Source organism: Procambarus clarkii, chromosome 9, assembly GCF_040958095.1.
Source record: "Procambarus clarkii isolate CNS0578487 chromosome 9, FALCON_Pclarkii_2.0, whole genome shotgun sequence".
NCBI classification, from domain to species: Eukaryota; Metazoa; Arthropoda; class Malacostraca; order Decapoda; family Cambaridae; genus Procambarus; species Procambarus clarkii.
This window is the reverse complement of record NC_091158.1, coordinates 33,818,395-33,962,573: the sequence shown is the minus strand read 5'-3', so window position 1 is coordinate 33,962,573 and position 144,179 is coordinate 33,818,395. Positions and strand designations below refer to the sequence as shown.

The 144,179-nt window shown below is 40.6% G+C and overlaps 1 long non-coding RNA gene across 1 annotated transcript; it reads left to right on the top strand.

The window, feature by feature from the left end:
- Positions 1-26,718: 26,718 nt before the first annotated feature.
- Positions 26,719-111,597, top strand: LOC138362956 (uncharacterized). Its single transcript, XR_011227934.1, has 3 exons — positions 26,719-26,807; positions 108,913-109,042; positions 109,195-111,597. It is a non-coding gene; the product is annotated as an uncharacterized lncRNA (long non-coding RNA).
- Positions 111,598-144,179: the final 32,582 nt, after the last annotated feature.

The window sequence follows — 144,179 nt, the reverse complement described above, 5'->3', positions numbered from 1 at the left end:
TTCAGGCTTGTTCGCATTTGTGTTCCTCACGTGTACCCCAAAGAATGAGGTGATTTGGTGAAATGCTATGCCCAAGATTACCATCTGAGTTGCCGTCGGGGAAGTGGCTCAAATAGCCTCGGCTATCACTTCCTTTTGACGGCCGTGATGGTCAAGTGGATTAAGGCGCCCTGTAGTTACCAGTTGCGTTGCTCCTGGGAGTATGGGTTCGAGTCACTTCTGGGGTGTGAGTTTTCATTCGCATATAGTCCTGGGGACCATTCAGGCTTGTTTGCATTTGTGTTCCTCACGTGTGCCCCAAAGAATGAGGTGATTTGGTGAAATGCTATGCCCAAGATTACCATCTGAGTTGCCGTCGGGGAAGTGGCTCAAATAGCCTCGGCTATCACTTCCTTTTGACGGCCGTGATGGTCAAGTGGATTAAGGCGCCCTGTTGTTACCAGTTGCGTTGCTCCTGGGAGTATGGGTTCGAGTCACTTCTGGGGTGTGAGTTTTCATTCATATATCTATATATATATATATATATATATATATATATATATATATATATATATATATATATATATATATATATATATATATATATATATTTATATATATATATATATATATATATATATCGGGCCTTGCATAGTAGGCTGAGAAGTGCGTTCTGGCTACTAGGTACGACATATATATATATATATATATATATATATATATATATATATATATATATATATATATATATATATATATATATATATATATATATATATATATATATATATATATATATATTATTAAATATGACCGAAAAAGTAAGATTAATAATTCTAACACGAATTTTCTAAATCTTTCGTACATTTCTTTTCACTGTTGGAGGTAATTCAAAAATCAATTCTCCAAAATTCATTTTTATTTCTAGTCTGACGCGACACGAGCGCGTTTCGTTAAACTTATTACATTTTCAAAGACTTTAGTTTACAAATACACAACTGAATAGAACTTACACATCTCCGATTTTGTTTATATCTACATTTGAGTGAGGTGGATGGGGTGAGGTGGCATTAATAGGGTATTAATTTCATCAACACAAGACAGAACAAGAGGTGGCATTAATAGGGTATTAATTTCATCAACACAAGACAGAACACGAAACAATGGGTATTCAAATGGAAGTGATTGTAGAAAGCCTATTGGTCCATATTTCTTGATGCTTCTATATTGGAGCGGAGTCTTGAGGTGGGTAGAATATAGTTGTGCATTAATTGCCTGTTGATTGCTGGTGTTGACTTCTTAATGTGTAGTGCCTCGCAAACGTCAAGCCGCCTGCTATCGCTGTATCTATCGATGATTTCTGTGTTGTTTACTAGGATTTCTCTGGCGATGGTTTGATTGTGGGAAGAGATTATATGGTCCTTAATGGAGCCCTGTTGTTTATGCATCGTTAAACGCCTAGAAAGAGATGTTGTTGTCTTGCCTATATACTGGGTTTTTTGGAGCTTACAGTCCCCAAGTGGGCATTTGAAGGCATAGACGACGTTGGTCTCTTTTACAGCGTTCTGTTTTGTGTCTGGAGAGTTTCTCATGAGTAGGCTGGCCGTTTTTCTGGTTTTATAGTAAATCGTCAGTTGCATCCTCTGATTTTTGTCTGTAGGGATAACGTTTCTATTAACAATATCTTTCAGGACCCTTTCCTCTGTTTTATGAGCTGTGGAAAAGAAGTTCCTGTAAAATAGTCTAATAGGGGGTATAGGTGTTGTGTTAGTTGTCTCTTCAGAGGTTGCATGGCGTTTCACTTTCCTTCTTATGATGTCTTCAACGACACCATTGGGAAAGCCGTTCTTGACTAGGACCTGCCTTACCCTACAGAGTTCTTCGTCGACTTGCTTCCATTCTGAGCTGTGGCTTAGAGCACAGTCGACATATGCATTAACAACACTCCTCTTGTACCTGTCTGGGCAGTCGCAGTTGGCATTTAGGCACATTCCTATGTTCGTTTCCTTAGTGTAGACTGCAGTGTGGAAACCTCCGCTCTTTTCCAAGACTGTTACATCTAGAAAGGGCAGCTTCCCATCCTTTTCCATCTCGTAAGTGAAACGCAGCACGGAACTCTGCTCAAATGCCTCCTTCAGCTCCTGCTGATGTCTGACATCAGGTACCTGTGTAAAAATGTCGTCATCATACCTGCAGTATATGGCCGGTTTCAAGTTCATGTCGACTAAGACTTTTTGCTCGATGGTACCCATGTAGAAATTTGCAAACAGGCCACCTAGGGGAGAACCCATGGCGACCCCATCTACCTGCTTATACATGTGCCCATCCGAGCTCAAGAAGGGTGCCTTTTTAGTGACTTGGAGAGTGACTTGGTCCTCAGTGAGGTTAATTCCTGCAAGGTTCAGGAAGCCATCTCTTGTCGTGGAATTGCCATAGGTCCTCCATATAATGTTGTAAGTTTCTTGATAATCCTTGTTTTCTAATCCTGTTTCCTCTCCTAAATCTGGGCATAAACTGTCACGTTATGTCCAGACCGAGTGAGATGGCCCGGAAAGTAGAGTTGGAAATTCTGTTGGACGACATATTCGACCTCGAGACACAAAAGAAGGTCACTACCAAAGATACCTTACAAGCAGAACTTATTGCAGAAGGAGGAAAGAATCGAGGCAATTACAGAAGCACCATACTGTCCCCCGAGCTCAAAGCGGCAGCTAAAAGGCTTCGTGAGAACAAGGAGATAGTTGTCAGGAGAGGTGACAAGTCGCCAATATATGTCATTCTTAAAAAAGACGAATATCTGGCGAAAATGAACCTCATACTCTCTAACCAAACTAAGTTCCAAAGGGTAACGAAGGACACTACAGCCGAATTGAAAGCAAAGGTCAACAAACCGATCGAAACTGTGAACGCCAAAAAATCCGGACTCCACCTGCCAAAGATCATTGGGGAATATAAACCTGGATATGCGTATGGAAATGTCAAGACACACAAGCCTGGAAACCCACTTCGGCCAATCATTAGCCAGATACCCACACCCACGTACAGACTGGCGAACGACTCAACGGCCTGCTGACTCCTTATGTTCCTTGCGCCTTCAGCCTGAAGTCTCCAAAGGAATTTGTTGACTTACTGCGGGGCACACGGGCCACAAGGATAAGAACCTCGTTGGACGTAGAATCGCTGTTTACCAACGTACCTGTGGACGAGACAATCGGGATGATAGCCGACAGAGTGTATCATGATCCAGCCTGTACTCCTCTTGACATTCCCGAAAATATTCTAAGGAAACTACTCCAAGCTTGTACTAAAGAGGCACCCTTCTTGAGTCCGGATGGGCACATGTATAAGCAAGTAGATGGGGTCGCCATGGGTTCTCCCCTAGGTGTCCTGTTTGCAAACTTCTACATGGGTACCATCGAGCAAAAAGTCTTAGTCGACATGAACTTGAAACCGGCCATATACTGCAGGTATGTTGACGACATTTTTACACAGGCACCTGATGTCAGACATCTGCAGGAGCTGAAGGAGGCATTTGAGCAGAGTTTCGTGCTTCGTTTCACTTACGAGATGGAAAATGATGGGAAGCTGCCCTTTCTAGATGTAACAGTCATGGAAAAGAGCGGAGGTTTCCACACTGCAGTCTACACTAAGGAAACGAACATAGGAATGTGCCTAAATGCCAACTGCGACTGCCCAGACAGGTACAAGAGGAGTGTTGTTAATGCATATGTCGACCGTGCTCTAAGCCACAGCTCAGAATGGAAGCAAGTCAACGAAGAACTCTGTAGGGTAAGGCAGGTCCTAGTCAACAACGGCTTCTCCAATGGTTCGTCGAAGACATCATAAGAAGGAAAGTGAAACGCCATGCAACCTCTGAAGAGACAACTAACACAACACCTATACCCCCTATTAGACTATTTTACAGGAACTTCTTTTCCACAGCTCATAAAACAGAGGAAAGGGTCCTGAAAGATATTGGTAATAGAAACGTTATCCCTACAGACAAAAATCAGAGGATACAACTGACGATTTACTATAAAACACGAAAAACGGCCAGCCTACTCATGAGAAACTCTCCAGACACAAAGCAGAACGCTTTAAAAGAGACCAACGTCGTCTATGCCTTCAAATGCCCACTTGGGGACTGTAAGCTCCAAAAAACCCAGAATATAGGCAAGACAACAACATCTCTTTCTAGGCGTTTAACGATGAATAAACAACAGGGCTCCATTAAGGAACATATAATCTCTTCCCACAACCAAACCATCGCCAGAGAAATCCTAGTAAACAACACAGAAATCATCGATAGATACAGCGATAGCAGGCGGCTTGACGTTTGCGAGGCACTACACATTAAGAAGTCAACACCAGCAATCAACAGCCAATTAATGCACAACTATATTCTACCCACCTCAAGACTCCGCTCCAATATAGAAGCATCAAGAAATATGGACCAATAGGCTTTCTACAATCACTTCCATTTGAATACCCATTGTTTCGTGTTCTGTCTTGTGTTGATGAAATTAATACCCTATTAATGCCACCTCTTGTTCTGTCTTGTGTTGATGAAATTAATACCCTATTAATGCCACCTCACCCCATCCACCTCACTCAAATGTAGATATAAACAAAATCGGAGATGTGTAAGTTCTATTCAGTTGTGTATTTGTAAACTAAAGTCTTTGAAAATGTAATAAGTTTTACGAAACGCGCTCGTGTCGCGTCAGACTTGAAATAATAATGAATTTTGGAGAATTGATTTTTGAATTACCTCCAACAGTGAAAAGAAATGTACGAAAGATTGAGAAAATTCGTGATAGAATTATTAATCTTACTTTTTCGGTCATATTTAATAATATATGTCTACAGGAAAGACTGCTACCAAAATATACTAATATATATATATATATATATATATATATATATATATATATATATATATATATATATATATTTATATATATATATATAATATATATATATATATATATATATATCAAAAATCACTTCTCCAAAATTCATTTTTATTTCTAGTCTGACGCGACACGGGCGCGTTTCGTAAAACTTATTACATTTTCAAAGACTTCACAAATACACAACTGATTAGAACTTGCGTTTCCCTGATTTTATATCTACATTTGAGTGAGGTGGGAAGGGTGATGTGGCATTACATTTGAGTGAGGTGGGAAGGGTGATGTGGCATTAACACAAGACAGAACACTAGGGGATATTAATAGGGTATTAAAAGTATCAACACAAGACAGAACAGAAACAATGGGTATTGAATAGAAGTGTTTGTAGAAAGCCTATTGGTCCATATTTCTTGATGCTTCTATATTGGAGCGGAGTCTTGAGGTGGGTAGAATATAGTTGTGCAATAATTGGCTGTTGATTGCTGGTGTTGACTTCTTGATGTGTAGTGCCTCGCAAACGTCAAACCGCCTGCTATCGCTGTATCTATCGATGATTTCTGTGTTGTTTACTAGGATTTCTCTGGCGATGGTTTGGTTATGGGAAGAGATTATATGTTCCTTAATGGAGCCCTGTTGTTTATGCATCGTTAAACGCCTAGAAAGAGATGTTGTTGTCTTGCCTATATACTGGGTTTTTTGGAGCTTACAGTCCCCAAGTGGGCATTTGAAGGCATAGACGACGTTAGTCACTTTTAAAGCGTTCTGTTTTGTGTCTGGAGAGTTTCTCATGAGTAGACTGGCCGTTTTTCTGGTTTTATAGTAAATCGTCAGTTGTATCCTCTGATTTTTGTCTGTAGGGATAACGTTTCTATTAACAATATCTTTCAGGACCCTTTCCTCTGTTTTATGAGCTGTGGAAAAGAAGTTCCTGTAAAATAGTCTAATAGGGGGTATAGGTGTTGTGTTAGTTGTCTCTTCGGAGGTTGCATGGCTTTTCACTTTCCTTCTTATGATGTCTTCGATGAAACCATTGGAGAAGCCGTTATTGACTAGGACCTGCCTTACCCTACAGAGTTCTTCGTCGACTTGCTTCCATTCTGAGCTGTGGCTGAGAGCACGGTCGACGTATGCGTTAACAACACTCCTCTTGTACCTGTCAGGGCAGTCGCTGTTGGCATTTAGGCACATTCCTATGTTTGTTTCCTTTGTGTAGACTGCAGTGTGGAAACCTCCGCCCTTTTCCATGACTGTTACATCTAGAAAAGGCAGCTTCCCATCCTTTTCCGTCTCGTAAGTGAAACGCAGCACGGAACTCTGCTCAAATGCCTCCATCAGCTCCTGCAGATGTCTGACATCAGGTACCTGTGTAAAAATGTCGTCAACATACCTGCAGTATATGGCCGGTTTCAAGTTCATGTCGACTAAGACTTTTTGCTCGATGGTACCCATGTAGAAGTTTGCAAACAGGACACCTAGGGGAGAACCCATGGCGACCCCATCTACTTGCTTATACATGTGCCCATCCGGGCTCAAGAAGGGTGTCTTTTTAGTACAAGCTTGGAGTAGTTTCCTCAGAATACTTTCTGGCATGTCAAGAGGAGTACAGGCTGTACACTTCGGCCAATCATTAGCCAGATACCCACACCCACGTACAGACTGGCGAAGCGACTCAACGGCCTGCTGACTCCTTATGTTCCTTGCGCCTTCAGCCTGAAGTCTCCAAAGGAATTTGTGGACTTACTGCGGGGCGCACGGGCCACAGGGATAAGAGCCTCGTTGGACGTAGAATCGCTGTTTACCAACGAACCTGTGGACGAGACAATCGGAATGATAGCCGACAAAGTGTATCGTGATCCAGCCTGTACTCCTCTTGACATGCCAGAAAGTATTCTGAGGAAACTACTCCAAGCTTGTACTAAAGAGGCACCCTTCTTGAGCCCGGATGGGCACATGTATAAGCAAGTAGATGGGGTCGCCATGGGTTCTCCCCTAGGTGTCCTGTTTGCAAACTTCTACATGGGTACCATTGAGCAAAAAGTCTTAGTCGACATGAACTTGAAACCGGCCATATACTGCAGGTATGTTGACGACATTTTTACACAGGTACCTGATGTCAGACATCTGCAGGAGCTGAAGGAGGCATTTGAGCAGAGTTCCGTGCTGTGTTTCACTTACGAGATGGAAAAGGATGGGAAGCTGCCTTTTCTAGATGTAACAGTCATGGAAAAGGGCGGAGGTTTCCACACTGCAGTCTACACAAAGGAAACAAACATAGGAATGTGCCTAAATGCCAACAGCGACTGCCCTGACAGGTACAAGAGGAGTGTTGTTAACGCATACGTCGACCGTGCTCTCAGCCACAGCTCAGAATGGAAGCAAGTCGACGAAGAACTCTGTAGGGTAAGGCAGGTCCTAGTCAATAACGGCTTCTCCAATGGTTTCATCGAAGACATCATAAGAAGGAAAGTGAAAAGCCATCCAACCTCCGAAGAGACAACTAACACAACACCTATACCCCCTATTAGACTATTTTACAGGAACTTCTTTTCCACAGCTCATAAAACAGAGGAAAGGGTCCTGAAAGATATTGTTAATAGAAACGTTATCCCTACAGACAAAAATCAGAGGATACAACTGACGATTTACTATAAAACCAGAAAAACGGCCAGCCTACTCATGAGAAACTCTCCAGACACAAAACAGAACGCTTTAAAAGAGACTAACGTCGTCTATGCCTTCAAATGCCCACTTGGGGACTGTAAGCTCCAAAAAACCCAGTATATAGGCAAGACAACAACATCTCCTTCTAGGCGTTTAACGATGCATAAACAACAGGGCTCCATTAAGGAACATATAATCTCTTCCCATAACCAAACCATCGCCAGAGAAATCCTAGTAAACAACACAGAAATCATCGATAGATACAGCGATAGCAGGCGGCTTGACGTTTGCGAGGCACTACACATCAAGAAGTCAACACCAGCAATCAACAGCCAATTATTGCACAACTATATTCTACCCACCTCAAGACTCCGCTCCAATATAGAAGCATCAAGAAATATGGACCAATAGGCTTTCTACAAACACTTCTATTCAATACCCATTGTTTCTGTTCTGTCTTGTGTTGATACTTTTAATACCCTATTAATATCCCCTAGTGTTCTGTCTTGTGTTAATGCCACATCACCCTTCCCACCTCACTCAAATGTAATGCCACATCACCCTTCCCACCTCACTCAAATGTAGATATAAAATCAGGGAAACGCAAGTTCTAATCAGTTGTGTATTTGTGAAGTCTTTGAAAATGTAATAAGTTTTACGAAACGCGCCCGTGTCGCGTCAGACTAGAAATAAAAATGAATTTTGGAGAAGTGATTTTTGATTTACCTCCAACAGTGAAGCGTAATGTACGAAAGATTGAGAAAATTCGTGTTAGAATTATTAATCTTACTTTTTCGGTCATATTTAATAATATATGTCTACAGGAAAGACTGCTACCAAAATATATATATATATATATATATATATATATATATATATATATATATATATATATATATATATATATATATATATATATACATAAATAATTCATCAACAGGTATTTTCAAGAAAAAGAGCTGGTGGTGGGAGCGGGTGGTGTTGGCGGTGTGGGGGCTGGTGGCGGTGGTGTTGACGCAGAGCTACGCCGGCAACCTCATGGCTCTCCTGGCTGTCAGACACATCTCCCAGCCCTTCCAGTCCCTCCAGGACGTGCTGGAAGACCACTCTGTGATCCTGATTCTGATAAAGACTGCAGCAAAGACGGTTCTGATTACTGTAAATTAATTACTTATTTTTGTTTATTATTTACTAGCAGTACCCGACCACGTGTTGCTGTGATTCAGCAATACATGTGCGTTGCTGAGCCACAGCAACTTTACCTGTCCCCTTGTCCTCCCCACCATTCTCCATTCCCCCATCCCCTCGTCCCCACCCTCCCAACATCCCCTGTTCCCTCGTCCTTCCCCACCATTACCCCCTCCCTTGTCCCCTCGTCCTCCCCAACATCTCTCACTTCCGTCCAATCGTCCTCCCTACTCCACTATCCCCTCTTCTTTCCCACCATGCCCCACTCCCCTGACACTTTGTCCTTCCCACCATTCCTCATTACCCCATCCCCTCGTCCCCACCGTCCCAAACTCCCCCATCTCCTCGTCCCCACCGTCCCAAACTCCCCCATCTCCTCGTCCCCACCGTCCCAAACTCCCCCATCTCCTCGTCCTTCCCCACCAATACCCCCCCTTCCCTTGTCCCCTCGTTATTCCCCACCATTCCCCACTCCCTCGCCCGATGCCATCCCAAATAGTCTGAAGTTCCCATCAGAAAATTGGGAACATCAAGTGATCTGTTATTCCCCATTAATGAAAAATAAGAAAAACAGTTAAAAAAATAAATGAAATATGACAAAATTAAAAAAATAAACTACACTCACGAAATGAGCGGTATGGTAAACAACACAGCTAAACTCCAACACAATTCACACAAAATAATTAAATCAAAATGAAAATAAATAAAAATCAATGAAAATTCAATTTATCAGTGCAATCAGAAACATTGAAATTAAATTTTAACGTATTTAGTATAGCATGTATGTTGCTCTTACATGCAACAGATGGCGCTGTTTGTCAAGAAAATCATAGTTTTACCTGTCACAGGTGTGACATCTATACTTATACTTACGAAATGAACGGTATGGTAAACAACACAGCTCAATTCCAACACAATGTCACACAAAATAATTTAATAAAAAATAAAATAAATCAAAATCTATGAAAATAAAATCTATCAATGCAATCAGAAAATTTGACATACAATTCGTGATATATTTAGTATAGCGTGAATATTGCTATTATGTCCAACAGATGGCGCTGTTTTTCAAAAACGCATGTTTTTACCTGTCATAGGGGGTGGCATCTATATAATAGGAATACAAAAAGACGCACCTATTCGAATGCAACGATGTGTCAAAATTTCAAACCAATCGGTGAAGAACTTTTGGAGATTATAGCGTGTGTTGCTCTTACGTCCAACAGATGGTGCTGTTTTTCAAACAGAGCATGTTTGTTCTTGTCACAGGTCAACCCGTTCTCGCAAATTTAATAAGTCAATATTGACTTATTAGTTGCGTGCATAGGTGACATACTAAACATAATAGTTTCCCTTGAAAAGCTTCATAGAAAACACCGACCTTACCTAACCTACTTAGTATGTTAAAATAAGAATCTTATAACTTCGTAATTACAATTGTTACTTAACCTATTATAGGTATAGGTTAGGTAATAATTGTAATTACGAAGCAATAAGATGCTTATCTTAACATACTAAGTAGTTTAGGTAAGGTCGGTGTTTTCTATGAAGCTTTTCAAGGGAAACTATTATGTTAAGTATGTCACCTATGCACATATTTAATAAGTCAATATTGACTTATTAAATTTGCGGGAACGGGTTGCACAGGTGAGGCGTGTATATAGTAGATATATAAAAAGACGCGCCTATTCGAATGCAACATTGTGTCCAAATTTCAAAGCAGTCGGTAAAGAGGTTTCGAAGATTTCTCTCACATGAAAACACATTTTTTCAGAAAACCATGTTTGTTACCCTCCCAGACGTTACATCTATATAGTATATATATAAAAACCTGGCCGGATGCGAATTGAACATTGTGTGAAAATTTCAAAGCAATCGGTGAAGAACTTTCGGAGATTAACGATTTTGAACATATGAACATTTGCATTTTTATTTATATAGATAGATAGATAATTGAATATTATTTAACAGTTACAAAGCATACAAATTAGAATGTTCAAAATATTTATGTCTTGTATAAAAAGAAAATTCTAGTACAAGAAATATATTTGCTATTAAATAATTAAAAAGGATGACAAACATAAAGCCGGTAATTCAGTTTTCCAAATAAAGAAAACAGCCCTCCTTATTGCAAATTTAATCAATGGTTGCAATTGCATAACCTAACTAATACGCCTCATGTTCTCGTCACTTGTTCATGATCTATCACCAGTCGGTAACTATCCGCTGATAAAATGGACCGTACAAAATAATTTAAGCTCTGAGTTACATTGTAATCTTGATCTTTTTCCGTCGGAATAAGAACTTAAACATTGATCGAGATCTCCCTTATGGTGGCAGCAGTGGGATTCCAATAAAAGATGCTCTGCTCTGCTTAAGCAAAGTGTTAAATACTTGTTTGCCATAACTGCTTTGCCAATAATTGCATTTGCATAGCCTGTTACATTATTCATGTTAACAAAGTAATTGCTGAAGAAATATTCTCTTACATATATATTTTGTGTGTATTCAGACGTTTATAACATAATGTATTTGTCTTTTGTATAAGAAATAACATAAACTTTATAAATTTATATACAAATTGTATGCATTGATATTCAAGCATGTTTAAACAAAGTTATCTATCTCAAGTTAGTTAAAAGGTAATTTTAAATAACATCTCAGACATTATATTTGTTGTTTCGATCATTAATTTTATATTCTAAACAGTGCATTTAATCTTAATATTATTGATATTATTATTGCATAAGGAAATCACATTAATGTGATAATGCTAGGTTCACACATATTGTCATAGTGAATGGTCAGGGGTATACGATGAAGGATGGTTATGGTCGCAGAACTCAAAAGGGAACAGTGTGCCAGGGTCACATTCATACCCTACGACGATTTTTGGCACTAACAAACAGCTACACAGCTAAATATTTTCTAACCAATCTTTTGAAGAAAAAATACATATAGTAATGTACATCACTTTTGACTGAGTGAAAATTTACAAAAATTTGCTGCTGTCCATAATTTGCACGTACTGGCACAACATTGACGATTCTTCTGAAGCTTTAAACATTTCTCATACCGCAGTCTTTTATCAGAGCAAAGGTAAACTATTATTTCTTTATTTTTCATAGCACAAAGCTCCTTTCACTGTCGGCCACCCAAACATTAGACAATTACATCAATAATACAAGAGAGAGAGAGAGAGAGAGATGTCGCTGATGACAGGAAAATTAACAGAACAATTCTGTTATTCATATTTCGGCCGTAGCTGGGCAAAACACATAAAATCAATGCCGACACCACTCCGTCCATTGCCAATTAACCCCCCATTCACCATAATCGCAAACTCAACACCCGAATTCACATATGGCGCTTATATATTCAGAGTGAATATCATATTATTAGAAATATTGCAGAATAGTGAAAATAGAGAAGATGGGGTGGAAGGGGTGAAAGGGAGAGGGGATGTGAAGGGGGAGGGGATGTGAAGGGGGAGGGGATGTGAAGGGGGAGGGGGTGGGGGGCGAATGGAGAGGATGTGAAGGAACAGGGGGGGGAGGGAGAGGGATATAGGGGATTAGGACTAGCATGGAGAGATGGGTGAAGACGTTGTGAGGAAGGACAGGATATTCCAGGTACAACCGGATACCGCTCCCCCCCCCCCCCCTTAATAATATAAAGTACGATAGGGAAGAGGGGCTAAGTGGAGGCAGGGTGGATGGATGGACGAGGGGAAAGGTGGAGAAGAAGAAAGAGTGGCGAGAGGCAGTAGGGGTAGGGGGAAGAGAGGCTAGAGGTGATAATAACGTAATGACTTATTAGATTTTCAAAGACTTTAGTTTTCACACACACAACTATAACCTGCAAACACTAAAACAGATTTCTTACTATGCTATAATTCAAACGGCTTTTCATTTTATATACCTGCATTTGGGTGAGGTGATATGTTACAACAGTTTTGGATGAGGTGAAAACAAACTTTCAACACAAGATAGAACACGAAATATTGAGTAATATTAGATAAAGTTAGAGGAGAAGAATGGAAGTAAATGCAAAGGGCCTGTTGGCCCATATTTCTTGATGCTTCTTTATTGGTGCGGAGTCTTGAAGTGGGTAGAATATAGTTGTGCATTAATTGGCTGTTGATTGCTGGAGTTGACTTCTTAATGTGTAATGCTTCACATATATCAAGCCGCCTACTATCGTTGTAACTATCGATGATTTTCGTGTTTTTTGTTAAAACTTATCTGGTGATGGTCTGGTTGTGGGAAGAGATTATATGTTCCTTAATGGAGCCCTGTTGCTTATGCATCGTTAATCGCCTGGAAAGAGATGTTGTTGTCTTGCCTATATACTGAGTTCTTTGAGGCTTCCAGTCCCCAAGTGGGCATTTGAAGGCATAGACGAAATTGGTCTCTTTCAAAGCGTTCAGCTTTGTGTCTAGAGAGTTTCTCATGAGTTGGTTGGCAGTTTTCTTGGTTTTATAGTAAATCGTCAATTGTTTCTTCTGAGTTTTATCTGTAGGGATAACGTTTCTGTTAACAATATCTTTCAGGACCCTTTCCTCCGTTTTATGAGCTACAGAAAAGAAGTTCTTGTAAAATAGTCTAATAGGGGGTACAGGTGTTGTGTTAGTTGTCTCTTCAGAGGTTGCATGGCGTTTCACCTTCCTTCTTATGATGTCTTCAACGAAACCATTGAAGAAGTCGTTGTTGACTAGGACCTGCCTTACCCTACATAGTTCTTCATCGACTTGCTTCCATCCTGAACTGTGGCTGAGAGCACGGTCGACATAAGCGTTAACAACACTCCTCTTGTACCTGTCTGGGCAATCACTGTTAGCATTTAGGCACATTCCTATGTTTATTTCCTTAGTGTAGACTGCAGTGTGGATACCTCCGCTCCTTTCCATGACTGTTACATCTGGATAGGGCAGCTTCCCATCCTTCTCCATCACGTAAGTGAAACGCAACACGGAATTCCGCTCAAATGCCTCCTTCAGCTCCTGCAGATGTCTAACATCAGGTACCTGTGTAAAAATGTCGTCAACATACCTGCAGTATATGGCCGGTTTCAAGTTCATGTCGACTAAGACCTTTTGTTCAATGGTACCCACATGTATAAGCAAGTAGTTGGGGTCGCCATGGGTTCTTCCCTAGGTGTCCTATTTGCGAACTTCTACATGGGTACCATCGAACAAAACTGGCCATACTGCCAGAAGCAATGCAACTGATGTACAGGGTCCCTCAATCACTCGACCAACCCGACTGGACAAAAAAGGATGGTAGCTGAGGCTATTTCCATCCCCCCGCCGGCACTCGGTTTGTAATCTTGGGCATGGTATTTTATCAAATCACCTCATTCTTTGGGGCACATGTGAGGAACACAAATGCAAACAAGCCTGAACGGTGTTCAGGCATATATGCCGCTGAAAACTCACACCCCTGAAGTGACTTGAATACATACTGCCAGAAGCAATGCAACTGATGTACAGGATCCCTTAACCACTCGACCAACACGACAGGACAAAAGAGGATGGTAGCCGAGGCTCTTTCCCTCCCCCCGCCGACACTCGGTTGGTAATCTTGGGCATGGTATTTTTATCAAATCATCCCATTCTTGGGGCAAACGTGAGGAACAAAATGCAAACAAGCCTGAACAAGCCTTTTGTTCGGTCGTGTTGGTCGAGTGGTTAAGGGATCCTGTATACATAAGTATTGCTTTGAAAATTTGACAAAACGTTGCATTCGAATAGGCGCTTCTTTTTAAATATGTACTATAAACATGCCTCACCTGTAACAGGGAAAAACATGCCTTCTGAAAAATAGCGCCAACTGTTGGACGTAAGATCAACACACGCTGTAATCTCTAAAAGTTCACCGATTGCTTTGAAAATTTGACACAACGTTGCATTCGAATAGGCACGTCTTTTTATATAATTACTATATAGATGCCACCCCTGTGACAGACAAAAACATGCTTTTTTGAAAAACAGTGCCATCTGTTGCACATAATAGCAACATGCATGCTAAACTAAATATGTCACGAATTTCATTTCAATGTTTCCGATTGAATTGATAATCTTTATTTTTAAGTATTTCGATTTATTTGATTTTTATTGAATTATTTTGTGACATCGTGTTGGAATTGAGTTGTGTTGTTTACCATACCGTTCCTTTCGTAAATATAAGTATAGCTGCCACACCTGTGACAGGTAAAACTATGCTTCTCTTGAAAAACCGCACCCGCTGTTGCATGTAGGAGCAACACACATGCTATCTATACAAATAAAAATGGAAATGTTCGTATGTTCAAAATCGCTAATCTCCGAAAGTTCTTCATCGATTGCTTTGAAATTTTTACGCAACGTTCCGTTCGCATCTGAGCGAGTTGTCATATGCATACTAATAGATGCCACGTCTGTGACGGAAAAAACATGCTTTTTTGAGAAACTCTGTTCTTCATGTGTTTCTCATGTGAGGGAAATCTTCGAAACATCTTTACCGATTGCTTTGAAATTTAGACACAACGTTTCATTCGAATAGACAAATGTTTTTATATACCTTCTATATACATACCTCACCATTGACAAGAAAAAATATGTTTTTTTGGGAAAAGAGCGCCATCTGTTGGACGTAGGAGCATCACATGCTGTAATCTCCGAAAGTTCTTCTTTGATTACCTTGAAATTTTGACACATCGTTCCATTCGAATATGTGCATGTGCATGAATTGAGCTGTGTTGTTTACCACAGTGTTCATTTCGTGAGTATAGTTTATTTGTTTCTTTTATATTGTTTTTATTCCGTTTTTTAACTGTTTTTATTTTTCAGTGCAATTGGTGGTGAAATTGAGCTGTGTGGATTGATATACGTTTGAATTTAAATATTTCGTTAGTATTTTTTGGTTTTGTTTTGAAAGCAAGAAAATAAAAAACACGTTTATTTCACAGCTGCAAATGTGCAACAAACAGCTATGAATCCACCGGCTACAACGTTAAGTGCTTTCTTCACGTTATGTCAAATGACGCGTTTGCAAAAACACTGCTGTGTTCAAAAGTGCCTACGTATTACACGTGGAATGCCAGTAGAAAATCATTTAAACAACGTAAACAAGGAGAGCGAGTCGACGGACAACCTGGCATATTGAAATAAACTACGATAGGCAGACTTCCACTGTGCATCCCAATCAAGATGAATGCTTCTTTCTTCGCTTGCTGTTGGTAAATGTGCATGGATCAACGTCTTGCAGCAATTGAGATTTGTCAGCGGAGTAACATATGCCACTCTCCGTAGTGCATGTCAAGCTCTGAATTAATTGGAGAACGACCGACACTAGGATGTATGCATTAATGACGCGTCTAACACGTCACATCCAAATCAAATTCGTGCATTGTTTGCAGTCATATTGACCACCGGCTCTCCTTCATCTCCAACAGAGTTGTGGGAGAAATATAAATCATACATGCTGAAGATATTGTCCGTCGAATACGCTAGGAAAATTCAAATGCGAACATGGATTTCATAACAGAAATATACAACGAAGCGTTGATAATGATTGAAGATTTGTGCTTAGACATCGCGAACAAAGTCCTCAATCAATTGGAAATGCCATCACCGAATCGATCTGCTGCTGCTTCGTTCGATGTAGAATTGCGTCGTGAACAAAGTTACAACACAGGTGATCTGTTGTCGTATGTGCAATCAAATAGTCCTAGTCTAACGCTTGAGACAAAAGGTATTTACAATAAAATAATTCAAACAGACAATAACGAGCTTGGAGAAATCTTCTTAGATGCTCCAGAAAGAACTGGTAAAACCTTCATAATTAGATTGATTCTGGCAGCATTTCGATCCCAAAATGGCATAGCCTTAGCTTTTGCATCGTCCGGAATAGCTGCGACATTGCTACTATGTGGAAGAACTTCTACCTCGGCTTTGAAATTGCCATTGAACATGCAATTCATTGTAACTCCCACGTGCAACATTTCCAAAGCATCCAGCTCACGAACCTAACAATATTATTCGGTCTAACATTTCAAGCAAGGCAGGCACATACAAGTCCGTCGACACTGTTGAGGAAGAAGATGAATCTGTTAATTATGAAGCATAATTTTTTAATTCACTCGATCTCCAAGCTATAGCATCACACGTTCACTAATTGGAAATCGGCGTGCCAATGATCATGTTGCGAAATATCAACAAGCCAAAACTTTGCAACGCAACGCGGCTTGCAGTAAAAAATTAATCAGCAACTTTGTAGAAGCAACAATCTTGACAGGACCTTTCAAAGGTGAAGATGTCCTCATTGCTCACATTACTACGATTCCTACAGATATGCCATTTCAATTTAAGAGATTGTAATTTCCAACTCGTTTGGCGTTTGCAATCACCATCAACAAAGCTCAAGGCCAATCTTTAGAACTCTGCAGTTTATATCTAAACACGGATTACTTCTCACATGGACAATTATATGTTGCGTGTTCTAGAGTCGGCAAACCAGACAATCTCTATATCATCACAGACAATGGAACAACAAAAAATATTGTATACCAACAAACATTGTAAAATTTAACATATTAGAAAGGTGCACTTTCTCTTTTCTTTCTTTCCCACTTACCCAGACTGAGCCTCAGCAATGTGTGGCAGGTACTGCTAGTCTATATATATATATATATATATATATATATATATATATATATATATATATATATATATATATATATATATATATATATATGTATATATATATATATATATATATATATGTATATATATGTATATATATATATATATATATATATATATATATATATATGTATATATATATATATATATATATATATATATATATATATATATATATATGTATATATATATATATATATATATATATATATATATATATATATACATATATATATATATATATATATATATATATATATATATATATATATATATATGTATACATATATATATATATATATATATATGTATATATATATATATATATATATATATATATATATATATATATATATGTATATATATATATATATATATATATATATATATATATATATATATGTATATATATATATATATATATATATATATATATATATATATATGTATATATATATATATATATATATATATATATATACATATATATATATATATATATATATATATATATATATATATATATATATATATATGTATACATATATATATATATATATATATATATGTATATATATATATATATATATATATATATATATATATATATATGTATATATATATATATATATATATATATATATATACATATATATATATATATATATATATATATATATATATATATATATATATATATATATATAACAGACGTGTGACAGGGTATGCTATATCCGGTTGAGGGACGATAATGTGCGCATTCATTCCAACAACGGAGTCAGGTGTTTGGGTTCTGAGCGCCCTCCCAGGGAGAACTCCAATCAACAGCCCACACCGCCCGTAAGGCAAAACACCTCCCAGACCTTCATTCCCACAGAAAATTTATTAGAAGCTATCAAAGCAACATCGGCCAGAACCTTGCAACACATCCCTAAAGCAGCCCGCCCCCATGCAGCAGCCAAATTATCTGCCCTCCTGAGAAAGGTCAACGACTCTCCTGGAACGACCCAAGCATGGCACAACCTCCTAATGTTTGGCAACATATGTCTAGCCACCCCTGCAAGGAGAGACAAAACCTTAGCTGCCTCAGTCATCAAAGCTATAAATGATTTTCCCAGGGAGGACAACCAGGTGCGCCTTCCCACTCGCGCGAAAAACACCCACGGCAGGAAGAGCAACAGTGGCATATCCGAGACATCAAAAATCAGAACATCAGTCACCAAGAAAATAGAAGAAGGAAACACTATTGGCGCAATAAGAGTCATCACCAGTGAGGACTCAATTGCCGACAGAGACGCCGCAACAGCTCAAGCCCTAAGGGAGAAACACCCACCCAGGGCTCCGCGTGTGGATGACATTGTACAAGTGGGGGCTACCGGAGCAGAACCTCTCTGGGTGGCTGAATCTGTGGTCCATAAAGCAGCCATGTCTTTCCCAACAGGATCAGCAGGTGGGTTCACAGGACTAAAACCCGACCACCTCAAGCAAATGCTCAACCCTGCACTGGGTGACATTGCAAAGAACCTCTTGGTGGAACTAACCAGATTCACCAACACATGTCTAGCTGGCAACATACCAGCGTCCATAAGACCTATCTTTTTTGGAGCATCTCTCTGTGCTCTAAAGAAAATGGATGGAGGGATCAGGCCAATAGCTGTGGGCAATTCTCTCCGGCGTCTCGTCGCAAAGGCAGCTGCAAGAACAGTTAGTGATGCAGCGGCCAACATGCTGAAGCCAAAACAGCTCGGGTTTGGCATTCCACAAGGGTGTGAGGCGGCAGCCCATGCAGCTCGAGCCTTCATCGCCATCACAGACGAAAAGGCCCTTATCAAGCTAGATTTCAAAAATGCCTTCAATTTGGTGCGGAGGGATGCTGTACTCCGTGCGGTTCATAGTCATTTCCCTTCCCTCTACCCTTTTTATACATTCATGCTACAGTATGGATCTTAAGCTGCTTTTTGGCGAACATGAAATTGACTCGCGAGAAGGCGTCCAACAGGGTGACCTCCTTGCTCCTCTCCTTTTCTGCTTAGTCATCAAACAAGTCACAGAGGTCCTGTCCAGCGAGCTTAACATCTGGTTCTTGGATGATGGTACCCTAGCTGGTTCCCAAGGCTCAATCCTGGAGGACATCAGAAAAATCCAGGAGCAAGGTGCAGTTTTAGGCCTCACCCTGAACCCTTCTAAATGTGAAATAATATGTTCCAACCAGGGCATCGTAGAGAGAATAGAGGGTCTTCTGCCAAATATCCATAAAACTAAACCTGAAGACAGCACACTCCTAGGACCTCCCCTGGGGTTGAAAGCCATCGATGAGGTCCTTGATAAGAAAATCGCCGACCTTAAAAGGATGGATGGAAGGATTGAGGATATTGATGCTCATGATGCACTCTACCTCATCACCAGATGTCTGTCCCTCCCCAGGTTAACCTACTTTCTGAGGTGTTCACCATCTTACAGTAGCCAAAAACTAAATGAGTATGACCGGTTACTGAAATCAATGCTAGAAAAAGCCCTTAACCTCTCTCTCGATGACCTACAGTGGAAACAACCCTCTCTTCCCGTAAGACTTGGGGGCCTCGGAGTTCGAACAGCAACGCAAATCGCTGTTCCAGCCTTCCTGTCCTCCTTATCAGCATCCGACAACCTTGTGAAGGAAATTCTACCTGCCCACTTACATCAGCTGGCAGGTGTACATGATCTCAATTTTACACGCTGTGCCACAGAGTGGGCCTCTCGTGCAGGCCAATCACCTCAACCACCGTCCCCAAAAGCCCACAAGCAATCCAGCTGGGATGGCCCCATTATAGACCAAGTTGCTGCAGAGTGCCTGGGTGCTGCAACAACACAACACGACATTGCTCGCCTCACAGCAGTAGCAGCACCACATGCAGGGGATTTCCTGTTAGCAACCCCAATGTCGGCAACTGGCACGCGTCTCACACCACACGCCCTCTGAATTGCTGTGGCCCTCCGCCTTGCTGCCCCAATCCACACCAGATATAGGTGTATTTGCGGTTAGGTGGTGGCTGACAGGCACGGCCACCATGGCCTACTCTGCCAAAACACAGGGGGATGGCACTCGAGGCACAGTGAAGTTAACGACATCATCAACAGGAGCCTCACCACAGCTGAATGCCCAGCTGAAAGAGAGCCTCGTTACCTTACGCCCCGTAACTCTGATGCTCTTATTGGTCGCCTGGATGGTATCACAGTGAACCCCTGGAAGAATGGCAAGCAGTTGGTATGGAACTACACGTGCGTATCAACCCTGCCTAACACCTACATTAACCTCAGTGTTGCACAACCAGGTGGCGCTGCCACCCACAGGGAAGCAGCCAAATCCCGTAAGTATAGAGAACTGGATCACCACTACAATTTTGTCCCCATTGCTTCTGAGACACTCGGCGCCTGGGGTAAAAGTGCTACCAGTCTTTTGAAGGAACTGGGTTCTAGGCTCATTGAAACAACAAGGGACCCAAGAGCTGCAAGCTTTCTTTTCCAGCGCCTCAGTGTGGCGATAGAAAGGGGAAATGCGCACTGCATCCAGGGTTCCTGCCCGCCATCTGAGGAGCTGGAGGAACTCGACAACCTATGATAACCATCTTTGTAACCCATATGTAACTCCTTTTTTGTAACAAAGTTCAAATAAAGTAAATATATATGTGTACATACAAAAGAATGGGGGTGGTAGGAGAAGATAATATTAGTGTTCAGTGAGAAACCACAAGGTCTCCTCTGAATACGTTTAATTTTCTTCTCCGAGGCTATGGGTTCCCACATTGGCACCAGAGGTGGTACCCTCACAAACTTTTATTTATATATATATATATATATATATATATATATATATATATATATATATATATATATATATATATATATATATATATATATATATATATATATATATATATATTTATACAAATATATATATATATAAATATGCAGAATAACCACATGTGAAAAATAGAAAATGCTTAACGCGTTTTCGGCTAATTCGCCTTCCGAATTAGGAAGGCGAATTAGCCGAAAACGCGTTAAGCATTTTCTATTTTTCACATGTGGTTATTCTGCATACTTGGATCAGTGTTTTTTTTTTGATCATTGTTGCATATATAAATATATATATATATATATATATATATATATATATATATATATATATATATATATATATATATATATATATATATATATATATGTCGTACCTAGTAGGCAGAACTCACTTCTCAGCCTACTATGCAAGGCCCGATTTGCCTAATAAGCCTAGTTTTCATGAATTAATGTTTTTTCGACTACCTAACCTACCTAACCTAACCTAACCTAACGTTTTCTTCTACCTAACCTAACCTAACCTATAAAGATAGGTTAGGTTAGGTTAGGTAGGGTTGGTTAGGTTCGGTCATATATCTACATTAATTTTAACTCCAATAAAAAAAAATTGACCTCATACATAATGAAATGGGTAGCTTTATCATTTCATAAGAAAAAAATTAGAGAAAATATATTAATTCAGTAAAACTTGGCTTATTAGGCAAATCAGGCCTTGCATAGTAGGCTGAGAAGTGAGTTCTGGCTACTAGGTACGACATATATATATATATATATATATATATATATATATATATATATATATATATATATATATATATATATATATATATATGTCGTACCTAGTAGCCAGAACGCACTTCTATGCCTACTATTCAAGGCCCGATTTGCTTAATAAGCCAAGTTTTCATGAATTAATATATTTTCTCTAATTTTTTCTTATAAAATTATAAAGCTACCCATTTCATTACGTATGAGGTCAATTTTTTTTTATTGGAGTTAAAATTAATGTAGATATATGACCGAACCTAACCAACCCTAGCTAACCTAACCTAACCTATTTTTATAGGTTAGGTTAGGTTAGGTAGCCGAAAACGTTAGGTTAGGTTAGGTTAGGTAGGTTAGGTAGTCCAAAAACAATTAATTCATGAAAACTTGGCTTATTAGGCAAATCGGGCCTTGAATAGTAGGCATAGAAGTGCGTTCTGGCTACTAGGTACGACATACATATATATATATATATATATATATATATATATATATATATATATATATATATATATATATATATATATATATATATATATATAATATAATTTATACATGTTTACTTTTACTTAGACATCAAAAACTGGCATACTGCATGAGATCGCTGACTTGGAGAAAAGTCATCGCATTTATTACATCAAATTTGAAGAGTTACCTGAGAGCTTGAACACACTAGTCAGGAATGGTCACCACATTATTATTACTGAGAATCAACTTTTGAATGCGATGATTGGACGAGAATTCTCCCTAAAAGGTATTTTATAATCTTTGTTATTGTTTTAATTTTGTTTTGTCTTTATTGGTTAACTTTATATGAGCAATTGTTATTAAATGAAAAATGTTACTTATAATTCACTCCCAGTCACAAAGCTATAAACAATTCCTTATGGATATAATAAATCCTACAACTGACTAGTACCTACAAAAAAATATAATAGGAAGTTTGTATTGCAATCATGTCAGAACCCTCTTTATTCTGAGTGTGGATTATTCAGGCAAATAATTTATAATATATATATATATATATATACATATATATATACATATATATATATATATATATATATATATATATATATATATATATATATATATATATATATATATATATATATATATATATATATGTCGTACCTAGTAGCCAGAACGCACTTCTCAGCCTACTATGCAAGGCCAGATTTGCCTAATAAGCCAAGTTTTCTTGAATTAATATATTTTCTCTATTTTTTTCTTATGAAATGATAAAGCTACCCATTTTATAATGTATGAGGTAATTTTTTTTTTATTGGAGTTAAAATTAACGTAGATATATGACCGAACCTAACCAACCCTACCTAACCTAACCTAACCTATCTTTATAGGTTAGGTTAGGTTAGGTAGCCGAAAAAGTTAGGTTAGGTTAGGTTAGGTAGGTTAGGTAGTCGAAAAACAATTAATTCATGAAAACTTGGCTTATTAGGCAAATCGGGCCTTGCATAGTAGGCTGAGAAGTGCGTTCTGGCTACTAGGTACGACATATATATATATATATATATATATATATATATATATATATATATATATATATATATATATATATATATATATATGTATATATATATATATATATATATATATATATATATATATATATATATATATATATATATATATATATATATATATGCGAACAAACCTGAATGGTCCCCAGGACTATATGCAACTGAAAACTCACACCCTAGAAGTGACTCGAACCCATACTGCCAGGAGCAACGCAACTGGTATGTACAGGTCGCCTTAATCCGCTTGAGCATCACGACCGGACATAAGGAAGTGATAGCCGAAGCTATTTGAACCACTTCCCTGCCGGCACTCAGATGGTAATGTTGGAAATAGCATTTTATCAAATCACCTCATTCTTTGGGGCACACGTGAGGAACACAAATGCGAACAAGTTCTTGTTCGCATATATATATATTAGAGGCAATACTCAGGAGCCTGTTGCACAGTGCAGATTGCAACATATTACATTGCAACAGACGACCTGCTAGAAGCAATTAAAGCAACGTTAACTCACTCACATCCCAAAGGTATCTCGCCAATTTGCTGCCAGGAAATACACAGACCTTATCAGAAAAGTAAACAGAGGGTCACATACCCTTGATGAACCAGATACCACCAAAGCCTGGCACAATCTGTTTCTTTTTGGCAAAACATGCTTAGATGTACCAGACAGAGGAGGCAAGACACTGACCTCATCCGTCAATAAAGCAATTAGGGGGCATACCAATACCTTTCGTCCTCTTGACATTAAACTCGCCTTTCTACAAACACACTTCGTAGCAATCTAGTTCACACTGCTCCTCCTGCTTCTAATGCTGCTGGTGTCTACTCTATTTCCTGTTCATCTTGTCCTCTCCAATACTTTGGCGAAACTGGCCGTACACTGAATGACAGACTTAAAGAACACAAGAGAAGTGTTAAGTCTGCAGACACTAACAATGCTCTCTTCTGCCATGTGAGGGATTCTAATCATCCCATTGATTGGTCTTCCTCCAAAATAATCTTTCCTGCCTCTACTCAACACAGACACCGTCTTGTAGAATCGGCTCTTATACACAATGTACCCAACATGAACTTGAGTCCTGGCTTTGTTGCTGTGGACTCTTCCCTTTCACAGTATATACTCAAATGCTCTAATCTTTCTAACAAACGTGACTTAACATAAGCTTACCCCTTCCATTTATCTTTCTTTCTCTTTCCTTTTCTTTCTCTCTTCTCCCCTTTTTCTGTTCATTGTCTTCTCCGACGCTCCCTTGCTATCCTCTTCTTATTCCTATTACTATCTCCTTCGGTGGTTATAATAGGAGCTGCCTAGGATGGACCAATAGGCCTTCTGCAGTTCTCATTATTACTACTATCCCCTACACCTTACTTTCCTCCTCAGCTCTCTCTTGACTATTTATTGCCTTTCTCTACCTCCTCATCACAATCGACTTGAGAATGGTCCAGGACGGACCGAAACGTCGTCGTCCCTTCAACTTCTAGTGTGTGGTCTGGTCAACAAAATTAAGGGTTTTTCCTAGGGCTGACAACCTAATCCGCCTCCCCCAAACACACCAAACACTGCCGCGGCAGACCAAGTAAGACCCTCAGTGGCAAAAGAAAATTAGGTACCCAAGTCAGCAAGAAAATTGAAGAGGGTAATATAGTCGGGGCACTCAGGTTGATCACAAGTGAGGACAAAATTTTGCCCAAGGATGAAACCACAGCCAAACACTGAGAAAAACACTTCCTCAGGGTCGTAGGGGGTCCCTTGCAGGTCAGGGTCCCCCATAACCAGGAACCTCTCGTCCTCCCAGAGTCAGAGGTTTATAAAGCTATCGTTTCATTTTGTCCTGGCTCCTCAGGAGGCTACACAGGCCTCCTGAGGAGGCCTCACAAGACCTCAACATGTCAAGGAAATGGTGAACCCTGTTCTTGGCCCAGCTGCAGAAGCGCTCCTGATAGAAATCACAACGTTTGTCAACAACTGCCTCGCCGGGTTAATCCCTGATGAAATAAAACCATTCTTCTTTGGTGCATTCCTATGTGCCCTGAAAAAGAAGGGGGAGGGATTATACCCATTGCCGTCTGTAATACCCTCCGCCACCTAGTTGCAAGGGTTGCTGTCAAAAGTATCCGAATGAAAGCAGTCATCATGCTGCAACCCATCCAGCTTGGGTCTGGATTCCCCCAAGGCTGTGAAGCAGCGGCCTATTCTGCACGAGCCTACATTAATTATCTTACTGAAGACTAATCAGTAGTAAAATTAGATTTAAAAAACGCTTTCAACTCGGTCAAAAAGGAAGTAGTCCTCACCGCAGTCCAGGAACATTGCCCAAGCATTCTCCCGTTTGTGTCAGCAGGTTACTGCAAAGACTCAACCCTCCTGTTTGGGGAACACGACGTCACCTCAGCAGAGAGAATTTAACAGGGAGACCCACTTGCACCCTTCTTCTTTTGCATAGCTGTTCTGGACCACAATGCCATTACTGCAGTCCTTGACGAAAAGTTTAACGTCCTAAAGAGGATGGAAGAGAGAATAGGGGATTTGGATTTCCAAGATGCCCCCTACCTTCTCACAAAGTGCCTTACCTTGCCCAGGCTAACATACTTTTTAAGGTGTGCACCCACTTTCGGCAACCCACTTCAAAATCAATATGATGAGCTCCTCGTGACAATATTCAGGAAGGAGCTCAACCTAGATTTAGATGACAGTCAGTGGGACAAAGCAATATTACCAGTGAGATTTGGGGGATAGGCATACGAAAGGCAACTGAGGTAGCACTTCTAGCATTCTTATCCTCATGTACAGCAGCCAACGAATTAGTAGGGCAGATCCTACCAGAGCGTATGAGAGAGACAGCGGGATCTCATGATCAAACGTTCATCGAACCAGCCAGACAATGGGAAACCATTGCACACCCTCAACCCCGACCACAAGTCCCAAAAGACCACAAGCAGGCCCACTGGGATAGCCCCAATAATGGAAAAGACTGTCACAACAATCATTGAAACAGCAGATGCTGAAAACAAAGCCCACCTCCTAGCGGTAACAGCACCCCACGCCGGAGATTTGTATTTGCTCTGCCCAATGCAGCTCAATTCTTAACTGTATAATTGCTGTTGTTATATTATACAACAAATACTTGCGTTTCAGGCAAGTGTGACTTTTACTTGGCCCGTGAGGAGTTCCTACCCCTGATGTTCTCTTTATCCTGCCCTAGAGGCCATCCCCTGGTGCCCGTCTTCAGCAAGAGGTAATGTTTATTTTGATTATTGATATACATGTTATTAGATATTACTCTATAGTAAAGCAAGAATATCATCGAATGCATCAATTTAACTCTTATAATATTTAAAAGAATTCTCATCTATTGGTAACGATTATCATAATTATATGCTAGTAATATTGTTCGTATATTGCTGTTTATGAAACACTGACATGTTCGTTTTTATTTCAACTAAACTGAACCACTTTAATAAATGACATGAAAAGTCTAATATTAAATAAAGGAAGGTTCGCCGTTCCTGGTATAGATGTGAGAAAGCTTAAAGGGTATAGAGATGCAGAATGTGATTTGGAGTTATTGCAATTACACTGAAAATAAAAAAAGAACATTTCGAAGGTGACTGATGGAAATGTAGGAAAAACTATTATTGCAATGAAATGTATTAGTGTGTTAGCCTTTAGAATCCATATAAAATAAAGTTTTGTGGTTTGTCTTTTGTCACGACAGTATTGTTAGGAAAAACTGACATCCTTTAATAATTTGTAATACAAAATGCAGTTAATATTGCTGTTGTTCTTGTTCTAACAAACTAATATAGATTATTATATTTGCCAATGCCAGTAATATTAAACATGTAGCATTTTCCCGGTGAGAAAACGAGAAATGATTGCTACGCCACCAGAAAATATACTATTAAAATATCAATAATCACTTGCAAAACCTGTCTACCATTATAATCAATAAAAGTATTCTTTATGGCTAGATCAAATAGAATAATACATAAAATCAACGCCTCCCTACCTTTCCATAAACGGGTCAAAAATGGAACTGGTTTTTAGTGGAGTTACCTAACTGCGGAAGGAGGGAGGGCGCCGATGTTAATCTATATAAGCTTCAGTGAGGACGCACCTCAGGCAGTATCATCAATACTCGCAAAAGGAACAATCTTGTCGTTCAGCTACTGCTGCAACCTCATCATTACGGGAGTACTTCTTTTCCAATTTGCGAAATAATTTACTTGTTATTACAGGGTCTTATGATATAAATTGTACAAACCGGTTATGAGGCAGGTGAACAAAAATTGGGTAAACCTCTCATCATAATCTAATAATTATCTGTCATAAAATATATTTTATTAGGATGTTAGTTGCATTAGTTACTATGTATATTCCAAGCAGGAAATTTGTAACAACCTGAAGACATTAGCAGCAACTACTTGGTGCAACTTGCTACTTGGCGTGACGGGCACGGACGCCATGAGCACGTGAACACGGATCTGGCTAGCCACCCAAATGTTCTACGCCTATACCTGAATGTTGAAGCGTTCTAGTGAAAAATAAGGTTTTTAATCATTTACATTAACCCAAGTAGTATTAATAATTGTAGTAAACTTTCTATCAATTGATAATTTCGATTGATAGGCTATAATTAACACCCCCCCCCTCCCCCCACCCCGACATGTGTAGGATTTGACTTGTGGGAACATATATTACCATAAAGACCACTCAATTAAGCATAAAGTCCACTTCCAAAATATATAAATAATAAATAAATTAATTATTAATTATAAATTAGAATTCATTAACTAAATTAATTCATAATTAAAATAAATAATAAATTTCATTAGTCAGAACTCCCCATGTTTTATTCAACATCGAACAGGATGAACCAGATATTTGGGAAATTTTACACACTATATCAACATAATTATCTAAGAAATGTACTAAGAATCATATCAAAATCATATCAGAATGCCTCCAGAGTCATTATATCCTACATCTAGATCCTACATGACAATGCCATTGTAATCACGTACACCTTAGGGCAATATGGTAATTACGCGACTTTGTGCATGATTTTTTAAGGATCTAGAAGCTTCGAGAACAATATCTTAATTAAAAAACTATTGGAACCCATCAATCGATTTCCTGTGAGGATTAAATCAAATCGTTAATAGGAATGAATAGTATAATCAAGTATTAAAAATAATCTTTAAATCCTATATCTATTAATTTTGTAATCACATCTTATCTCAATCATATGTCTAGACAGTAAAAATAATAAGTAAATATTCATTGAAGGCTACCCTCCCTAGGGAGGAGCGCGAAGCCAGCTCGGGAGAAAAGCGCCTACCAGCACCCGGGACAGAACGTTTGTCGACAAAAACAGTGCGAACATGTGAGTGCCTTGTGAACATTTTCAGTTAAGGATGCCACACTAACTTATCATTATCACTACTGATTACTCTCTTTAACTGGGGGAGTACCTGGACTATATCTATAGGGAAAATTCCTAGTACTTTTATCTAAATTAGAGTGCGGAGTGGAACACTAAGCGACGCCGCTTCCACCACTACAATCATCATAATCTTATCCTACTGCAAATGCAACTAAGGACATAATCAAGTAGCAAAGTTATCAGAGTATTAAACAGTAAGGTGACTTAAAAATAAAGTGTCTAAGCTCTACAAGAGAGGTTATCAAGTCTGGCGACTTGTCAGACGGCACTGGCAGTCAGACTAGATAAACATACGCATATTGAGTGCTATTGTTGTGTGTTGATTGGCCAATTCCATGCTTGTGTAACCTTAATCTATCCAATACGTCTGTTTGTCGCTACAGCATGGGGCAAAGCCCCAGATTTTAGTAAGTTTTGATTAATCTTTCAATCATTGAGTCTTTTCAATTTATCTGAACATTTATTCATTGAGATTATTCAGTCTCAGTCATTGAAAGTCAAATAATGTTTGACTGAAGCTTCTCATATGAAATGAATATATCTGTATATATAATTGATAATATACATTAAGTTAACACTTGTTTACTCAGTTATCCTTAATTTATCAAATAAATTTATCGTATTGAATATATTTATTGTATCTAGATACCAGTACTTGGACCAAATTTTAGGTCCTTAATTGCATATTTACATATATCATACCTCTATAATACAAATTGCTCTGTTTATTAGTGTATGAATATTGGCTGTTAAAATAATAGTGCTAGACTGGACTATGTACATGTTTAGATCCTTGATTTAAACAGAATCATTGTTCAGTTATAGAAGTGAGATATTTAAACTTATCCTCTTATTAACAATACAAGCTGACGTGTAGAATTGTCTGCAGGTGGATTATAGACCTTCAATGAACTTCTCAATTTACCCTTAGGGGCCCCATCTTCCCCTTACAGCCCACAGTCTGTCATCAGGACAAGAGGAGCTAGGATTTACAACCCTAGCTACGGACTTCAGTTGTATTAATTTTGCATATAGCCATTTTTAAATTAGTACATTACAAGTTCTAAGTAGTTCTCATTAATCAATCCCGACAATTTTCCCACAAAATACACTGATTCTCGAACCCATATGTTTTGGATCTTCAAACCATGATCTACATGATCCATAAATGAGTTGGTGCAAGTCCATAATTAAGTAATTTAACAAATAATTAGCCGTAAACCAGACTACTTATTCACCAATAACCTATCTCATCAATTCTCAACATCAGTGCACGCATAGTGTTACTGAACATTATACTATTATTGTTCCAAGCCCTAATACAGGTAATATATGAGTTAAATTAATATATTAAATAAATAAAACCATTAAATATGGTACATAGTATAACTGTGTATCAATAAAATTAAGACATCATTTCTCAGATCTAGTCCACAGAAACAGGTGGTGTTTTATTTCCATGGAGTTCATGTACATATTAAATCTATTCAAATCATGGCTATACTTTCACATAAGTTTATCCAATAAATATGTGGATTAATTTTGCATTAGGATCATTAACAAATTAATAAATTCTAATTAAATACCACAGTGGATGAGAGGTTAACAATACTAAAATTATACATATATTTAACTAAATAAGATAATCATTTAATATATAAAAACAAATAAAATATTGCACTATGCTATTTTTGTTAACAATATTATATAATTTTCTTGCCAATCCTCATGCTAGGTAGGACAATACTGGTCTAGTGTTGAAATGAATAATGATCAGCCTAGTCCAATCCAAATACTTGTGCTGACCAGTGTCAGGATAGGGTATTACTTGTCTTGTGTTGAGCTAAAAATTGTCCAGCCTAGCAATCGTTTAAACAATTGTGCAGACCCTAATTGGGTGGGATCATTAACAACAAGAGTTGTGTTGTACATATTCTTATATTATTCTATATTATATCCATTTACATGTAATTGTTTCATTTTTGAGTGTAAAAAAAAAAGAGTTGTTCTCATCCAACGGCGATTGACAAGAGCTAACTATGAAATTCATATAGTGATACTGATTACCTCTCAAATAATTTGCATATCAATATTCAAATGAATATTTTATGTGGCAACCTCTTCAACAGGTAGGATTTATCCTAGTGACTGAAAATTTAACCTAGGCTATTATTACAAAATATTTGCTCACAATTTATGAGCCAAAACCCAAGTTATATTAGAACCAATAATATAGGTCCTACCAAATCCAATTAAATAGTCACCTTGAATAATCCACAGAAACTAAAATGTGTTTTAGCAGCATGTAACAACTGACAACTGACAAGATCTCTCAACTGACAAGAGAACTCAGTCAATATGAAACGTTGTTATATGAGCCTCTAGTTAATTAACCAACGTCATTTGAAAATTCCACTATCACAGATCCTATTCCAATTAGACCAGTTGAAATTAAATACCAAATCTTACCAAAATCAACTCCATGATGACGACATAATAGTTAAAGATTAGAACAATTCATGTCTGACCTAACACAATATGAGGAAGATATTTCAAGCCAGGTTAGATAATTTATACAGGATGATTGCTTCAGAGAAAGCAGCCAGTACATCAAATAAAACAGATGATATTAAGGAAGATCTGGCTCCATTTGAGAATAAATCTCAAGCCAGGTTAGATCCTTTCATAGAAACACTCAAAGATGATAAAGGCTCATCCACTACAGCTTCACCCAATATCATAAACCAGAAATTGAACAATTCTCAGACAGTTTTTCCACATTCTCTGGATTCTGAAAACACAACACCTAAGGCTACTGAGTTAACGTGCCTCCAAACTGAAATTAATGGTGAAGTAGAACATTTGAATATAAATAGTGACAGTACTAATTTCAGAGTCCAGCTCCCTAGAGATAATGCTGACAACGAGAAACATGTCATATATCAAGTGCTACAATTGCTGGACTTACCTCAACCTGATCAGACTGCTGACTAATTACAATCCATCAGCATGGAAGGAAGAGAACCTTTAACCTGATGGTTGACATAACCACTGCTGAGTGGATACCCAAAGAAGCCATTCAACGAAAACTGTCCAGTGATATACTAGAGGAATTATGCCCACATCAACATAACACCATCCTGACAATACAGGACTTGTCTGAAGGTTTACGTTCTGTCATAGACAAACGACGAGGAAATGAGGAAGTTAAAGCCTTTTCCGAGCATACAGAGATTGTACCTAATAGTAAATTAAAGGATGCAACAAATACCCCAAATAAACATCAATCAATTACTTCCACACCAAGGTAGAGAAAATCTGGCAATGAGGACACTTACGCAGCTGATTCCTACAAGCCTACTGTTATTAGTTCCCCCAAAGCCATAACTCCAAATCGTATGGTAAGCTTGGGGACATGTTTGTTCTGCCAAAAGGAACATTCAACATACCGTTGCACCAATTATCCTGATAGAGACACTTATGTTAAGCAACTCGCGGAATAGAGAAAATGCTCAAGGTGTCTCAAATCACACAACCTCGACGACTGTGAAACCCAACTATACACTTACAATAGGTGCAGAAGGGTGTGGAGGCGGTCGCCTAGGGGCTATGGCTGACCAACCACGTGGTCACCTTGGTCACCTTGAGGTGCTTCCGGGGCTTAGCGTCCCCGCGGCCCGGTCGTCGACCAGGCCTCCTGGTTGCCGGACTGATCAACCAGGCTGTTGGACGCGGCTGCTCGCAGCCTGACGTACGAGTCACAGCCTGGTTGATCAGGTATCCTTTGGAGGTGCTTATCCAGTTCTATCTTGAACACTGTGAGGGGTCGGCCAGTTATGCCCCTTATGTGTAGTGGAAGCGAGTTGAACAGTCTCGGACCTCTGATGTTGATAGAGTTCTCTCTCAGAGTACCAGTTGCACCTCTGTTTTTCAACGGGGGTATTCTGCACATCCTGCCATGTCTTCTGGTCTCATGTGATGTTATTTCTGTGTGCAGGTTTGGGACCAGCCCCTCTAATATTTTCCACGTGTAAATTATTATGTACCTCTCCCGTCTGCGCTCAAGGGAGTACAGTTTTAGGCTCTTTAGTCGGTCCCAATAGTTTAGATGTTTTACTGAGTGGATCCAAGCAGTAAAGGATCTCTGCACGCTCTCCAGGTCAGTAATTTCTCCAGCTTTGAAAGGTGCTGTCATTGTGCAGCAGTACTCCACTCTAGAGAGCACAAGCGTTTTGAACAGTATCATCATCGGTATAGCATCTCTAGTGTGAAAAGTTCTTGTTATCCAACCTGTCATTTTTCTTGCAGTTGTGACGGCTACTTTATTGTGTTCTTTAAAGGTAAGGTGTTCCGACATGAGTACACCCAGATCCTTTACATTGCCTTTTCGTTCTATGTTATGATTTGCCTGAGTTTTGTACGTGGTTTCCGTTTTTATATTTTCATTTTTTCCATAGCGCATGAGCTGGAACTTATCTTCGTTAAACACAATATTATTTTCTGTAGCCCATAGAAAGACCTGATCTACATCTGACTGGAGGTTCGCCGTGTCCTCTATGTTGCCTACTCTCATGAAGATCCTAGTGTCATCTGCAAAGGATGATACAGTGCTATAGGTTGTGTTTTTGTCTATGTCCGAAATGAGGATGAGAAAAAGTACTGGAGCAAGCACAGTACCCTGGGGGACTGAGCTCTTCACGGTTGATGGGCTGGATTTTATTTTGTTGACTATTACACATTGGGTTCTGTTGGTCAGGAAATTGTAGATCCATCTGCCTATTTTTCCGGTAATTCCTTTTGAACGCATTTTATGTGCAATAACACCATGGTCACATTTATCAAAAGCTTTTGCGAAATCTGTGTAAATTACATTCGCGTTATGTTTGTCTTCCATAGCATCTAATGCCATATCATAGTGGTCCAGCAACTGCGACAGGCAAGAGCGCCCTGTTCTGAAACCATGTTGTCCGGGGTTATGGAGTTGCTGTGATTCCATGTATTTTGTGATTTTACTTCTTAGCACTCTCAAAATTGTTTATGATGTGCGATGTTAGCACTATCGGTCTGTAATTTTTTGCCTCTGCCTTATTTCCTCCTTTATGAAGTGGTGCTATCTTCAATGGTGGTAATCAACATACAATAGAATGTGTAGAAAATGGGGGAAACAGCGGCTCACCTTGGGCTGAAGTCTTCTCCCAGGGTTGCTGAAGCAATACGACGGCTTCCAGGGGCGAGGATGGGCGAGGTCCAATGATAGCTGGCCAATATGGGGTACTGGATAACCACAGTCCAGGGGGCGTTGCTAACAGGTCCGTTCTCAGTCAGGTGCGGTTCTCGTCTGGCCTCCTTCTCTGCGCGCGGGTGATGCGCAGACGCACGGTGACGAGCTGCCGCCCACCAATCAGGAGCGGCTAATCTAAAAAGTTACCCTGGCGGGTATTTTGAATATGGTTTCCTCCACACTCCCCCCGTCTTTATAAAGTAAGGGGTGTATTAGAAATTAATATAACTTAAACTGTCCCTTTCTTGGATGCACCCACTACTGGCTTCAATTGAGGAGTGGAATGGTGTGCATGGTAATGGAATAGAATGTCTGGTTTTAATTAAAAAAGAATATTGTCATTGGTTTATTATTTACACATGCACGATTCACTTTTTATTAAGTATAAAATTATATATTTTATTGGCATGCAAGTACCTCCTTGCATCCTTTAATTTGTATTAAATTAGATATCATTTTCATTTATTAATTTTCTATATTTATAATATTATTTATATTCACACTTTGTACAATTACACAACACTACACTCTATAATTATTATTATTTTTTTTTCTTTCTTTTATTGTTTCCTTTGCACAGGATTGAACAGCCTCCGACCGTTCTCGGTAGTAATTTCGGCCAGGAGTTTGATGTCCACGTTTAGCCATTTTGCAATACATATCCCCACGTCCCCGACGTGTGCGGGTGATGTAAGCGGGTTTGGTCCTGCCTTGGTGGTCACAGGTGCCGCTGACTCCAGGAGTCATCGCTCTTTTGGTATGGCCCTCAACACATCTATTTGCTGGATCATTGGCTTTTTCCCGACATACAGACTGAAATAGGTATTTGGGAAAAACTTGAGCCATTTTCGAACTGTCTCTCCCGACCCTGTAAAACCTCGCAAATGCATAGGTTGAGCGGATCCGTAGAATTCCTGCAGATCGGTGAGTGCTGTATAGAAAATTAAGTCCGATGTATCTCCTCTTTGGGAGCGTAGGGAGATGACTAGAGGTCGCTTCACCGAGGCATATTGGAGAACGTGTCGGAAAACGTCTCTTTGTATTTTCCTTTCTCCCAGGAGTGCTGTCTCCCAATCAAACCCAAATGGTCCCAGAGGTACAATTGGCAGTACATTCATATATATCTTTAGAGTTTTAAGGGATATTGCATCTGCACAGCCTGGGTAGAGTCCCAATGACATTACCCACCCCGGAGGAGTCTCACAGCTCCTTAGGTATTTCATCGGGTTCATATAAGCCATGACCCCGCCCGCCAAACCGTGGGTTGGTGTTGGATTTAGCTCTTTGATTTGCAGGTTAATTTTCCGCATAGCATAAATCGAGAGGAGAGTGTCCTCACCGGAAATTAAGTCTCCCTTAGTCAGGGTATCGTTCACCCTGAAGTGACTGTCAAAAAAAGAGATGCTCAAGGTGGAAGGAGCCAAAAATACACTGGTGGGGTTATGTAGGCCTGTATAATCTTGGTGACACGTTGCTAAATGCGTGTCCACGCTTGAGGTAAGATTAGAAAGAGACCTTGTGTCTCCGGTCTGGTGATGTCTTGCTAGACTTATATTCTCGCTAGAGAAGTAATAAGATGGAACGAATTCGTCCATGGCCTTCGGAGATTCTAGTATCTCCCCTCCAGGACGTTCCACCCGACTTAACTGGAGTTGAGTATCCAAATACCTCATGATTAACCCCCACTTTGAGATGATAGGTACACCTCGGATCTTTCCTGGTTCCTTTGATTCCCGTTGGGTTTCTGACTCGTAGTCAGAGTAATCAGATGATGACTCCTTGGTAGCCATCGTTGTGTTCGGACGTGGTGCTGCAATAAATAGTGACTCAACAGTAAGAAAGGCATGTATTGAAATTATTCCCTACGTGCGTTCTTACACCATGGACATATATACTCCGGCTGAGAACGTACATTCGCCACGGTTGCTCCCACACAGCTCCCATGAAACCATTCCGCATGCCCATCACATTGCACCATAAATTTTCTGTCATATGGTTCCCTACATATGCAGTAAAATTCTTGAAAAGGTAATGATGTCGCTTCTGGAACTTGTGTCATGTGCTGCTTGAATTGAACCACCCAGTTTGGACGTACACGGTCCTTACACTTCTTTAGTCTATCATGATTTATTGTAATGAGGTCACGTTGAAGTTTAACTCTAAATAAACAGGATGAAAATTTATGTATGATGATTCCTGGTCCTTTCCATTGTGGCGATAATTTCTTGCACTGCCCTTTTGTCTGTGCTGTATCCAGTAGATAAACCAGATCGCCCTTTTCATAGGTCTGTAATCGTGCCCTCAGATCGTAATCCTTCTTCATTCGTTCTTGAGTAGATGAGAGAGATTTCCGGGCTAGCTCGTGTGCCCTTTCTATTTCCTGTTGCAACTGCGCTAAATAGGGTATTGCTTCTTGAATAGGACATCCCTCCCGGGGATACATCAGATCTATCAGCTGGTTAGTTTCTCGGCCAAGCATTAACTTGTTAGGAGTGAATCCCGTTCGTCGATTCACGCTTGACCTAATTGCCCCAGCTATGTGTTGAACGTAGTCATCCCAACTGTCCTGTTGAGAACTGGCATAACATCGCAAGGCATCCATGATGGTTCTATTGCACCGTTCTACCTGGCCATTCGCTGACGGCCTATAAGCTGTGGTACGGGTCTTGTGGATGTGCATCATCTCGCAAAGTTTAGTGAACAAGTCACTCTCAAAATTTCTCCCTTGATCGATTAATATTTTAAATGGATACCCATACCGGGTGAAGAATCCATCGAGCGCCGCTCTTGCCGTATCCTCTGTGGTTTGGGATGGTAGTGGCACGCATTCTATCCATTTGGTAAATTGGTCCACCATTACCAAAAGATATTCATTCCCCTTCTGAGTCTTGGGCAGTGGTCCCAAAAAGTCTAAGTGGACCCTTTCCATTGATGCCCCTGCATGGTACCTGAGTAATTCATGCCTACTGGATTTGGACGCTTTTTTGTTGATACTGCAGAGACGGCACGAATCCACATAATTCGCAACCTGGGTTGTTAGTTCGTACCAGAAATACTTTGCTTTTACTCTCTCCAATGTGCGGTTCCTGCCCTGATGACCCATATCGGGTATATCATGGCATAAATTCAACACTTCCTCTCTCAAGCTATTTGGGATGTACAACAGTTTTTGAGCCATTTCATCCTGGTCTACCTTATGCCACCACCAAAGGTCATTTTCAAAAACAAAGGCCTCTTTGTTGAGCCAGTAGTATTTTATGGCGGGGCTGGCTCGAATAAGTCCCCTTCTGCCGGTTGTTGGCCCCCTACCCATGCTCTCACCATACTCATGTCTGGGTCATTTTCAGTTTGCTCCTGCAATTCACGAATGGGCATCCCATATCTTTCCCTCGTGGCCTTTGTGAGTATTCGAATGCTTACTATGTTTGGTAGGACTTCATCCCATCTCATTCCGGATGTGTCCTCTACTTCTCGTTGATCTGTATTTTCCCCGGGTCCCATGGGAACACAATCAAATCGTCGTGTTCCAACCACCAGTCTGTCGAAAGAGGCTTGGTGTTTATTTGTCTAATTGTCCTCCGAGCCTGAATACTACATGCACAATTGAATGATCCAGTAGCTAGTGGGACCACGTCATCTACCGTTTCTTGGAATGTTGCCCAGTTTTGGTGTGTCCTGTGACAATAAGAACAGCCCCCGCACGGTAAATCCTGTAAGGGAACGTCATGACGAAAATGTGTACATAGCTGCTGGTTGTCCCCTTCCCTCGACAACGAGTCCGCATTGGTATGTTTCTTTCCGGCCCTGTGTTGTATTTTCAAGTCAAACTGGCTTAGTTCTTCCAACCAACGAGCTAATTGGCCCTGGGGGTTCTTGAACCTAGTCAACCATACCAGACTGCCATGATCCATTCGGATAATAAAAGGCCGGCCCAGTAAATAGTGCCAAAAAAGCCTGGTAAACCTCACAACTGCCAACAATTCCTTCTTGGTAGTGCAATACCGTCTCTGCTCTGGGGTTAGTGCAAAACTAGCATAAGCAATGACCTTCTCCTGCTCGTCCTGAACTTGCAGCAACTCAGCACCTATTGCCCAATCAGAGGTGTCAATATCTAGGATAAATGGATCCTGTCCATTGGGTAATCCCAAAACAGGGGCCGTAGTCAAAGCAGTTTTGATAGCGCCGAAAGCCTCTTGATGTTTACATTCCCACTTAAATTTGTTTGCCCCGGTTAAGGCATACAAAGGGGCTGCTAGCTCCGCAAATCCTTTTATAAAAGCCCTGTGATAGTTGGCTAATCCCAAGAATTTTTCCACATCCTTGGATGACCTAGGAGTTTGCCAGCTCACCACTGCCTCTATTGCCTCCTTTCCCAATTCCAGCCCCGTCCGGCTAACTTTTCTGCCCAAGAATTCCACCCACCTTCTAAATAAAGCACATTTTTGCTGTTTAAGGCGTAGACCATATTTTCTAAATTGTTCAAAAACTTGTTCCAGGTTGAAGAGATGACTCTGAAAGGATTCACCTAGCACTAAGATGTCATCCAAAAAAGCTAGCATGGTCTCCCAATTTAATTCCCGTACCACTAGATTCACTACTCTTGCGTAAGTAGCTGGTGCATTGCAAAGGCCAAAAGCCATTTTCTTAAATTCAAAAAGACCATACTTGGTGATAAATACCGTCTTTTTTCTGTCTTCCTCTGCTACGTTAATTTGGTAATACGCTGAATTGGCATCTAATTTACTAAACCATTCGTTCCCTGCCAACGTGTCTAAACATTCATCAACTAATGGAAGTGGATATACATCTTTTATGGTACGGGAATTCAGTTCCCGGTAGTCCACGCACCACCGAACTGAGCTATCCCTCTTCCTCACTAATACTGGTGCTGATGCCCACTCAGATATTGATGGTTGAATAATACCTGCATCAAGCATACGCTGAAGATGTCCTTTTTCCTCCTGTGCAAAACATGCTGGTGTTCGTCGAATTTTTGGTTTCACCTGTCTGGCATTGCTTGTGTTGATGTGATGTGACACTTCATTAAAAGAACCCAAGTTAAATTCGCTTGCCGCAAATACATCTTTATATGTCAATAACAAACGAGATAGTTGGCACACCTGTTCTGCTGTCAGGGTCTCTTCTATGTCCTGTAACACGCTTAACATATGATTGGGTAGATTATTGTGGGTTTCCTGTGATGTTTCCCCTATCGACCTTACAGCCATCGCTGGCCTAGATTTGGGTAAAACTTCCCATGCTGCTTCTGCGTTAGCCACATGCACCTGTCTCTTCAATGTGAGGTTCCTTTCTGTGACATTAAGTACACATTCGTAGGGTTTTTCCATTTTGGTGTAAAGTGCACATTATTGGTACCCTCCCCTCATCCAAGGGTTCTACTAGGTATTGTGGCATGTTATTGTCCAGTTCACATAGGACGTTTGCCATCGACCGAGGTGGAATGACCGTGTGTTGAGACACTGCTACTTTAGCTATGCAAGGGTTGGAGTTTGGGTCTGGTGTATCTTCCCTTCCCAATTGCATAGGAATAATTTGTCCCTGTAATATCATTTGAGATTGGGCCAAGGCCAGGCTGATACCCTGAAGTTTCATAAAATCAAGCCCCAATAGCATGTTATCTTCAATTGGTGCAACATATAAGTTTACTTCAAATTTCCCTCCAGCATTTAGTAATGTAACTGGCCCTATCAGTGTTCCTGGAATACACATACATTTATCCGCGGTATTGAGTGTGATCCGCCTTATTACTGGGGGTGGAGGTATCAACTGTTGATGAACCCCTTGAGAAATAATTGTGACCTCTGCCGCTGTGTCAACTATTGCTTTCACCATTACATTCTCTACTTGAATTGGGATCCAGAACATGGACCCAGACCGTAATTACCTAATAGTTATTTGTTCTTGTTCCTCCCTTTCCTGCTTATCGATGCCCTCGGGTGTGCAGGATTGGTCTACCTCATCCTCCCTGGGAAAATAACTACTCTGCTCTTGAGAGAATCCTTCCTCTTCACCTACTTGCTGGAACCTTAAATGTACTCCCTCATGTTGATAGAAGTCATCTTCATCTTGTGACACTTGTCCGTCGCTTATGTCCTTTTCGTCCGCCGGTGCTATCGTTTCAGGTGCACCTTCTGCAAATGTCTGATCAGGCGGCCAATTTTCCTGATGAATATCCAGTGCTGGTATTTGGAGGGTATAAGTTTTGAACCCTCGAGAAGGACTTTGTGTCATTGGAGTTGGTGTAACCCACGCACTGCTGGCCTGGCAAGTCATGGGTCGAATCTAGGCCTCTTGAGCCGACCCATCTTTGTTTAAAGACTGATCCTCCTCCAAAAATGAAACATGATACTTATCATAAGAACGCTCTTCCTGTTTGCGGCCTTCGTCCCAGCCACTCTTAGATTGTTGGCAATCGCGAGCTAAATGACCCTCTTCCCCTTATAGGTAACAATTATTACTCCTCCTAGGTGATGGGGAGCGTTGGCCCTGAGGCGATATGATGGCGTTTGTGAGACGCCTCAAACCCTCACATACCTCATCAATTTGTCACGAACCCCTGAGATTCTTGAGACGACTTCGTCTAGTTTTGCGTTCATGCCTGTCAATTTATCTAATTTTGTATCCATTCCCGCAAGAGATGGGGATCCTGATCCAGCATTTGTTTGCCGGAGACCCCCCTTACCCTGGCCTGATAAACGATTAGCCGGTGACAACTCTGGTGATTTTGTGGGTGTCCTTGAGCGGAGGTGGAAAGCTAAATTACTCCTGGCTGGTTGTTCATATCGGGAAGGCCTACCCACGGCATTTATCCGCACTGCTGGCCATTGGGACCTCTGCTGCTGGGAACTAACTGAGGATAACCCTGCTGACCCGTGAATAGCAACAGAATTATGCTGAAATGTTTGAGCCCTATCAATGGCTTTTTCCATGGACGAAATATTAGCGTTGGAAATATATTCTGCTAAACGCTTATCTAACAAACCTTGGCCAAATCGCATGATTGCCATCTGCTCTTCCTCTCCCCGTTCCAGATGTTTGTAGGCTCGATGGGCCAAGTGCTGGACTCTATCAGCCCATTCTAAGATGTCCTCACCATTCTCCTGGTGGGCCTGAGAAAATTTCATTTTTGCCACGTCTAAAACCTTCCTATCTCCAAATCTCTTTACAAGTTTGTGCATCATGCGAGTATAATCAATTGATGGTTCCCGGTCTAGTATCCCGTTGTAAAAATCACTAGCTTTTCCCTTAAGACACCAACCCAAGTTTGTTAGAGAAGTCGTGCCACTCCAATCTTTTTCCGCTGCATACGATGTGAAACGGCGATAGAATGGAGTCCAATCAGATTTACCATCATAATCGAGTTCTCGAGGTGGTGGACGGAATGAATTATTTATCAAATGTTACTGAAAAGTAAGTTTATTCACTAATATCTGTATTCAGCAATGAGTATACAGGTCAAAATTCATGCACCTGTTAAAGAACAACACATCCAATTTCAGAGGAATGGGTAAGTTCAGGGTAGAAGTATGATTTTTTTTTCTCAGGATTCTAGTACACCAGCACAAATTTTCTAGTACACCAGCACAAATTTTCTTGACACATATGTCTCCTTGGAGTCATATATATAAGGAAAGTTCGTGAAGGCAAAGTAGGAGACAGTCCAATAAGATGCAACAAACACCTACGATAGCTGACGCCTCTGAGTCCTCCACAACCGTGAGTAAACAATAACACTGAGCCCAGATACGCTCGTGTACGAAGGCTGAATCCGTGAGGGATCAACTTCCTCCTCACTCCTATTTTAAGTACAAAAATACTGAATACTGCTAATTCTGATGTAAAATATTTAGAAAAAAAGGAAATGCAAAGAAAATTGATGGTACAACCTTAATAGGAAGTGGGAACGCCAACTGGTAGAGCAGACGCCAACAGGTGGGTGGGGCTGGCCGCAGGTAGGAACAAGTATGGCGGCGACGCAGCGTGGTGATGGCGTCGTCTTGATAATAATTTTATACACCAAAATTCATCAAAAATAGAGAAAATTGCCAAAAATGGGGAAAATTGATGCAGCAAAGAGGGCAAAAAATCTGGGAAATGAATCTAACGTCGAAAATCTTGCTGGATGCATGGGGGTTGTAGAACACTCTTGAAGCAGGAACAAAGGTACGACGAATTATAGAAAATCACAGGGAAATGCAAGAAATGGGGGAATAAAGCACAAATACTGGAATCAGGAAACACAAAATCAGAGACAACGCAGCTGAAAATCACAAATCAAGTCCTAGCAAACTGGAGAACATCTATGGTGCAACCGACGACAGTAAATTTCACTGCAATGTTGAACACGGTCTCAATCACTTGCAGCAGGATAATGATGTGTACAGGGTGGCGAGGTCCTCTTCATCACCGTGTAGGCCGATTACTCACTGCGCCAGTGTGGAGGCGGTCGCCTAGGGGCTATGGCTGACCAACCACGTGGTAATCAACATACAATAGAATGTGTAGAAAATGGGGGAAACAGCGGCTCACCTTGGGCTGAAGTCTTCTCCCAGGGTTGCTGAAGCAATACGACGGCTTCCAGGGGCGAGGATGGGCGAGGTCCAATGATAGCTGGCCAATATGGGGTGCTGGATAACCACAGTCCAGGGGGCGTTGCTAACAGGTCCGTTCTCAGTCAGGTGCGGTTCTCGTCTGGCCTCCTTCTCGCCTCCAGGCATGCGCATGGGTGATGCGCAGACGCACGGTGACGAGCTGCCGCCCACCAATCAGGAGCGGCTAATCTAAAAAGTTACCCTGACGGGTATTTTGAATATGGTTCCCTCCACAAGGGGTAAGCACCATTCAGCACTCTGCAGACATACGAAAATAAAGTCCCCAAACCCTAAGGTGAGAGATGGAAATTAATAAATAAAAATAATAAATAGATTAATTGTAAATTATAAACTAGAATTCATTAAATAAATTAATTAATAATTAAAATATATAATAAATCCCACGAGTCTGAATTCTCCATAAGTATTATGGAGAGTAAGTTTAAATGATTATACCTCACACAAACTCAAGAGAGAGAAAAAGATTTAGAAAAATAACATATTAGGTAAATGAATGGGGGCCTCGTAGCATGGTGGATAGTGCGCAGGCTCGTAATTCTGTGGCGCGGGTTCGATTCCCGCACGAGGCAGAAACAAATGGGCAAAGTTTCTTTCACCCTGAATGCCCCTGTTACCTAGCAGTAAATAGGTACTTGGGAGTTAGTCAGCTGTCACGGGCTGCTTCCTGGGGGTGGGGGCCTGGTCGAGGACCGGGCCGCGGGGACACTAAAGCCCCGAAATCATCTCAAGATAACCTCAAGATAACGAGAAGATCCAATAACCAACATCGCACTTAAGTGTGATGTTGGTTATTGGATCAACATCACACTTAAGTGTGATGTTGAATGGCATACAAAAGGATGATGGTGTGATGTGGCACATACCTGTGAAGGTATTGGAACTGATCAATTGGATGAAGAAGAGGTAGATTTTTAGAAAAAGAGGTAGATTTTGTGTGAGAACAAAGTTATAGTGTGATAGAGTAAACGGAATGTGAAAAGACCAGAAGAAAAGCAGAATTCTAGAGATGAATAAACTAGAAAACCATGAGATGAATTGGAATTAAGAACAAAGAAAACTGCTTGCAAAGACTATACAAATCAAATAAAAATTTGATAGAGATAAATTTTCAGATTTTAAAATAGATGGAGTGAAATACTTGCTTTATAATGATAGCATGATTTACTTTTATATTTTAAGATGCTATCTTTTGCTAGTATTGGCAGGGTAACCCCTGCATCTTGCTGCCACTGCCTGCACTGAGCACTGGAGAGTCTGCGGCTATGCTTCGGCAGATTTAAAAACGGCAACCCTGTTCACACCTCAACCCGTCCTCCTAAAAACACGTCGCATTCTGACGTATATTTTACAGAAGGGCAAAAAATGCCGTACTAGAAAATAGTAGAGTCTAGCGAAATTGATATTGATATACAGCTAATGCAGAAAAATTAATCAGCTACAAAAAATTCTAAAGCGCAAGTTAGAAAGTCTGATTAAAAATAGTGATTGGACAAAGAAATCCAATCCAAACAACGTGCTGAATTTGTCATCCAAGTCGATATGGGAAAATGTGGTTACTGCTTTAGGTTATGGTGGTTTTTGCCATTTCAAATAAACCTTCTGCAGTAAAGATTGCTAGTTCATTGTTACAGCTTGAAAAACAAAACTCACACTCTATCCACAAAACCTAAACCTACTAAAAGGTACTGTTTATGGTTCAATGTTGACGCCTCAAACAAACAATTTCCCTGAAAGGTTCAGACGAAGCTTACAGAAGTTAAGAGCCGACCCCTCCATTCATATAACAAAGGCTGATAAATCCAGCACTGTTGTTATTCTAAACAAGGAGGAATACATAAGAACAAAGGTAACTGCAGAAGGCCTATTGGCCCATACGAGGCAGCTCCTATCTATAATCACCCAATCTCACACATATACTTGTTCAACCCGCGCTTGAATTAATCGAGGGACCCCTCCTCCACCACGTTACGCGGCAATTGGTTCCACAAATCAACAACCCTGTTACTGAACCAGTATTTACCCAAGTCTTTCCTAAATCTAAACTTATCCAATTTATACCCATTGTTTCGTGTTCTGTCTTGTGTTGATATTTTTAATACCCTATTAATATCCCCCCTGTTATGTCCATTCATCCACTTGTAAACCTCTATCATGCCACCCCTAACTCTTCGCCTTTCCAGCGAATGCAACTTAATCTTTCTTCATATGAAAGATTTCTAATTTGGGGAATTAACTTAGTCATCCTACATTGGACACATTCAAGTGAATTTATATCCATTCTATAATACGGCGACCAAAACTGAACTGCATAATCTAAATGGGGCCTAACCAGAGCAAGATATAGCTTAAGAACCACACCAGGTGTCTTGTTACTAACGCTTCGATTAATAAATCCCAGTGTCCTATTCGCCTTATTACGAACATTCATGCATTGATCCTTTTGTTTTAAATTCTTACTAATCATAACTCCCAGATCCCTTTCGCAATCCGACTTCGCAATCTCAACACCATCTAGCTCGTATCTTGTAACTCTATCATCATTACCTAGCCTCAGAACTTTACATTTATCAGCATTAAACTGCATTTGCCAATCCTTTGACCATTTCAAAACCCTATCTAGATCAACTTGAAGTGATAGTGAGTCCTCCTCCGAATTAATTTCCCTACCGATTTTCGTATCATCGGCAAATTTGCAAATGTTGCTACTCAAACCTGAATCTAAATCATTTATATATATTATAAACAACAGAGGTCCCAGGGCAGAGCCCTGAGGTACTCCACTAACAACATTATCCCACTCTGACTTAACCCCATTTATACTAACTCTGTGTTTCCTTTGGAATAGCCATGCCCTAATCCAAGTTAATATAGCACCCCCAATACCATGAGCTTCTATTTTTTTAATTAGTCTTTCATGTGGCACTGTGTCAAAAGCTTTGCCAAAGTCAAGGTACACAACATCACAATCCTTACCACTATCAACTGCCTCAACTATGCTGGAATAAAAAGTTAGCAAATTTGTTAAACATGAACGGCCATTTGTAAAACCATGTTGCGACTCATTTATTAATTTATGTTTTTCAAGATGGAGACGAATTGTATTTGCAATTATTGATTCAAGTAACTTTCCCACAATAGACGTTAGGCTAATTGGCCGATAGTTTGATACAAGTGATCTATCTCCTTTCTTAAAAATTGGTACCACATTAGCTACCTTCCATGACTCTGGCACTCTGCCTGACTCTATTGATTTATTAAATCTGGTAGACAGTGGCTTGGAAAGCTCCTCTTTGCATTCTTTAAGCACCCTGGCAAACACTTCATCCGGCCCTGGGGATTTTTTTGGTTTTAGTTTTTTCTAATTATTTAATTAATTCCTCCCTGGTAACTGCTAAACTAGTCAACCTGTCCTCGTCCCCACCCACATAGACTTGTTCGGCTGAAGGCATATTGTTAAGTTCTTCTTTAGTAAATACAGATATAAAATATTTGTTAAAAATACTACTCATCTCCTTGTCATTATCCGTTATTTGACCTGTCTCAGATTTTAATGGACCTATCCTTTCCCTAGTCTTAGTTCGATATAACTGAAAAAACTCTTTAGGATTTGACTTTGCTTGCTCTGCTATGCGAACTTCATAGTTTCTTTTTTGCTTTCCTAATCTCTTTTTTAACATTTCTAACCAGTTGTATGAATTCCTGTTCTAAACTGACTTCCCCATTCTTAATCCTTTTGTACCAAGCTCTCTTTTTACCTATAAGGTTCTTTAAATTATTTGTTATCCACTTTGGGTCATTAGTATTCGATCTATTCAATTTGTATGGCATACTACGTACCTGTGCTGTGTTTAGAATATTCTTAAATAAGTTATATATTAAATCCACATCGAAATCCCCTTTTACGTCACCTATCGCTGGGTTCATGTCTCGCTCAAAGACCGGCCCACACCCCATACCCAAGACTTTCCAATCTATTTGACCCAAAAAAATTCTTAGGCTATTAAAATCAGCTTTTCGAAAATCTGGCACTTTAACAGAATTTTCTCCTACAGGTCTATTCCATTCTATGCTAAATCTGATTACTTTGTGATCACTGTTCCCTAGCTCACTCCCTATTTCGATGTCATTAATTTGTGTTTCCCTGTTAGTTAATACTAAATCTAAAATATTATTTTCCCGCGTTGGTTCCTTAATGTGTTGCGTAAGAAAGCAATCGTCAATTAATTCTAGAAAATCTTCTGCTTCACTATTCCCTGTTTTGTTCACCTAGTTTATTCCACTAAAATTAATGTCACCCATGACATAAATACTGTTAGATCTAAATGCTCTAGATATTTCATCCCATAGATGCTTTGCTTCCATTCTGTCTAAATTTGGTGGCCTATATATAACTCCTATTATAATATTATTTGCTTTTTCGTTTAATTCTATCCAAATAGTTTGTGTGTGTGGCTCAGTTTTGATTCCCTCTTTGAGACTACATTTCAAATTGTCCCTAACATATATGGCTACTCCCCCTCCTCGTCTAATATATCTATCTGTGTGAAATAGTTTAAAACCATTTATCTGATATTCAGCTAATAGTTCTCTATTTTCTACATTCATCCACGTTTCGGTAAGTGCAATAATATCTATTTTTTCTGTGCAGACAAGAGCATTTAATTCATTAATTTTATTTCTTAGACTTCTACTGTTAGTGTAATATATCCTAAGTGAATTATTATTTTGAGGCCCTTTTCTTTCCCTGATCATTTTGCCAATTCTTTTCTCCCACGAACACATACTTTTATTACCTCCTTCCTCCAAATCAATTCCCATACCACTATCTGCTAACAGTTTAAACCCAAACAAACACCTCTAACCACTGGTTCCAACGAGTTCACAACAGCAACAACCCCAGCCGTCGATAGATGCACCCCATCACGAGCATACATTTCATTTCTTCCATAGAAGTGTTCCCAGTTGTCTATGATGATCCTTTGCATTGATCCTTTTGTTTTAAATTCTTACTAATCATAACTCCCAGATCCCTTTCGCAATCCGACTTCGCAATCTCAACACCATCTAACTCGTATCTTGTAACTCTATCATCATTACCTAGCCTCAGAACTTTACATTTATCAGCATTAAACTGCATTTGCTAATCCTTTGACCATTTCAAAACCCTATCTAGATCAACTTGAAGTGATAGTGAGTCCTCTTCCGAATTAATTTCCCTACCGATTTTCGTATCATGAGCAAATTTGCAAATGTTGCTATTATACATTTCGAAAATGAATGATCTCCACCAAGATTCTTCATCATACACTAAACTCAGGAAAAATCCTCTTGATGACATCAAGTTCTTCAACAGCAGCTTGAGGAAGTTGTTAAGTAATCATAAAGGTCTTCTTAATAAATTTACTACCTCATCACCTTCATTACCATATCTGTATGGACTTGTCAAGACGCTTACACCTAACAATCCCATGAGGCCTATCATCAGTTCTGTGGGATCCATTTCTTACAAGCTTTCTAAATGGCTTACTAAAATCTTGTCCCCATTGTTAGAAACTATTTCCTCTTGTCATTTGACCAATTCTCTTAAATTACTTAACAAATTGAATAGTGTTTAATCACTCCTGATGTAAAGTTAATCAGTTCTGACGTTTGTTCTTTGTTTAAAAAGGTGCCTGTTGATGATATTATGGAATATCTTGCTCATGAACTAATAAATCATGTTTTACCTCTTTCTGCTGATATTGTTGTTAATCTTGTTAAGTTGTGCAAAAAAAAATGTAAATTTACCTTTAATAATGAGTATTATTTACAAACCTTTGGAATGGCAATGGGGAATTCTTTACCGTCATTGCTTTCAAACTTGTACATCGAATTCTTCGAAAAGAAATTTATTTAAAAAATTATTCCTGGAATCGTTTCATGGTTTACATATGTTGATGATATTTTGTGTATATGGCGTACAGATGTAAACACAGACGAATTTGTAGCTAGACTTAACGATCAAGTCACCTCTATAAAATTTACTAAGGAGACTGAAATTGATAAATGTTTGCCATTCCTAGATGTACTTATTCATGGGGAAGATTTTTCACTAAAGTTTAGTGTCTACAGAAAACCTACGAATCTTAACATCCTATGTTCATTATTTCTCAGGGCATAGATACAATGTAAAAAAAAATTATGTTTTGTATTGTCGTGGCAATTCCACGACCAAGAGATGGCTTCCTGAACCTTGCAGGAATTAACCTCACTGAGGACCAAGTCACTCTCCTAAATCTGGGCATAAACTGTCATGTTATGTCCAGACCGAGTGAGATGGCCCGGAAAGTGGAGTTGGAAATTCTGTTGGACGACATATTCGACCTCGAGACACAAAAGAAGGTCACTACCAAAGATACCTTACAAGCAGAACTTATTGCAGGAGGAAAGAATCGAGGCAATTACAGAAGCACCATAATGTCCCCCGAGCTCAAAGCGGCAGCTAAAAGCCTTCGTGAGAACAAGGAGATAGTTGTCAGGAGAGGTGACAAGTCGCCAATATATGTCATTCTTAAAAAAGACGAATATCTGGCGAAAATGAACCTCATACTCTCTGACCAAACTAAGTTCTAAAGGGTAACGAAGGACACAACAGCCGAATTGAAAGCAAAGGTCAACAAACTGATCGAAACTGTGAACGCCAAGAAATCCGAACTCCACCTGCCAAAGATCATTGGGGAATATAAACCTGGATATGCGTATGGAAATGTCAAGACACACAAGCCTGGAAACCCACTTCGGCCAATCATTAGCCTGATACCCACACCCACGTACAGACTGGCGAAGCGACTCAACGGCCTGCTGACTCCTTATGTTCCTTGCGCCTTCAGCCTGAAGTCTCCAAAGGAATTTGTTGACTTACTGCGGGGCACACGGGCCACAGGGATAAGAGCCTCGTTGGACGTAGAATCGCTGTTTACCAACGTACCTGTGGACGAGACAATCGGGATGATAGCCGACAGAGTGTATCGTGATCCAGCCTGTACTCCTCTTGACATACCAGAAAATATTCTGAGGAAACTACTCCAAGCTTGTACTAAAGAGGCACCCTTCTTGAGCCCGGATGGGCACATGTATAAGCAAGTAGATGGGGTCGCCATGGGTTCTCCCCTAGGTGTCCTGTTTGCAAACTTCTACATGGGTACCATCGAGCAAAAAGTCTTAGTCGACATGAACTTGAAACCGGCCATATACTGCAGGTATGTTGACGACATTTTTACACAGGTACCTGATGTCAGACATCTGCAGGAGCTGAAGGAGGCATTTGAGCAGAGTTCCGTGCTGTGTTTCACTTACGAGATGGAAAAGGATGGGAAGCTGCCCTTTCTAGATGTAACAGTCATGGAAAAGAGCGGAGGTTTCCACACTGCAGTCTACACTAAGGAAACGAGCATAGGAATGTGCTTAAATGCCAACAGCGACTGCCCAGACAGGTACAAGAGGAGTGTTGTTAACGCATATGTCGACCGTGCTCTGAGCCACAGCTCAGAATGGAAGTAAGTCGACGAAGAACTCTATAGGGTAAGGCAGGTCCTAGTCAACAACGGCTTCTCCAATGGTTTCGTCGAAGACATCATAAGAAGGAAAGTGAAACGCCATGCAACCTCTGAAGAGACAACTAACACAACACCTATACCGCCTATTAGACTATTTTACAGGAACTTCTTTTCCACAGCTCATAAAATGGAGGAAAGGGTGCTGAAAGATATTGTTAATAGAAACGTTATCCCTACAGACAAAAATCAGAGGATACAACTGACGATTTACTATAAAACCAGAAAAACGGCCAGCCTACTCATGAGAAACTCTCCAGACACAAAACAGAACGCTTTAAAAGAGACTAACGTCGTCTATGCCTTCAAATGCCCTCTTGGGGACTGTAAGCTCCAAAAAACCCAGTATATAGGCAAGACAACAACATCTCTTTCTAGGCGTTTAACGATGCATAAGCAACAGGGCTCAATTAAGGAACATATAATCTCTTCCCACAACCAAACCATCGCCAGAGAAATCCTATTAAACAACACAGAAATCATCGATAGATACAGCGATAGCAGGCGGCTTGACGTTTGCGAGGCACTACACATCAAGAAGTCAACACCAGCAATCAACAGCCAATTAATGCACAACTATATTCTACCCACCTCAAGACTCCGCTCCAATATTAGAAGCATCAAGAAATATGGACCAATAGGCTTTCTACAAACACTTCTATTCAATACCCATTGTTTCGTGTTCTGTCTTGTGTTGATGAAATTAATACCCTATTAATGCCACCTCTTGTTCTGTCTTGTGTTGATGAAATTAATACCCTATTAATGCCACGTCTTGTTCTGTCTTGTGTTGATGAAATTAATACCATATTAATGCCACCTCACCCCATCCACCTCACTCAAATGTAGATATAAAATCGGAGATGCGTAAGTTCTATTCAGTTGTGTATTTGTAAACTAAAGTCTTTGAAAATGTAATAAGTTTTACGAAACGCGCTCGTGTTGCGTCAGACTAGAAATAAAAATGAATTTTGGAGAATTGATTTTTGATTTACCTCCAACAGTGAAAAGAAATGTACGAAAGATTGAGAAAATTCGTGTTAGAATTATTAATCTTACTTTTTCGGTCATATTTAATAATATATATATATAAATGACGTACCTAGTAGCCAGAACGCACTTATCAGCCTACAATGCAAGGCCCGATTAGCCTAATAAGCCAAGTTTTCCTGAATTAATATATTTTCTCTAATTTTTTTCTTATGAAATGATAAAGCTACCCATTTCATTATGTATGAGGTGAATTTTTTTTTATTGGAGTTAAAATTAACGTAGATATATGACCGAACCTAACCAACCCTACCTAACCTAACCTAACCTATCTCTATAGGATAGGTTAGGTTAGGTAGCCGAAAAAGTTAGGTTAGGTTAGGTAGTCGAAAAACAATTAATTCATGAAAACTTGGCTTATTAGGCAAATCGGGCCTTGCACAGTAGGCTGAGAAGTGCGTTCTGGCTACTAGGTACGACATATATATATATATATATATATATATATATATATATATATATATATATATATATATATATATATATATATATATATATATATATATATATATATATATATATATATATATATATATATATATATATATATATATATATATATATATATATATATATATATATATATATATATATATATATATATATATATATATATATTTTCCTTTATTGTGGTACTCCCTTCCCTTTTGAAAAAAAAAAAAAAAAAATATATATATATATATATATATATATATATATATATATATATATATATATATATATAACTTTAGAACACTTTCCCACCAGGAGACTCGAACCCTAGCCAGCACAGAAGCCTTATAGCAACTGGCATAACAGGTACGCCTTAACCCGCTCCACCACCTGCTCAGACCCTTAAAAGAGATGGTAATTTCGGAGTATTTATATACCCCAAAGATCACCACCTCCCAAGAGCTCTAGAGCAAGTGAGGGGTCATTTATACGTTTATTTCATCAAGTCCCTGTTAATATGGGAGAACACTGTGTCTATGCTTAAGGCACAACTCTCCTAAACACGAGAGTGAAGTATACAACTTTAGAACACTTTCCCACCAGGAGACTCGAACCCTAGCCAGCACAGAAGCCTTCCAGCAACTGGCATAACAGGTACGCCTTAACCCGCTCCACCACCTGCTCAGACCCTTAAAAGAGATGGTAATTTCAGAGTATTTATATACCCCAAAGATCACCACCTCCCAAGAGCACTAGAGCAAGTGAGGGGTCATTTATACGTTTATTTCATCAAGTCCCTGTTAATATGGGAGAACACTGTGTCTATGCTTAAGGCACAACTCTCCTAAACACGAGAGTGAAGTATACAACTTTAGAACACTTTCCCACCAGGAGACTCGAACCCTAGCCAGCACAGAAGCCTTCCAGCAACTGGCATAACAGGTACGCCTTAACCCGCTCCACCACCTTCTCAGACCCTTAAAAGAGATGGTAATTTCGGAGTATTTATATACCCCAAAGATCACCACCTCCCAAGAGCACTAGAGCAAGTGAGGGGTCATTTATACGTTTATTTCATCAAGTCCCTGTTAATATGGGAGAACACTGTGTCTATGCTTAAGGCACAACTCTCCTAAACACGAGAGTGAAGTATACAACTTTAGAACACTTTCCCACCAGGAGACTCGAACCCTAGCCAGCACAGAAGCCTTCCAGCAACTGGCATAACAGGTACGCCTTAACCCGCTCCACCACCTGCTCAGACCCTTAAAAGAGATGGTAATTTCGGAGTATTTATATACCCAAAAGATCACCACCTCCCAAGAGCACTAGAGCAAGTGAGGGGTCATTTATACGTTTATTTCATTAAGTCCCTGTTAATATGGGAGAACACTGTGTCTATGCTTAAGGCACAACTCTCCTAAACACGAGAGTGAAGTATACAACTTTAGAACACTTTCCCACCAGGGGACTCGAACCCTAGCCAGCACAGAAGCCTTCCAGCAACTGGCATAACAGGTACGCCTTAACCCGCTCCACCACCTGCTCAGACCCTTAAAAGAGATGGTAATTTCGGAGTATTTATATACCCCAAAGATCACCACCTCCCAAGAGCACTAGAGCAAGTGAGGGGTCATTTATACGTTTATTTCATCAAGTCCCTGTTAATATGGGAGAACACTGTGTCTATGCTTAAGGCACAACTCTCCTAAACACGAGAGTGAAGTATACAACTTTAGAACACTTTCCCACCAGGAGACTCGAACCCTAGCCAGCACAGAAGCCTTCCAGCAACTGGCATAACAGGTACGCCTTAACCCGCTCCACCACCTGCTCAGACCCTTAAAAGAGATGGTAATTTCGGAGTATTTATATACCCCAAAGATCACCACCTCCCAAGAGCACTAGAGCAAGTGAGGGGTCATTTATACATTTATTTCATCAAGTCCCTGTTAATATGGGAGAACACTGTGTCTATGCTTAAGGCACAACTCTCCTAAACACGAGAGTGAAGTATACAACTTTAGAACACTTTCCCACCAGGAGACTCGAACCCTAGCCAGCACAGAAGCCTTCCAGCAACTGGCATAACAGGTACGCCTTAACCCGCTCCACCACCTGCTCAGACCCTTAAAAGAGATGGTAATTTCGGAGTATTTATATACCCCAAAAGATCACCACCTCCCAAGAGCACTAGAGCAAGTGAGGGGTTAGGAGAGTTGTGCCTAAAGCATAGACACAGTGTTCTCCCATATTAACAGGGACTTGATGAAATAAACGTATTAATTACCCCTCACTTGCTCTAGTGCTCTTGGGAGGTGGTGATCTTTGGGGTATATAAATACTCCGAAATTACCATCTCTTTTAAGGGTCTGAGCAGGTGGTGGAGCGGGTTAAGGCGTACCTGTTATGCCAGTTGCTGGAAGGCTTCTGTGCTGGCTAGGGTTCGAGTCTCCTGGTGGGAAAGTGTTCTAAAGTTGTATACTTCACTCTCGTGTTTAGGAGAGTTGTGCCTTAAGCATAGACACAGTGTTGTCCCATATTAACCGGGACTTGATGAAATAAACATATAAATGACCCCTCACTTGCTCTAGTGCTCTTGGGAGGTGGTGATCTTTGGGGTATATAAATACTCCGAAATTACCATCTCTTTTAAGGGTCTGAGCAGGTGGTGGAGCGGGTTAAGGCGTACCTGTTATGCCAGTTGCTGGAAGGCTTCTGTGCTGGCTAGGGTTCGAGTCTCCTGGTGGGAAAGTGTTCTAAAGTTGTATACTTCACTCTCGTGTTTAGGAGAGTTGTGCCTTAAGCATAGACACAGTGTTCTCCCATATTAACAGGGACTTGATGAAATAAACGTATAAATGACCCCTCACTTGCTCTAGTGCTCTTGGGAGGTGGTGATCTTTGGGGTATATAAATACTCCGAAATTACCATCTCTTTTAAGGGTCTGAGCAGGTGGTGGAGAGGGTTAAGGCGTACCTGTTATGCCAGTTGCTGGAAGGCTTCTGTGCTGGCTAGGGTTCGAGTCTCCTGGTGGGAAAGTGTTCTAAAGTTGTATTCTTCACTCTCGTGTTTAGGAGAGTTGTGCCTTAAGCATAGACACAGTGTTCTCCCATATTAACAGGGACTTGATGAAATAAACGTATAAATGACCCCTCACTTGCTCTAGTGCTCTTGGGAGGTGATGATCTTTGGGGTATATAAATACTCCGAAATTACCATCTCTTTTAAGGGTCTGAGCAGGTGATGGAGCGGGTTAAGGCGTACCTGTTATGCCAGTTACTGGAAGGCTTCTGTGCTGGCTAGGGTTCGAGTCTCCTGGTGGGAAAGTGTTCTAAAGTTGTATACTTCACTCTCGTGTTTAGGAGAGTTGTGCTTTAAGCATAGACACAGTGTTCTCCCATATTAACAGGGACTTGATGAAATAAACGTATAAATGACCCCTCACTTGCTCTAGTGCTCTTGGGAGGTGGTGATCTTTGGGGTATATAAATACTCCGAAATTACCATCTCTTTTAAGGGTCTGAGCAGGTGGTGGAGCGGGTTAAGGCGTACCTGTTATGCCAGTTGCTGGAAGGCTTCTGTGCTGGCTAGGGTTCGAGTCTCCTAATGGGAAAGTGTTCTAAAGTTGTATACTTCACTCTCGTGTTTAGGAGAGTTGTGCCTTAAGCATAGACACAGTGTTCTCCCATATTAACAGGGACTTGATGAAATAAACGTATAAATGACCCCTCACTTGCTCTAGTGCTCTTGGGAGGTGATGATCTTTGGGGTATATAAATACTCCGAAATTACCATCTCTTTTAAGGGTCTGAGCAGGTGATGGAGCGGGTTAAGGCGTACCTGTTATGCCAGTTACTGGAAGGCTTCTGTGCTGGCTAGGGTTCGAGTCTCCTGGTGGGAAAGTGTTCTAAAGTTGTATACTTCACTCTCGTGTTTAGGAGAGTTGTGCTTTAAGCATAGACACAGTGTTCTCCCATATTAACAGGGACTTGATGAAATAAATGTATAAATGACCCCTCACTTGCTCTAGTGCTCTTGGGAGGTGGTGATCTTTGGGGTATATAAATACTCCGAAATTACCATCTCTTTTAAGGGTCTGAGCAGGTGGTGGAGCGGGTTAAGGCGTACCTGTTATGCCAGTTGCTGGAAGGCTTCTGTGCTGGCTAGGGTTCGAGTCTCCTGGTGGGAAAGTGTTCTAAAGTTGTATACTTCACTCTCGTGTTTAGGAGAGTTGTGCTTTAAGCATAGACACAGTGTTCTCCCATATTAACAGGGACTTGATGAAATAAACGTATAAATGACCCCTCACTTGCTCTAGTGCTCTTGGGAGGTGGTGATCTTTGGGGTATATAAATACTCCGAAATTACCATCTCTTTTAAGGGTCTGAGCAGGTGATGGAGCGGGTTAAGGCGTACCTGTTATGCCAGTTACTGGAAGGCTTCTGTGCTGGCTAGGGTTCGAGTCTCCTGGTGGGAAAGTGTTCTAAAGTTGTATACTTCACTCTCGTGTTTAGGAGAGTTGTGCTTTAAGCATAGACACAGTGTTCTCCCATATTAACAGGGACTTGATGAAATAAACGTATAAATGACCCCTCACTTGCTCTAGTGCTCTTGGGAGGTGGTGATCTTTGGGGTATATAAATACTCCGAAATTACCATCTCTTTTAAGGGTCTGAGCAGGTGGTGGAGCGGGTTAAGGCGTACCTGTTATGCCAGTTGCTGGAAGGCTTCTGTGCTGGCTAGGGTTCGAGTCTCCTGGTGGGAAAGTGTTCTAAAGTTGTATACTTCACTCTCGTGTTTAGGAGAGTTGTGCCATATATATATATATATATATATATATATATATATATATATATATATATATATATATATATATATATATATATATATATATATATATATATATATATATATATATATATATATATATATATATGCGAACAAGCCTGAACGGTCTCCAGGCATATATGCAACTGAAACCTCACACCCCCAGAAGTGACTCGAACCCATACTGCCAGAAGCACTCTACAATTGATGTACAGGATCCCTTAACCATTCGACGATCACTTCTGGACAAAAGAGGATGGCAGCCGAGGCTAATTCCCCATCCTCCCTCCAGCACTCTTATGGTAATCATGGGTATGTTATTTTATCAAATCACCTCATTCTTTGGGGCACATGTGAGGAACACAAATGTGAACAAGCCTGGACGGTCTCCGGGCATATATTCAACTGAAAACTCACACCCAATATGTGACTCGATCTCATACTGCCAGAAGCGCTCTGCAACTGATGAACAGGATCCCTTAACCACTCGACCATCACGACCGGACAAAAGAGGATGGTAGCTGAGGCTAATTCCCCATCGTATCGCTGGCACTCTGATGGTAATCTTGGGCGTGGTATTTTATCGAATCACTTCATTGTTTGGGGCACAAGTGAGGAACACAAATGCAAACAACTCTGAACGGCCTCCAGGCATATATGCTACTGAAAACTCACACCCCAGATGTGACTCGAACCCATACTGCCAGAAGGACTTAGCAACTGATTTACAGGATCCCTTAACCACTCGACCATTTTCTTGTTTTCCTTGTTTCCCAATCCTTCCCACCATTTCCCCCTCCCCAGTTCCCTCGTCCTACCAACCATTCCCTACTCCCCGTCCCTTCGACCTCCCCATCATTCCCCCCTGCTCTTTTTTTTGTCCTCCCCACAATCCCCCACTCCACAGTCTCCTCGTCCTCCCAACCATTCCCCACTCCATCGTCCCCTCGTCCTTCCCACCATCTCCCACTCCCCGTCCTCTGTCCTCCCTACCATTCCCCCCTTTCCCGTCCCCTCGTCCTTCCCTAATCCCCCTTCTCGTGATCTCCTTTGCCTCCCCACCATTCTTCATTCCCCTGTCCTCTCGTTTCCACCATCCCCAACTCCCCCATCCCCTCATCCTCCCCACTGTTCCCCACTCCCTCATCCAATGCATTCTTAAATGATCTGATGTTCCCATCAGAAAATTGGGAACATCACCATTAACTGATGTTCCCATCACTGAAATATAAGAACAACAGTTAAAAAAAGATATATAAACCCATGAAAAATAAAAAAATAAACTGTACTCACGAAATGAATGGTATGGTAAACAACACAGCTCAATTCCATTGCAATGTCACACAAAACAATTATACCATATTTAAAATTAATCGAAATCTATGAAAATTAAATTTGTCAATGCAATCAGAAATATTGAAATGAAACTGTATCATATTTGTATAGCGTGTGTTGCTCTTACGTGCAACAGATGGCGCTGTTTCTTAAAAGAGGAATGTTTTTACCTGGCACAGGTGTAACTATACTTATACTTACGAAATGAATTGTATGGTAAACAACACCGCTCAATACCAACACACTGTCAAACAAAATAATGAAATCAAAATGAAAATAAAACGAAATATATGAAAATTTAATTTATAAATGCAATCGGAAACATTGAAATGTAATCGTAACATATTTAGTTTAGCATGTGTTGCTGTTACGTGCAACATATGGCGCTGGTTTTTAAAAAAAGCTTGTTTTTACCTGTCACAGGTGTGGCATCTATATAGTAGATATACAAAAACTCGCGCATATTCGAATGGAATGTTGTGTCAAAATTTGAAAGCAATTGGTGAAGAAGTTTCAGAGATTACAGTGTATGTTGCTGTCCAATAGACGGCGTTGTTTTTAATAAAATGAATGTTTTTTTTTCCGGTCACAGGTGAGACATGTATATAGTTAGTATATAAAAACGTGCGCCTATTCGAATGTAACATTGTGTCAAAATTTTAAAGCAATCAGTAAAGAGGTTTCGAAGATTTCCCTCACATGAAAAACAGTCTTTAAAAAAAAAATTACCCTCACAGACGTGACATCTATATAATATGTACATAAAAACCCGCTTAAATGCGAATGGAACGTTGTGTGAAAATTTCAAAGCAATCAGTGAAGAAATTTCGGAGATTAGCGATTTTGAACAAACGAACATTTACATTTTTATCTATATAAATAGCCTGTGTTGCTCTTATGTGCCACAGATGGCGATGTTTCTTAAAAATAGGCTGTTTTTACCTATCACTGGTAAGGCATCTATATTTATTCTTACGAAATGAACGGTATGGTAAAGAACACAGCTCAGTTCCAATGCAATGTCAAACAAAATAATTAAATCAAAATGAAAATAAATCTATAAAAATTAAATTTATCAATGCAATCGAAAGCATTGTAATAGAATTGTACCATATTTAATATAGTGTGTGTGTGTTGCTATTACGTGCAACAGATGGTGCTGTTTTAAAAAAAAAAAAAGCATGTTTTTACCTGTCACAGGTGTGGCATCTTTATAGGTAGGTACATAAAAACTTGCGTGTATTGGAATTGAATGTTGTGTCAAAATTTCAAAGCAATCGGTGAAGAACTTTTGGAGATTACAGCGTGTGTTGCTCTTACATCCAAAAGATGGCGCTGTTTAAAAAAAAAATGCATGTTTTTTTCCTGTCACAGGTGATGCATGTATATAGTAGGTACATAAAAACATGCGCCTATTCGAATGCAACGTTGTGTGAAAATTTCAAAGCAATCGGTAAAGAGGTTTCGAAGATTTCCCCCACATGATATACACATGAAAAACACAGTTTAAAAAAAAAATATGTTTTTTTCCCGCACAGACGTGACATCAATATAGTATGTATACAAAAACCCGCTCTGATGCGAATGGAACGTTGTGTGAAAAATTCAAAGCAATCGGTGAAGAACTTTCGGAGATTAGCGATTTTGAATAAACGAACATTTCCATTATTATTTATATATATACTATCAGTACCCGCCACGCGTTGCTGTGGCTCAGTCTGGGTAAGTGGGAAAGAAAGAAAGAAAAGAGAAAGTGCACGTTTCTAATATGTTTAATTTTACAATGCTTGTTGGTATACAATATTTTTTGTTGTTCCATTGTCTGTGATGATATAGAGATTGTCTGGTTTGCCGACTCTAGAACACGCAACATATAATTGTCCATGTGAGAAGTAATCCGTGTTTAGATATAAACTGCACACTTCTAAAGATTGGCCCTGAGCTTTGTTGATGGTGATTGCAAACGCCAAACGAATTGAATATTACAATCTCTTAAATTGAAATGACATATCTGTTGGAATCATAGTAATATGAGCAATGAGAACATCTTCTCCTTTGAAAGGTCCTGTCAAGATTGTTACTTCTACGATTTCGCTGATTAATTTTTTTACTACAAGCCGCGTGGTGTTGCAAAGTTTTGGCTTGTTGATATTTCGCAACATGATAATTGGCACGCCAATTTCCAATTACTGTACGTGTGATGGTATCCCTGGCAGATCGACTGAATTAAAAAATTCTGCTTGATAATTAACCGCTTCATCTGCTTCCTCAACAGTATCCACGGACTTGTATATGCCGGCCTCGCTTTGAATGTTAGACTGAATAATATTGTTAAGTTCGTGAGCCGGATGCTTTGCAAATGTTGCACGTGGGAGTTTCAATGAATTGCATGTTCAATGGCAATTTCAATGCCGAGGCAGCAGTTCTTCCACCTGGTAGCAATGTCGCAGCTATTCTAGACGATGCAAAGCTAAGGCTATGCCATTTAGGGATCTAAATGCTTACAGAATCAATCTAATTCGGAAAGTTTTACCAGTTCTTCCTGGAGCATCTAAGAAGATTTTTGCAAGCTCGTTATTGTCTGTTTGAACTATTTGATTGTAAATACCTTTTGTCCCATGCGTTAGATTAGGAACGTTTGATTGCACATACGACAACAGATCACCCGTGTTGTAACTTTGTTCACGACGCAATTCTACATCGAACAAAGCAGCAGGAGATTGATTCGGTGATGGCATTTCCGAAGATTTTGGACTTTGTTCGCGATGTCTAAGCACAAATCTTCAATCATTATCAACGCTTCGTTGTAGATTTCTGTTATGAAATCCATGTTCGCATTTGAATTTTCCTAGCGTATTCGACGGACAATATCTTCAGCATGTGCGATTTATATTTCTCTTATAACTCTGTTGGAGATGAAGGAGAGCCGGTGGTCAATATGATTGCAAACAATGCAGGAATTTGATTTGGATGTGACGTGTTAGACGCGTCATTAATGCATACATCCTAGTGTCGGTCGTTCTCCAATTAATTCAGCGCTTGACATGCACTACGGAAAGTGGCATGTGTTACGCCGCTGACAAATCTCAATTGCTGCAAGACGTTGATCCATGCACATTTACCAACAGCAAGCGAAGAAAGAAGCATTCATCTTGATTGGGATGCACGATGGATGTCTGCCAATCGTAGTTTATATCAATATGCCAGGTTGTCCCTCGACTCGCTCTCCTCGTTTACGTCGTTCAAATAATTTTCTACTGGCATATCACGTGTAATACATAGACACTTTTGAATACAGCAGTGTTTTTGCAAATGCGTCACTTGACATAATGTGAAGAAAGCACTAAACGTTATAGCCGGTGGATTCATAGCTGTTTGTTGCACATTTGCAGCTGTGATATAAACGTGTTTTCCATTTTCTTGTTTCCAAAACAAAACTAAAAAATACTAACCAAATATTTCAATTCAAACGTAGATCAATCGACACAGCTCAATTTCACCACCAATTGCACTGAAAAAAAAGAACAGTTAAAAAACGGAATGAAAAACAATGAAAAAAGAAACAAATAAAATATGCTCACGCAATGAACACTATGGTAAACAATGCAGCTCAATTCGAACTCAATGTCACATAAATTAATTAAATCCAAATGAAAATAAATCAAAATCTATGAAAAATTAATTTATCATTGCAATTGGAAACATTGAAATGAAATCGTAACGTATTTTGAATAACGTGTGTTGCTCTTACGTGCAACAGATGGCGCTGTTTTCCAAAAATAGCAAGTCACAGATGTGGCAATTGTGGGTATATAAAAGCATGCACATATTCGAATGGAACGATGTGTCTAAATTTCAAAGTAATCAAAGAAGAACTTTCGGAGATTACAGCATGTGATGCTCTTACGTCATACAGATGGCGTGATTTAAAAAAAAAAAAAATGTTTTTTCCTGTCATTGGTGAGGTATGTATATAGTAGGTATATAAAAACATTTGTCTATTCGAATACAACGTTGTGTAAAAATTTCAAAGCGATCAGTAAAGAGGTTTCAAAGATTTCCCTCACATGTAAAACACATTAAAAACACAGATTTTCAGAAAAAGCATGTTTTTTGACCGTCACAGACGTGACATCTATATAGTATGTATATAAAAACTCGCTCGAATGCAAATGAAACATTGTGTGAAAATTTCAAAGCAATTGGTGACGAACTTTCGGAGATTAGCAATAAATATATATATATATATATATATATATATATATATATATATATATATATATATATATATATATATATATATATATATATATATATATATATATATATATATATATATATATATATATATATATATATATATATGGATATTGAATAGAAGTGTTTGTAGAAAGCCTATTGGTCCATATTTCTTGATGCTTCTATATTGGAACGGAGTCTTGAGGTGGGTAGAATATAGTTGTGCAATAATTGGCTGTTGATTGCTGGTGTTGACTTCTTGATGTGTAGTGCCTCGCAAACGTCGAGCCGCCTGCTATCGCGGCGCGAATATATATATATATATATATATATATATATATATATATATATATATATATGTCGTACCTAGTAGCCAGAACGCACTTCTCAGCCTACTATGCAAGGCCCGATTTGCCTAATAAGCCAAGTTTTCCTGAATTAATATATTTTCTCAAATTTTTTTCTTATGAAATGATAAAGCTACCCATTTCATTATGCTTGTGGTCAATTTTTTTTTATTGGAGTTAAAATTAACGTAGATATATGACCGAACCTAACCAACCCTACCTAACCTAACCTATCTTTATAGGTTTGGTTAGGTTAGGTAGCCGAAAAAGTTAGGTTAGGTTAGGTTAGGTAGGTTAGGTAGTCAAAAAACAATTAATTCATAAAAACTTGGCTTATTAGGCAAATCGGGCCTTGCATAGTAGGCAGAGAAGTGCGTTCTGGCTACTAGGTACGACATATATATATATATATATATATATATATATATATATATATATATATATATATATATATATATATATATATATATATATATATATATATATTTTATTAAATATGACCGAAAAAGTAAGATTAATAATTCTAACACGAATTTTCTCAATCTTTCGTACATTATGCTTCACTGTTGGAGGTAAATCAAAAATCACTTCTCCAAAATTCATTTTTATTTCTAGTCTGACGCGACACGGGCGCGTTTCGTAAAACTTATTACATTTTCAAAGACTTCACAAATACACAACTGATTAGAACTTGCATTTCCCTGATTTTATATCTACATTTGAGTGAGGTGGGAAGGGTGATGTGGCATTACATTTGAGTGAGGTGGGAAGGATGATGTGGCATTAGAGGATATTAATAGGGTATTAAAAGTATCAACACAAGACAGAACACGAAACAATGGATATTGAATAGAAGTGTTTGTAGAAAGCCTATTGGTCCATATTTCTTGATGCTTCTATATTGGAGCGGAGTCTTGAGGTGGGTAGAATATAGTTGTGCAATAATTGGCTGTTGATTGCTGGTGTTGACTTCTTGATGTGTAGTGCCTCGCAAACGTCAAGCCGCCTGCTATCGCTGTATCTATCGATGATTTCTGTGTTGTTTACTAGGATTTCTCTGGCGATGGTTTGGTTATGGGAAGAGATTATATGTTCCTTAATGGAGCCCTGTTGTTTATGCATCGTTAAACGCCTAGAAAGAGATGTTGTTGTCTTGCCTATATACTGGGTTTTTTGGAGCTTACAGTCCCCAAGTGGGCATTTGAAGGCATAGACGACGTTAGTCTCTTTTAAAGCGTTCTGTTTCGTGTCTGGAGAGTTTCTCATGAGTAGGCTGGCCGTTTTTCTGGTTTTATAGTAAATCGTCAGTTGTATCCTCTGATTTTTGTCTGTAGGGATAACGTTTCTATTAACAATATCTTTCAGGACCCTTTCCTCTGTTTTATGAGCTGTGGAAAAGAAGTTCCTGTAAAATAGTCTAATAGGGGGTATAGGTGTTGTGTTAGTTGTCTCTTCGGAGGTTGCATGGCTTTTCACTTTCCTTCTTATGATGTCTTCGATGAAACCATTGGAGAAGCCGTTATTGACTAGAACCTGCCTTACCCTACAGAGTTCTTCGTCGACTTGCTTCCATTCTGAGCTGTGGCTGAGAGCACGGTCGACGTATGCGCTAACAACACTCCTCTTGTACCTGTCAGGGCAGTCGCTGTTGGCATTTAGGCACATTCCTATGTTTGTTTCCTTTGTGTAGACTGCAGTGTGGAAACCTCCGCCCTTTTCCATGACTGTTACATCTAGAAAAGGCAGCTTCCCATCCTTTTCCGTCTCGTAAGTGAAACGCAGCATGGAACTCTGCTCAAATGCCTCCTTCAGCTCCTGCAGATGTCTGACATCAGGTACCTGTGTAAAAATGTCGTCAACATACCTGCAGTATATGGCCGGTTTCAAGTTCATGTCGACTAAGACTTTTTGCTCGATGGTACCCATGTAGAAGTTTGCAAACAGGACACCTAGGGGAGAACCCATAGCGACCCCATCTACTTGCTTATACATATGCCCATCCGGGCTCAAGAAGGGTGCCTCTTTAGTACAAGCTTGGAGTAGTTGGACGTAGAATCGCTGTTTACCAACGTACCTGTGGACGAGACAATCGGAATGATAGCCGACAGAGTGTATCGTGATCCAGCCTGTACTCCTCTTGACATGCCAGAAAGTATTCTGAGGAAACTACTCCAAGCTTGTACTAAAGAGGCACCCTTCTTGAGCCCGGATGGGCATATGTATAAGCAAGTAGATGGGGTCGCTATGGGTTCTCCCCTAGGTGTCCTGTTTGCAAACTTGAGATATATATATCTCAAACATCTCTACCTCCCGAAGGCACCAGATGAGTGAGGGGTCAGTCTGCAATTTTCGTCAAGCCACTGTCAATGTGAGAGAACTCGTGTCCAGCTTATAAGCCTATACTTGCATAAACCACAAGTGAAGATAAACAATCTTTGGACAACACCCACCAGTGGGACTCGAACCCAGAAAGCACAACTACCTTCCAGTAGCTGGCATAACTAGTATGCTTTAACCCACTACGCCATCAGACCTTACAAAAGAAGTAGATAGTTCGAGATATATATATCTCAAACATCTCTACCTCCCGAAGGCACCAGATGAGTGAGGGGTCAGTCTGCAATTTTCGTCAAGCCACTGTCAATGTGAGAGAACTCGTGTCCAGCTTATAAGCCTATACTTGCATAAACCACAAGTGAAGATAAACAATCTTTGGACAACACCCACCAGTGGGACTCGAACCCAGAAAGCACAACTACCTTCCAGTAGCTGGCATAACTAGTATGCTTTAACCCACTACGCCATCAGACCTTACAAAAGAAGTAGATAGTTCTAGATATATATATCTCAAACATCTCTACCTCCCGAAGGCACCAGATGAGTGAGGGGTCAGTCTGCAATTTTCGTCAAGCCACTGTCAATGTGAGAGAACTCGTGTCCAGCTTATAAGCCTATACTTGCATAAACCACAAGTGAAGATAAACAATCTTTGGACAACACCCACCAGTGGGACTCGAACCCAGAAAGCACAACTACCTTCCAGTAGCTGGCATAACTAGTATGCTTTAACCCACTACGCCATCAGACCTTACAAAAGAAGTAGATAGTTCGAGATATATATATCTCAAACATCTCTACCTCCCGAAGGCACCAGATGAGTGAGGGGTCAGTCTGCAATTTTCGTCAAGCCACTGTCAATGTGAGAGAACTCGTGTCCAGCTTATAAGCCTATACTTGCATAAACCACAAGTGAAGATAAACAATCTTTGGACAACACCCACCAGTGGGACTCGAACCCAGAAAGCACAACTACCTTCCAGTAGCTGGCATAACTAGTATGCTTTAACCCACTACGCCATCAGACCTTACAAAAGAAGTAGATAGTTCGAGATATATATATCTCAAACATCTCTACCTCCCGAAGGCACCAGATGAGTGAGGGGTCAGTCTGCAATTTTCGTCAAGCCACTGTCAATGTGAGAGAACTCGTGTCCAGCTTATAAGCCTATACTTGCATAAACCACAAGTGAAGATAAACAATCTTTGGACAACACCCACCAGTGGGACTCGAACCCAGAAAGCACAACTACCTTCCAGTAGCTGGCATAACTAGTATGCTTTAACCCACTACGCCATCAGACCTTACAAAAGAAGTAGATAGTTCGAGATATATATATCTCAAACATCTCTACCTCCCGAAGGCACCAGATGAGTGAGGGGTCAGTCTGCAATTTTCGTCAAGCCACTGTCAATGTGAGAGAACTCGTGTCCAGCTTATAAGCCTATACTTGCATAAACCACAAGTGAAGATAAACAATCTTTGGACAACACCCACCAGTGGGACTCGAACCCAGAAAGCACAACTACCTTCCAGTAGCTGGCATAACTAGTATGCTTTAACCCACTACGCCATCAGACCTTACAAAAGAAGTAGATAGTTCGAGATATATATATCTCAAACATCTCTACCTCCCGAAGGCACCAGATGAGTGAGGGGTCAGTCTGCAATTTTCGTCAAGCCACTGTCAATGTGAGAGAACTCGTGTCCAGCTTATAAGCCTATACTTGCATAAACCACAAGTGAAGATAAACAATCTTTGGACAACACCCACCAGTGGGACTCGAACCCAGAAAGCACAACTACCTTCCAGTAGCTGGCATAACTAGTATGCTTTAACCCACTACGCCATCAGACCTTACAAAAGAAGTAGATAGTTCGAGATATATATATCTCAAACATCTCTACCTCCCGAAGGCACCAGATGAGTGAGGGGTCAGTCTGCAATTTTCGTCAAGCCACTGTCAATGTGAGAGAACTCGTGTCCAGCTTATAAGCCTATACTTGCATAAACCACAAGTGAAGATAAACAATCTTTGGACAACACCCACCAGTGGGACTCGAACCCAGAAAGCACAACTACCTTCCAGTAGCTGGCATAACTAGTATGCTTTAACCCACTACGCCATCAGACCTTACAAAAGAAGTAGATAGTTCGAGATATATATATCTCAAACATCTCTACCACCCGAAGGCACCAGATGAGTGAGGGGTCAGTCTGCAATTTTCGTCAAGCCACTGTCAATGTGAGAGAACTCGTGTCCAGCTTATAAGCCTATACTTGCATAAACCACAAGTGAAGATAAACAATCTTTGGACAACACCCACCAGTGGGACTCGAACCCAGAAAGCACAACTACCTTCCAGTAGCTGGCATAACTAGTATGCTTTAACCCACTACGCCATCAGACCTTACAAAAGAAGTAGATAGTTCGAGATATATATATCTCAAACATCTCTACCTCCCGAAGGCACCAGATGAGTGAGGGGTCAGTCTGCAATTTTCGTCAAGCCACTGTCAATGTGAGAGAACTCGTGTCCAGCTTATAAGCCTATACTTGCATAAACCACAAGTGAAGATAAACAATCTTTGGACAACACCCACCAGTGGGACTCGAACCCAGAAAGCACAACTACCTTCCAGTAGCTGGCATAACTAGTATGCTTTAACCCACTACGCCATCAGACCTTACAAAAGAAGTAGATAGTTCGAGATATATATATCTCAAACATCTCTACCTCCCGAAGGCACCAGATGAGTGAGGGGTCAGTCTGCAATTTTCGTCAAGCCACTGTCAATGTGAGAGAACTCGTGTCCAGCTTATAAGCCTATACTTGCATAAACCACAAGTGAAGATAAACAATCTTTGGACAACACCCACCAGTGGGACTCGAACCCAGAAAGCACAACTACCTTCCAGTAGCTGGCATAACTAGTATGCTTTAACCCACTACGCGAACTATCTACTTCTTTTGTAAGGTCTGATGGCGTAGTGGGTTAAAGCATACTAGTTATGCCAGCTACTGGAAGGTAGTTGTGCTTTCTGGGTTCGAGTCCCACTGGTGGGTGTTGTCCAAAGATTGTTTATCTTCACTTGTGGTTTATGCAAGTATAGGCTTATAAGCTGGACACGAGTTCTCTCACATTGACAGTGGCTTGACGAAAATTGCAGACTGACCCCTCACTCATCTGGTGCCTTCGGGAGGTAGAGATGTTTGAGATATATATATCTCGAACTATCTACTTCTTTTGTAAGGTCTGATGGCGTAGTGGGTTAAAGCATACTAGTTATGCCAGCTACTGGAAGGTAGTTGTGCTTTCTGGGTTCGAGTCCCACTGGTGGGTGTTGTCCAAAGATTGTTTATCTTCACTTGTGGTTTATGCAAGTATAGGCTTATAAGCTGGACACGAGTTCTCTCACATTGACAGTGGCTTGACGAAAATTGCAGACTGACCCCTCACTCATCTGGTGCCTTCGGGAGGTAGAGATGTTTGAGATATATATATCTCGAACTATCTACTTCTTTTGTAAGGTCTGATGGCGTAGTGGGTTAAAGCATACTAGTTATGCCAGCTACTGGAAGGTAGTTGTGCTTTCTGGGTTCGAGTCCCACTGGTGGGTGTTGTCCAAAGATTGTTTATCTTCACTTGTGGTTTATGCAAGTATAGGCTTATAAGCTGGACACGAGTTCTCTCACATTGACAGTGGCTTGACGAAAATTGCAGACTGACCCCTCACTCATCTGGTGCCTTCGGGAGGTAGAGATGTTTGAGATATATATATCTCGAACTATCTACTTCTTTTGTAAGGTCTGATGGCGTAGTGGGTTAAAGCATACTAGTTATGCCAGCTACTGGAAGGTAGTTGTGCTTTCTGGGTTCGAGTCCCACTGGTGGGTGTTGTCCAAAGATTGTTTATCTTCACTTGTGGTTTATGCAAGTATAGGCTTATAAGCTGGACACGAGTTCTCTCACATTGACAGTGGCTTGACGAAAATTGCAGACTGACCCCTCACTCATCTGGTGCCTTCGGGAGGTAGAGATGTTTGAGATATAAATATCTCGAACTATCTACTTCTTTTGTAAGGTCTGATGGCGTAGTGGGTTAAAGCATACTAGTTATGCCAGCTACTGGAAGGTAGTTGTGCTTTCTGGGTTCGAGTCCCACTGGTGGGTGTTGTCCAAAGATTGTTTATCTTCACTTGTGGTTTATGCAAGTATAGGCTTATAAGCTGGACACGAGTTCTCTCACATTGACAGTGGCTTGACGAAAATTGCAGACTGACCCCTCACTCATCTGGTGCCTTCGGGAGGTAGAGATGTTTGAGATATATATATCTCGAACTATCTACTTCTTTTGTAAGGTCTGATGGCGTAGTGGGTTAAAGCATACTAGTTATGCCAGCTACTGGAAGGTAGTTGTGCTTTCTGGGTTCGAGTCCCACTGGTGGGTGTTGTCCAAAGATTGTTTATCTTCACTTGTGGTTTATGCAAGTATAGGCTTATAAGCTGGACACGAGTTCTCTCACATTGACAGTGGCTTGACGAAAATTGCAGACTGACCCTTCACTCATCTGGTGCCTTCGGGAGGTAGAGATGTTTGAGATATATATATCTCGAACTATCTACTTCTTTTGTAAGGTCTGATGGCGTAGTGGGTTAAAGCATACTAGTTATGCCAGCTACTGGAAGGTAGTTGTGCTTTCTGGGTTCGAGTCCCACTGGTGGGTGTTGTCCAAAGATTGTTTATCTTCACTTGTGGTTTATGCAAGTATAGGCTTATAAGCTGGACACGAGTTCTCTCACATTGACAGTGGCTTGACGAAAATTGCAGACTGACCCCTCACTCATCTGGTGCCTTCGGGAGGTAGAGATGTTTGAGATATATATATCTCGAACTATCTACTTCTTTTGTAAGGTCTGATGGCGTAGTGGGTTAAAGCATACTAGTTATGCCAGCTACTGGAAGGTAGTTGTGCTTTCTGGGTTCGAGTCCCACTGGTGGGTGTTGTCCAAAGATTGTTTATCTTCACTTGTGGTTTATGCAAGTATAGGCTTATAAGCTGGACACGAGTTCTCTCACATTGACAGTGGCTTGACGAAAATTGCAGACTGACCCCTCACTCATCTGGTGCCTTCGGGAGGTAGAGATGTTTGAGATATATATATCTCGAACTATCTACTTCTTTTGTAAGGTCTGATGGCGTAGTGGGTTAAAGCATACTAGTTATGCCAGCTACTGGAAGGTAGTTGTGCTTTCTGGGTTCGAGTCCCACTGGTGGGTGTTGTCCAAAGATTGTTTATCTTCACTTGTGGTTTATGCAAGTATAGGCTTATAAGCTGGACACGAGTTCTCTCACATTGACAGTGGCTTGACGAAAATTGCAGACTGACCCCTCACTCATCTGGTGCCTTCGGGAGGTAGAGATGTTTGAGATATATATATCTCGAACTATCTACTTCTTTTGTAAGGTCTGATGGCATAGTGGGTTAAAGCATACTAGTTATGCCAGCTACTGGAAGGTAGTTGTGCTTTCTGGGTTCGAGTCCCACTGGTGGGTGTTGTCCAAAGATTGTTTATCTTCACTTGTGGTTTATGCAAGTATAGGCTTATAAGCTGGACACGAGTTCTCTCACATTGACTGTGGCTTGACGAAAATTGCAGACTGACCCCTCACTCATCTGGTGCCTTCGGGAGGTAGAGATGTTTGAGATATATATATCTCGAACTATCTACTTCTTTTGTAAGGTCTGATGGCGTAGTGGGTTAAAGCATACTAGTTATGCCAGCTACTGGAAGGTAGTTGTGCTTTCTGGGTTCGAGTCCCACTGGTGGGTGTTGTCCAAAGATTGTTTATCTTCACTTGTGGTTTATGCAAGTATAGGCTTATAAGCTGGACACGAGTTCTCTCACATTGACAGTGGCTTGACGAAAATTGCAGACTGACCCCTCACTCATCTGGTGCCTTCGGGAGGTAGAGATGTTTGAGATATATATATCTCGAACTATCTACTTCTTTTGTAAGGTCTGATGGCGTAGTGGGTTAAAGCATACTAGTTATGCCAGCTACTGGAAGGTAGTTGTGCTTTCTGGGTTCGAGTCCCACTGGTGGGTGTTGTCCAAAGATTGTTTATCTTCACTTGTGGTTTATGCAAGTATAGGCTTATAAGCTGGACACGAGTTCTCTCACATTGACAGTGGCTTGACGAAAATTGCAGACTGACCCCTCACTCATCTGGTGCCTTCGGGAGGTAGAGATGTTTGAGATATATATATCTCGAACTATCTACTTCTTTTGTAAGGTCTGATGGCGTAGTGGGTTAAAGCATACTAGTTATGCCAGCTACTGGAAGGTAGTTGTGCTTTCTGGGTTCGAGTCCCACTGGTGGGTGTTGTCCAAAGATTGTTTATCTTCACTTGTGGTTTATGCAAGTATAGGCTTATAAGCTGGACACGAGTTCTCTCACATTGACAGTGGCTTGACGAAAATTGCAGACTGACCCCTCACTCATCTGGTGCCTTCGGGAGGTAGAGATGTTTGAGATATATATATCTCGAACTATCTACTTCTTTTGTAAGGTCTGATGGCGTAGTGGGTTAAAGCATACTAGTTATGCCAGCTACTGGAAGGTAGTTGTGCTTTCTGGGTTCGAGTCCCACTGGTGGGTGTTGTCCAAAGATTGTTTATCTTCACTTGTGGTTTATGCAAGTATAGGCTTATAAGCTGGACACGAGTTCTCTCACATTGACAGTGGCTTGACGAAAATTGCAGACTGACCCCTCACTCATCTGGTGCCTTCGGGAGGTAGAGATGTTTGAGATATATATATCTCGAACTATCTACTTCTTTTGTAAGGTCTGATGGCGTAGTGGGTTAAAGCATACTAGTTATGCCAGCTACTGGAAGGTAGTTGTGCTTTCTGGGTTCGAGTCCCACTGGTGGGTGTTGTCCAAAGATTGTTTATCTTCACTTGTGGTTTATGCAAGTATAGGCTTATAAGCTGGACACGAGTTCTCTCACATTGACAGTGGCTTGACGAAAATTGCAGACTGACCCCTCACTCATCTGGTGCCTTCGGGAGGTAGAGATGTTTGAGATATATATATCTCGAACTATCTACTTCTTTTGTAAGGTCTGATGGCGTAGTGGGTTAAAGCATACTAGTTATGCCAGCTACTGGAAGGTAGTTGTGCTTTCTGGGTTCGAGTCCCACTGGTGGGTGTTGTCCAAAGATTGTTTATCTTCACTTGTGGTTTATGCAAGTATAGGCTTATAAGCTGGACACGAGTTCTCTCACATTGACAGTGGCTTGACGAAAATTGCAGACTGACCCCTCACTCATCTGGTGCCTTCGGGAGGTAGAGATGTTTGAGATATATATATCTCGAACTATCTACTTCTTTTGTAAGGTCTGATGGCGTAGTGGGTTAAAGCATACTAGTTATGCCAGCTACTGGAAGGTAGTTGTGCTTTCTGGGTTCGAGTCCCACTGGTGGGTGTTGTCCAAAGATTGTTTATCTTCACTTGTGGTTTATGCAAGTATAGGCTTATAAGCTGGACACGAGTTCTCTCACATTGACAGTGGCTTGACGAAAATTGCAGACTGACCCCTCACTCATCTGGTGCCTTCGGGAGGTAGAGATGTTTGAGATATATATATCTCGAACTATCTACTTCTTTTGTAAGGTCTGATGGCGTAGTGGGTTAAAGCATACTAGTTATGCCAGCTACTGGAAGGTAGTTGTGCTTTCTGGGTTCGAGTCCCACTGGTGGGTGTTGTCCAAAGATTGTTTATCTTCACTTGTGGTTTATGCAAGTATAGGCTTATAAGCTGGACACGAGTTCTCTCACATTGACAGTGGCTTGACGAAAATTGCAGACTGACCCCTCACTCATCTGGTGCCTTCGGGAGGTAGAGATGTTTGAGATATATATATCTCGAACTATCTACTTCTTTTGTAAGGTCTGATGGCGTAGTGGGTTAAAGCATACTAGTTATGCCAGCTACTGGAAGGTAGTTGTGCTTTCTGGGTTCGAGTCCCACTGGTGGGTGTTGTCCAAAGATTGTTTATCTTCACTTGTGGTTTATGCAAGTATAGGCTTATAAGCTGGACACGAGTTCTCTCACATTGACAGTGGCTTGACGAAAATTGCAGACTGACCCCTCACTCATCTGGTGCCTTCGGGAGGTAGAGATGTTTGAGATATATATATCTCGAACTATCTACTTCTTTTGTAAGGTCTGATGGCGTAGTGGGTTAAAGCATACTAGTTATGCCAGCTACTGGAAGGTAGTTGTGCTTTCTGGGTTCGAGTCCCACTGGTGGGTGTTGTCCAAAGATTGTTTATCTTCACTTGTGGTTTATGCAAGTATAGGCTTATAAGCTGGACACGAGTTCTCTCACATTGACAGTGGCTTGACGAAAATTGCAGACTGACCCCTCACTCATCTGGTGCCTTCGGGAGGTAGAGATGTTTGAGATATATATATCTCGAACTATCTACTTCTTTTGTAAGGTCTGATGGCGTAGTGGGTTAAAGCATACTAGTTATGCCAGCTACTGGAAGGTAGTTGTGCTTTCTGGGTTCGAGTCCCACTGGTGGGTGTTGTCCAAAGATTGTTTATCTTCACTTGTGGTTTATGCAAGTATAGGCTTATAAGCTGGACACGAGTTCTCTCACATTGACAGTGGCTTGACGAAAATTGCAGACTGACCCCTCACTCATCTGGTGCCTTCGGGAGGTAGAGATGTTTGAGATATATATATCTCGAACTATCTACTTCTTTTGTAAGGTCTGATGGCGTAGTGGGTTAAAGCATACTAGTTATGCCAGCTACTGGAAGGTAGTTGTGCTTTCTGGGTTCGAGTCCCACTGGTGGGTGTTGTCCAAAGATTGTTTATCTTCACTTGTGGTTTATGCAAGTATAGGCTTATAAGCTGGACACGAGTTCTCTCACATTGACAGTGGCTTGACGAAAATTGCAGACTGACCCCTCACTCATCTGGTGCCTTCGGGAGGTAGAGATGTTTGAGATATATATATCTCGAACTATCTACTTCTTTTGTAAGGTCTGATGGCGTAGTGGGTTAAAGCATACTAGTTATGCCAGCTACTGGAAGGTAGTTGTGCTTTCTGGGTTCGAGTCCCACTGGTGGGTGTTGTCCAAAGATTGTTTATCTTCACTTGTGGTTTATGCAAGTATAGGCTTATAAGCTGGACACGAGTTCTCTCACATTGACAGTGGCTTGACGAAAATTGCAGACTGACCCCTCACTCATCTGGTGCCTTCGGGAGGTAGAGATGTTTGAGATATATATATCTCGAACTATCTACTTCTTTTGTAAGGTCTGATGGCGTAGTGGGTTAAAGCATACTAGTTATGCCAGCTACTGGAAGGTAGTTGTGCTTTCTGGGTTCGAGTCCCACTGGTGGGTGTTGTCCAAAGATTGTTTATCTTCACTTGTGGTTTATGCAAGTATAGGCTTATAAGCTGGACACGAGTTCTCTCACATTGACAGTGGCTTGACGAAAATTGCAGACTGACCCCTCACTCATCTGGTGCCTTCGGGAGGTAGAGATGTTTGAGATATATATATCTCGAACTATCTACTTCTTTTGTAAGGTCTGATGGCGTAGTGGGTTAAAGCATACTAGTTATGCCAGCTACTGGAAGGTAGTTGTGCTTTCTGGGTTCGAGTCCCACTGGTGGGTGTTGTCCAAAGATTGTTTATCTTCACTTGTGGTTTATGCAAGTATAGGCTTATAAGCTGGACACGAGTTCTCTCACATTGACAGTGGCTTGACGAAAATTGCAGACTGACCCCTCACTCATCTGGTGCCTTCGGGAGGTAGAGATGTTTGAGATATATATATCTCGAACTATCTACTTCTTTTGTAAGGTCTGATGGCGTAGTGGGTTAAAGCATACTAGTTATGCCAGCTACTGGAAGGTAGTTGTGCTTTCTGGGTTCGAGTCCCACTGGTGGGTGTTGTCCAAAGATTGTTTATCTTCACTTGTGGTTTATGCAAGTATAGGCTTATAAGCTGGACACGAGTTCTCTCACATTGACAGTGGCTTGACGAAAATTGCAGACTGACCCCTCACTCATCTGGTGCCTTCGGGAGGTAGAGATGTTTGAGATATATATATCTCGAACTATCTACTTCTTTTGTAAGGTCTGATGGCGTAGTGGGTTAAAGCATACTAGTTATGCCAGCTACTGGAAGGTAGTTGTGCTTTCTGGGTTCGAGTCCCACTGGTGGGTGTTGTCCAAAGATTGTTTATCTTCACTTGTGGTTTATGCAAGTATAGGCTTATAAGCTGGACACGAGTTCTCTCACATTGACAGTGGCTTGACGAAAATTGCAGACTGACCCCTCACTCATCTGGTGCCTTCGGGAGGTAGAGATGTTTGAGATATATATATCTCGAACTATCTACTTCTTTTGTAAGGTCTGATGGCGTAGTGGGTTAAAGCATACTAGTTATGCCAGCTACTGGAAGGTAGTTGTGCTTTCTGGGTTCGAGTCCCACTGGTGGGTGTTGTCCAAAGATTGTTTATCTTCACTTGTGGTTTATGCAAGTATAGGCTTATAAGCTGGACACGAGTTCTCTCACATTGACAGTGGCTTGACGAAAATTGCAGACTGACCCCTCACTCATCTGGTGCCTTCGGGAGGTAGAGATGTTTGAGATATATATATCTCGAACTATCTACTTCTTTTGTAAGGTCTGATGGCGTAGTGGGTTAAAGCATACTAGTTATGCCAGCTACTGGAAGGTAGTTGTGCTTTCTGGGTTCGAGTCCCACTGGTGGGTGTTGTCCAAAGATTGTTTATCTTCACTTGTGGTTTATGCAAGTATAGGCTTATAAGCTGGACACGAGTTCTCTCACATTGACAGTGGCTTGACGAAAATTGCAGACTGACCCCTCACTCATCTGGTGCCTTCGGGAGGTAGAGATGTTTGAGATATATATATCTCGAACTATATACTTCTTTTGTAAGGTCTGATGGCGTAGTGGGTTAAAGCATACTAGTTATGCCAGCTACTGGAAGGTAGTTGTGCTTTCTGGGTTCGAGTCCCACTGGTGGGTGTTGTCCAAAGATTGTTTATCTTCACTTGTGGTTTATGCAAGTATAGGCTTATAAGCTGGACACGAGTTCTCTCACATTGACAGTGGCTTGACGAAAATTGCAGACTGACCCCTCACTCATCTGGTGCCTTCGGGAGGTAGAGATGTTTGAGATATATATATCTCGAACTATCTACTTCTTTTGTAAGGTCTGATGGCGTAGTGGGTTAAAGCATACTAGTTATGCCAGCTACTGGAAGGTAGTTGTGCTTTCTGGGTTCGAGTCCCACTGGTGGGTGTTGTCCAAAGATTGTTTATCTTCACTTGTGGTTTATGCAAGTATAGGCTTATAAGCTGGACACGAGTTCTCTCACATTGACAGTGGCTTGACGAAAATTGCAGACTGACCCCTCACTCATCTGGTGCCTTCGGGAGGTAGAGATGTTTGAGATATATATATCTCGAACTATCTACTTCTTTTGTAAGGTCTGATGGCGTAGTGGGTTAAAGCATACTAGTTATGCCAGCTACTGGAAGGTAGTTGTGCTTTCTGGGTTCGAGTCCCACTGGTGGGTGTTGTCCAAAGATTGTTTATCTTCACTTGTGGTTTATGCAAGTATAGGCTTATATATATATATATATATATATATATATATATATATATATATATATATATGTCGTACCTAGTAGCCAGAACGCACTTCTCACCCTACTATGCAAGGCCCGATTTGCCGAATAAGCCAAGTTTTCATGAATTATTTGTTTTTCAACTACCTAACCTACCTAACCTAACCTAACCTAACTTTTTCGGCTACCTAACCTAACCTAACCTATAGAGATAGGTTAGGTTAGGTTAGGTAGGGTTGGTTAGGTTCGGTCATATATCTATGTTAATTTTAACTCGAATAAAAAAAATTGACCTCATACATATTGAAATAGGTAGCTTTATCATTTCATAAGAAAAGAATTAGAGAAAATATATTAATTCACAAAAACTTGGCTTATTAGGCAAATCGGGCCTTGCATAGTAGGCCGAGAAGTGTATTCTGGCTACTAGGTACGACATATATATATATATATATATATATATATATATATATATATATATATATATATATATATATATATATATATATATATATGTCGTACCTAGTAGCCAGAACGCACTTCTCAGCCTACTATGCAAGGCCTGATTTGCCTAATAAGCCAAGTTTTCATGAATTAATATATTTTCTCTAATTGTTTTCTTATGAAATGATAAAGCTACCCATTTCATTATGTATGAGGTCAATTTTTTTTTATTGGAGTTAAAAATAACGTAGATATATGACCGAACCTAACCAACCCTACCTAACCTAACCTAACCTATCTTTATACGTTAGCTTAGGTTAGGTAGCCGAAAAAGTTAGGTTAGGTTAGGTTAGGTAGGTTAGGTAGTCGAAAAACAATTAATTCATGAAAATTTGGCTTATTAGGCAAATCGGGCCTTGCATAGTAGGCTGAGAAGTGCGTTCTGGCTACTAGGTACGACATATATATATATATATATATATATATATATATATATATATATATATATATATATATATATATATATATATATATATACATATATATATATATATATATATATATATATATATATATATATACATATACATATATATATATTACACTTATTTGTATAATTTGCACGACGTTTCGAACCTCCATGGTTCATTCTCAAGTGAACAGATCTTACAATACTAGTTGATTTTATACCCGCATTAGGTCAGGTGATAATACAATGAAGGTGAAAACATGGGGGGATACATAAGGGATAAACATAGGGGCTGCAGAAGGCTTATTGGCCCATACGAGGCATCTCCTATCTAAACACAAAGATTAATCCAGTGTAATTGGCCTGTTATGTTGGACATTGTCTTCTGTGTTGGCATCGATATGTTCTTGTCTTGTCCTTACTCTCATGGTGGGTAGAGTAAATAGTTCCGTGATTTGGGTGTTCATGGTAGGTCGCTCTATTCTTATGTGAATTGCCTCAAGAATTTGTAATCTTCTTGAATCTTGGGTTTTGTCTATTATGCAAGTATTCTTGTTCAACATTTCTCTTGTTAGAGTAATGTCATGGGCTTGTCTCATGTGATTCCTAGGAAGACAAGACATTAATTTGAGACAAGCCCATGACATTACTCTAACAAGAGTAATATATATATTTATATAGTAAAATTTGATAGCATTTTTTTTTGTATATATATGTTGTTGAATATGACCGAAAAGATAAGATTAATAATTCTAACACGAATTTCCTCAATATTTCTTATGTTTTTCTTCACTGTCGGTGGTAATTAAATTATCAATTCTACAAAATTAAATTTTTAATTTTGTGATGCCTGAACGCATTTCGTAATGCTTATTACATTTTCAAAGACTTAATATATACACAGATTCATCGAGCTTATACTCATTTTGGGTGCAACCTGTCCTATTAAAAATAACGTCGCTTTTGGCCGTTTGCCAGTATTGCCGAAAATGGACGTAATTTGAAAACGAGAAAAAATGAAAATAAATTTGGGATTTTTTGTTCAACAACAGTAAGTTAAGGGTCCTCTGATAGGTTAGGTGGGAAGGAAATTCTCATAAAGTTTCAAAAGGTTACGAAAAACGTTAATTGAAAGCTTGTTCTTTTAACCGTACCGCGTAAGCTGGACGACTCAAACAGAAAACGGAACACTAAGTCTCTTTTGTGAGTCAATTTCATATCAAATTACGTCCATATTTGGCCGTAGCGCGCATACGAGCCAAAAGTGACGTTATTTCTAAGAGGATGGGTTGTTGTGTGAGGTGATATCGTACAAAGTTTTGTGTGAGGTGACCAAACTTATGGCAAACACAAGACCGACCAAGAAACAATGGGTATAAATGGGATATGTGAACTATAAAAGGCCTATTGGCCCATACTTCCTATTGTTGCTTCCATATTGGTTCGGGGTATTGATGTGGGCAAAATAGAGTTGTGCATTAATTGGCTGTTAATTGCTGATGTTGACTTTTTGATGAGTAGTGCCTCACTGATGTCGAGCTGCCTGCTATCACTGTACCTATCGATGATTTCTGAGTTGTTTGTTAAAATTTCTCTGGTGATGGTCTGGTTGTGAGTAGAGATTATATGTTCCTTGCTGGAACCCTGTTGCTTATCCATTGTTAATCGCCTGGAAAGAGACGTTGTCGTTTAGCCTATATACTGAGTTCTTTGAGGCTTACAGTCCCCAAGTGGGCATTTGAAGGCATAGATGACGTTGGTCTCTTTTTAGGCGTTCTTCTTGATATCTGGAGAGTGTTTCACGAGTAGATTGGCCGTTTTTTGGTTGTGTAATAAATTGTCAATTGTTTTTTCTGTTTTGTGTCTGTAGGGATAACGTTCCTATCAACAATACCTTTCAGGACCCTTTCCTCTGTATTCGTTTGCCTTGTTCGGGTTGAATGTAGACACAGTAGTCGCTTCTGTATATATTTATTGACCAAGACAACAAGGTATATATCTGGCCAACCGAGGTCCACCTTACTCTGGGTCTGAGAGAGAACTGAGGCTGCTGGGAGCATGGCTTGATGCTCCTCTGTCTGGCATGACGTCAGAGGTCTACTTGCCTGTGATTGGTTACATTTTAACTGACAGAATTTGAGTATAACACCGCTCGGACACGCTACCAAGTCGACGACCCTTGTCGACAAGCTCTGGCTAGCTATATAGTTACAATGATACTGAAAGGACCTCGGTGGCATTCAATAATGGCTTACATGTGAAATTTGCATAATAAAACATTGAAAGAAGATCAGGTGTGCGTAATACTAACATCTCGGCATATATGCACCAAAAAAAAAAAATCATCATAATAGGTGAAAATCATGGTAACAATGCTTTGATTAAACCAGAGTATTAAGAACATGTGTATGTCTACTGATCAGATATGAACAATACAACTCAAGGTATTGCCTAAACAAAATTATTAACATGTGTCAATGGCATGTGCTTGAAAACCATACAAAATTAAACAATTATTACATTAATGGAACAAAGTTCTGACCTAACAACCACAAATGAATTTCAAGATAGATAATGATTTTCTTTTCTTCTCTTTTTTTTTTTTCTCTGAAATATACAATATATTTACAAGACCAATGTACAATATATTTAATGTGCCATATATTTACTAGCTATATACAAGACCTGGAACAAGAAGACTAACATCTGCGTGATAGCAGTCAGGATTCACTGGCCACAATGTGGTTGCTAGAACAATAATAACTCTTATGACAAGCACTGTAAAAATACAAATGGTAGTAGACTTAACAATGGCATCTAATTTATAACAAAATAAAGTTCAGAAAAACTATACATTATATATAATGGTAATAATAAGACATGTGGTAGAAATACTGCAAATGAGTTTTTTTTTTTTTTTTTTCAAAACAAACAGATTAACTGCAGAGTGCACTCAATTATAAATTCTGCGGATATCTACACCTAGCTCATCCAGAGCACTATACAACTCTGGCTCTGACTGAAGGTCCGGAACAGATGAAACTTCATGTGACAAACTATCATCTTGAGAGATATCCTCGTTAACATCTAGCCAAATGGACATGTGGTGAGTGCACGGTTGAAACGAGAGGTCTAGATCTAAGATTATAATTGCTAGTATGGGGTTGCTGAACATCCAGTGGTCTGTCAACCACAGAAGGTGGTGTCAGAGTAGGAGTATCTGTCTGGGTAAGTTCATTGTCATCTTCCTCATCAGTCTCGTCAACAGTCATTTTAGCTAACTTCATATGGTCTAAATGTTCATTTATATACTCTCATGTTAACAAGTTCTTAAGTCTGTATTTGTTACCTTTAATAAGCTCAATTACCTTATATGGACCCAAAAACTTCTTAGTTAACTTGTACATAGGACCAGACCTGTGTTGGTTAAGTATCATTACTACAGATCCAATAGTTATTTTACTGGGTTTAGTTCGTGCATTCCTTGCTAGAGTGAACTCGGCTGTAGCTTTGGACAGTTGTTCTCGTATTTTCTTGAATACTAATTGCATCTGTCTATGCTTCACTTGAACAAAATCATCTACGTTATATAAGGGAGTAGGAGGTACGTTAATCAATTCATTAGGGAGGATCTTATCTGTACCATAAAGAATGGCATGAGGTGTGTTACCTGTAGAAACATTAATTGAAGAATTTATAGCACACTGAATTAAGGGTATAAAATCATCCCAATTGTTGTTATCAAAATTCAACGTGACTCTCAAGGCATCTAACACTTTCCTGTTAGTACGTTCGGCTAGTCCATTACTTGCCGGATCATAAGGCATGATGCTACATTTTTTTATGTTATATAAATCACACAAGCTAGTTAGAATACTATTACTGAATTCTGGACTATTATCTGAAAGGATTACTTTAGGCATACTATATCTACAAATTATTTGGTCATGGAATGCGCTGGCTATGGTTTCTGCTGTTTTGTTCGGGATAGGAACTAGTTCGCAAAACCGTGAAAAATTATCGACCATTACAAGCAAATGTTTGTTCCCTTTCTCTGTTTCCGCAAAATTTGTCAATAAATCCATCGATATTCGTTCCCAAGGAGCTTTAGTTGCTGGGTACACCTGAATTGGATTAGGTCCTGAAACATGTCCCTTGTGCTGTAAACAAGTTAAACATCTGTCAACATAATGAGCAATCTCCTTAGCCATTTTTGGCCAAAAATATTTCAATCGACCTTGTTGGAGTGTACGATCCTTTCCTGGATGTGCACTTGCAGGAGCATCATGGATAATTTTTAACACAGTTGGTACCAAGACAGCTGGAACAACTAACTGACAACATTTCCTCGGGGCTGTCCCTAGCTTTACTACTCTACACAGTAAATTGTCCAACTTAACTAGTTCTTTCAATGGTACTGGCGGTTTATGAATCGGGCGAGTGTCTTGCTTAGTCAAAAATTTAATGACGAGTGCCCATATGGGGTCTTGTCTTTGTTCCGTTTCTACTACTGTAGCATCTAATGCTGGGTAATTTAACTGAATCGCAGCTACGTGTCGAGAAAACGCATCGGCTACAACATTTTGCTTTCCTGGAATATATCCAAATGTGGGATTGAATTCTTGAATTGTGAGCAAATATCTAGCAAACTTTCCAACTGGATTCTTATTTTTGAAGAAGGGAATTAATGGTTGGTGATCTGCAAAACCGTGAAAAATTATCGACCATTACAAGCAAATGTTTGTTCCCTTTCTCTGTTTCCGCAAAATTTGTCAATAAATCCATCGATATTCGTTCCCAAGGAGCTTTAGTTGCTGGGTACACCTGAATTGGATTAGGTCCTGAAACATGTCCCTTGTGCTGTAAACAAGTTAAACATCTGTCAACATAATGAGCAATCTCCTTAGCCATTTTTGGCCAAAAATATTTCAATCGACCTTGTTGGAGTGTACGATCCTTTCCTGGATGTGCACTTGCAGGAGCATCATGGATAATTTTTAACACAGTTGGTACCAAGACAGCTGGAACAACTAACTGACAACATTTCCTCGGGGCTGTCCCTAGCTTTACTACTCTACACAGTAAATTGTCCAACTTAACTAGTTCTTTCAATGGTACTGGCGGTTTATGAATCGGGCGAGTGTCTTGCTTAGTCAAAAATTTAATGACGAGTGCCCATATGGGGTCTTGTCTTTGTTCCGTTTCTACTACTGTAGCATCTAATGCTGGGTAATTTAACTGAATCGCAGCTACGTGTCGAGAAAACGCATCGGCTACAACATTTTGCTTTCCTGGAATATATCCAAATGTGGGATTGAATTCTTGAATTGTGAGCAAATATCTAGCAAACTTTCCAACTGGATTCTTATTTTTGAAGAAGGGAATTAATGGTTGGTGATCTGCAAAACCGTGAAAAATTATCGACCATTACAAGCAAATGTTTGTTCCCTTTCTCTGTTTCCGCAAAATTTGTCAATAAATCCATCGATATTCGTTCCCAAGGAGCTTTAGTTGCTGGGTACACCTGAATTGGATTAGGTCCTGAAACATGTCCCTTGTGCTGTAAACAAGTTAAACATCTGTCAACATAATGAGCAATCTCCTTAGCCATTTTTGGCCAAAAATATTTCAATCGACCTTGTTGGAGTGTACGATCCTTTCCTGGATGTGCACTTGCAGGAGCATCATGGATAATTTTTAACACAGTTGGTACCAAGACAGCTGGAACAACTAACTGACAACATTTCCTCGGGGCTGTCCCTAGCTTTACTACTCTACACAGTAAATTGTCCAACATAACTAGTTCTTTCAATGGTACTGGCGGTTTATGAATCGGGCGAGTGTCTTGCTTAGTCAAAAATTTAATGACGAGTGCCCATATGGGGTCTTGTCTTTGTTCCGTTTCTACTACTGTAGCATCTAATGCTGGGTAATTTAACTGAATCGCAGCTACGTGTCGAGAAAACGCATCGGCTACAACATTTTGCTTTCCTGGAATATATCCAAATGTGGGATTGAATTCTTGAATTGTGAGCAAATATCTAGCAAACTTTCCAACTGGATTCTTATTTTTGAAGAAGGGAATTAATGGTTGGTGATCTGTAAGAACATGAACTGGGTAATTATAAATTGTATCCTTGAAATGTTTAAGTGCCCAAACAACTGCCAAGGCTTCTCGTTCTGTTGCACTATATTTTTTCTCTTCTTTAGATAATGTGTGGCTAGCATAAGCTATTGCGTGATCTCTGTGACCTTCTGTTTGAAGTAATGCAGCACCTAGACCTATGTCACTAGCATCTGTAACCAACGTAAAAGGTTTAGAAAAATCTGGGTACCTAAGGACAGGTGACGAAATCAAGGCTGCTTTGAGTTTTTTGAATGACTGATCCTGGGCCTCTCCCCAAACAAAGGGTTCATCTTTTCTTTGCAACTTGTAAAGCGGAGCGGCTATAATAGAGAATCCAGCAATAAATGAACGATAAAATCCTACAAGACCTGTGAACTGTCTTACGGCTTCTGCGGAACGAGGTGTTGGAAAATCACAGGAAGCAATAATTTTTGATTCATTCAATGTAAAACCTGAAGGTGTAACTGTATGACCTAGGAAATTAATCTTTTGCTTTAAAAATGAACATTTTGCAAGATTTATTTTTAAATTAGCTTCAGCGAGCTTTGCAAGTACTTTCTCAAGGTTCTGAAAATGAGTCTGAACATCTTTCGACATGATTATGAGACCATCAAGGTAAACTAGAAGTGTACTTCCTATCAATCTACGAAATAGATTTGTCATGAGCCGTGAAAAGGTTATTGGACTACTACGCAAACCAAACGGCATTCTTTTGAAATGACAATGACCATTGGGAGTACTAAAGGCTGTCAATTGTTTACGTTCCTCATCAAGGGGGATTTGCCAGAATCCCTGCAACAAATCTAACGTTGAGAATACTTTGTTTCTACCAATACTTTGCAACAAATCATTTAGAACTGGAAGTGGGAAACGATCAGGTATTGTTACTCTGTTAAGCTTGCGATAATCGATTACAGGTCTCCAAGTCCCATCTCGCTTTGGTACAAGAATCAATGGAGCGTTCCATGGCGAATTACTCGATTCAATTACATCACTCTGTAACATTTCTTCTACAAGTCTATCTGCTTCTGCTCTCTGAGAATGGGGAAGACGGTAAGCTGGTACATAAATAGGCGTAGTTCCTTGTTCAAGGGGAATTTTATGTGTAATAAGAGGAGTGAGACCTAATTTTTCTCCTGGTAGAGCAACAACAGCTCTATTCCTGTTCTTCCTGTTCAAAATTTCCAAAAGCTGAGCCACAGAGTCAGGAAAATCAGTAGGACTGAGATGTTGCGCTTGCACCTCTGGCTGAGATCCCTGTTCTCCTGGTGTGAGTGTACAAACAGTATGATCCATGGAGACATCATCCACAACTCGCACCGGTAACGAGTAATGGGCAAAATCTACAACATGGGTACCAGACTGGAGATGGATATCGGCATTACTTGTGTTTGCGATAAATAATGTGACAGTACCATCCTGCACTGTGTGCCAGGAGGGTTCAACAAATGTACCATTCACTTTACATGTTTCACTTTCCGCAATCACATCCGACAACTCAGGCACTCCCTGAACCTTAACTCTTATTCTGGTGAGAGAATGAGGGTGTAGCACAGTGTCAGTAGCCATAGAACCACTGACTTCAGAGATGGAAGCTGCCAGGCGAGCGATACAACGAGAATTCGTTAGGGCGTCCCCTTCCAGAAAGTCCCAATACACATTCTCCTTAACAACTGCACAACTACTATGCTTCAATCGAGTGCCCGTTTTCTCGGGTATGCTACCACGACAATGATCTGACAAACCTACGCTTGCAAGGCGGGTGTCAACAAAATTAACGTAATCTGATTGAAGGTTGAACTCGTGGCCCTGTCGATACCTGCTACACAAGGGTATGACGTGGTCTTTGATACTTATGTTCCAACGATGGGGAAACAATGCAATATTTTCATCAATCATGGTGTACAGACCTAAGAGAATGTCTCCAGGAAAATGAATAATGTCAACAACTAAACATGGTATAGACAATGTGACATCATTGAACTTGAGTGGGAGGTCAATTTCACCCTGAACTTTTACTTTATTTCCTGAAATACCACTTAGAAAAGGTATGTGTGACTGTTTTAAAATAGTAGGGTGCTTACTCTCAATGTCTCTAAGAGCCGAGGGCTTGACAATATTAATTTTTGCACCTGAGTCAAGAAAAACTTTTAAAACTCTACCATGTACAATGGCTGAGACAAGGGGACCATCACTTGAGACTGGACAAGTTACTACTTTTGACTTATGCTGTCTGGGATATCTGCATCTTGTTTGTGTCAAATTTACTGTGGATCCGTCAACATCTACAACTGGTCTAGAGTCAGTGTCCTCCTCTGTCAAGTGTCCAAATCTATTTTGGGTAGCTACTGAATACACAGGGAGGGCACTAGGATTGGCTAGCTTGAATTGGTTAGCGGATGGCCTTGGGGGTTTCCCGACGACATGGAGTGATCATTCTGAGCTCCAGCATTCTGTGACTGAGCATTATAATTTGAAGTTGCATTATAGATGGGCTGGGAGTTGTAATTACGAGAGTTCTAATAATGACTTGGACGCTGTGAGCCTTGCCAAGACTGACCATGGGAGTTACGAGGTGGGGATGCCCTTTGCCTAGCTCTACAATCCGCAGTGTGATGACCAACTTGTTTATGGTATTTGCAATATGGTAGCCTAGAATGATTAGATTGACGCGGGGACCGAGAGAATTGTCTAGGAGGTGATGATCTAGGGGCGGACCAACAGTCCCTTGCAAGGTGGTTACTCTTACCACAATGCCAACATGAGGGAGTGGATGGTTGTGGACTATGGCGTTTCGGCAATTTATGAGGTGGCGAATTTGACTGGGGGCTACGAGCATGGGTACGCTTCTGCGACCAAGAGTTTTGAGAATTTGTGGGAGGATGCTGAGAGCTTGTAACTACATTTACAGCATCAGAGGGTGGCAACAGTTGAGCACTTCTGGGAGCTAGTTTATCTGCGGCATTGTTAATAGCCTCAAACACTTCACCAATTTCATGTTTAACACCAAAATTTTGTTGCTCAACGATTGGTTTTGTATGCTCGGGGGCAAAATGCATTAAAGTACCAAATGCTATCATTTTGGCCATAGCCTCAGGGGACAGATTATTGTCTTTATTTATTTATTTTATTTATTTATTTATTTATTTATGCATATACAAGAATGTACATAAGGAATGTGAGGATACAATTATGGTAATTACAGTCTTGTAAAGCCACTAGCACGCGCAGCGTTTCGGGCAGGTCCTTAATCTAAGAAAATTTTAAGGAGGTAAATACTTGCAAAATTTATAGACAAAAAAATGATAACAGATTACATGGAATGAAAAAAAAAAAAGATGAGAGAAAATTATAGGTACAGTATATTAAAGCACATAAGTAGCTATGATTGATTGCAATGACAGCTTAAAATGGTAGTTGACAACAAATTGGTAGGCACAATACAGCAGAAACAATATAAGATTGATTGCAATGACAGCTTGAATGGTAGTTGATAAAAATTGGTAGTCACAATACAGCATATGGCTAGCACATAAAAGAAGACAGCAATGAACACAATGATAATGTTGTTTGATATTACATAAAAATTAGGAGATTGGGTACCACTAGGTACAGAGCAAATTTAAAGCTCAGTGTAGGAAACTAAATAGATGAAGTTAGGTACTTTTTGGTTTTGCTTTTAAATAAGGCAAAAGTTTTACAGTTTTTCAATTCACTAGGGAGTGAGTTCCATAGACTAGGTCCCTTAATTTGCATAGAGTGTTTACACAGATTAAGTTTGACCCTGGGGATATCAAAGAGATATTTATTTCTGGTGTGGTAATAATGGGTCCTATTACATCTGTCCAGGGAGAGTTTCAGAGCATGGTTTGCATTTAAGAACAGGGTTTTGTAAATGTAGTTGACACAAGAGAATGTGTGGAGGGAGTTAATATTTAGCAAGTTTAGAGATTTAAACAAGGGAGCTGAGTGTTGTCTGAAAGCAGAGTTAGTTATTATTCTGATAGCAGATTTTTGCTGTGTGATGATGGGCTTAAGGTGGTTTGCAGTGGTAGACCCCCATGCACAGATACCATAATTAAGATAGGGGTAGATTAGTGCATAATATAGTGAGAGGAGAGCAGAGTTAGGAACATAATATCTGATTTTGGAGAGTATACCAACTGTCTTAGAGACTTTCTTAGTTATGTGTTGAATGTGGGTGCTGAAGTTGAGTCTCTTGTCTAGGAATAGGCCAAGAAACTTGCCATCATTTTTATTACTGATGTTAATGTTGTCTATCTGTAGCTGAATTGCATTTGATGATTTGCTTCCAAATAAGATGTAGTAAGTCTTTTCGATGTTTAATGTTAGTTTGTTCGTTGACATCCATAAGTGGACTTTTTTTAATTCATTATTCACAATATTATTTAGTGTATGTGGGTTGAGGTTTGAGTAGATAAGGGTAGTATCGTCAGCAAACAATATAGGTTTGAGAATATTAGAGACATTAGGCAGATCGTTTATATATATAAAAAATAGAAGAGGTCCTAAGATGCTGCCCTGTGGCACTCCAACGGTAATTGGTAGAGTGGAAGAAGTTGTATCATTGATGGTTACATATTGGTGTCTGTCACTAAGATAGGATCGGATGTAGTCAAGGGCAAGGCCTCGGATTCCATAATGCTGGAGTTTAAGTAAGAGGTAGTTGTGATTAACAGTATCAAAGGCTTTTCTTAGGTCAATAAAGAGTCCAATCGGAAACTCATTTTTGTCAAGGGCTGAGTAGATAATGTCAAGGAGACTAATGATTGCATCATTGGTACTCTTTTGGGACCGGAAGCCAAACTGGCAGGGGCTGAGTATGTCGAATTTTACGAGGTAGGAATAGAGCTGTTTGTAAATAATTTTTTCAAATATTTTTGATAGAATGAGTAGATTTGATATTGGTCTATAATTGTTTATGTCCGCCGGATTGCCTCCTTTATGGACTGGCGTTACTCTTGCTTTTTTGAGGATATCAGGGAAGGTGTGACACTCTATAGATTTGTTGAACAGTAGTGCTATGGGTGGGGCAAGGGCATGGGAGGCTCTCTTGTACACAATGGACGGAATTTTACTGGTGTTCCCCTGCCTTGGTTTTTAGAGAGTGTATGATGGACACAACATCTGCCGGGCTGATTGGTGAAAGGAGAAGAGAGTTTGGATAGCTGCCTGAGAGATATGTGTTAATATGTGTCTGAGTCTGTGGGATTTTACTGGCAAGATTAGCACCAACCGATGAAAAGAAACTATTAAATTCATTTGCCATTTCTAAATCAGTTGACGGTATATCCCCATCCTTGTAGAGTTTTATTTGGTTATGTGAGTGTTGTTTAGTTCCTAGGATACTAGAGATAGTTTTCCAAGTGTTTTTCATGTTGCCTTTTGCTTCATTGAATCTATTCACATAATATGCAAGTTTTGCCTTTCTTATGATACTGGTAAGCATTGATGAGTACCTTTTAGCTACTTCCTTTGAAACTAGGCCAATCCTAACTTTCTTTTCATATTCATGTTTCTTGTTGATTGAGTTGAGAATGCCACTTGTGAGCCATGGATTGTTTAATCTTTTGTCAGTTACTTGCTTTGTAAGAAGGGGACAATGAAGGTTGTAGAGGCTTAGAGTTTTGGAGAGGAAGAGGTTAGCTAATGAATTTTTATCTAACCAAGTCGAATTATTCATAGCAGACACTAAGGCATAAAGATACTGATCGAGACGGCTAGTAAACGCATTAAACGATTCACCAGGCAGCATGGTGGCATTGGCAATTTTCTTGACTAACCTATACGGGTCGAGGTCTCCTTTATTAACAAAGCGACGGCGAAAGAAATCCTTAAATTCAGGCCAAGACTGGAGGCTAACAATGGCTTTCTCATCAACAACAAAACGTGCATCACCTTTGGTTGTGTCCACGGCTGACCGTACAATTGCTAAGTTTTCGGCATCAGTAGGCTTAGAAAAACGTGCAACTGTTTTCGCTTCAACCTTACTAAACCATGATTCTAATAAACGCGATTCCCCAGCAAAAAGAGGAATAGCCATTTCCTGAGCTGATCTCTGGCCATTGGGACGAGCAACTGTTCCCATTGATTCTGAAGGGGTTTCAACAGTGGTAGGCATTGTCACAGCCGTGGAAGTAATATTTGAACGCAGATTATAATTAAGTGCACCTGGCATCAGAAATAGTATACACAAAAATAAACACTCAAAAAAATATCAACTTGGCTAAAGTAAAAATGGCAGAAATAAAATTATTAAATTGGGCTAGGCAAGAAAATAATTAAGAACAAGCAATTGTAAACTAAATTTAGCAATCTTTCATTAAAAAAAAATGACTGGAATTAGATGTATGTAAATTAATTAAACCAGACTAAGCACAGCAATTGAGAATAAGAACTGTAAAATGCAATTGCAAAATTTCATTAAAAAGATTCAACACAACAAGTGGCAATGCAAGAAAATAGATGTAGCACATAAACTGGACACAGGAATGTATATAACTGCTATGGTAAAAAAATTATAATATGCAATGTTGAAGGAATAAATTTCAATTTTAGGCCTGGAGGAATTAAAAAAAAATTATATTGCACAAATCCTTAACTGCTACTAAAACAAGGATTTCTTACTTCACTGGAATTTGAATTTACCAATAAAACTCTAGGAGAACAATTAAAATTCATTGAAATTACTGTAAGAAGCAGGAATGTTGAAATCACACAAGGAAATTGTGGGGAGTGGAGTACTGAACCAGCTCCAATATTTAACAAGTCACTGATTGGTTAATTCACAGGATATTATGGAAAGTATTATGTAAGTCACGTTTTAGAACTTGGCACATTGTTCTCAACTAACAATTACTTATCTCAGGGTTGCAATTCATGAGAATCACCAGTAGCCAAAATTGGAGGAACATCGTGAAGATCTGAAGAGGCCCATGTGAGGCGTGTTTACAAACTGGTGCGATGGCAGCGCTCCTGGCGGCGGTGGCGCGAGACTCAGGGACCCCACACTGTTGACGCTGGAAGCGCGAAGATAAATTCTGACGACGACGATATTGCGACGATGGAATAATCAGTTGATACTTGCGACGATGGCTTACGACGATTGCAGTAGCTTGCACCCTCACGAAGCTTGATACTGTCAGCTTGGGTGGTGGTGGTGGTGGTGGTGGGTGTAGGTTCCCACGTGGTGGCGCGAGATTCAAAAATGGCTGCCGCGGGAAGCTTCCTTCCTCCTCACTGATGAGTGCGCGTTCTCACAGGAAAATATTGACCCTTACTTCTGAAACGTTGGCCTGGAGTAGTGGTTGATGGCAGGACCCCGGTCTGGCACAATAATTGATGCGTGGGTGGCAGGATGGCGGCTTGTGGAGGCGGCTGATGGCGGTGGCGGCGGTGGCGGCTTTACTGTGACACACACGGCGATGCTGGGTACTTGAATTTTAGTTTCCAGAAAAAAAATTCTGGATCCCACTGCTGCTACCAGTATTCGTTTGCCTTGTTCGGGTTGAATGTAGACACATTCAATGTGTAGATGTGTAGACACATCGCTTCTGTATATATTTATTGACCAAGACAACAAGGTATATATCTGGCCAACCGAGGTCCACCTTACTCTGGGTCTGAGAGAGAACTGAGGCTGCTGGGAGCATGGCTTGATGCTCCTCTGTCTGGCATGACGTCAGAGGTCTACTTGCCTGTGATTGGTTACATTTCAACTGACAGAATTTGAGTATAACATCTGTTTTATGAGCCGTTAGAAAGAAGTTCCTGTAAAATAGTCTAATAGGCGATACAAGTGCAGTGTTGGTTGACTCTTCAGAGGGTGCATAGCATTTCTCCTTTCTATTTATGATGTATTCAACGAAACCTTTAGAGAAGCCGTTGTTGACTAGGACCTGTCTCACCCTACAGAGCTTTTCATCGACTTGCTTCCAATCTGAGCTGTGGCTGAGAGCACGGTCGACGTAAGCGTTGACAGCACTCCTCTTGTACCTGTCTGGGCAGTCACTCTTGGCATTGAGGCACATTCCTATGTTTGTTTCCTTAGTGTAGACTGCAGTGTGGAAGCCTCCGCTCTTTTTCGTGACTCTTACATCCAGAAAGGGCAGCTTCCCATTATTCTCCATCTCGTAAGTGAAGCTCAACACAGAATTCCGCTCAAATATCTCCTTCAGCTGCTGTAGACATCTGGCATCCGGTACCTGTGTAAAAATGTCGTCAACATCCTCCAATATATGGAGGGTTTCAAGCCCATGTCAACTAAGATCCTCTGCTCGATGGTGCCTATGTACAAGATCACAAACATGACACCTAGGAGGGAACCCATGTGTGACCCTTCTACTTGCTTATACATGTGCCCATCTGGGCTCAAGAAGGGTGCCTCTTTAGTGCAGGCTTGGAGTAGTTTCCTCCGTGTGCTTTCTGGCATGTCAAGAAGAGTGCAAGCTGGGTCACGATACACTCTGTCTGCTATCATCCCGATTGTTTCGTCCATCGGCACGTTGGTAAATAGTGACTTTACATCCAACGAGGCTCTTATCCACGTGGCCTGCACTCCCCACAGTAGGCCAATAAATTCCTTGGGAGACTTCAGGTTGAAAGCACAAGGTACGTAAGGAGTCAGCAACCCGTTGAGTCGTTTAGCCTGTCTGTACGTGGGTGTGGGTTTCTGGCTGATGATTGGCCGAAGTGGGTTTCCAGGCTTGTGGGTCTTGACATTTCCATAGGCATACCAGGTTTGTATTCTCCAACTTCGTATTCCGTTAAAAGGAGCACACCTGAGGAAATAGGTAAGTCGAGGCAAAGCCAGGCACCTTGTAAGGAGGTACAAAGCACCGTGAGCATCCGAAGCCCCTATTCTTTCCTCCATCCTCCTCAGGTCTTTCAGCTTTTCTTCGAGGACTACCTCAATGGCGTTCGAGCCCAGAGGTGCCCCTAGCAGCATACTGTTTGTGGGAGCGATCACTGGGGCTCTTGGCAATAGGATTCGTACTGCATCAATGATTGGATGAGATGATTTCACCTTTTGATCGGTTTAGTGTAAGGCCTAGCTCCTCTCCCTTCGAATTCACTAGCTGAAGATCTAGCAGGGATTCCTGTGTCCCTGCCAGGGTGCCATCGTCCAGGAACCAGATGCTGAATTTGCTGGACAACCTGCTTGTGACCTCTTTAGCTGCCATGCAAAAATGGAAAGGGGCAAGTGGGTCTCCCTGCTGGGCACCTTCTGCAGAAACAACTTTATGTTCCCCAAACAACAGTGTCGATTCCCTACTGTACCCTGCTGAAACAAAGGGAGTAGATAAGGAAAGCTTGTTCGAACTATTTCCAGTACCACATCCCTTTTTACCAGGTTGAAGGCATTTTTAAAGTCTAATTTAATTAATGCCAGATTTTCTGGAAAGTGCTTCATAAAGGCTTGCGCTGCATGAGCTGCTGCTTCACATCCATGGGGGACACCAAAGCCTAGTTGATGGGGTCGAAGTATCGTTGCAGCATCTATGCTAATTTTTCTGACAGCTCCCCTAGCAACAAGGGGCGGAAGTGTGTTGCCCACGGCAATGAGATTGACTCTACCATCCTTCTTCTTGAGGACACAAGGGGATGCTCCGAAGAAGAAGGGTTTAATTGTATCTGGGATCAGCCCAGAGAGGCAGTCGTTGACAAACTTCGTGACCTCTCACAGTAGTGTCTCGGCAACTTCGCCAAGAACTGAGTTTGTCATCTCCTTGAGGTGTTGAGGTCTTACTTCAGTGTATCCCCTTGCTGAGCCTGGCGGAAATGACATGATGGCTTTGTATACCTCAGACGCTTGGAGGAATAGAGGTCCCATGTCTGGGGCATTTGTGTCACGAGCAGTGGGTTCCCATGGTACTCTGGGAGGGTGAAACTCTCTCAGTGAGTCGGCAGTTGCAGTATTTCTAGGGGCGATTGTTTCTTCACTGGTAAGTAACCTAATTACCCCTACTGTATTGCCCACTACAATATTTTTGGTCACTTGTGTTCCAAGCTTAAAATTGTCATTGCAACTATTCAGTCTGCCACGACGGTATTAGCGTTGTGGAGGGATGGGGATGAAGTTGTCAGCTCTGGGGAAATTATTTATTGGCCTAGTGACTGATGAGGCTAGTGACGTCTCCTCTTGCAGGAACGTCTAAGCAAATATAGCCAAAGAGCAAATTATACCATGCTTTGATGGTGGCCGTGGAATTAAAATTTGCAGACCGTTCATTCACTTTCCTTCGAAGGTCTGTATATTTCACTGCTGCAAATGGCCGCGCTGCTTTAGTAATGTGGGGAAGAATTCTGATGGTGGATGCTTTGATGGCCCCCAAGAGGTCATCTGATGACATGAAGTTTGCTGGAATGGGTGGGGGTGCCGGGGGGACCAGAGGGCCTTCTCTCTTTACAGGTCCCGTCTATGCACCCGCACAGCCGTTGTGTCTGTATAGGGTTCCATCGTTTCTAAAGCTGTTAGATTGGTCACAAACCCGAATATATTATATATATATATATATATATATATATATATATATATATATATATATATATATATATATATATATTATTAAATATGACCGAAAAAGTAAGATTAATAATTCTAACACGAATTTTCTCAATCTTTCGTACATTTCGTTTCACTGTTGGAGGTAAATAAAAAATCAATTCACCAAAATTCATTTTTATTTCTAGTCTGGCGCGACACGAGCACGTTTCGTAAAACTTATTACATTTTCAAAGACTTTAGTTCACAAATACACAACTGAATAGAACTTACGCATCTCCGATTTTATATCTACATTTGAGTGAGGTGGAAGGGGTGATGTGGCATTAACACAAGACAGAACAAGATGTGGTATTAATAGGGTATTAATTTCATCAACACAAGACAGAACAAGAGTATTAATAGGGTATTAATTTCATCAACACAAGACAGAACACGAAACAATGGATATTGAATAGAAGTGTTTGTAGAAAGCCTATTGGTCCATATTTCTTGATGCTTCTATATTGGAGCGGAGTCTTGAGGTGGGTAGAATATAGTTGTGCAATAATTGGCAGTTGATTGCTGGTGTTGACTTCTTGATGTGTAGTGCCTCGCAAACATCAAGCCGCCTGCTATCGCTGTATCTATCGATGATTTCTGTGTTGTTTACTAGGATTTCTCTGGCGATGGTTTGGTTGTGGGAAGAGATTATATGTTCCTTAATGGAGCCCTGTTGCTTATGCATCGTTAAACGCCTAGAAAGAGATGTTGTTGTCTTGCCTATATACTGGGTTTTTTGGAGCTTACAGTCCCCAAGAGGGCATTTGAAGGCATAGACGACGTTAGTCTCTTTTAAAGCGTTCAGTTTTGTGTCTGGAGAGTTTCTCATGAGTAGGCTGGCCGTTTTTCTGGTTTTATAGTAAATCGTCAGTTGTATCCTCTGATTTTTGTCTGTAGGGATAACGTTTCTATTAACAATATCTTTCAGGACCCTTACCTCCGTTTTATGAGCTGTGGAAAAGAAGTTCCTGTAAAATAGTCTAATAGGGGGTATAGGTGTTGTGTTAGTTGTCTCTTCAGAGGTTGCATGGCTTTTCACTTTCCTTCTTATGATGTCTTCGACGAAACCATTGGAGAAGCCGTTATTGACTAGGACCTGCCTTACCCTACAGAGTTCTTCGTCGACTTGCTTCCATTCTGAGCTGTGGCTGAGAGCACGGTCGACATATGCGTTAACAACACTCCTCTTGTACCTGTCTGGGCAGTCGCTGTTGGCATTTAGGCACATTCCTATGTTTGTTTCCTTAGTGTAGACTGCAGTGTGGAAACCTCCGCCCTTTTCCATGACTGTTACATCTAGAAAGGGCAGCTTCCCATCCTTTTCCATCTCGTAAGTGAAACGCAGCACGGAACTCTGCTCAAATGCCTCCTTCAGCTCCTGCAGATGTCTGACATCAGGTACCTGTGTAAAAATGTCGTCAACATACCTGCAGTATATGGCCGGTTTCAAGTTCATGTCGACTAAGACTTTTTGCTCAATGGTACCCATGTAGAAGTTTGCAAACAGGACACCTAGGGGAGAACCCATGGCGACCCCATCTACTTGCTTATACATGTGCCCATCCGGGCTCAAGAAGGGTGCCTCTTTAGTACAAGCTTGGAGTAGTTTCCTCAGAATATTTTCTGGTATGTCAAGAGGAGTACAGGCTGGATCACGATACACTCTGTCGGCTATCATTCCGATTGTCTCGTCCACAGGTACGTTGGTAAACAGCGATTCTACGTCCAACGAGGCTCTTATCCCTGTGGCCCGTGTGCCCCGCAGTAAGTCAACAAATTCCTTTGGAGACTTCAGGCTGAAGGCGCAAGGAACATAAGGAGTCAGCAGGCCGTTGAGTCGCTTCACCAGTCTGTACGTGGGTGTGGGTATCTGGCTAATGATTGGCCGAAGTGGGTTTCCAGGCTTGTGCGTCTTGACATTTCCATACGCATATCCAGGTTTATATTCCCCAATGATCTTTGGCAGGTGGAGTCCGGATTTCTTGGCGTTCACAGTTTCGATCAGTTTGTTGACCTTTGCTTTTAATTCGGCTGTAGTGTCCTTCGTTACCCTTTCGAACTTAGTATGGTCAGAGAGTATGATGTTCATTTTCGCCAGATATTCGTCTTTTTTAAGAATGACATATTAGCGACTTGTCACCTCTCCTGACAACTATCTCCTTGTTCTCACGAAGGCTTTTAGCTGCCGCTTTAAGCTCGGGGGACAGTATGGTGCTTCCGTAGTTGCCTCGATTCTTTCCTCCTTCTGCAATAAGTTCTGCTTGTAAGGTATCTTTGGTAGTGACCTTCTTTTGTGTCTCGAGGTCGAATATGTCGTCCAACAGACGATATATATATATATATATATATATATATATATATATATATATATATATATATATATATATATATATATATATATATATATATGTATATATATGTATATAGTGTATAACAGTGTCAGACCACGGAGGAAAAATGAAACAGGAATTTCCTTAAGTACTTTCGTATATTAATATACTAAAGTACTTAATCACGTGTTTATTTTCGTGATAAACACACACACGCACACACACACACACACATATATATATATATATATATATATATATATATATATATATATATATATATATATATATATATATATATATATATATATATATATATATATACATATATATATATATATATATATGTATATATATATATAAATATATATATATATATATATATATATATATATATATATATATATATATATATATATATATATATATATATTTATATATGTTAATATATTTTGGTAGCAGTCTTTCTTGTAAACATATATTATTAAATATGACAGAAAAAGTAAGATTAATAATTCTAACACGAATTTTCTCAATATTTCAATAAGGTAATTGAAAAATCAATTCTCCAAAATTCAATTTTTTAATTTTTAGTCTGACGCGACGCTTGAACGCATTTCATAATAACTTATTACATTTTCAAAGACTTTAGTTTACACACACACAACTATAACCTGCAAACACTAAACAAAGTTCTTCTATGCTATAATTTTAAATAGCTTTCATATTATGTACCAGTATTTGGGTGATATGTTACAACATTTTTGGATGAAGTGAACAAAACTTTCAACACAAGACAGCACACGAAACAATGGGTATAATATTGGGTAAGTTTAAAGGGAAGAATGAAAGTAGCTGCAAAGGGCCTACGGGCCCATATTTCTTGGTGCTTCTATACTAGTGCGGAGTCTTTAAGTGGGTAGAATATAGTTTTGCATTAATTGGCTGTTGATTGCTGGTGTTGACTTCTTGATGTGTAATGCATCGCAGATGTCGAGCCGCCTGCTTTCGCTGAATCTATCGATGATTTCTGTGTTGTTTTTTAAGATTTCTCTGGTGATAGTCTGGTTGTGGGAAGAGATTATATGTTCCTTAATGGAGCCCTGTTGCTTATGCATCGTTAATCGCCTGGAAAGAGATGTTGTTGTCTTGCCTATATACTGATTTCTTTGAGGCTTACAGTCCCCAAGTGGGCATTTGAAGGCATAGACGACGTTGGTTTCTTTTAAAGCTACCTATATTCTACCCACCTCAAGACTCCGCTCCAATATAGAAGCATCAAGAAATATGGACCAATAGGCTTTATACAATCACTTCCATTTCAATACCCATTGTTTCGTGTTCTGTCTTGTGTAGATGAAATTAATACCCTATTAAATACCACCTCACCCCATCCACCTCACTCAAATGTAGATATAAACAAATCGGAGATATGTAAGTTCTATTCAGTTGTGTATGTGTAAAGTCTTTGAAAATGTAATAAGTTTTACGAAACGCGCTCAAGTGTCGCGTCAGACTAGAAATAAAAATGAATTTTGGAGAATTGATTTTTGAATTACCTCCAACAGTGAAAAGAAATGTACGAAAGATTGAGAAAATTCGTGTTAGAATTATTAATCTTACTTTTTCGGTCATATTTAATAATATATGTCTACAGGAAAGACTGCTACCAAAATATACTAATATTAAACCGCACGACCCAGCAGAAGGAATCAAGCCTTCACGATAAAATATCGCCAGGATCTGATTCGTGATCAGATATACAAGGCAGAGAATGAAATCAAAGACAACAAAACGCAACTACTTCATGCAACAAACGAGTGGAGAAATAGCAACATCGACGAAAGTATCCGTACCCGCATTGAACAACACCTCGACATCCTCACAGACCGACATCACCTCAGCACTGAAACAAGGATTATCAAGAAACGAACAACATTATATGGAGGACCTATGGCAATTCCACGACCAAGAGATGGCTTCCTGAACCTTGCAGGAATTAACCTCACTGAGGACCAAGTCACTCTCCTAAATCTGGGCATAAACTGTCACGTTATGTCCAGACCGAGTGAGATGGCCCGGAAAGTAGAGTTGGAAATTCTGTTGGACGACATATTCGACCTCGAGACACAAAAGAAGGTCACTACCAAAGATACCTTACAAGCAGAACTTATTGCAGAAGGAGGAAAGAATCGAGGCAATTACAGAAGCACCATACTGTCCCCCGAGCTCAAAGCGGCAGCTAAAAGCCTTCGTGAGAACAAGGAGATAGTTGTCAGGAGAGGTGACAAGTCGCCAATATATGTCATTCTTAAAAAAGACGAATATCTGGCGAAAATGAACCTCATACTCTCTGACCAAACTAAGTTCCAAAGGGTAACGAAGGACACTACAGCCAAATTGAAAGCAAAGGTCAACAAACTGATCGAAACTGTGAACGCCAAGAAATCCGGACTCCACCTGCCAAAGATCATTGGGGAATATAAACCTGGATACGCGTATGGAAATGTCAAGACACACAAGCCTGGAAACCCACTTCGGCCAATCATTAGCCAGATACCCACACCCACGTACAGACTGGCGAAGCGAGTCAACGGCCTGCTGACTCCTTATGTTCCTTGCGCCTTCAGCCTGAAGTCTCCAAAGGAATTTGTTGACTTACTGCGGGGCACACGGGCCACAGCGATAAGAGCCTCGTTGGACGTAGAATCGCTGTTTACCAACGTACCTGTGGACGAGACAATCGGGATGATAGCCGACAGAGTGTATCGTGATCCAGCCTGTACTCCTCTTGACATACCAGAAAATATTCTGAGGAAACTACTCCAAGCTTGTACTAAAGAGGCACCCTTCTTGAGCCCGGATGGGCACATGTATAAGCAAGTAGATGGGGTCGCAATGGGTTCTCCCCTAGGTGTCCTGTTTGCAAACTTCTACATGGGTACCATCGAGCAAAAAGTCTTAGTCGACATGAACTTGAAACCGGCCATATACTGCAGGTATGTTGACGACATTTTTACACAGGTACCTGATGTCAGACATCTGCAGGAGCTGAAGGAGGCATTTGAGCAGAGTTCCGTGCTGCGTTTCACTTACGAGATGGAAAAGGATGGGAAGCTGCCCTTTCTAGATGTAACAGTCATGGAAAAGAGTGGAGGTTTCCACACTGCAGTCTACAGTAAGGAAACGAACATAGGAATTTGCCTAAATGCCAACAGCGACTGCCCAGACAGGTACAAGAGGAGTGTTGTTAGCGCATATGTCGACCGTGCTCTCAGCCACAGCTCAGAATGGAAGCAAGTCGACGAAGAACTCTGTAGGGTAAGGCAGGTCCTAGTCAACAACGGCTTCTCCAATGGTTTCGTCGAAGACATCATAAGAAGGAAAGTGAAACGCCATGCAACCTCTGAAGAGACAACTAACACAACAACTATACCCCCTATTAGACTATTTTACAGGAACTTCTTTTCCACAGCTCATAAAACGGAGGAAAGGGTCCTGAAAGATATTGTTAATAGAAACGTTATCCCTACAGACAAAAATCAGAGGATACAACTGACGATTTACTATAAAACCAGAAAAACGGCGAGCCTACTCATGAGAAACTCTCCAGACACAAAGCAGAACGCTTTAAAAGAGACCAACGTCGTCTATGCCTTCAAATGCCCACTTGGGGACTGTAAGCTCCAAAAAAAACAGTATATAGGCAAGACAACAACATCTCTTTCTAGGCGTTTAACGATGCATAAGCAACAGGGCTCCATTAAGGAACATATAATCTCTTCCCACAACCAAACCATCGCCAGTGAAATCCTAGTAAACAACACAGAAATCATTGGTAGATACAGCGATAGCAGACAGCTTGACGTTTGCGAGGCACTGCACATTAAGAAGTCAACACCAGCAATCAACAGCCAATTAATGCACAACTATATTCTACCCACCTCAAGACTCCGCTCCAATATAGAAGCATCAAGAAATATGGACCAATAGGCTTTCTACAATCACTTCCATTTCAATACCCATTGTTTCGTGTTCTGTCTTGTGTTGATGAAATTAATACCCTATTAAATACCACCTCACCCCATCCACCTCACTCAAATGTAGATATAAACAAATCGGAGATATGTAAGTTCTATTCAGTTGTGTATGTGTAAAGTCTTTGAAAATGTAATAAGTTTTACGAAACGCGCTCAAGTGTCGAGTCAGACTAGAAATAAAAATGAATTTTGGAGAATTGATTTTTGAATTACCTCCAACAGTGAAAAGAAATGTACGAAAGATTGAGAAAATTCGTGTTAGAATTATTAATCTTACTTTTTCGGTCATATTTAATAATATATGTCTACAGGAAAGACTGCTACCAAAATATACTAATATATATATATATATATATATATATGTATATATATATATATATGTATATATATGAATATAATGCACAGACTACCCTATTCCAGTAGCTGAAGTTTATTACTTTTTAGACACTCAACCCACCAGGGAACTCGAACACTTGCCAACAAGGTGGCAGTTGCATGCTGTATCCACTACACCATACTTCAAAGCCATAAGAGAGGTAGGAATTCTGGGGTATTTAACCAACCAGAACTCCAATCCTCTCCCAGGCAATGAGATAGAGTGGGACCTCTAATGCTCTTTCATCGATTCCTGTTATATGGGAAAACTCAGTGCCAAATGCTTAATGCACAGACTACCCTATTCCAGTAGCTTATATATATATATATATATATATATATATATATATATATATATATATATATATATATATATATATATATATATATATATATATATATATATATATATATATATATATATATATATATATATATATATATATATATATATTAGTATATTTTGGTAGCAGTCTTTCCTGTAGACATATTTTATTAAATATGAACGAAAAAGTAAGATTAATAATTCTAACACGAATTTTCTCAATCTTTCGTACATTATGCTTCACTGTTGGAGGTAAATCAAAAATCACTTCTCCAAAATTCATTTTTATTTCTAGTCTGACGCGACACGGGCGCGTTTCGTAAAACTTATTACATTTTCAAAGACTTCACATATACACAACTGATTAGAACTTGCATTTCCCTGATTTTATATCTACTTTTGAGTGAGGTGGGAAGGGTGATGTGGCATTACATTTGAGTGAGGTGGGAAGGATGATGTGGCATTAGAGGATATTAATAGGGTATTAAAAGTATCAACACAAGACAGAACACGAAACAATGGATATTGAATAGAAGTGTTTGTAGAAAGCCTATTGGTCCATATTTCTTGATGCTTCTATATTGGAACGGAGTCTTGAGGTGGGTAGAATATAGTTGTGCAATAATTGGCTGTTGATTGCTGGTGTTGACTTCTTGATGTGTAGTGCCTCGCAAACGTCAAGCCGCCTGCTATCGCTGTATCTATCGATGATTTCTGTGTTGTTTACTAGGATTTCTCTGGCGATGGTTTGGTTATGGGAAGAGATTATATGTTCCTTAATGGAGCCCTGTTGTTTATGCATCGTTAAACGCCTAGAAAGAGATGTTGTTGTCTTGCCTATATACTGGGTTTTTTGGAGCTTACAGTCCCCAAGTGGGCATTTGAAGGCATAGACGACGTTAGTCTCTTTTAAAGCGTTCTGTTTCGTGTCTGGAGAGTTTCTCATGAGTAGGCTGGCCGTTTTTCTGGTTTTATAGTAAATCGTCAGTTGTATCCTCTGATTTTTGTCTGTAGGGATAACGTTTCTATTAAACGTTATCCCTACTGTTGTTACAGTAGGACTGTAACAACTGTCGTCTGTTGGACGACATATTCGACCTCGAGACACAAAAGAAGGTCACTACCAAAGATACCTTACAAGCAGAACTTATTGCAGAAGGAGGAAAGAATCGAGGCAACTACAGAAGCACCATACTGTCCCCCGAGCTTAGAGCGGCAGCTAAAAGCCTTCGCGAGAACAAGGAGATAGTTGTCAGGAGAGGTGACAAGTCGCCAATATATGTCATTCTTAAAAAAGACGAATATCTGGCGAAAATGAACATCATACTCTCTGACCAAACTAAGTTCCAAAGGGTAACGAAGGACACTACAGCCGAATTAAAAGCAAAGGTCAACAAACTGATCGAAACTGTGAACGCCAAGAAATCCGGACTCCACCTGCCAAAGATCATTGGGGAATATAAACCTGGATATGCGTATGGAAATGTCAAGACGCACAAGCCTGGAAACCCACTTCGGCCAATCATTAGCCAGATACCCACACCCACGTACAGATTGGCAAAGCGACTCAACGGCCTGCTGACTCCTTATGTTCCTTGCGCCTTCAGCCTGAAGTCTCCAAAGGAATTTGTGGACTTACTGCGGGGCGCACGGGCCACAGGGATAAGAGCCTCGTTGGACGTAGAATCGCTGTTTACCAACGTACCTGTGGACGAGACAATCGGAATGATAGCCGACAGAGTGTATCGTGATCCAGCCTGTACTCCTCTTGACATGCCAGAAAGTATTCTGAGGAAACTACTCCAAGCTTGTACTAAAGAGGCACCCTTCTTGAGCCCGGATGGGCATATGTATAAGCAAGTAGATGGGGTCGCTATGGGTTCTCCCCTAGGTGTCCTGTTTGCAAACTTCTACATGGGTACCATCGAGCAAAAAGTCTTAGTCGACATGAACTTGAAACCGGCCATATACTGCAGGTATGTTGACGACATTTTTACACAGGTACCTGATGTCAGACATCTGCAGGAGCTGAAGGAGGCATTTGAGCAGAGTTCCGTGCTGCGTTTCACTTACGAGACGGAAAAGGATGGGAAGCTGCCTTTTCTAGATGTAACAGTCATGGAAAAGGGCGGAGGTTTCCACACTGCAGTCTACACAAAGGAAACAAACATAGGAATGTGCCTAAATGCCAACAGCGACTGCCCTGACAGGTACAAGAGGAGTGTTGTTAACGCATACGTCGACCGTGCTCTCAGCCACAGCTCAGAATGGAAGCAAGTCGACGAAGAACTCTGTAGGGTAAGGCAGGTTCTAGTCAATAACGGCTTCTCCAATGGTTTCATCGAAGACATCATAAGAAGGAAAGTGAAAAGCCATGCAACCTCTGAAGAGACAACTAACACAACACCTATACCCCCTATTAGACTATTTTACAGGAACTTCTTTTCCACAGCTCATAAAACAGAGGAAAGGGTCCTGAAAGATATTGTTAATAGAAACGTTATCCCTACAGACAAAAATCAGAGGATACAACTGACGATTTACTATAAAACCAGAAAAACGGCCAGCCTACTCATGAGAAACTCTCCAGACACGAAACAGAACGCTTTAAAAGAGACTAACGTCGTCTATGCCTTCAAATGCCCACTTGGGGACTGTAAGCTCCAAAAAACCCAGTATATAGGCAAGACAACAACATCTCTTTCTAGGCGTTTAACGATGCATAAACAACAGGGCTCCATTAAGGAACATATAATCTCTTCCCATAACCAAACCATCGCCAGAGAAATCCTAGTAAACAACACAGAAATCATCGATAGATACAGCGATAGCAGGCGGCTTGACGTTTGCGAGGCACTACACATCAAGAAGTCAACACCAGCAATCAACAGCCAATTATTGCACAACTATATTCTACCCACCTCAAGACTCCGCTCCAATATAGAAGCATCAAGAAATATGGACCAATAGGCTTTCTACAAACACTTCTATTCAATATCCATTGTTTCGTGTTCTGTCTTGTGTTGATACTTTTAATACCCTATTAATATCCTCTAATGCCACATCATCCTTCCCACCTCACTCAAATGTAATGCCACATCACCCTTCCCACCTCACTCAAAAGTAGATATAAAATCAGGGAAATGCAAGTTCTAATCAGTTGTGTATTTGTGAAGTCTTTGAAAATGTAATAAGTTTTACGAAACGCGCCCGTGTCGCGTCAGACTAGAAATAAAAATGAATTTTGGAGAAGTGATTTTTGATTTACCTCCAACAGTGAAGCATAATGTACGAAAGATTGAGAAAATTCGTGTTAGAATTATTAATCTTACTTTTTCGGTCATATTTAATAAAATATATATATATATATATATATATATATATATATATATATATATATATATATATATATATATATATATATATATATATATATATATATATATATATATATATATATATATATATATATATATATATATATATATATATATATATTTGCAATTGACGATCACAAAACACTGATCATTTTATGCGGAAAATCCACAGAGAAATATGAAATGAGGTGAACGTTTCGGCTTTGTTAAAGCCTTTGTCAACACCAGACTGACTAAGGAGAAGGGAGAAGGGGGAGGATATATATAGGCCGACACCTGACCAACCCATCCCTAGGGTTGGTCAGGTGTAATTAACCAAAATCAGGTAAAGCTTAGCTTAAAATGGTCAAAGAGGATTAAGCGGTCAGAGAATAAGGATGAAAGATTAAAGAAAAGCCTCATGAACACACAATATATGAATATACAATTATAATGAGACATTGTAAGCCTCTCTATCAGAGTTGTTTCTTAAACTGTTGTGCAATATTATAACTTAAAAATGGATCAAGTTTGTACATTCCAGTACTAACATTAAGAAGATTTGGACACTGACTGATTAGAGCAGACTCAATCAAATTCCGTTCCACGAAATCCCCACAATTGGTAATGCTTTTTGCCCCATTCCAGTTAATATTGTGATCGCATAAACTCGTATGTAGATACAATGCATTAGACGTTTGGGCAGTTCTAATACTATAAGCATGTTGTGACAACCGCAATTGTAAGGACTTTCCTGTTTGTCCAAGGTACACAGAATCACAATCATTGCAGGGAATTGAATACACACAACCTGCTGTATCAGGGGAGTTTTTTATTAAATTGGATTTGATCGTACTATTAGTGAACACCAAATTTATATTAAGTTTCTTAAAAATCAGAGACAATTTTTCAAGTCCACTCGCATAAGGTACCACCAATGAGTTAATAATTTTTGGTTTCGCCTTAGGGACGTGATTATAAAGCCAAACGTACGTTTTATAATCACGTCCCTAAGGCGAAAAAAAAATTATTAACTCATTGGTGGTACCTTATGCGAGTGGACTTGAAAAATTGTCTCTGATTTTTAAGAAACTTAATATGAATTTGGTGTTCACTAATAGTACGATCAAATCCAATTTAATAAAAAAACTCCCCTGATACAGCAGGTTGTGTGTATTCAATTCCCTGCAATGATTGTGATTCTGTGTACCTTGGACAAACAGGAAAGTCCTTACAATTGCGGTTGTCACAACATGCTTATAGTATTAGAACTGCCCAAACGTCTAATGCATTGTATCTACATACGAGTTTATGCGATCACAATATTAACTGGAATGGGGCAAAAAGCATTACCAATTGTGGGGATTTCGTGGAACGGAATTTGATTGAGTCTGCTCTAATCAGTCAGTGTCCAAATCTTCTTAATGTTAGTACTGGAATGTACAAACTTGATCCATTTTTAAGTTATAATATTGCACAACAGTTTAAGAAACAACTCTGATAGAGAGGCTTACAATGTCTCATTATAATTGTATATTCATATATTGTGTGTTCATGAGGCTTTTCTTTAATCTTTCATCCTTATTCTCTGACCGCTTAATCCTCTTTGACCATTTTAAGCTAAGCTATACCTGATTTTGGTTAATTACACCTGACCAACCCTAGGGATGGGTTGGTCAGGTGTCGGCCTATATATATCCTCCCCCTTCTCCCTTCTCCTTAGTCAGTCTGGTGTTGACAAAGGCTTTAACAAAGCCGAAACGTTCACCTCATTTCATATTTCTCTGTGGATTTTCCGCATATATATATATATATATATATATATATATATATATATATATATATATATATATATATATATATATATATATATATATATAAATGTCGTACTTAGTAGCCAGAACGCACTTCTCAGCCTACTATGCAAGGCCCGATTTGCTTAATAAGCCAAGTTTTCCTGAATTAATATATTTTCTCTAATTTTTTTCTTATGAAATGATAAAGCTACCCATTTCATTATGTATGAGGTCAATTTTTTTTTATTGGAGTTAAAATTAACGTAGATATATGACCGAACTTAACCAACCCTACCTAACCTAACCTAACCTATCATTATAGTTTAGGTTAGGTTAGGTGGCAGAAAAAGTTAGGTTAGGTTAGGTTAGGTAGTCGAAAAACAATTAATTCATGAAACTTGGCTTATTAGGCAAATCGGGCCTTGCATAGTAGGCTGAGAAGTGCGTTCTGGCTACTAGGTACGACATATATATATATATATATATATATATATATATATATATATATATATATATATATATATATATATGCGAACAAGCCTGAATGGTCCCCAGGACAATATGCAACTGAAAACTCACACCCCAGAAGTGACTCGAAGTGATCACCTCATTTTGTCCGGTCGTGATGGTCAAGTGGATTAAGGCGTCTTGTACATACCAGTTGCGTTGCTCCTGGGAGTATGGGTTCGAGTCACTTCTGGGGTGTGAGTTTTCAGTTATATATATATATATATATATATATATATATATATATATATATATATATATATATATATATATATATATATATATATATATATATATATATATATATATATATATATTGGCGATCTTATTTTATCATATTTTGTGGCGGACAAATCTGCAGCATGGAGCCTGGATCAGTGCAAGTGAATGTATAGTTTGGAGATATAGAGCAGTCGGCTTAACTCACTTCTAGGAATGGTGTAGAAAATGGCTGCTAAAGTTCAACTCAGGAAAGTGTAAAGTAAGGAAATTAGGCGAAGGGAGCAGGAGGCTGAGCACAAGGTACCATCTGGGAGGTGAAATTCTGCAAGAGTAAAATAGAGAGAAAGATCTGGGGGTTGATATCACACCAAACCTGTCTCCAGAGGCTCACATCAAAGGATATCATCAGCGGCATATGCTAGGTTGGCCAACATAAGAACTACCTTTAGAAACTTGTGTAAGGAATCGTTCAGGACCCTGTATATCACTTATGTCAGACCAATCCTAGAATATGCAGCTCCAGCCTGGAGTCCATATCTAGTTAAACACAGGACAAAGTTAGAGAAGATTCAGCGGTATGTCACTAGGCTCGTCCTGGAACTGAGAGGAATGAGCTACGAGGAAAGACTAAAGAAGCTGAACCTCACGTCCCTGGAAAACAGAAGAGTAAGGGGAAACATAATAACCACCTACAAAATTCTTAGGGGATTTGACAGAGTAGACAGACAAATTCTTCAGCACGGGTGGAATACGAACAAGGGAACACAGGTTAAAACTTAGTGCCCAGATGAGCCACAGAGACGTTAGAAAGATTTTTTTCAGTGTCATAGTAGTTAATAAATGGAATGCACTAGGAAGTGATGTGGCGGAGGCTGACCCCATGCACAGTTTCCAATATAAGTATGATAGAGCCCAGTAGGTTCAGGAATCTGTACACCAGTTGATTGACGGTTGAGAGGCGGGACCAAAGAGACAAAGCTCAACCACCGCAAGCACAACTAGGTGAGTACTTGCCACTGGGTCACAAAGAAATCTGTCGTCCTACAAAGAACGTCGCTTTTTGACCGTAGGCGTTACGTAAGGCCAAAAATTGTCGTATTAGAAAATGAAAGCGGCTTACGAAAGTGAGCCGCTTTCATTTTCTGATGACAGTACATCAGAAAGTGATGTACTGTCTTGTTTTCTGTTTTGGGTTCTCTGGTCGGTTAGGAGAGGACACTTTAAATTGATAGTTTTCTTGACGTTGTGAAACCTTGGGAGGACGGGCTGCACAAGGCTGAGTGTTTGTCTCTTCCCCATGATTGAAAGAGATGGTCCTTTTAAATGAGCAGTGATACTGTAGGAGGGGGTGTGTAAGACCCGGGTGTGCGCCATAATACTCAAGTAATCTTTTTTTTTAACTTTACTTTATTTTCCGATGCAGTTCCAAATATTTTTTAGGATGATGTTAACTCACTCTTGAGAGCTGGATACAAGTCCATGATAATTTAAAACACTTATGATTAATAATCTTTACATTTTGCTCTATTATATACCCTTATGCTTTCTAGAATCATGATGATCAATGAAGCCGGGCTCTACAATCAGTGGCTGAAGCAATTGTTCCCAAATTATTCCTCCTGTTCCAATATGCCGACCAAGGTTGCTGTCCAGACTTCACTTTCCTTTGTTAATATCTGGGTAATATCCACTTATAAACTAATTGTTTTATGTATTGTTTGCGTTAATTTTACATAGCTGTGTATGAGAGATTGTGATATGTTCATATAACACAACATTAACAAATTCAATAATATACTGTCATATTCTCACCATAAATTCAAAACTTCCAGGGCATGTTTCTTGTGCTGGTGTTCGGCCTTGGTCTCAGTCTGCTTGTCCTGGGCATGGAGCTCCTGCATGATCACTACGATCCTGCATGATCACTAAGCTCCTACGTGATTATTAAGCTTTTATATGATTATTAAGATTCTGCACCAGCACTAAGAATATTTACAGGAAGTTATCTTATGTATGATCATGAAGCTTATGAAGCTGCTGTATGATGAATGAGCTCCTGAAAGATCATGGTGATCCTATACAAATTGAAACTCCTTCAAGCTCAATAATCGCTTGTATGATCATGGAGATTTCCAGTGACATGGATCTCCTGAACCATCATTTAGCTCCTATATGATAATGTCGCTCTTTTATGATTTTGGAGTTTCCGTATGATACTTAAGATCCTATATATGGATTATTTTGCTTATATAAGATTATTCAGCTTCAGTAGGACCATTGAGCTATTGGATGATCATGGATCTTCTGCATAATCATAAAGTTCCTGTATATTCACTGAGCGCCTGAATTATCAATTTACATTTGTATAATCATTGGGCTCCTGGATTATTCTTGAGTTTCGGAATGATAATATGTTTCCTGTATAAAAATGGGCATTCCATATGACTATTGAACTCCTTTATGTTCACGAAGCTTATGTAATCATGTGTGGCCTGCATTAAACTGGTTTGATCGTGGACGTTTTAGAAACAGAGTGACTACAGAGAACATATACAGCACTCAGGGACACGAGAGAACACCTAAATTATTGGGACCGTCTCGAAGCTCTCGAAACGTACTTTCTAGTAAGGAGACGAGAGAGTGGCATCAATTAATACATACATCACCAATACTAGGCGGCTAGGTCCAGAGTTTCAACAACAGAATAACAATATTTATGGTAGAAAATGAAGACTAGAATCAGTGAGTAGAGATCCTATAGGCGCAATTAGAGAACACTGCCTGAGCACCAGACCTTCACGGCTATACAATTCCCTACTCGTAAACCTTATAGATATTGCCAGGACAGAAGTGGATATGCTCTAGAAACAATTAGGAAAGATCCTGCGACAAAAACCCAGACCAACCAGGTTGTAGGGGTTATTTGTGTCTGCCGGCTGCTCTAAGAACAGCCTTTTGGAACATGTTATCAGAAGTTAAGCCTGGCCCAAGGCGAGGGAGTCGAAAAAAAACTTGAACTCACTTCAAGTATACTCCGTAATCAATGCCTTCCAATATAATCAATGCATTCCTCAGCTATCATTGAACTCGTGTTTAGCCCTGGCACTTTCCTATAATCACGAAACCGCATCATGTTAATTGAACTCCCGATGTTCAAGGCGCTTCATTAAGAATAATGAAGCGCCTTGAGGATGATGGAGCTACATTTTTATCATTGAGCTCTTGTATGATCATACATCTCCTGAATGGAACTTTGTTACCGCACAATCGTTAAGTTGCTGCATGATCATGAGGCTGTTGTATTATAATCTATACCTGCCAATAATCTATCCTATTCCCAGGGAGCGCGAAAGTGTTAATATTCAAAGTCCTGTATAATAGTGAAGCTCCTGTATAATAATGGTATACCTCCATGATAATGTTGATGCTGTATTATCATGTAACTCTTGTAAAATAAAGATGCTCCTGAATTATCAGAGAGTATCCATATATAAGATGGTTGCTTATACATGAGACATACAGAATACTGAATCTGTATGATAATGGATTTCCTGCATGTTCACAAAGTTCCTCAATGATCCTAGAACTCTTGTATGAACTGTATGGTTTTGAGCCCATAAGTAATCATTGAGCATCAGGATGATCATTAATCTAGGGCATATTTATGGAGTTAACAATAATTGAGTTCCTGCATGTTATTAATTGAGCTCCTGCATGATCAAGGGGCTTATGTCTTATTGAGATCCAATATAATTAAGAAGCTTTGGAATAATCATAGAGATCATGTTTGATTATATATATTATGCATAATCATAGAGCTCTTGATGATCACTGACCTCATGTAGAGTCATGGAACTCCGGATGATCTTAGAGCCTTAATTTAACTTATTGAGCTCCTGAGTCATTATGGAGCTACTGAATGATCGTGTTCAATAATACATTGGAAGTTGCAGACGAAGAGTCTCAATAATATGGCTGAAATATGTTGACCAAACCACACACTAGAAAGTGAATTGACGAAGACGTTTCGGTCCGTCCTGGACCATTCTCAAGTCGATTGTGATATGTATAATATTTACATTGGAAGTTGTCTGAAACATCACCCAAAACATTACAATGCTTGACATGGCTTTCTTCACCTGAATTTAATGCTAATTTTGATTCCATAAATTCATATTATTATGTAAAAATCACTTTAGAAATTTTGTTAGTTAGAAAATAAATAGTTGCAAGGACGCTTTCTTGTTTTCTTTTCAACCTGATGTTGAAACATAATGTTAGTGATGTATTGTGGAGCTATATATTCAACCCGTCCTCGTAAAAATAACGTCCCTTTTCGCTTGTATGCGCTCCATGGCCAAAAATACACATAATTTGAAATGAAATTGGCTCACATAAGTGATACTCTGCCCCGTTTTCTGTTTGAGTCGACTGGCTTACTCGGTAAGGTTAGGAAAGGAAACATTCAAGTAACGTTTTCCATGACGTTTTTAAACTTTATGAGACTTACCTGATCTCCTAACCTACGAGAGGACCCTTAACTTACTGTTTTGGAAAAAATCTAAAATTTATTTTCAAATTTTTCATTTTCAAATTACGTTCATTTTCGGCTATACGGGCAAAGGACCAAATTCAGAAGTAATTTGTAAGAGGACAGGTTGATATATTATGGAGTAGAAATTCTGTATGCTTCATGAAGTCTTGATTTCACTTATAACGAGAAATACAAAGATGAACCAACATGAGTCAGGGGAAACATCTCAGAGAAAAGAACAAAGTAGACAATAGTTTAACAATAAATGCTCACAGGAAGATAAAAAGCACTCGGACACAGCAACAAAACAGAGCGAACACAACAAGAGAGAGCTACAACAAAGAATATATATATATATACCAGCAGTACCCGGCCACAGCAACTTTCCCTGTCCCCCCCAGTCTTCCTCACCATTACCCTTAACCCGTCTCCTCGGCCTCCCAACCAATCCCCCCTCCACCATCCCTTTGTCCTCCCCACCATTCCCCACTCTTCGATCCCCTCTTCCATCCCACCATGCCTCACTCCCCCTGTCCCCTCGTCGTCCCCACCATTCCCCACTCCCTCCCTCCGAGACCTTCCCAAATGTTCTGAGGTTCTCAGCAGAAAATTCTGAATATCAAGTGATCTGATGTTCCCATCCCTGAAATATAAGAAAAAAAGTTATAAAATACAATAAAAATATGAAAAAATAAAAAAAATAAACTATACTCACGAATTGAACGGTATGGTAAACAACACAGCTTAATTCCAACGCAATTCACACAAAATAATTAAATCAAAACGAAAATAAATCAAAGTGTATGAAAATTCAATTTATCAATGCCATCAGAAACATTGAAATGGAATTGTAACATATTTATTATAGCCTGTGTGTTGCTCATACCCTGGAAACACAAACGCCATCTCACTCGATCTGGAGATAACGTGACCGTTTATACCCAGATTTAGGAGATTGACTTGATCCTCAGTGAGGTTGATTCCAGCAAGGTTCAGGAAACCATCTCTTGCTCGTGGAATCGCCAAAGGTTCTCCATATAATGTTAGTTTCTTGATTATCCTGGTAATTGATTATCCTGGTCTTGATTATCCTGGCCTGGAAAGTGGAGTTGGAGATCCTGTTGGACGACATATTCGACCTCGAGACAAAAAGGAAGGTCACCAGTAAAGACACCTTGCAAGCAGAAATTATTGCAGAAAAAGGAAAGATTCGAGGCAACTTCAGAAGCACCATACTGTTCCCCGAGCTCAAAGCGGCAGCTAAGATCCTTCGTGAGAACAAGGAGATAGTCGTCAGGAGAGGTGACAAGTCGCCAATATATGTCCTTCTTAAAAAAGACGAATATCTGGCGAAAATGAACCTCAAACACTCTGACCAAACTAATTTCCAAGGAGTAACGAAGGACACTACAGTCGAATTGAAAGCAAAGGTAAACAGATTGACCGAAACTGTGAACGCCAAGAAATCCGGACTCCACCTGCCAAAGATTATTGGGGAATACAAACCTGGGTATGCATATGGAAATGTCAAGACACACAAGCCTGGAAACCCACTTCGGCCAATCATAAGCCAGATACCCATACCCATGTACAGACTGGCGAAGCGACTCAACGGCTTGCTGACTCCTTATGTACCTTGTGTTTTCAGCCTGAAGTCTCCAAATATATTTGTTGATTTACTTTGGGGAACACGGGCCACAGGGATAAGTGCCTCGTTGGATGTAGAATCACTGTTTACCAACGTACCTGTGGATGAAACAATCGGGATGATAGCGGACAGAGTGTATCGTGATGAGGCCTGTACTCCTCTTGACATACCAGAAAACGTTCTAAGGAAACTATTCCAAGCTTGTACTAAAGAGGCACCTTTCTTGAGCGCTGATGCGCACATGTATAAGCAAGTAGATGGGATCTCCATGGGTTCTCCCCTAGGCGTCCTGTTTGCAAACTTCTACGTGGGTACCATCGAACAGAAGGTCTTAGTTGACATGAACTTGAAACCTGCCATATACTGCAAATATGTTGGTGACAATTTTACACAGGTACCTGATGTCAGACGTCTCCAGGAGCTGAAGGAGGCATTCGAGCGGAATTCTTTGTTGAGTTTTACTTATGATATGAATATGGATGGAAAGCTGCCCTTTCTAGATGTAAAAGTCATGGAAAGGAGCGGAGGTTTCCATACTGCAGTCTACACTAAGGAAACATAGGAATGTGCCTCAATGCCAAGAGTGACTGCCCAGACAGGTTGAAGAGGAGTGTTGTCAACGCTTACGTCGACCGTGCTCTCAGCCACAGCTCAGGATGGAAGCAAGTCGTTGAAGAACTATGTAGGATAAGGCAGGTCCTAGTCAACAACGGCTTCTCCAATGGTTTCGTTGAAGACATCATAAAAAGGAAGGTGAAATGCCATGCAACCTCTGAAGGGTCAACTAACACAACACCTGTACCCCCTATTAGACTATTTTACAGGAACTTCTTTTCCCCAGCTCATAAAACGGAGGAAAGGGTCCTGAAAATTTGGTTAATAGGAACGTTATCCCTACAGACAAAAATCAGAAGATACAATTGATGATTTACTATAAAACCAAATAAACGGCCAACCTACTCATGAAAAACTCTCCAGACACAAAGCATAATGCCTTAAAGAAGACTAAAATCGTCTATGCCTTCAAATGCCCACTTGGGGACTGTAAGCCCCAAAAAACTTAGTATATAGGCAAGACAACAGCATCTCTTTCCAGGTGATTAATAATGGATAAGCAACAGGGCTCCATCAAGGAACAGATAATCTCTTCCCACAACCAGACCATCACCAGAGTAGTATTAACAAACAACACAGAAATCATCGATAGATACAGCGATAGCAGGCGGCTTGACATCTGTGAGGCACTACACATCAAAAAGTCAAACGAGCAATCAACAGGCAATTAATGCACAACTATATTCTACCCACTTCAAGACTCCGTACCAATATAGAAGCTTCAAGAGGAAGTATGGGCCAATAGGCCCTTTGCAGTTACTTCCATTCTACCCACTCACTTATCCAATTAATACCCAATATTCCGTGTTTTGTCATGTGTTGGTCAAAAGTTTGTTCACCTCATCCAAAACTGTTGCAACATATCACCTCATATATATATATATATATATATATATATATATATATATATATATATATATATATATATATATATATATATATATATATATATATATATATATATATATATATATATTTATATATATATATATATATATATATATATATATATATATATATATATATATATATATATATATATCACAGACGAAAAGGCCCTTATAAAGCTAGATTTCAAAAATGCCTTCAATTTGGTGCGGAGGGATGCTGTACTCCGTGCGGTTCATAGTCATTTCCCTTCCCTCTACCCTTTTGTACATTCATGCTACAGTATGGATCTTAAGCTACTTTTTGGCGAGCATGAAATTGACTCGCGAGAAGGCGTCCAACAGGGTGACCTCCTTGCTCCTCTCCTTTTCTGCTTAGTCATCAAACAAGTCACAGAGGTCCTGTCCAGCGAGCTTAACATCTGGTTCTTGGATGATGGTACCCTAGCTGGTTCCCAAGGCTCAATCCTGGAGGACATCAGAAAAATCCAGGAGCAAGGTGCAGTTTTAGGCCTCACCCTGAACCCTTCTAAATGTGAAATAATATGTTCCAACCAGGGCATCGTAGAGAGAATAGAGGGTCTTCTGCCAAATATCCATAAAACTAAACCTGAAGACAGCACACTCCTAGGACCTCCCCTGGGGTTGAAAGCCATCGATGAGGTCCTTGATAAGAAAATCGCCGACCTTAAAAGGATGGATGGAAGGATTGAGGATATTGATGCTCATGATGCACTCTACCTCATCACCAGATGTCTGTCCCTCCCCAGGTTAACCTACTTTCTGAGGTGTTCACCATCTTACAGTAGCCAAAAACTAAGTGAGTATGACCGGTTACTGAAATCAATGCTAGAAAAAGCCCTTAACCTCTCTCTCGATGACCTACAGTGGAAACAAGCCTCTCTTCCCGTAAGACTTGGGGGCCTCGGAGTTCGAACAGCAACGCAAATCGCTGTTCCAGCCTTCCTGTCCTCCTTATCAGCATCCGACGACCTTGTGAAGGAAATTCTACCTGCCCACTTACATCAGCTGGCAGGTGTACATGATCCCAATTTTACACGCTGTGCCACAGAGTGGGCCTCTCGTGCAGGCCAATCACCTCAACCACCATCCCCAAAATCCCACAAGCAATCCAGCTGGGAGGGTCCCATTGTAGACCAAGTTGCTGCAGAGTGCCTGGGTGCTGCAACAACACAACACGACATTGCTCGCCTCACAGCAGTAGCAGCACCACATGCAGGGGATTTCCTGTTAGCAACCCCAATGTCGGCAACTGGCACGCGTCTCACACCACACGCCCTCCGAATTGCTGTGGCCCTCCGCCTTGCTGCCCCAATCCACACCAGATATAGGTGTATTTGCGGCGAGGTGGTGGCTGACAGGTACGGTCACCATGGCCTACTCTGCCAAAGCACAGGGGGATGGCACTCGAGGCACAGTGAAGTTAACGACATCATCAAGAGGAGCCTCACCACAGCTGGATGCCCAGCTGAAAGAGAGCCCCGTTACCTAACGCCCCGTAACTCTGATGCTCTTATTGGTCGCCCGGATGGTATCACAGTGAACCCCTGGAAGAATGGCAAGCAGTTGGTATGGGACTACACGTGCGTATCAACCCTGGCTAACACCTACATTAACCTCAGTGTTGCACAACCAGGTGGCGCTGCCACCCACAGGGAAGCAGCCAAATCCCGTAAGTATAGAGAACTGGATCACCACTACAATTTTGTCCCCATTGCTTCTGAGACGCTCGGCGCCTGGGGTAAAAGTGCTACCAGTTTTTTGAAGGAACTGGGTACTAGGCTCATTGAAACAACAAGGGACCCGAGAGCTGCAAGCTTTCTTTTCCAGCGCCTCAGTGTGGCGATACAGAGGGGAAATGCGCACTGCATCCAGGGTTCCTGCCCGCCATCTGAGGAGCTGGAGGAACTCGACAACCTATGACAACCATCTTTGTAACCCATATGTAACTCCTTTTTTGTAACAAAGTTCAAATAAAGTAAATATATATGTGTACACACAAAAGAATGGGGGTGGTAGGAGAAGATAATATTAGTGTTCAGTGAGAAACCACAAGGTCTCCTCTGAATACTTTTTATTTTCTTCTCCGAGGCTATGGGTCCCCACATTGGCACCAGAGGTGGTACCCTCACAAATTTATATATATATATATATATATATATATATATATATATATATATATATATATATATATATATATATATATATATATATATATATATATATATATATATATATATATATATATATAAATATATATATATATATATATATATATATATATATATATATATATATATATATATATATATATATATATATATATATTTATATATATATATATATAAATATATATATTTATATATAATATATAAATATTTTTATATATTTAATATTTATATATAAAATATATAAATATTTTTCGGTCATATTATTAAATATGACCGAAAAAGTAAGATTAATAATTCTAACACGAATTTTCTCAATCTTTCGTACATTACGCTTCACTGTTGGAGGTAAATAAAAAATCACTTCTCCAAAATTCTTCTCCAAAGAATAAAAAAGTATTCTGAGGAAACTACTCCAAGCTTGTACTAAAGAGGCACCCTTCTTGAGCCCGGATGGGCACATGTATAAGCAAGTAGATGGGGTCGCCATGGGTTCTCCCCTAGGTGTCCTGTTTGCAAACTTCTACATGGGTACCATCGAGCAAAAAGTCTTAGTCGACATGAACTTGAAACCGGCCATATACTGCAGGTATGTTGACGACATTTTTACACAGGTACCTGATGTCAGACATCTGCAGGAGCTGAAGGAGGCATTTGAGCAGAGTTCCGTGCTGCGTTTCACTTACGAGACGGAAAAGGATGGGAAGCTGCCTTTTCTAGATGTAACAGTCATGGAAAAGGGCGGAGGTTTCCACACTGCAGTCTACACTAAGGAAACAAACATAGGAATGTGCCTAAATGCCAACAGCGACTGCCCTGACAGGTACAAGAGGAGTGTTGTTAACGCATACGTCGACCGTGCTCTCAGCCACAGCTCAGAATGGAAGCAAGTCGACGAAGAACTCTGTAGGGTAAGGCAGGTCCTAGTCAATAACGGCTTCTCCAATGGTTTCATCGAAGACATCATAAGAAGGAAAGTGAAAAGCCATGCAACCTCTGAAGAGACAACTAACACAACACCTATACCCCCTATTAGACTATTTTACAGGAACTTCTTTTCCACAGCTCATAAAACGGAGGAAAGGGTCCTGAAAGATATTGTTAATAGAAACGTTATCCCTACAGACAAAAATCAGAGGATACAACTGACGATTTACTATAAAACCAGAAAAACGGCTAGCCTACTCATGAGAAACTCTCCAGACACAAAACAGAACGCTTTAAAAGAGACTAACGTCGTCTATGCCTTCAAATGCCCACTTGGGGACTGTAAGCTCCAAAAAACCCAGTATATAGGCAAGACAACAACATCTCTTTCTAGGCGTTTAACGATGCATAAGCAACAGGGCTCCATTAAGGAACATATAATCTCTTCCCATAACCAAACCATCGCCAGAGAAATCCTAGTAAACAACACAGAAATCATCGATAGATACAGCGATAGCAGGCGGCTTGACGTTTGCGAGGCACTACACATCAAGAAGTCAACACCAGCAATCAACAGCCAATTATTGCACAACTATATTCTACCCACCTCAAGACTCCGCTCCAATATAGAAGCATCAAGAAATATGGACCAATAGGCTTTCTACAAACACTTCTATTCAATACCCATTGTTTCTGTTCTGTCTTGTGTTGATACTTTTAATACCCTATTAATATCCCCTCTTGTTCTGTCTTGTGTTAATGCCACATCACCCCTCCCACCTCACTCAAATGTAGATATAAAATCAGAGATACGTAAGTTCTAATCAGTTGTGTATTTGTGAAGTCTTTGAAAATGTAATAAGTTTTACGAAACGCGCCCGTGTCGCGTCAGACTAGAAATAAAAATGAATTTTGGAGAAGTGATTTTTGATTTACCTCCAACAGTGAAGCGTAATGTACGAAAGATTGAGAAAATTCGTGTTAGAATTATTAATCTTACTTTTTCGGTCATATTTAATAATATATGTCTACAGGAAAGACTGCTACCAAAATATACTAATATATATATATATATATATATATATATATATATATATATATATATATATATATATATATATATATATATATATATATATATATATTGTTATAGATTGTGTGTTGGTGGTGTTGTTCCTCCTTTGCAGACAACCCAACCCACAACTCGGTAGAGTGCTTATACCTCGCTAGGAGATCACACTAGGCGCTTCTGGCTCTTGGAGAGGGGCTCAGCGTCACACATTTAGGGGATGCGGCTCCAACACTTAGGCTCGTTGTCACGTGCACACACCCACTCGAGCCGCTGTGACTCCCCACTCTCTCCTTATGTGATATGATCTCCTCAATCCCCTTTAACTTACTAATCTTCCATCCTACACTGTCCACAGCGGTGGTTCTTGGTTCTTTCTCTCTCTCTCTCTTCCTTCACTATTTCCTGGGAAGCCTCACTTGGACAAGGGCAAACACCAGCAAATTTGAATACATTTGAATCCTATACTCTATACTATTACAATCAGGGTGCACTCCAACACCATCAGAACTCTATTATCAGTTTATCAAGTGGTATCCTATCTCCTAGTTCACCACCTGATACTATCAACCTCCTCAAGTTGATCAAGTCTACATACACTGTTGCACCATAAGCAAGAGAATATATATATGTATCTATAAATGTGTACAAAGAAAATCAGCATGTGAATGCAATAACATATATCAGTATAAATGTTCTTTGATACACAACAATGATCAATCGATCACTCTATCAGTCCTAGAACACATACATCTGTAGGTAATCCAGCCGACGACTGTAACTCTAAACTTCAGTATAAAACACTTCTTGACATAAGAATGCAAACAATCACTCACCTCTCACTGCGTCTTGCAAGCTAATGACAACCAAACACTATCAACTCCCTACAAGTAATCCACCAGAACTTCCTTTCCACCTCTGGAAGTTCACTACCCTGATCTCTTCAGGTTCTTCCAGGCTTAACTACCAGGATCCTCTGCAGCTCCTCCAGGCTGCTACCATGAAGTTTCCTTGAGCAACTACGGTGCTTCACCCTTCTGCTAGGGTCCTCCACAGCTCTCTTGGCTGCTACACCATGAAGTTCCCTCGAGCAACTATGGTGCTTCACCACCTCTACAGACGCATGTGACACTCCTCTTCACTGCTTCTCCTCACAGCTCGAGGTCCTCTGCTCCACTACCTTGGAGTCTCATCAATTACCTCATCTGTGCTGGCTTCGAAGTTCTCAGCAACTTATTCCCCAAAGGCAAACCTGTAACCCATCGACACTCCAATAAAATTGTTTCCCCTTTAACACATAAACAAAAATAATCACACAATATGTTTGCCTCAAACCTCTATCTGTCCTCTACATTCAGTGAGAGTGGACTCCCCTGTTGGGAGGGTCCATGCTCCAACTCGCCTGGCGGGCCTCACACTGGGAGGGTCTTCCACCGTCAGGAGCCGGGCTCCCTCAGTTGCCTGCCAGCGCTCAGAGGAGACGGATGTTGCTCCGTGTTCCTCCCTCTCCACTCTCTTATTTCAGGCTTTCTGCCTTATTAAAACAAGTCCAACTTATCAATAAACATTGCTACTGTCGCTGGGCACACGACCAACTACAAGCAATCACTATGAACTGGCGTATATCATACTTACCACAGGTTATCTCGTCGAGGGCGCTATCCCTCTGACGGCGTCTGGTCAGGGCGCTCCACACAGCCCACGAAAATGCCTCTGGGCGGCTTAATACTCTCCTCGTCGACCAGGACTTGAGACCACAACGTTCTCAGCTCAATTCCACAGCTGGCACGTCTGCACACTTCTCTTCTCTTGGAGATATATCACTAGGGGTTCCTTCCTGACGGGAGCTCAACAGAGCGCGGCTTTCCCCCTGCGATGTCTGGCCTCAAGTGAGGTCAAAGCCCTCCAGAAACGAGCCTCATGCCTCCAGCAAAATGTCCACATCTCCTAGCCAGTCATTTATCTGTTTTCTTCTTCACTGCCCATAATCTTAAATTGTTCATCATATCCAAGCAACTATTTTACATGTGTTATCACCTCAATATTTGCTAGATCAATCAGGTCAGGCTTGATGAATAAGTCTCAAGGGGGAGACTCGTTTCTCCTGTAGGCTGAGATCATAACAATATATATATATATATATATATATATATATATATATATATATATATATATATATATATATATATATATATATATATATATATATATATGTCGTACCTAGTAGCCAGAACGCACTTCTCAGCCTACTATGCAAGGCCCGATTTGCCCAATAAGCCAAGTTTTCATGAATTAATTGTTTTTCGACTACCTAACCTACCTAACCTAACCTAACTTTTTCGGTTACCTAACCTATAAAGATAGGTTAGGTCAGGTTAGGTAGGGTTGGTTAGGTTCGGTCATATATCTACGTTAATTTTAACTCCAGTAAAAAAAAATTCACCTCATACATAATGAAATGGGTAGCTTTATCATTTCATATGAAAAAAATAGAGAAAATATATTAATTCAGGAAAACTTGGCTTATTAGGCAATTCGGGCCTTGCATAGTAGGCTGAGAATTGCGTTCTGGCTACTTGGTACGACATATATATATATATATATATATATATATATATATATATATATATATATATATATATATATATATATATATGTATATATATATATATATATATATATATATATATATATATATATATATATATATATATATATATATATATATATATATATATATATATATATATATATATACCCCCTTCCAAGCTGTGATTGGGGTGGTCCCACAGGTCTTAGCCCCTCAGTACCGGGTGCCACTGCTCACCCTTGGGCTTCCCCAGTCAACTAAGGGCTGGCTTTATACACCCCTAGCGAGTGGGGAGATTCAAGCTTCTTATAACTCGCTTAAACCTGCCTGTCCTGACACTGGAATGCTTTCTTCTTGTTTATCTGGTCTACTCAGGTCGCCAGCTGGGTGTTTATGCTCGTGTCCCAGCAACACATCAGTGGTCTTAATGGTTATCTTAATCAAGGATGCAATATCATGTGCAGTAGAAGGTGTCACTAATGGTCTCATAAATATATAATATATATAACCCTAGAGAATGTAGGCTCACCTAAACTCCTCAGTTAGTTTAAGAGTTTACTGAAGAAAACATATATACATTTACAAATGGCATAAAGAAATGTCTATGTTGAAATCATCCGCTGGCGGCAGCATTTCTCGATGACACGTCTCTGGCAGCACGGTCAGCTGACTGGATCCACTCCCCCGGCGTGGGCACACACCTCGCGCCTCTGGCAGCTGATGGTTCTAGCTGTCAGAACGTCGTGACTTTCCCACGCCTCCAGCGATGCGATCAGCTGTGCGTTTCAGAGTACGTTGCTGGCTCCTTGCACACCAACTACCCTTCCAGGATCACTAACATCCCACCTTAATGTTCACACACACCAACTCATGCCTAAATGAGTTTTTGGCTCCTACCCTAACGTCCTGTCACTTAGACAATAAAATGATGAGTGGAAATATTCACAACATATAAAATACTCTAACTCCCCCAGCTCAAAAAGGGGTAAGGGAGGGACAATTATCTATCTTATTTCACTCCAACCACGAAGCTGACTCGTGCTCTGTTGAGGGATGTTGAGGTTCCTGGTTCTGGCTTCTGGTCTCCTGATGAACAGTTCCCACACACACAGGTTCCTCCGTCGCCTTCGTGGTAACGCATCCTCGCAGTACTCACATCCAACAGGTACTGCCTTCCTCCTCCTATTGTCTGGGGTACTGGAGACAGGTACCTCCGTCGTCGTCCTCCACACTCACTGGCACTGTCGACTCTTCACAGTCTAGCACAGCTTCCCCTCGCCTTAACTGCCAGTAGATTTGGGCCCGGCCCTAGCTTGTCACTTGATGTGTAAGACGTGGTCGTCTAGTGGGCGTCCCAGACGTCACCAGCCCATCGTTCCTTCTGCTGCAGACACGTGATACGGCTTTTGGCTCTTCAGTCCGGTCCGTCCTTGCCTCCGGGCACTCCACAGAAGTTGGATGACTTCCCAGACTGTCTGCAGAATCGAAGCTGAGCTTAAATCTACTGGTAAGGGTTCTCTAGGTCCGGAGCTGAGCTCGCTCGAGCGCGTCTTCCCTCTCTGACGGCTCGTGAAGTACTGTTTTCCCGCCCAAGTGCCAGCCGCCCGCGTCTTCCGCCTCATGACGTCACACCGCCCGAGGGTTCTCGTCATTGGTCACTTCCGGCACGTGACCTCACCTGGCCAATCAGGTGCCGGGAAGCGTCAGGACGTCTTGGCGGGAAACAGGATGGCTCGTCACCGTCCTGTGCTTCAAAAGGCATAAGCCCCTTACATTATCAAAGCTAGCTGGCCATTTTACAGCCAGCTTAATCCCGCTCCAAGCTTTCACACACATGAAAATGTTCCCTGAACATCAGAGAACACTTAGGCCATGGAGATATGACTCTTCTAAGCTGGGAAGGAAGAAATATAGGGGTGGGACACCGTCACAATATATATATATATATATATATATATATATATATATATATATATATATATATATATATATATATATATATATATATATGGAAGGGAGTACCACCTCTAGCTGGAAGAAGGGGGGACCCATAGCCTCAGAGGAAACCGCGCATAACGCATTAGAGGGAATGTTTAGATCCCCTCCAAAACAGTTTCTGTGTGCTTTTCTCCTACCACCCCCTTCCTTTTTTATTTTTTGTGCTTTATTATGTATTTGATGGTTACAAGATATACATGGGTTGATACAAATATATATATATATATATATATATATATATATATATATATATATATATATATATATATATATATATATATATATATATATATATTAAGATGAATAGGAAATCCAGGGATATACTGAACATCTTGTTTCAGATTCTTTACTTTAAAATGCATAACGTTTCGTATACTTCTCGTATTCATCATCAGATCTAAAAGAAAAAACAGAAATCAGAATCAAATTACTGGTAAACAAAGAACTCATACTGAATATAATTGCCTATCAAAGAAAGGAAAATGATTAAAAAACGAAACACTTAAGCTTACTTAACGTGATCAATACAAATAAAACTTACTAACTGTCACATAGATAAAAGCTAATTAAAAATTTCATTAAATTACAAGAGGAACTTTATAACTACTAAAACAAACATTCTATTAAACTTACGCGAATTGATCAACAGACATAAGACTTGATAGCTAACATTTGATACTAAACACTATAACAAATATTCATATAATGACTACAAATCTAAAAAAAATGTATACAAAATGCAAACAGAATAAGCGACAATTATAAAGTACTAACCAAAATCTTATAGAAACTCAAATATTAAATAAAACTAAATACCAAAAAATGTATTATATATCCTAAATAAAAGATTATAATAATGTAAAATGTCAAGACTTGAAATAAGTAAGAAAAGGCAAAGACATGGTAAACTAAACAAAAATATAATAAAACTACCAGAATGAACTATAAATCAAATTACAGGTCCTACTGTGCACTATACAGTGTACAATTGAACAGCCGAAAGGATACTATTTAACAGAGGCCGCAGCTCCTTTATATATAAGGATTCCATTACTCTCAAATCTGACTGGCCATTCATAAACATGTCCAGAATTTTAAAATCAGATTCCAGCAGAGAATGATTAAACTCATAACAATGATTTCTAATCTCCGAAACACGCAAGTGAAGTTATGCAACTTTAGAACACTTCCCCACCAGGAGACTCAAACCCTAGCCAGCACAGAAGCCTTACAGGAACTGGCATAACAGGTACGCCTTTAACCTACTGCACCATGCACAGACCCTTAAAACAGGTGGTAATTTCAGGGTATTTAAACCCCTCCAAAGAGAACCACCTCCCAAGGGCAAATAGAGCAAGTTGGGGGGTCACTTACGTTTTCCATTAAGTCCCTGGTAATATGGTAGAACTCTGTGTCTATGCTTGATGAACAACTTGCCTAAACACGTAAGTGAAGTTAAACAACTTTAGAACACTTTCCCACCAGGAGACTCGAACCAAAGCCAGCACAGAAGCCTTCCAGAAACTGGCATAACAGGCACGCCTTTAACCCACTGCACCACACACAGACCCTTAAAAAGAGATGGTAATTTCGGGCTATTTAAAAATACCAATGATTGCCACATCTAAAGGGCTACTAGAGTAAGTGAGGGGTCACTTACGTTTTTCATCAAGTCCCTGTTAATATGGGAGAACTCTGTGTCTATGCTTAATGAACAACTTGCCTAAACACGCAAATGAAGTTATACAACTTTAGAACACTTTCCCACCAAGAGACTCGAACCCCAGCCAGCATAGAAGCCTTCGAGCAACTGGCATAACAGGTACGCCTTTAACCCACTGCACCTCGCTCTGACCCTTAAAAGAGGTGGTAATTTCAGTGTATTTAAACCCCCCAAAGAGAACCACCTTCCAAGGGCAAATAGAGCAAGTGAGGGGGTCACTTACGTTTTTCATCAAGTCCCTGTTAATATGGGAGGACTCTGTGTTTATGCTTGATGAACAACTTGTCTAAACACGCAAGTGAAGTTATACAACTTTAGAGCACTTTCCCACCAGGAAACTCGAACCCATTCCAGCACAGAAGCCTTCCAGCAACTGGCATAACAGGTACGCCTTTAACCCACTGCTCCATACTCAGACCTTTAAAGGAGATGGTAATTTCGGGGTATATACACAACCCAAAGATTACCACCTCCCAAAAGCAACTAGAGCAAGTGAGGGGTCACTTACGTTTTTCATCAAGTCCCTGTTAATATGGGAGAACTCTGTGTCTGTGTTTGATGAACAACTTGCCTAAACATGCAAGTGAAGTTATAAAACTTTAGAACACTTTCCCACCAGGAGACTCGAACCCATTCCAGCACAGAAGCCTTCCAGCAACATGCATAACAGGTACGCCTTTAACCCACTGCACCGCACTCAGACCCTTAAAAGAGATGGTATTTTCAGGGTACTTAAACACCCCAAAGATTACCACATCCCAAGGACATCTAGAGTAAGTGAGGGGTCATTTATGTTTTTCATAAAGTCCCTGTTAATATGGGAAAACTCTGTGTCTATGCTTGATGCAAAACTTGCCTAAATACTCAAGTGAAGTTATATAACTTTAGAACACTTTCTCACCAGAAGACTTGAACCCTAGCCAGCACAGAAGCCTTCCAGCATCTGGCATAACAGGTACGCCTTTAACCCACTGCACCACGCTCAGACCCTTAAAAGGGATGGTAATTTTGGGGTATTTAAACACCCCAAAGAGTACCACCTCCCAAGGGAAACTAGAGCAAGTGAGGGGTCACTTACGTTTTTCATCAAGTCCCTGTTAATATGGGAGAATTCTGTGTCTATGCTTGATGGACAACTTGCCTAAAAACGCAAATGAAGTTATACAACTTTAGAACACTTTCTCACCAGGAGACTTGAACCCTAGCCGGCACAGAAGCCTTCCAGCATCTGGCATAACAGGTACGCCTTTAACCCACTGCACCATGCTCAGACCCTTAAAAGTGATGGTAATTTTGGGGTATTTAAACACCCCAAAGATTACCACCTCCCAAGGGAAACTAGAGCAAGTGAGGGGGTCACTTACGTTTTTCATCAAGTCCCTGGTATTATGGGAGAATTCTGTGTCTATGCTTGATGGACAACTTGCCTAAACAAGCAAGTGAAGTTATACAAATTTAGAACACTTTCCCACCAAGAGACACGAATCCTAGCCAGCACAGAAACCTTCCAGCATCTAGCATAACAGGTACGCCTTTAACCCACTGCACTATGTTCTGACCCTTAAAAAGAGATGGTAATTTTGGGGTATTTAAACACCCCAAAGATTACCACCTTCCAAGTGCAACTAGAGCTAGTGAGGGGTCGCTTACGTTTTTCATCAAGTCCCTGTTAATATGGGAGAATTCTGTGTCTGTGCATGATGAACAACTTACCTAAACACGCAAGTGAAGTTATACAACTTTAGAACATTTTCCCACCAGGAGACTCGAACCCATGCCAGCACAGAAGCCTTCCTGCGACTGGCATAACAGGTACGCCCTAAACCCAATGACCACGCTCAGACCCTTCAAAGAGATGGTAATTTTAGGGTATTTAAACAACCCTTAGATTTCCACCTCACAAGGGCAACTAGAGCAAGCGAGGGGTCACTTACGTTTTCTATCAGGTCCCTGTTAATATGGGAGAACTCTGTGTCTATGCTTGATGGACAACTTGACTAAACACGCAGGTGAATTTACACAACTTTAAAACACTTTCTCACCAGGAGACTCGAACCCTAGCCAGCACAGAAGCCTTCCAGCAAATGGCATAACAGGTACGCCTTCAACCCACTGCACCACGACGTTCAGACTCTTCAAAAAGATGGTAATTTCGGGGTATTTAAACATCCCAAAGATTACCACCTCCCAAGGGCAACTAGAGCAAGTGAGGGGTCACTTATGTTTTCCAACAAGTCCTTGATAATATGAGAGAACTCTGTGTCTTTGCTTGATGCATAACTTGCCTAAATACACAAGTGAAGTCATACAACTTTAGAACACTTTCTCACCAGAAGACTTGAACCCTAGCCAGCACAGAAGCCTTCCAGCAACTGGCATAGAAGGTTCACCTTTAACCCACTGCACCACGCTCAGACCTTTAAAAGAGATGGTAATTTCGGGGTATATAAACACCCGAAAGATTACCACCTCCCAAGGGAAACTAGAGCAAGTGAGGGGTCACTTACGTTTTTCATCAAGTCCCTGTTAATATGGGAGAACTTTGTGTCTATGCTTGATGCACAACTTGACTAAACACGCGGGTGAATTTATACAACTTTAGAAAACTTTCTCACAAGGAGACTCGAAGTCTTGCCAGCACAGAAGCCTTGCAGCAACTGGCATAACAGGTACGCCTTTAACCAACTGCACCACACTCAGACCCTTCAAAGAGATGGTAATTTCGGGGTATTTAAACACCCGAAAGATTACCACCTCCCAAGGGAAACTAGAGCAAGCGAGGGGTCACTTACGTTTTTCATCAAGTCCCTGTCAATATGGGAGAACTTTGTGTCTATGCTTGATGAACAACTTGCCTAAACACACAAGTGAAGTTATACAACTTTAGAACACTTTCCCACCAGGAGACTCGAAACCTAGCCAGCACAGAAGGCTTCAAGCAGCTGGCATAACAGGTACGCCTTTAACCCACTGCACCACGCTCTGACCCTTAATAGAGGTAGAAGTGGTAATTTCAGGGTATTAAACCCCCCCAAAGAGAACCACCTTCCAAGGGCAAATAGATCAAGTGAGGGGGGTCACTTATGTTTTTTATCAATTCCCTGTTAATATGGGAGAACTCTGTGTCTATGCTTGATGAACAACTTGCCTAAACACGCAAGTGAAATTATACAAATTTAGAACACTTTCCCACCAGGAGACACGAATCCTAGCCAGCACAGAAACCTTCCAGCATCTGGCATAACAGGTACGCATTTAACCCACTGCACCATATTCTGACCCTTAAAAGAGATGGTAATTTTGGGGTATTTAAACACCCCAAAGATTACCACCTCCCAAGGGCAACTAGAGCTAGTGAGGGGTCACTTACATTTTTCATCAAGTCCCTGTTAATATGGGAGAATTCTGTGTCTGTGCTTGATGAACAACTTGCCTAAACACGCAAGTGAAGTTATACAACTTTAGAACACTTTCCCACCAGGAGACTCGAACCCTAGCCAGCACAGAAGCCTTCCAGCAACTGGCATAACAGGTACGCCTTAACCCAATGCTCTATGCTTAGACCTTTAAAAGAGATGGTAATTTCCGGGTATATAAACAACTCAAAGATTACCACCTCCCAAAAGAAACTAGAGCAAGAGAGGGGTCACTTACGTTTTTCATCAAGTCCCTGTTAATATGGGAGAACTCTGTGTCTATGCTTGATGGACAACTTGCCTAAACACGCAAGTGAAGTTATCAAACTTTAGAAAACTTTCCCACCAGGAGACACGAATCCTAGCCAGCACAGAAACCTTCCAGCATCTGGCAATACAGGTACGTCTTTAACCCACTGCACCAAGTTCAGACTCTTAAAAGAGATAGTAATTTCGGGGGAATTTAAACACCCCAAAGATTACCACCTCCCAAGAGCAACTAGAGCCAGTGAGGGGTCACTTACGTTTTTCATCAAGTACCTGTTAATATGGGAGAACTCTGTGTCTGTGCTTGATGAACAACTTGCCTAAACACACAAGTAAAGTTATCAAACTTTAGAAAACTTTCCCACCTGGAGAAACGAATCCTAGCCAGCACAGAAACCTTCCAGCATCTGGCATAACAGGTGCGTCTTTAACCCACTGCATAATGTTCAGACCCTTAAAAGAGATGGTAATTTCGGGGTATTTAAACACCCCAAAGATTACCACCTCCCAAGGGCAACTAGAGCCAGTGAGGGGTCACTTACGTTTTTCATCAAGTCCCTGTTAATATGGGAGAACTCTGTGTCTGTGCTTGATGAACAACTTGCCTAAACACGAAAGTGAAGTTATACAACTTTAGAACACTTTCCTACCAGGACACTCGAACCCATGCCAGCACAGAAGCCTTCCTTCAACTGGCGTAACAGGTACGCCTTTAACCCACTCCACCGTGCTCAGACTCTTAAAAGAGATGGTAGTTTCGGGGTATTTAAACACCCCAAAGAGAACCACCTCCCAAGGACAACTAGAGCAAGTGAGGGGTCATTTATGTTTTTAATAAAGTCCCTGTTAATATGGGAGAACTCTGTGTCTATGCTTGATGCAAAACTTGCATAAACACTCCAGTAAAGTTATACAACTTTAGAACACTTTCCCACTAGGAGACTCGAACCCTAGCCAGCACAGAAGCCTTCCAGCAACTAGCATAACAGGTACGCCTTTAACCCACTGCACCACGCTCAGACCCTTAAAAAAATATTAATTTCGAGGTATTTAAACACCCTAAAGATTGCCAAATCCCAAGGGCAACTAGAGCAAGTGAGGGGTCACTTACATTTTTCATCAAGTCCTTGTTAATATGGGAGAACTCTGTGTCAATGCTTGATGGACAACTTGACTAAACACGCAGATGAATTAATACAATTTTAGAACACTTTCTCACCAGTAGACTCAAACATAGCCAGCACAGAAGCCTTCCAGCAACTGGCATAACAGGTATGCCTTTAACCCACTGCACCATGCTCAGACCTTTAAAAAAGATGGTAGTTTTGGGGTATTTAAACACCCCCAAAGATTGCCACATCCCAAGAGCAACTAGAGCAAGTGAGGGGTCACTTACGTTTTTCATCAAGTCCCTGTTAATATGGGAGAACTCTGTGTCTATACTTGATGGACAACTTGCCTAAACACGCAAATGAAGTTATACAACTTTAGAGCACTTTCTCACCAGTAGACTCGAACCCTAGCCAGCACAGAAGCCTTCCACCAACTGGCATAACAGGTACGCCTTAAACCCACTGCACCACGCTCAAACCCTTCAAAGAGATGGTAATTTTAGGGTATTTAAACACCCCAAAGATTACCACCTCCCAAGGGCAACTAGAGCAAGCGAGGGTTCACTTACGTTTTCCATCAAGTCCCTGTTAATATGGGAGAACTCTGTGTCTATGTTTGATGGACAACTTGACTTAACACGCAGGTGAATTTATACAACTTTAGAACACTTTCTCACCAGGAGACTCGAACCCTAGCCAGCACAGAAGCCTTGCAGCAACTGGCATAACAGGTACGCCTTTAACCTACTGCACCACACTCAGACCCTTCAAGGAGATGGTAATTTCTAGGTATTTAAACACCCCAAAGTTTACCACCTCCCAAGGGAAACTAGAGCAAGTAAGGGGTCACTTACGTTTTTCATCAAGTCCCTGTTAATATGGGAGAACTCTGTGTCTATGCTTGATGAATAACTTGCCTAAACACGCAAGTGAAGTTATACAACTTTAGAACACTTTCCCACCAGGAGACTCGAACTCTAGCCAGCACAGAAGCCTTACAGCAACTGGCATAAAAGGTACGCCTTTAACCCACTGCACCACACTCAGTCCTTTAAAAGGGATGGTATTTTTGGGGAATTTAAACAACCAAAAGTTTACCACCTTCGAAGAGCAACTAGAGCAAGTGAAGGGTCACTTACGTTTTTCATCAAGTCCCTGTTAATATGGGAGAACTCTGTGTCTATGCTTGATGCACAACTTGCCTAAACATGCAAGAGAAGTTAAAAACTTTAGAACACTTTCCCACCAGCAAACTCGAACCTATGACAGCACAGAAGCCTTCCAGCAACTGGCATAACACGTACGCATTTAATCCACTGCACCGCGCTCAGACATTTAAAATAGATGGTAATTTCGAGGTATTTAAACACCCCAAAGACTACCACATCCCAAGGGCAACTAGAGCAAGTGAGATGTAACTTACGTTTTTCATCAAGTCTCTGTTAATATGGGAGAACTCTGTGTCTGTGCTTGATGAACAACTTGCCTAAACACGAAAGTGAAGTTATACAACTTTAGAACACTTTCCCACAAGGAGACTCGAACCCATGCCAGCACAGAAGCCTTCCAGCAACTGGCATAACAGGTACGCCTTTAACCCACTGCACCACGCTCAGACCCTTTAAAAAGATGGTAATTTCGAGGTATTTAAACACCCTAAAGATTGCTACATCCCAAGGGCAACTAGAGCAAGTGAGGGGTCACTTACGTTTTTCATCAAGTCCTTGTTAATATGGAAGAACTCTGTGTAAATTCTTGATGGACAATTTGACTAAACACGCAGGTGAATTAATACAATTTTAGAACACTTTCTCACCAGTAGACTCAAACATAGCCAGCACAGAAGCCTTCCAGCAACTGGCATAACAGGTACGCATTTAACCCACTGCACCACGCTCAGACCCTTCAAAGAGATGGTATGTTTAGGGTATTTAAACACCCCAAAGATTACCACCTCCCAAGGGCAACTAGAGTAAGTGAGGGGTCACGTACGTTTTTCATCAAGCCCCTGTTATTATGGGAGAACTCTGTGTCTTAGCTTGAAGCACAACTTGCCTAAACACGTAAGTGAAGTTATACAACTTTAGATCACTTTCTCACCAGGAGACTCACGCCATTGCCAGCACAGATGCCTTCCAGCAACTGGCATAACAGGTACGCCTTCAACCCACTGCACCACACTCAAACCCTTCAAAGAGATGGTATTTTTGGGGTATTTTAACACACAAACGTTTACCACCTCCCAAGGGCAACTAGAGCAAGTAAAGGGTCATTTACGTTTTTCATCAAGTCACTGTTAATATGGGAGAACTCAGTGTCTATGCTTGATGCACAACTTGCCTAAACAATCAAGTGAAGTTATACAACTTTAGAACACTTGCTCACCAGGAGACCCGAACCCTAGCCAGCACAGAAGCCTTCCAGCAACTGGCATAACAGGTACGCCTTTAACCCACTGTACCACGCTCAGACCCTTCAAAGAGATGGTAATTTCCTGGTATTTAAACATCCCAAAGATTACCACCTCCCAAGGGAAACTAGAGCAAGTGAGAGGTCACTTACATTTCACATCAAGTCCCTTTTAATATGGGAGAACTCTGTGTCTATGTTTGATTCACAACTTGCCTTAACACACAATTGAAGATATACAACTTTAGAACCCTTTCCCACCAGGAGACTTGAACCCTAGCCAGCACAGAAGCCTTCCAGCAACTGGCATAACAGGTACGCCTTTAACCCACTGCACCACGCTCAGACCCTTAAATGAGATGGTATTTTTTGGGTATTTAAACACCCAAAAGTTTACCACCTCCGAAGGGCAACTAGAGCAAGTGAAGAGTCACTTACGTTTTTCATCAAGTCCCTGTTAATAAGGGAGAACTCTGTGTCTATGCTTGATGCAAAACTTGCCTAAACACGCAAGTGAAGTTATACAACTTTAGAACACTTTCCCACAAGGAGACTCGAACCCTAGCCAGCACTGAAGCCTTCCAGCAAGTGGCATAACATTTTCGCCTTTAACCCACTGCACCACGCTCAGACCCTAAAAAGAGATGGTATTTTTTTAGAAATTTAAACACCTAAAAGTTTACCACCTCCGAAGGGCAACTAGAGCAAGTGAAGGGTCACTTACGTTTTTCATCAAGTCCCTGTTAATAATGAGAACTCTTTGTCTATGCTTCATGCACAACTTGCCTAAACATGCAAGTGAAGTTATACAACATTAGAACACTTTCCCACCAGGAGACTTGAACCCTAGCCAGCACAGAAGCCTTCCAGCAACTGGCATAACAGGTACGCCTTTAACCCACTAAACCACACTCAGACCCTTAAAAGAGTTGGTAATTTTGGGGTATTTAAACAACCCAAAGATTACCACCTTCCAAGGGCAACTAGAGCAAGTTAGGGGGTCACTTACGTTTTTTATCAAGTCCCTGTTAAAATGGGAAAACTCTGTATTTATGCTTGATGCACAACTTGAATAAACACGCAAGTGAAGTTATACAACTTTAGAACACTTTCCCATCAGGAGAATCGAACCATAGCCAGCACAGAAGCCTTCCAGCAACTGGCATAACAGGTATGACTTTAACCCACTGCACCACGCTCAGACCCTTCAAAGAGATGATAATTTTGTGGTATTTAAACAACCCAAAGATTACCACCTCTCAAGGGAAACTAGAGCAAGTGAGGGGTCACTTACGTTTTTCATCAAGTCCCTGATAATTTAAGAGAACTCTGTGTCTATGCTTGATGCAAAACTAGCCTAAACAAGCAAGTGAAGTTAAACAACTTTAGAACATTTTCCCACCTGGAGACTCGAACCCTAGCCAGGACAGATGCCTTCCAGCAACTGGCATAACAGGTACGCCTTTAACCCACTGCACTACTCTCAGACCCTTAAAAGAGATGGTATTTTCGGGGTATTTAAAAACCCCAAAAATTGCCACCTCCCAAGTTCAACTAGAGCAAGTGAAGGGTCACTTACGTTTTTCATCAAGTCCCTGTTATTATGGGAGAACTCTGCGTCTATGCTTGATGAACAACTTGCCTAAACACGCAAGTGAAGTTATACAACTTTAGAACACTTTCCCACCAGGAGACTCGAACCCTAGCCAGCACAGAAGCCTTCCAGCAACTGGCATAACAGTTACACCTTTAATCCACTACACCACACTCAGACCCTTAAAATAGATGGTATTTTCAGGGTATTTTAACCTGTCAAAGAGAACCATCTTTCAAGGGCAAATAGAGCAAGTTGGGGGGTCACTTACGTTTTTCATCAAGTCCCTGTTAATATGAGAGACCTCTGTGTCTATGCTTGATGCACAACTTGCCTAAACACGCAAGTGAAGTTATACTACTTTAGAACACTTTCCCACCAGGAGACTCGAACCCTAGCTAACACAGAAGCCTTCCAGCAACTGGCATAACAGGTACGCCTTTAACCCACTGCACCATGCTCAGACCCTAAAAAGAGATGGTAATTTCGGGTATATAAACAACCCAAAGATTACCACCTCCCAAGTTCAACTAGAGCAAGTGAAGGGTCACTTACGTTTTCCATCAAGTCAATGTTAATATGGGAAAACTCTGTGTCTATGCTTGATGGACAACTTGACTAAACACGCAGGTGAAGTTATACAACTTTAGAACACTTTCTCACAAGGAGACTCGAACCCTAGCCAGCACAGAAGCCTTCCAGCAACTGGCATAACAGTTACGCCTTTAACCCACTGCACAATGCTCAGACCCTTAAAAGAGATTGTATTTTTCGGGTATTTAAACACCCCAAAGATTACCACCTCCCAAATGCAACTAGAGAAATTGAAGGGTCACTTACGTTGTTCATCAAGTCTCTGTTAATATGATAGAACTCTGCGTCTATGCTTGATGCACAACTTGCCGAAATGCGCAACTGAAGTTATACAACTATAGAACACTTTCTCACCAAGAGACTCAAACCCTAGCCAGAACAGAAGCCTTCCAGCAACTGGCATAACAGGTACGCCTTCAAGCCACTACACCACGCTCAGGCCATTCAAAGAGATTGTAATTTCGGGGTATTTAAACACGCCCAAAGATTACAACCCGTTTTCGCAAATTCGTAAAGTCAATATTGACTTATTAACTACGTGCATAGGTGATATACTAAACATAGTAGATACCCTTAAAAAGATTCATAGAAAACACCGACCTTACCAAACCTTGTTAGTATTTTAAGATAAGCATCTTATTGCTTCGTAATTACAATTATTACTTAACCTATACCTATTATAGGTTAGGTAATAATTGTAATTACGAAGCACTAAGATGCTTATCTTAAGATATTAACAAGGTTAGGTAAGGTCGGTGTTTTCTATGAATTTTTTTAAGGGTATCTATTATGTTAAGTATGTCACCTATGCACATATTTAATAAGTCAATATTGACTTATTAAATTTGCGAGAACGGGTTGAAAGATTACCACCTCCAAAGGGCAACTAGAGAGAGTGAGGGGTCACTTACGTTTTCCATCAAGTCCTTGTTAATATGGGAGAACTCTGTGTCTATGCTTGATGGACAACTTGACTAAACACACAGGTGAATTTATACAACTTTACAACACTTTCTCGCCAGGAGACTCGAACCCTAGCCAGCAGAGAAGCCTTCCAGCAACTGGCATAACAGGTACGCCTTTAACCAACTGCACCACACTCAGACCATTCAAAGATATGATAATTTCGTGTTATTTAAACACATCAAAGATTACCACCTCCCAAGCGAAACTAGAGCAAGTGAGGGGTAACTTACGTTTTTCATCAAGTCCCTGTTAATTTAAGAGAACTCTGTGTTTATGTTTGATGCAAAACTTGCTAAAACACTCAAGTGAAGTTATACTAATTTAGAACACTTTCTCACCAGTAGGCTCGAACCCTAGCCAGCACAGAAGCCTTCCAGCAACTGGCATAACAGGTACGCCTTTAACCCACTGCACCACGCTCAGACCCTTAAAAGAGATGGTACTTTTGGGGTATATAAACACCCCAAAAATTACCACCTCCCAAGGGTAACTAGAGAAATTGAAGGGTCACTTACGTTTTTCATCAAGTCCCTGTTAATGTGGAAGAACTCTGTGTCAATGCTTGATGCACAACTTGCCTAAATACGTAAGTGAAGTTATATAACTTTAGAACACTTTTCACCCAGGAGACTCGAACTATAGCCTGCACAGAAGCCTTCCAGCAACTGGCATAACAGGTACGCCTTTAACCCACTGCACCATTCTCAGACCTTTAAAAGAGATGGTAATTTCGGGGTATATAAACACCTCAAAGATTGCCACATCCCAAGGGCAACTAGAGCAAGTGAGGAGTCACTTACGTTTTTCATCAAGTCCCTGTTAATATGGGAGAAGTCTGTGTCTATGCTTGATGGACAACTTGCCTAAACAAGCAAGTGAAGTTATTCAACTTTAGAACACTTTCTCACCAGGGGACTCGACCCCTAGCCAGCACAGAAGCCTTCCAGCAACTGGCATAACAGGAAAGCCTTTAATCCACTGCACCACGCTTAGACCTTTAAAAGAAATGGTAATATCGGGATATATAAACAAGCCAAAGATTACCAACTCCCAAAGGCAACTAGAGCAAGTGACGGGTCACTTACGTTTTTCATCAAGTCCCTGTTATTATGAGAAAACTCTGTGTCTATGCTTGATGCACAACTTGCCTAAACACGCAAGTGAAGTTATACAAATTTAGAACACTTTCCCACCAGAAGACTCGAACCCTAGCCAGCACAGAAGCCTTCCAGCAACTGGCATAACAGGTACGCCCTTAACCCACTGCACCACGCTCAAACACTTAAAAGAGGTGGTAATTTCAGGGTATTTAAACCCCCCAAATAGAACCACCTCCCAAGGGCAAAAAGAGCAAGTAAGGGGGGTCACTAACGTTTTTCATCAAGTCCCTGTTAATATGAGAGAGCTCTGTGTCTATGCTTGATGCACAACTTGCCTAAACACGCAAATGAAGTTTTTCAAATTTAGAACACTTTCCCACCAGGAGTTTCGAAACCTAGCCAGCACAGAAGCCTTCCAGCAACTGGCACAACAGGTACACCTTTAACTCTCTGCACCATGCTCAGACCCTTAAAAGAGATGGTAATTTCTGGGTATTTATACACCCTAAAGATTACCACCTCCGAAGGGCAACTAGAGCAAGTGAGGGGTCACTTATGTTTTTCATGAAGTCCCTGTTATTATGGGAGAACTCTGTGTCTATGCTTGAAGGACAAATTGCCTAAACAAGCAAGTGAAGTTATTCAACTTTAGAGGACTTTCCCACCAGGAGACTCGAACCCTAGCCAGCACAGCAGCCTTCCAGCAACTAGCATAACAGGTAAGCCTTTAACCCACTGCACCACACTTAGACCCTTCAAATAAATGGTAATTTGTGGGTATTTAAACACCCCAAAGTCCCTGTTATTATGAGAAAACTCTGTGTCTATGCTTGATGGACAACTTGCCTAAACACGCAAGTGAAGTTATACAAATTTAGAACACTTTCCCACCAGGACACTCGAACCCTAGCCAGCACAGAAGCCTTCCAGCAACTGGCATAACAGGTGCGCCTTTAACCCACTGCAAAACGCTCAGACCCTTAAAAGAGATGGTATTTTTCGGGTATTTAAACACCCCAAAGATTACCACCTCCCAAGGGCAAGTAGAGCAAGTGAAGGGTCACTTACGTTGTTCATCAAGTCCATGTTAATATGGGAGAACTCTGCATCTATGCTTGATGCACAACTTGTCTGAACACGCAAGTGAAGTTATACAACTTTAGAACACTTTCCCACCAGGAAACTCGAGCCCTAGCCAGCACAGAAGCCTTCCAGCAACTGGCATAACAGGTACACCTTGAACCTACTGCACCATGCTCAGACCTTTAAAGGAGATGGTAATTTCGGGGTATATAAACAACCCAAAGATTACCTCCTCCCAAGGGCAACTAGAGCAAGTGAGGGGTTACTTATATTTTGCATCAAGTCCCTGTTAATATGGGAAAACTCTGTGTCTCTGGTTGATGCACAACTTGCCATAACACGCAAGTGAAGTTATACAAATTTAGAACACTTTCCCACCAGGAGACTCGAACCCTAGCCAGCACAGTAGCCTTCCAGCAACTGGCATAACAGGTACGCCTTCAACCCACTGCACCATGCTCAGACCCTTAAAGGAGGTGGTAATTTCAGGGTATTTAATCCCCCCAAAGAGAACCACCTCCTAAGGGCAAATAAAGCAATTGAGGGGGTCACTTACGTTTTTCATTATGTCCCTGTTAATATGGGAGAACTCTGTGTCTATGCTTGATGCACAACTTGCCTAAGCATGCAAGTAAAGTTATACAAATTTAGAACACTTTCCCACCAGGAGACTCGATCCCTAGCCAGCACAGAAGCCTTTCAGCAAGTGGCATAACAGGTACGCCTTCAACCCAATGCACCACACTCAGACCCTTAAAAGAGATAGTAATTTTGGGGTATTTAAACACCCCAAAGATTACCACCTCCCCAGGGCAACTAGAGCAAGTGAGGGGTCACTTACGTTTTTCATCAAGTCCCTGTTAATATGGGGGAACTCTGTGTTTAAGCTTGATGCACAACTTGCCTAAACACGCTAGTGAAGTTATACAACTTTAGAACACTTTCCCACCAGGAGACTCGAACCCTAGCCAGCACAGAAACCTTTCAGCATGTGGCATAACAGGTACGCCTTTAACCCACTGCACCACGCTCAGACAATTAAAAGAGGTCGTAATTTTAGGGGATTTAAACCCCCCAAAGAGAACAACCTCCCAAGAGCAAATAGAGCAAGTGAGGGGGGTCACTTACATTTTTCATCAAGTCCCAGTTAATATTGGAGAACTCTGTGTCTATGCTTGATACACAATGCCTAAACACGCAAGTGAAGTTATACAACTTTAGAACACTTTCCCACCAGGAAACTCGAACCCTATTCAGCACAGAAGCCTTCCAGCAACTGGCATAAAAGGTACACCTTTAACCCACTGCACAACGTTCAGACCCTTCAAAAAGATGGTAATTTCAGGGTATTTACACGCCCCAAAGAGTACCACCTCCCAAGGGAAACTAGAGCAAGTTTGGGGTCACTTACCTTTTTCATCAAGTCCCGGTTAATATGGGAGAACTCTGTGTCTATGCTTGATGCACAACTTGCCTAAACACGCAAGTGAAGTTATAAAACTTTAGAACACTTTCCCACCAGGAGACCCGAACCCTAGCCAGCACAGAAGCCTTCCAGCAACGGGCATAAAAGGTACGCCTTTAACCCACTGTACCACACTCAGACCCTTAAGATAGGTGGTAATTTCTGGTTATTTAATTCCCCAAAGATTACCACCTCTCAAGGGCAACGTGAGGTAGTGAGCGGTCACTAACGATTTTCATCAAGTCCCTGTTAATATGGGAGAACTCTGTGTCTATGCTTGATGGACAACTTGCCTAAACACACAAGTGAAATTATAAAACTTTAGAACACTTTCCAACCAGGAGACTCGAACTCCAGCCAGAACAGAAGCCTTCCAGCAACTGGCATATCATGTGCGCCTTTAACCCACTGCACCACGCTCGGACCCTTAAAAGTGGTGGTAATTTCCGGGTATTTAAACCCCCCAAAGATTACCACCTTTCCAAGGCAAATACAGCAAGTGGGGGGTCACTTACGTTTTTCATCAAGTCCCTGTTAATATGGGAGAACTCTGTGTCTATGCTTTATGAACAACTTGCATAAACAAGCAGGTGATGTTATACAACTTTAGAACACTTTGTCACCAGGAGACTCGAACCCTAGTGAGCACAGAAGCCTTCCAGCAACTGGCATATGAGGTACGCCTTTAACTCACTGCACCACGCTCAGACCCTTAAAAGAGATGGTAGTTTCTGGTATTTAAACACCCCCAAAGATTGCCGCATCCCAAGGGCAACTAGAGCAAGTGAGGGGTCACTAACGTTTTTCATCAAGTCCCTGTTAATATGGGAGAACTCTGTGTCTATGCTTGATGGACAACTTGCCTAAACAGGCAAGTGAAGTTATACAACTTTAGAACATTTTCTCACCAGGAGTCTAGAACCCTAGCCAGAACAGAAGCCTTCCAGCAACTGGCATAACATGCACGCCTTTAACCCACTGCACCACTCGGAAACCCTTAAAAGAAGTGGTAATTTCAGGGTATTTAAACCCCCTAAAGATTACCACCTCCCAAGGGCAACTTGAGCAAGTGATGGGTCACTAACGATTTTCATCAAGTCCCTGTTAATATTTGAGAACTCTGTGTCTATGCTTGATGAACAACTTGCCTAAACACTCAAGTGAAGTTATACAACTTTAGAGCACATTCTCACCAGGAGACTCGAACCTTAGCCAGCACAGAAGCCTTTCAGAAACTGGTATAACAGGTATGCCATCAACCCACTGCACCACACTCAGACCCTTCAAAGAGATGGTAATTTCGGGGTATTTAAACACCCCAAAGATTACCTCCTCCCAAGGGCAACTAGAGCAAGTGAGGGGTCACTTACGTTTTTCATCAAGTCCCTGTTAATATGGGAGAACTCTGTGTCTATGCTTGATGGACAACTTGCATAAACACGCAGGTGAAGTTCTACAACTTTAGAACACTTTCTCTCCAGGAGACTCGAACCCTAGGAAGCACAGAAGCCTTCCAGCAACTGGCATAACAGGTACGCCTTTAACCCACTGCACAACACTCAGACCCTTCAAAGAGATGGTAATTTTGGGGTATTTAAACGCCCCAAATATTACCACCTCCCAAGGGAAACTAGAGCAAGTGAGGGGTCAGTTACGTTTATCATCTTGTCCCTGTTAATATGGGAGAACTCTGTGTTTATGCTTGATGCACAACTTGCCTAAACACGCAAGCTAAGATATACAACTTTAGAACACTTTCCCACCAGGAGACTCGAACCCTAGCCAGCACAGAAACCTTCCAGCATCTGGCAATACAGGTACGTCTTTAACCCACTGCACCAAGTTCAGACTCTTAAAAGAGATAGTAATTTCGGGGGAATTTAAACACCCCAAAGATTACCACCTCCCAAGAGCAACTAGAGCCAGTGAGGGGTCACTTACGTTTTTCATCAAGTCCCTGTTAATATGGGAGAACTCTGTGTTTATGCTTGATGCACAACTTGCCTAAACACTGTTACGGTACCCTCTCCTATTTCTTTCGTTTGCCGGCTTAAAGAGTCATATCAGCTCTCCCTACTGATTCTCTGAGGTTCAGGGAGTCTATTGATATATATGGCGACCAGACCGGCTGCCAGTTAAGGGAGAAAGTTACATTATAAGTTGTAAGTAAGGGGAAATTGGCGCCCTGTTATAAAATGAAAGAGTATCCCCTAATGCAGATATGACCTTTTGGAAGGGACACTAGCCGATCGCGGATTGGCCGACTTAGGTCGCGGGCGACCAATCAGGGCCCGCCGTGACGTCACCGAGTGCCCCGGGCGGCGCCAACGTCAGAGTTGACTTGACCTTGGAAGCGAGCGGACACACCTCGGTCAGCTCTCAAGGATTTGAGGCTCTACAAGCCTTTCTTAGTGGATTAGTGCTGGCTATCGCAGCCCATCTGATGTATTGGAGACCCCGCGCTTCTGGGAAGCAAAAAGGAACCAAGTTCGAAAAAGCGCCAGACTTGGAAAATATTCGGCGACGACGCTGGACGTTGAGGGCCTGAAAAGGTGTGGCGGGCAAGCCTAGCTGTGACCGGGTCACATCCACTGAGGATTTTGGAAGGACGACACCGTCCCTAGGATAAGGAGCAACGCCTTGTGGAAGAGGCGAGTGTGGGAAAATAGTGATTAGCTCAGCGCCTATCGATGAACCAGGATTGGGGTAGCTGAATCTCAAGGATTGGAACGGCGACGACGCGAAGGCTCTACGACACCTGAGGACCTGTCCTGGATCGTCAATGATCGACTCAGGAAGCGTGGGAACCTCACACCATCGAGGGACAGGCGTCGTGAGCCAGGCATGTAAGGTAGATCATTTTCCCTCCCATTACCCCTTGTGTGAGTAGGCTAGTTAGGCCACAATAGTTACTTATGTATGTGGCAACAGGACATTAATACTTTAGTATTAGAATAGGCTGCAAGGCAGCTTGTGTCCAGGACTGTCAGAGGGGACAGTGTGTATGGATGGCAGGACAGTGAAGAAGAGGCGCCGACGTGGTGAAGAGGCCCTCCTGTGAGAGAGTGTGGGACTCCTGTCTTTCTGCCCAGCTGAAGGAGTGTTGGAGGTCGTGGAAGAAGAGGCTGACGATCTCCAGACTTATTATCCTTATTTTCATATTCATGTATTACTTGTGATTGTGTGTGTGTTCATGTAATTTGCATCAGTAAATTCACACATTTTATCACTGTGTTTAAGTGTGCCTCCATTTATAATATTTCTCTATGAGCATACACGAAGGTTATCATAGTACCACCTAGGGAACACTACGTTCTCTATAGAAGTTCTTATTGCCTGGAGAGTGGTAAAGATAGCACGGACCTATATAAAAGTGTACCCTTAGCCGTCCCATCAATATCAGTGCCTGAATGGTGGCAACTAGTAAAGTGGTGGCTAGAGAGAGGTAAAGCCACACAGACCTTCCTGGGAGAGTACCCTGGGCCGACAGTCTAGTAGCAGATCTATGGGAGTAGCAATCTTCTGGCTACAAACAATATATAATACACCCACTGAAATGCATTGCTGGGGTGCAGATATAATAACCCAGCTGGCGACCTTGTTAGGAAGAAGATAGAGAAAAGCGGGAAAAGAGTTCCTGCAACCTTTTTTGTCTGGCAGGCAAGACTCAGGGAGGTTATTGTTATAAGGTAAGCCTGAGTCTTCCTTCACTCCTCCACGGGTCTAGGCCGGAACTGTTAACAGCATTTTCCCCGTGTTTGACTGAAGGGCTTCCAGGGTGAATCAGTGGCACCCCCCTTTTTGTGGTGGAAGCAAAGACCTGCGGAGGTGGGCATTGTTGGTCCTCTCCTGTGTGACCAAGGAGACTCCAGTGAATCCCGGGAGTCGGAGGGGCTGAGTATTCGGCCTTTTGAGCCCCTAGCAGCTGAGTGCTAGCAGAGCCCTGGCCCACCTCCACGTGACACACGCAAGTGAAGTTATTCAACTTAAGAACACTTTCCAACCAGGAGACTCAAACCCTAGCCAGCACAGAAGCCTTCCAACAACTGGCATAACAGGTACACCTTTAACCCACTGCACCACGCTCAGACCCTTAAAAGAGATAGTAATTTTGGGGTATTTAAACACTCCAAAGATTACCACCTCTGAAGGGCAACTAGAGAAAATGAAGGGTCACTTACGTTTTTCATCAAGTCCCTGTTAATATGGGAGAACTCTGTGTCTATGCTTGATGCATAACTTGCCTAAACACGTAAGTGAAGTTATACAACTTTAGAACACTTTCGCACCAGGAGACTTAAACCCTAGCCAGTACAGAAGCCTTCCAACAACTGGCATAAGAGGTACGCCTTTAACCCACTGCACCACTCGCAGACCCTTAAAAGAGATGGCAATTTCGGGGTATTTAAACACCCCAAAGCGCTATATTCTCAGCACCTGTTTACTCATTCTTTTGTCTCTATTTTATTTGTAGAGTAACGTCACCCTTGTTCTTAATTTTTATGTTATATTGCCTTGACTTGTTTGTTTGCACTTTACATAGCCAAGGAATTGTCTTTTTCATAATCTTTAAAGTTAATTAAAGTTTCACTGTTCATACTATGTGTTTTGCGTGTCTTCCCTTACTTTAC